Below are 144,179 nucleotides of genomic sequence, written 5' to 3' on the forward strand. Positions count from 1 at the left end.
CCTCTGGGGCACCTGGCATTGGCCACTGTTGGTAGACAGGATACTGGGCTGGATGGACCTTTGGCCTGACACAGTATGGCCATTCTTGTGTTCTGAGAGTGGATGCAGTTATACCACTTATAAAGGTGTCGTACAGGAAAGGGAATAAGCTATATAGCACCTTTATACTGGTGTAATTGGATTTGCACTTATTGCTTTAACTATGTTAATATAACAAGTCTCTTTTTATATATAGTCAAAGCCTTATTTGCTTTGATAAAGGGCTTTGACATCTATGGATGAAAAGTGCCATTTAGGTGTCAAGTATTATTATTTGATTCCCTAATTGTCAATGGCCCATGTGTTATAGTGATGAATATCCACAAGAATAACTATCTCGTTCTTCAAAGATAATTAAAAACAATTAAATGGGATCTTTGTTTCTCAATCATAGTGAGAATTTCTGTAAGTGCTCTACATTTTTCCAAAGTGCTGTACGAACAGGAACTAATTTAACCACTTATTCTACATTAATGTAAGGTCTTTGTCACAGCTTCAATTTCATAGCTGCCTAGGAGTTTTCCATTAATGGCAATCCCTAAGGTAGCTTTGAATTTGAATCTCAACCTAAGATTTTATCTGCTTCCTATTTCATCCTCTTCACCTTACGTCTTGGGGGATGGGGGTGGGGGGAGTCCTAGTCCTGTTGAAGACAATGAGGATTTTGCCACTGATTTTAACTAGGGCAGGATTTCACAGCTGATCCTCTCTTTTGTAACATCGTAATTATTGTCTTTGTAGGCAAGAGCAGGTGCAGGGACATGGCCTGGTTGAAGGTTGGTAGAGGGGAATCAGGAGCATCTGAATTCTAATTCTGACTTGCTGTAGGGCTCAGGCAAGTCATGACATTTCACTAAGTCTTGGTTTCCATGCCTGTAATATAGGGCTAGCAGTAGTTACAATACTACTCAACCTTAATGCACTTTGAAGATGTAAATTGTTATGGGTAATTAATTCGGACTCCACAAACACAGGGTTAGGATGTCTGGTTAGGAATAAGAAATGGGGCAGATGAACTCTTATGAAACAAAAATATTATTAACGATATGGCTGATGTTTTTGAACTGTATAGAGTCCTCTGTACACTGTCTCTCAGATCACACATGCATTCCCCAAACTGCAGGTGGACTACAAAGACAGTCCAGTTTCTATGTGTTCATATTTTCTTTATATAGTAGAAAGCTTTCCATTACTGACCCATATTCCTCTATCAACCCAAACTCTTGATGTGTATATTGTATTAATCCTATCTTTTTGTAACTAATCTGTATGATACAGGCAACAGACACAAATAGGGTATAAAACATACTCAGGGAACTGGGACTAAAACCCTTACCCTTCAACCAGATAAACATAAGTAGCTACCACCAGAACAAATGGAGGACTCTCCAATGTTTTCAGTAGCAGGTCTCTCTCTTATTGTGTCTGTGGGCTTACCACAAGAGGGTGACATGGTTCACTCATTGTTATACACATAACTAGCACATGAGATGTGTCTGCTGTCATCTCTCATGTCTAATTTAGTGTCAGATCCTGAGATATATTGAGCACCCATTTCCAGCTCCCATTGAATTCAATGGAATATGCCCTTGCTCAGCGCCACCCAGGGTTAGTTCTATATTTTAAATTTGTCAAGTCAGGGGCCTGTTATACGTAGTTGTTTGTAAAGTGCCTTGCAGATCTGTGGGTCTTTAGCCTCATTCAACAAAGGATTTTGTCTGGGTCAGTTCTTAGAGTAAATTATATGGGAAGAAGGCTGCTGCAGTGTTTGCTGCAGAAGCAAATATACATGATAAAACAGATTAGTATTGTAATTTAAAAAAAGCATAAAGATTTTGCTAGGAAAAAATAAAGTTGATTGGAAAATGGAAATTATTTCCCATATTTTTTTTTGACCAGCTCTCAGAAAGGTCTTGTGCTTAAGGTGTTGACCTTGGACTAGAGGACTTGGGTTTCATTTCCAGCTCTGCCACAAACTTTTCCTGTGTGACCTTGAGTTAATTGTTAAGTCTCTCCTTGCCTCTGTTCCCCATCTATAAAGCAAGGACACTTCCTTGTAGGGAAATGCCCCACACTTTGGGAAATGCTATGTTAATCACTGCAAAGTGCTTGGATGCTGTGGTGATGCTAGGGCCATGTAAGTACCGAGGCAGGTAGGTAGCATCCTTGGGAATGAAGAATAAGGAAAAAGAAGTGCTAACCATGTGTGACTTGCAGGAAGGAAAGATTCTCCAGAGCACCTTGTCCCTCCATCCCCAGATTCCATGAAGATTCAGTAGCTCGTTGAAAGCAAAAGAACTGTGACCCAATGCAGAGTCAGTCGTTTTCTGAATTAGTCTCCATTTGCAGCAATTACCTTCTTTCCTTTCTATCCAAATGTTTCCCTCAGCCTGAGACCCTGGCTAGTTTTAGTCAGCTCTGGCTGCACAGGGCAGAACTCCTTTCTATATGAGAAATATATAGATGATGTTCAGGCGCCTCTAATTCAGCTTTCACTGTTAACTTCATTAAAACATTCCTTTATTTATTTTAATTTTAGTTTCCCCTCCCTACCCCCCTTTTTCTAAACAACCATTTGTATTATTTTTTTAATTGCCTTTAGATTTCCCTTGTGTAACTTTTCTGGAGTCCGCATAGCCATCGGCAGAGTACACAGCACTCGGAGACTTCTACATGGTCTGTGGGCTCACTATTGACTCAACTGCGTGCTGTGAATGACTCAAAGGTCCATGGGTGGGAGAATGAAAGGGGAGGGGGAGAGAGAAAGAGGGAGACAAAAACATGCTGCTGCTGTTGTGTGTCAGTGGTGCATCTTCTCTCAATGGCAAAGAAGAAAACAACAGAGAGAATGAGAAGGAAATAAACAAAACAGGGTGTCCTGCCAGGGTTGGGGGGCGGTTGCATCCTCCTCATGGCTCCGTGAGCATGGGCCATAACACAGCATTGCACAGGCATGACTTCATCTGTTTCCATAAGATTTCTTTCTCCCTCTCCCTTTCTTTGGCCTGTAATTGAGAAACGTATGAGCTCACCTCCTAGGAGCGGGAAATGAGAACCGCAAGAGGAAACGAGCTGGAAAGTATACATCGGATTGGGGAAAAAAAAACCCATAGATTCGGTGGGGGAGGAGATGTATTGAAAAGAGAAGTAACGCCATATGCTTTGCTGCATCCCTCACAGCTCCAGGGTCACGGCATCTTCAGGGATAATGCACATGAATAGGTGACATTGGAATCTTGGCAGCTCGGCTCTAAACCCTGCCTAATAGGGGAAACAGTCTTGGTCAGGTGATAGTTGGAGTGCGGTTCTTGAAGAAGTAGTGTGGATGACACATCAGCTCAAAATCTCAGCAGGTGTCAAGTGGTGCCAGCTGAGGCTCTGGCCTGGATTTTCTTCTCTTCCTTTCCCTGTCACCCTGGTCAAACTATTCTGAAAAAATATAGGCATCAGCCTCCCTCTTTCTATTTTGTGGTGCTTAAAGGCCAGGGTCCCATTGTGCTAAGCACAGTACAGACATTTAACAAAGGGACAGTCCCTGACCCATGGAGTTTACAATCTAAATACAAGACTGTAGACAACAGGTGGATACAATAAACAGATGAGGAACTTCAAGGAATCAGTGAGGCGATGCTGGGCCATGTGATAGGGAGGGGTCACTGCATACCAGGTGTACAACCTTTGTCAAGGTTTCTGTAGGAGGATGATTGTCTGAGTATCCAGCATCCTCAAACCCTGATCATTGTCCCCCTGAGCATGAGCAGCATGTGAAATCATCCTCTGCCTCCCATCTGTGTCTCTACCTCTCTCCATATTCTCTTACTTTCCTTTCCCTTCTTTTCAGTCCCTTATATCTTTTCCTTTTCCTGGCTGCCTTTTCTCTATCTTTAATTAAATTGAACACTAACTGATGGGGACTAGAAAGAAACTTCCCCTGTTGACAAGTTACTTTATAGTCGGCCACTTGCAGCTTCCTCAGAAGTAGTTGGCATTGGTCAATTTTGGAGACTGGATGATGGACTAGATCTGATCTGGTTTAGTCAAGTATGGAAATTCCTATGCTTCTCTTTTCTACATCTCCTTTCATTCTCTTCCAGTTCTTCACCTCTTTCAACTCTTGTTCCCTTCTCTCTTTGCCTGCCCCAAGCCTTTCTCCAATCTCCCTCTACTGTTTGTACTTATTTGGAGAGAACAGGACAGGTCTAACTTTGGTCTTAGATCAGATTTGGACCAAATGGCCTCTTCCTCAGATGGTATGAATCAGTGTAGCTCCATTGAAGTCAACGATTTACTCTAGCTGACAATGTGACCCAAAATGTTCTAGTCCAACCCAAATCTGAAGTACTCAAACAAGGCACCATAGAAAGAAAGAAAAGAGGAAAGCAAAATGCAAATTAAAACTGGCTTTCAACAAATGTCTCCAGAAGCCCTGGAGATTGCTGGATACAGGTGTACAGTGATGTAGCTCAGAAAGCAGAGAGCGCAGCCAGGGAGTGGGATGAATCTTGTTAGTTGATTGATTTATATTTGCAAAGTGTTTATATAAATTCTAAGAGTTGTTATTGTTACCTGGAGGAGTATGAGGTTTTTCTGAACTTCACAAATTAGTTTCTGGATGTATAAGTTTCACGAAACTGATTTGAATGAATGAACACCCCCACTCTTCATCATTTAGAACCTGATGTCCTTGTAATTTAAATTAATCTTTCCCTCCCCTCCAGGGTGAGCCAATTTTTTATTTTTAGAAACGATCTTCTAGCTAAAGGGAAGCCTGTGCTATGAATTAGGGCTAGAAATGCCACATTGGCACAAGGGGATGCCCCGTATATGTTATACTGTATTTATTTTTCCATTGGATTTTTTTTCCCCCTCCCCTTCTCTGCACCTTTTTTCTACACTTTTTCCTACATGAAACACTAATCCAGTGACATTCAAACCCACAGTGTTTGAGTGGCCTCTAAATTAGGCAAAACAAGTTTGCCCAACCCTAGTGCAAACTGGGCTCATTTTCTAATTCATACACACTCCATTCATTGGTAGTCTGTTAGTCCTAATAAAATATACTTCTGTCCTGGGCCCATCTCCTCATTGCTCTGGTGCCCCCTCTCATCCCCTACCTTAACCTCTTACACTCCTCTGACTCTTTCCCCTCATAACACAAACATGTTCTCTTCTCTTCCAGCTCAGCAACAGAAAACATCCTTGACTCCAGTTGCCTGTCCAGCTACCACCCCCATATCGTTTTCATCTCTGAGCTCAGTGAATGTGCTGCTTACAAATGCTATCTGGTGTTCCTCTCTTCCAAGTCCATTCCAGACCATCTCCAACCTGGCTTCTGCCCCCTGCTCTCCACTGAAACTGCTCTCACCAAAGTCTCTACTGACCTCCTCAAATCTCAGAACCAGGACTACTTCTGCAAGTAATTGTCCCTATGGGTACTCCACTTCAGGTGTGTGCACATCCCTATGCCTCTGACTGGAGGTTTTTGGTAGCAGTGTCCACGTAGTCCACGTCTTCACGCTGTGTGCCCTCATGCTCTGATCTGAGGGCATGTAAGGCAGGGTGAACCTACTGTCCCTCCAGTTCCTTCTCAACCATCTGAGGTCTGAGACGGAGTGCAGCTGTGTGGGCTTATGTTCTCCTCTGGCACCAAAACACTGCAAAACCAACAATACCAACAAAATCAGCTCCCCTTTTCTGACTTGAAGATTTCCAGTCAGGGTTCCACCACCTACCTCTCCCCCCCAGCCTTTTCTGAAAGAGGGTCATCAGGAAACAAGCACTTGCAAGTCCCTCAACAGCCTCCTGGGTACCACCTACTTGGGCAGGGAAGCCCTACCAATAAATAATGCCTTACTAGAGCCAACCAGAAGAGTATGGCAAATGCCAGACACTGTTCCTCCCACTTACAAATGGGTGGACAAGAAATATTTTGCACCCTTAAAAGGCACACAATACCTATTCCCCCATCCTGTCCCAAATTCCTTCATGGTTGATGCTCTGAATGAAAGAAACAAACAGCATCATTCCTGGTCCACACCACACCAAAAAGAAATGTAAGTGCACAAAAGTTATTCCTTGGTCTCTTTACAATTCAGGGTAGCAAATTACCAAGCCCTAATTGCTAAATATGACTACACAAACTACAAGAAATTCACTCATTTTGTTGAATATCTCCCACAAGAACAAAGAGACCAGTTCTAGGTACTCATCACCGAAGGACAACTAGGGGCCCAGGCCTCATCACAGGCAACTTTGGATATGGCAGACACAGCCTCTTGGTCTATGACAACAACCATAGTAATGTGCCGCGTATCCTGCTTACAGTCCTCTGGAGTCCATAGAGAGATCCAGAACATAGTGGAGGACCTTCTATGTGAGGGCCCCAAGCTATTCAGCAAAACCATGGATGAATCCCTCCTTTCCTTAAAGGGCTCCCGAGCAATTCTTCAGTCTTTGAGAATTTACACTCCTGCAACCAAAAGAAGATATAGCAGATCTAACAGCCCAAAGGTCCAGCCTGGTCCGGTTTCTAACATATCACAGGGCTATAGAGCCACCTGGGAAAAGACCTAGATTCAAAGGAAAAGACCACTGATCTCCAAAGCTATAGTCATCCAGCCATCAACCTCTACAAAACAGCCATTTTGGTTATTGGTCAATAGCTACAAGTCATTCTGTCATCTGGATCTTATGCTGCATCACCCTTCTATTGCCTACCTCTTCACCTTATGGGGACTGTCTTTCCCATTTCAAGCATTCATGGTAACAAATCACATAGAGCAGATGGGTGCTAGCAAGCATCACATCAGGATATGCCATTCACTTCAGCTCCATCCCTCCCCACTACTCTTCAGGGACCTATCTCATTAAGGTCTCCTAAGATAGGAAATAACTGGGTGTAGTAGAGCCAGCTTCCCCTCCCTATATGGGAAAAGGCTTCTATTCCAGAGCTTTCCTGGTACCCAAGAAAAAAAGGGAGGTGGAGACTGATTTTGGAACTCAGCACACTTAACATATTCATCCAGGCTCTTATGTTCAGGATGGCAACCTTAGCAGCAATTATATCATCTCTAGATCCAGAGGGTTGATTTATGACCCTCGATCTCTAGGATGCATACTTTCACATAGCACTGTGTCCAGCTCACAAGCATTTCCTAAGGTTCATGGTTGGTCACAAATATTATCAATAGTGGATACTTCCATTCAGCCTCTTGACTGTCTCAAGACACTTCACAAAGGTCCTTTCAGTGGTGGCTGCCCAGCTGAGACAGCAGTGGCAGTCTTTCCCTGCCTACACAACTGGCTCCTGCTGTATACCTATCCTCCTATGCCACTGCTTCTCAAAGGCCTGAAAAAGATGAAAAAAAGACAAATACAAAATCAACCTACGCAAGAGGGGTCTGATTCTGAGACTTGATTTGCCTGCCACTTTGGCCACCTCTTCACCTGCCACTGACAACAAACTTGTTGGCTCAAGGGAACCTCTCCGGGAAAAATAGTTACCCCAATCTACCCACACTATATCTCAAGGCCTGGCTCTTGGATGACTCTTGGGCATAGGAATGGATTATTCATTTTGAAGTGCAGAACATAGGGTTGAACAGGAAACCATCAGTGAGGAAGACTTACCTTCATAAATGAATGTGATTCCTCTACTGGTGCTCCCAGCGTGATTGTTTCCCTCTAAGCTTCACATAATACAGATTTTAAATTATCCATTACATTTAAAGACCGTGGGTTTGTTGCTAAGTTCCTTTGAAGTCTATTTTGCATCTGGTAGCTCTGGCACATCCATCCTACCCCAGGTTTTATCAGGGCAAAGTGACTCTTTGCCTCCATCTTTGTTTTCTCTCCCAGATCTCCTCTGATTTCTCCATGACATTCTATTACCCATAGTCTAACCTAATCACACAACTCTTGGAAAGAAGCTAGTCTCCACACTCTGGATGTTGGAGGGACTAGCGTTCTACCTAGAAAGAATTTGACCCTTCAAAACCTCTTCTAAGTTTTTCATCTCCTTCATAGAATGAGTGGAACCTCTATTTGTATCCCATGACTTTCCAAAGGGGACTTGGGATGCTTTTTGTCCTCTCTAGAATGCACCCTCCCACTAAGGTGATTGCCCATTCCACTAGGGCCCACCTCTCTGACTTGGCTCATGAATCTCCCCATCAAAGACAGCTGTAAAGCTGCCACCTCATCTGTTCACTGCTTTTCTCAGTACTATGCCACAGTGCAGGTCTGATGCAGCTTTTGGGACAGCTGTTCTCCAATCTGTACTAGACAGGACTCCTCATCACCCGACCCCTTAGTCTGGGCACTGCTTGGGAGTCACCTGAAGTCGAGCACCCATAAGAACAATTACTCAAAGAAGGATTGCTGATTACTTGGTACAGCAAGGTGAGTTCTTCAAGATGTTTTGTCCTCATGGGTGCTCCACTATCTGCCTTCCTTCCCCTCTGCTTTGGAGTGCCAGCATTAAGCCATATTTCACAAAGGAGAAGGAACTGGAGTGGCAGCAGTTCCACACTGTGTACAGAGCACAGGTGAGGATCACATGGACACTGCTACCAAAAACCTCTGATCAAAGATGCACTGTCATGCATGCACCAGTAGTGTAGCATGTATAGGGTCAAAATATCTCAAAGAATTCAAGTTGCTGCCAGATCCTCAGCTGGTGTAAGTCAATATAGCTCCATTGACTTCAATGCAAGTTTACCCTAGCTCAGGATATAGTCCCAGTGTGGAGAAGGAGGCTTGCATCAGAATTTGTTTGCTTGGCATTGTGATGGGGTGTGATGGGGTGGCATTGTGACTGGGCCCGTGGGGGCAGACCAATCACTGTGGGCCCAGGAGACCACGACCCCTCACTCCTGCTGTGCGTTCTCCAGCTGAAGGGATGGATAAAAAGACAGTCCAGCTCAGTCAGGGCTCGTGGAGGAAGAGGAAGGGCATGTGCTGCAGGCTTCCGCTGAGGAACTGCCAACTCTCCAGTCTGTAGGGACTGTGGACCCAGATTATGCTGCAGACAACTAACTGACCACGGAGACCTGCTGGAATGCCGAGCTGCTGGCAGCTGAGAAGATGCTTGAGATTGGCTTTTTGGTAGAAAATGACCCAGGGGATGTGTTAGCAGCTGATTCCTGGACCCTTTATAGGGAGTTTACTGGCTCCGTAGGGCCCTTGGTTGGAACCTGGTGAAGTAGGGTGGGCCCGGGTTCCCCTACCCTCTCCCCCACTGCACTTGCCACTCGTTGTGGCTACCAGAGGCTCCTGCCATAGACAGAGTGTTTGCTCTGCCCTGTCCATAGGACCAGAGCCCCAAACTGAGTGCTCTGCTCTGCCTCAGGGACCACAGACTGATTGTTACTCTGCCCTGCCCATAGGGTCAGAGCCCCTCCCGCCCATTGCTACTGCCTGCCCCAGGCAGGAGGCTCAGGGCCCTAGACTGAGTGTTTGCCTTGCTCTGCCCTGCCCGAGGGGTTATGGACTGCTTGCTTGCTCTGCCCCTTCAGGGGTCCTGAGATACCTCAATTGTGGTTCTTTGACCCTACAGGGAACCCCAACAACTGTGTGACAAGGTGGCTGAACCCCGCACTGGGCAAACAGGGGTGGCCCCGTTGGTCACGCCGAGCCCCTGTGACAGGCATTTTGGTTGGCTTTCCTTTTTATGACTTGTTTCTCCCTGCCCTAACTGCCACCCCATCCTGTTCACAACCCTGTCCATCTTGTCCTTGCAACTTGGTCACAAACACATGGCTTTTCAGACGAGCACTCCCTTTGCCTGTAAAAGACGGGCTGTTTCTCCTCCCAACACACCTGCCTCTGTCCACTTCTTCCACCTCAATATTTTTTCCCTTTGGCTGGTTGCGTGCAAGTAGCTCTGCTTTCCTGCTGAGGTCAAGGAATTTCCATGTCGCACGCAGTGAGAGGGTTTCCCTGACATCTCTGCTTCAACCCAGGCACTGGTTCATTTAGAAACAGCTCGACTGCTCTTGGAAATGGGCCTGTGTGAAATAATATTATCTTTTCAAGGGCAGAAAAAAATGTTCTTTTATACAGTTGCGCACACACTCTTAAAAGAATTCCACAAAGCTCAGTCTGTTTCTCCCCTCCCCCGTCCCAAAACACTGGAGAAATTCATCCATGGAGTCTGATGGCACTAGAGTATACAGCATGTACTGTGCTCCTTGGAGTGCGGGCTGCAGTTGCCTTCCCTAAACAACACATGATTCTGTTGCTGTATCGTGTTGTAACTTGTGAGTATTGTAGTTTGGTAGTGCTGCTTGTATGCTGGGAGAGACACAGGGAAAGGAGTGCAGATGGGGTTTGGAGTAAGAGGCATGTGGAGAGGAGTTGCCTTTCCTGGATGATTGATAAGCACAAAGAGGCAAGAAATCAATGCCAGTTTTACCCAACATGAGGATTTGGCCCTTTTTACTCCCCTTGCCCAGCAGCTGTTTGAGGGAAAGTCATCAAAGTTGATGTTCTGAAGGGACATAAGCTCATATTCAAAGGGAGCACACACTGGGGCCTTTGCTTTGTGCCCTGTGGGGTCCCTCGTCTCACTAATGGTGAAACTGCTCTAGATGCACTCACTGATGACACACACACACAGCTGTGGTACTCTAAACATGCCTAGTGGGGAATGCACTTTTGAATATTTGCACAAAGATCTGTACTGAGACCCACCTATGCCATATAAATATCCATTCACAGACACAAACAGAAACACACACACATGCACATACAACCCCTACGCACCTTTGACAGGACAGAAGTGCACATGCTGGTCCACAAACACACTTATTGCCACTCTCACAGACATACTCACTGTACAGTTTTGCCTTATGTTTGCCTTAATGTTTTCTGTGTATTCACAGTATCTGAACTTCTCTTTTTCCTTTGTATAGAAAATACCTAAGGAAATTTGTGAATATTTCAGGAGTGTCACTTAATTACAAAATCAACAAGGAGTCCAGTGGCACCTTAAAGACTAACAGATTTATTTGAGCATAAGCTTTCATGGGTAAAAGCCTCACTTCTTCAGATGCATCTGAAGTTTTTACCCACGAGGTGCTGTCGTCATCATGAATAGGTCGGAGTATGAACAAGAGGCTACTAGGCAGCTCTCCAACACCACTTTCTACAAGCCATTACCCTCTGATCCCACTGAGAGTTACCAAAAGAAACTACAGCATTTGCTCAAGAAACTCCCTGAAAAAGCACAAGAACAAATCCGCACAGACACAACCCAGATCCCCGACCTGGGGTATTCTATCTGCTACCGAAGATCCATAAACCTGGAAATCCTGGATGCCCCATCATCTCAGGCATTGGCACCCTGACAGCAGGATTGTCTGGCTATGTAGACTCCCTCCTCAGGCTCTACATTACCAGCACTCCCAGCTATCTTCGGACACCACAGACTTCCTGAGGAAACTACAATCCATTGGTGATCTTTCTAAAAACACCATCCTAGCCACTATGGATGTAGAAGCCCTCTACACCAACATTCCACACAAAGATGGGCTACAAGCCGTCAGGAACAGTATCCCCGATAATGTCACGGCAAACCTGGTGGCTGAACTTTGTGACTTTGTCTTCACCCATAACTATTTCACATTTGGGGACAATGTATACCTTCAAATCAGCGGCACTGCCATGGGTACCCGCATGGCCCCACAGTATGCCAACATTTTTATGGCTGACTTAGAACAACGCTTCCTCAGCTCTTGTCTCCTAATGCCCCTACTCTACTTGTGCTACAGTGATGACATCTTCATCATCTGGACCCATGGAAAAGAAGCCCTTGAGGAATTCCACCATGATTTCAACAATTTCCATCCCACCATCAACCTCAGCCTGGACCAGTCCACACAAGAGATCCACTTCCTGGACACTACGGTGCTAATAAGCGATGGTCACATAAACACCACCCTATATCGGAAACGTACTGACCGCTATTCCTACCTACATGCCTCTAGCTTTCATCCAGACCATACCACATGATCCATTGTCTACAGCCAAGCTCTATGATACAACCGCATTTGCTCCAACCCCTCAGACAGAGACAAACACCTACAAGATCTCTATCATGCATTCCTACAACTACAATACCCACCTGCTGAAGTGAAGAAACAGATTGACAGAGCCAGAAGAGTACCCAGAAGTCACCTACTACAGGACAGGCCCAACAAAGAAAATAACAGAACACCACTAGCCATCACCTTCAGCCCCCAACTAAAACCTCTCCAACGCATCATCAAGGATCTACAACCTATCCTGAAGGACGACCCATCACTCTCTCAGATCTTGGGAGACAGGCCAGTCCTTGCTTACAGACAGCCCCCCAATCTGTAGCAAATACTCACCAGCAACCACACACCACACAACAGAACCACTAACCCAGGAACCTATCCTTGCAACAAAGCCCGTTGCCAACTGTGTCCACATATCTATTCAGGGGACACCATCATAGGGCCTAATCACATCAGCCACACTATCAGAGGCTCGTTCACCTGCGCATCCACCAATGTGATATATGCCATCATGTGCCAGCAATGCCCCTCTGCCATGTACATTGGTCAAAATGGACAGTCTCTGCGTAAAAGAATAAATGGACACAAATCAGACGTCAAGAATTATAACATTCAAAAACCAGTCGGAGAACACTTCAATCTCTCCGGTCACTCGATTACAGACCTGAGGGTGGCTATCCTTCGACAAAAAAACTTCAAAAACAGACTCCAACGAGAGACTGCTGAATTGGAATTAATTTGCAAACTGGATACAATTAACTTAGGCTTGAATAGAGACTGGGAATGGATGAGTCATTACATAAAGTAAAACTTTCCCCATGTTATTTCTTCCCCCCACCCCACCCCCCACTGTTCCTCAGTTGTTCTTGTTAACTGCTGGATATAGCCTACCTTGCTTGTCACCATGAAAGGTTTTCCTCCTTTCCCCCCCCTGCTGCTGGTGATGGCTCATCTTAAGTTAACACTCTCCTTACAGTGTGTATGATAAAATCCATTGTTTCATGTTCTCTGTGTGTGTATATAAATCTCCCCTCTGTATTTTCCACCAAATGCATCCAATGAAGTGAGCTGTAGCTCACAAAAGCTTATGCTCAAATAAATTTGTTAGTCTTTAAGGTGCCACAAGTACTCCTTTTGTTCTTGTTGTTTTTGTGGATACAGACTAACACGGCTACCCGCTGATACTTGACTTAATTACAAAGAAACTGTAACCTTTTCTAACGATGCCTACTATGCATTAACATATTTTCTGTATTGTTGTCTGCTCCCATTCAAAGTAATATTTTGGTTGCTTTTTTGCTGGGCTTTGTGCACTGAACAGATGTTTTCACTGAGCAGTCTGCAATGACGCCTGGATCTTTTTCCTGAGTGGTTACAGCTCATTTAAAAACCATCAGTGTATTACCTAAGCAATCCCTTGATGTCATGATTAGAAGAACCCAGATGGCTATAGTTCTTAATTCTGTTGCCTGTCTGTGTCTTGTTATTTTTATTATGTTTAACATTTATTCACATACTGGGCCAATTTTTCAAAGTGAGGTGGGTATGTGTGTGTGTATGTGTATATATATATTTGCATGTGCCTAATTTCCATGCTCAAGTGCTACCTGTGCAAAACTCAGGTCTTTATACTTATCTATCCATGTTCTTGTGCAAATACCTGACTTAAATTCACACACCAGTTATCTGTGGATGAGGCACATGCAAATATATGCATGCATTTGCACATACCTGACTTTGAGAACTCAGTCCATTTACATAAGGGGGAACTGCACATCTTTTTATAAAAGAGCAGTTTGTTTCAAGTGTCCCATAAACCATGCCAAACGGCATTCAGTACAATGTGATTCTAAGTTTCAAGCTAGATTTTTGCCATGAGAATCTTACACCCACAAGTGTATGGCTATATTGAAGTACCAGGAAAAAGCATGAATGTACTACAGGTGGAAAACTGTGGGCACAATTAATTGTAGACATAATACTCTGCCCACAAAACTGGATGGCTGCTTTGAAAGCCAGGCCCATATATGCATATAATGATTCTTGTTTCTTATACCTACAAGGTCATAAGAACATAAGAATGGCCATACTGGGTCAGACCAAAGGTCCATCCAGCCCAGTATCCTGTCCGCCGACAGTGGCTAGTGCCAGGTGCCCCAGAGGGAGTGAACCTAACAGGTAATGATCAAGTGATCTCTCTCCTGCCATCCATCTCCACCCTCTGACAAACAGAGGCTAGGGACACCATTCCTTACCCATCCTGGCTAATAGCCATTAATGGACTTAGCCTCCATGAATGTCTCTAGTTCTCATTTAAACCCTGGTCAACCCCCCCCAGATCACTGGCCACTCTTGGGTAGTGTCCCAGTACTGGTGATGTTACAGCAATGACAAAGCCCTGCTGGGACTGGGTAAATGTCATTTTAGTTCTCTCTGTTTCCATTGCATGGTTTTGAAAACTTTAAAAATATTGTGAGATACCCTTTCAGATGTGAAATAATGTAAATCATGTACAAAATCAAACAGCATACTAAAACTGGCCGTATGTGTGACTTGGGAGTGACTGGCTCCAGCAAGGATAGCTCAGTGGTTTGAGTGTTGGCCTGCTAAACCCCAGGGTTGTGAGTTCAATCCTTGAGGGGGCCATTTGGGATGGGGCAAAAATTGGGGATTGGTCCTGCTTTGAGCAGGGGGTTGGACTAGATGACCTCCTAAGGTCCCTTCCAACCCTGGTATTCTATGATTTTATGAAAGTAGTTAATGAGCTGTCATCTGCAGAAGGACATGCCTGGGTATTATACTGCAGTGGCAGTGATTTGGGCTTCATCCTGTTCCACTGAAGACAGTGGGAGCAGGATAAAGCTCCTTGTTAGGGATCGGCATCCTGAGATCTTCGGAAGAAAACAAAGAGATACGGCTCCTTTAAGGGAGATAATACTATGAAACGGTGTGACTGTCTATGGACTGAACAGTTATCTTTAACAGTTTACCTTTAAAGTTATGGGATGGCAGCAGCCATCTTAAATCTGTGGCTTGGAGGCCAGGCACCATAAATGCCCTGCTGCTGGGGAAAGAGCCTCAGGAAGACTGGACTGTGCAAACAGAAAAGCCAGAGAGAAACAAAAGTATGTCCAGTTTCCTAGTGCTAGGAGGATGAAACCAGTCTGACTGAGCCATGCATATTTCCAAAGATGCCACCACCATGTAGTAAAAGTCAGAAGCTCTTTGGAGAGAAAAGAAGCTTTCAAACATAGAGGAGGAGCTACACCCTGAGAGAGAAAGTTAAGATTGCCAGTAACTATGTGCAAGGAAATCCAACTGAGGTGCAGCTGGACAGAATCTGAGAGCAAAGGGAGATTACTGGCCATGGCTGAGTGCTTATGGGACACCACTAAAGTTACTAGGTCAGATCTTCAGCTGGTGTCAATTCACCTAGCTCCACTGAAATGCTACATAAGTGACATTCTAGAGCTGGACAAGAACAAGAGCAGATGTCTCCTGCCTTGCAGACTGGAGGACAAATGTGATTCTTTTGCAGCACTCCATAGAATATCGTGGCCACAAAACTGATGTGTGTTGTTTTCACAAGTTACTAGTAAAGGCCAAGGCCACCGTGGGTACCCCAGTTCCTGAAAATAAGAGTCCGCCAAGTTCCTTTCAGGGGCCAATGAACTCATATGGACTGATGGCTCATCTGGCTGCATTAATTAATCTCTTCACTATCTTCTTGGTCAAACCCAAAGGAGTGTGGCCAATCCTTTGAACTGAAGTCCATGGAGCTATCGTCCATTGACACCAGCTGAGGATCTGGCCCATTGATCTTAGAAGAAAGAGCACAACAACAGCAGGTATAACAGGATTTATGGGGCACATGGAACGGAACACTGAACACTTTGCAGACACAAATGTCATATTGGAGCAATGGATTATAACCCCTCCTCTGAGCACAATGGGACTAGACAGACCTGGAACCAAAACATATGAAAAGATTGTGCAAGTGTCGCAGTCACAGTATGTTCCAACACTGCTGGTGATGATGGAGAGATTTCTGTTTTGTAATAGAAACCAAAAAGACTGGGAAATGCTTTCACAGTGCGTTTGATGCTGGCAGACCCCCTTTGTGTCACGCTGGTCTTCAGTCCTTGTAGTGAGGAAATACAGAAGTGACTGTTGTCTGAGCCAGATCTCATAGGCTAAAAGGCTGTGGAAATTGCAGCCCAGGGAATCCCTAGTACTGAATATTCATACAAAAAGGTACAAGATTCCAAGGGAAATGTCAGGTATTCTGGGATTTTACTGATGTGGCAAGACAGGACATCAAGAATAGTGTGCTCGTGTAAAGATCAGATGGGCTTGCAATATACTATCGAGGAACCAACTGATTGTCCCTGTATGCAGAATAAAGTGGCCACTGGAAAGGCCAATACTGGCCAAAAAACAAACAAACCAGCAATAAAGTGTGGCAAGAAGACACTGGACGATCCCTCTGGACAGGAAGAAAACAGAACAACTCAGCAGAAATTACATTGCACATCTCTACTATAACATTAGCTAATTTTTACTAACCTATTGAAACACATCTTGAGCCACTGCCAAGGAGAAGTAAAATCAACAAGGAGTGGTAGCAGATAGAAGACAGACAGAACTTTTAAAAGCAGCACTAGTTCATATTTATGCTGCAAGGGCTGAATGATTTTCACTGCTGAAAGAGGACCAGTGTCATACACAGCAAACATATGATGAAAGGCATGTCTTGCATGCTGGAGTTATGATTAGCTGTGTTTGGCCCTTTAGATGCTAAGATGGTTCATTGGATGAATTAGCAGAAAGTCGAAGAATTTCAGATTCAGAACATGTGAATGAAGCATTCAGATCTCTTCCATTCTCAAGCCTTTTCTGTTGTTGGAATAAACAGATAATCCTGTATCAGCTTCCTTTTCCATATCACTAACTGATTGCGCTGGGACATCTGTTTCACATGCAGTATGATGTGATGAATTTTCCAGTTCCATTGTTCCAAAACCCATACTTACTTCAAGATGAATTAGAAGATCTCATCATCATTTTAATTTGTAACACAGAGTGGCAAGGCCCTTGCTTTAGGGAATAATAATCCCTGGGCAAAGCCAGAATTGGAGGATAGTTTTCTAGTTAATAATAGTCATGTTAATTGAACGTTCATTTGGAGAAGGTGGGGAGACATTGCATCTTAGTATTCATTGTGACTACCAATCAAATCTGTGAATCAGAGACTATCAGGGCTGGAAGGGACTTCAGGAGGTCATCTAGTCCAACCCCCTGCTCAAAGCAGGAAAAATCCCCAATTTTTTTTGCCCCAGATCCCTAAATGGCCCCCTCAAGGATTGAGCTCACAACCCTGGGTTTAGCAGGCCAATGCTCAAACCACTGAGCTATTCCTCTGCCCCCCCCACCCCAAATGATTAGTCTCCCTTAAAATTACCCAGTGGCAGCAACCATCTTCCATTTATGTCATAGTAGAAAGGCAACACAATAGTCTGCCGCCTACCTACAGACAGTTGGTGTGATTTATCTTTATGAGAATCTCTTTGTTTCCAAGCTAACTGAACTCTCCCTGAGCCACACACCTTTGTCTGTCAACCCTTTGGAAAGAGGGGTTTGCCATAGAACTGTGTGTACGCTTAGGAAATGAGAACTTACAGATACAATACCACAGGGAACAGTGTGAACCATAAATTCATCAAAGCCAGAGCCACTACAATCTAGTGCTGCGCTGAACAAGTGGAAGAAATGTTGTTAAATCTGTGCCTTTTGTGAGCTGTTATGTTCCCAGCTAGCCCACTCCTACAGTGTGCTCAGCATGCTGACTTTCCAGGAGCTCTCTCTATTCTGGAACTAGCTACCTGTCTCCTGCTAGGCCTCAGAGAGGAACAAGACAAATACCATATGTTATAGGCTGGCCAAAGGAAGCCTAACTGTATTTTGTTCAGCTTGTCTATTTAACTGGGTCACTGTAACAAGGCTGTTTTTACAGCTAGCTCATCTGTATATAGTTGAACTTTTCTGTCTATATGTGAACTGGTGGAGATCAGGCACCCTTATTTTTTGCCCTAGAAATGTAATATTCTGCCCTCCCCAACGGCAGTGATGGAAGTGTGTGTGTAGGGGGAGTGAATAGCAATTTTAACACCACCGAACCACACCACCAACAAAAAGTGATGAGAAACCCCAAGGTTAAAACCATCCATTGCACAAAGTACTTTCAGTTCTTTGTGAATGTGATGAGACTGTTTATACTGATCAGAAAAATCAAACAAACATTTGATAGCTCATTCAAACCGAGAGTGCACAGAATTCTGGATAATGAATATCTACACACAGATTATGTCTATCTAAAATGTCATTAAAACTAGAGTTGGGCTAAAGGCAGAAAGTAGCTAGTTGTGGATCCTTGTTAACAACAGCACAAATCCAGAGTAATTCCAGGTCAGTGTAGCAGAGATCAGAATCTGAGCTTACATCCAGATCTGGCCTTTTCAAAGGTTCAGCACTTCTGTGTTTTTAGCAGCATGCCCCAATGGCGAAAAACTCAGGGGCCCGGCATTCTATTCTGAGGCATGCCATAGACCTGCTGTGTCTTTTTGAGAAAATCACTTCACCTTCTTCTGCCTCTGTTTCCCCTCCTGCTTTTTATCTGTCTTATCTCTTTAGAGTAAAACTGGTTGGGGCACGAACTATCTTCTAATATATGTGTGACACTCAGCCAGTGAGGGTTAAACACCAGCACGCTAAGTGACCCAAGGTCAACCTTTAAAAACATATTCAAGAAATATTGACATGGTAAGCAGGGCCATTTTCATAGATTCATAGATACTAAGGTCAGAAGGGACCATTCTGATCATCTAGTCTGACCTCCTGCACAATGCAGGCCACAGAATCTCACCCATCCACTCCTACGAAAAACCTCACCTATGTCTGAGCTATTGAAGTCCTCAAATCGTGGTTTAAAGACTTCAAGGAGCAGAGAAGCCTCCCTCAAGTGACCCGTGCCCCATGCCTCCAAAACCTCCAGGGCCTCTTCCAAACTGCCCTGAAGGAAAATTCCTTCCCGACCCCAAATATGGCGATTAGCTAAACCCTGAGCATATGGGCAAGATTCACCAGCCAGATACTACAGAAAATTCTTTCCTGGGTAACTCAGATCCCATCCATCTAATATCCCATCTCAGGGGATTAGGCCTATTTACCCTGAATATTTAAAGATCAATTAATTACCAAAATCCCATTATCCCATCATACCATCTCCTCCATAAACTTATCGAGTAGAATCTTAAAGCCAGATAGATCTTTTGCCCCCACTGCTTCCCTTGGAAGGCTATTCCAAAACTTCACTCCTCTGATGGTTAGAAACTTTCGTCTAATTTCGAGTCTAAACTTCCTGGTGGCCAGTTTATACCATTTGTTCTTGTGTCCACATTGGTGCTGAGCTTAAATAATTCCTTTCCCTCTCCTGTATTTATCCCTCTGATATATTTATAGAGAGCAATCATATCTCCCCTCAACCTTCTTTTAGTTAGGCTAAACAAGCCAAGCTCCTTAAGTCTCCTTTCATAAGACAAGTTTTCCATTCCTCGGATCATCCTAGTAGCCCTTCTCTGTACCTGCTCCAGTTTGAATTCATCCTTTTTAAACATGGGAGACCAGAACAGCACACAGTATTCCAGGTGAGGTCTCACCAGTGCCTTGTATAATGGTACTAAAACCTCCTTATCCCTACTGGAAATGCCTCTCCTGATGCATCCCAAAACCGCATTAGCTTTTTTCACAGCCATATCACATTGGCAGCTCATAGTCATTCTATGATCAACCAATACTCCAAGGTCGTCCTCCTCTTCCGTTACTTCTAATTGCTGCATCCCCAGTTTATAACTAAAATTCTTGTTGTCAATCCCTAAATGCATAACCTTACACTTCTCACTATTAAATTTCATCCTATTACTATTACTCCAGTTTACAAGGTCATCCAGATCCTCCTGTATAATATCCCAATCCTTCTCTGAATTGGCAATACCTCCCAGTATTGTATCATCTGCAAACTTTATTAGCACACTCCCACTTTTTGTGCCAAGGTCAGTAATAAAAAGATTAAATAAGATTGGTCCCAAAAATGATCCCTGAGGAACTCCACTGGTAATCTCCCTCCAGCCTGACAGTTCGCCTTTCAGTAGGACCCGTTGTAGTCTCCCCTTTAACCAATTCCTTATCCACCTTCTGATGTTCATATTGATCCCCATCTTTTCCAATTTAACTAATAATTCCCCATGTGGCATGGTATCAAACGCCTTACTGAAATCTAGGTAAATTAGATCCACTGCGTTTCCTTTATCTAAAAAATCGGTTACTTTCTCAAAGAAGGAGATCAGGTTGGTTTGGCACGATCTACCTTTTGTAAAACTATTAGATTTAATTTTGTAAAAAATTAATTGTATTAAAAAAATATTGTATTTTGTCCCATTTACCATTGACTTCAATGTCCTTAACTAATTTCTCCTTCAAAATTTTTTCCAGGACCTTGCATACTACAGATGTCAAACTAACTGGCCTATAGTTACCCGGATCGCTTTTTTTTTCCTTTCTTAAAAATAGGAACTATATTAGCAATTCTCCAATCATTCAGTACAACTCCTGAGTTTACAGATTCATTAAAAATTCTTGCTAATGGGCTTGCAATTTCAGGTGCTAATTCCTTTAATATTCTTGGATGAAGATTATCTGGGCCCCCCGATTTAGTCCCTTTAAGCTGTTTGAGTTTCGCTTCTACGTCAGATATGGTAATATCTACCTCCATATCTTCATTCCCATTTGTCATGCTACCATTATCCCCAAGATCCTCTTTAGCCTTATTAAAGACTGAGGCAAAGTATTTGTTTAAATATTGAGCCATGTCTAGATTATCTTTAACCTCCACTCCATCCTCAGTGTTTAGCCCCACTTCTTCTTTCTTAGTTTTCTTCTTATTTATATGGCAATAGAACCTTTTACTATTGGTTTCAATTCCCTTTGCAAGGTCCAACTCTACTCAACTTTTAGCCTGTCTCACTTTATCCCTACATGTTCTGACCTCAATAAGATAGCTTTCCTTGCTGATCCCTCCCATCTTCCACTCCCTGTATGCTTTCTGCTTCTTCTTAATCACCTCTCTAAGATGCTTGCTCATCCAGCTTGGTCTATAACTCCTGCCTATGAATTTTTCCCCTTTCTTGGGATACAGGCTTCTGATAGCTTCTGCAGCTTTGATTTAAAGTAATCCCAGGTCTCCTCTACCTTTAGATCCATAAATTCTTCAGTCCAATCCACTTCCCTAACTAATTTCCTTAATTTTTGAAAGTCAGCCCTTTTGAAATCAAAAACTCTAGTTGCAGATTTATTTTTGTTAATCCTTCTGTTCAGTTTGAACTGAATTAGCTCATGATCAGTTGAACCAAGATTATCCCCTACAACCATTTCTTCTATGAGGTCCTCGCTACTCATCAAAATTAAATCTAAAATGGCATCCCCTCTAGTCGGTTCAGCAACTACTTGATGAAGGAATTCATCAGCTATCGCATCTAGGAAAATCTGAGCCCTATTATTATTACTAGCACTGGTCCTCCAGTCTATATCTGTCAAGTTAAAGTCTCCCATGATCACGCAGTTTCCATTAGTATTTACTTTATTAAAAACATTAAAAAGGGCTCTATCCATATCCAAATTAGATCCCGGAGGTCTATAGCACACCCCAAGCACTATCGTAGGAGAGGCTCTACTAGTTATCTTCCCCAATGTAATTTTTGTCCAGATGGACTCTGTCTTATTGCATCACTTCTTATTTCTTTACATTCTACCTCATCATCGATATACAATGCTACTCTACCACCTTTACCTTTATTTCTGTCTTTCCTAAACAGCACATACCCTTCAATACCTGTAGTCCAGTCATGACTACTATTCCACCATGTTTCTGTTATCCCTATAATATCTGGTTTCACTTCCTGCACCAGTAGCTCTAGTTCCTCCATTTTGTTACCTAGGCTCCTCGCATTGGTGTACAAACACCTTAATTTTTGCTGTTTGGCCTCGGTCACATTTTGTACCCTATTAGGCACAGTCATTCTACAGCCAGTATAACCTATTAGACTAGTATCCACACTGCCCTCGCTCCTTATATACATTCTCCTACCCACGGCCGTATCCTTTCTTACTTCGTCTTCTTCCCTCTCATTTCTTGTAGATAGTTATCAAAGCCATGTAAGTGGACTAAATCCTTTGAAATGCAAACTTATATTGTCAGAGAATTAGTAAATACTATTGTATTTGTCCGTGTTTACCTATATCTGTAAGGCGCTGAGCAATGTGATCTAATTAGCATGTAGATGCTATACTTTGGTTCCTGTCTAATATTTCATTGCTATATTCTATTGATTCAGAAATCAAAAGCGGATATTAGCAATTAGATGAAACTTGGGTGTAAATGGTATCATTGTCTTTCTCTTTGAAGTTTGTAGTAAACTACTTGTGAACCTTTGAATGGTAAATTGCTTTATGCTAATCAATGCAACTAATTACCTGTGTATACACAGGAAATAGGAATTGACTTCAGAGCAACTATGTATATTACCTGTTCTTCATTCAAGGAATGCTGGCTGTGCTATTTGCTAGCAAAAGGCTACGTAAACTGCCAGAGAGCTGTAAAAGAACTTTGGGACCTGATCCTTTTTTCGTCTCAGATCTGCTTAAGTTTGGTCAGGGGAAGTTTAGGTCACAAGACTGAGGTCTCCCGCTCCAGTCTGGATTACCCTACTATTTCTCATGGAAGAATTTAAACAGACGCTGCACATGGACTGCCTATTGGATTATAATTTATGGGACTGATTCTGGAAGAACTTTCTACAAATCGGCAGCTCACCATCTCTACTTACGAAACTAACCTAAGAACTTTACTCATATCTGTATGTATAATGATCTTTAATCACAATACTTTCTCTCTTTTCTTTTAAAATAAATCTTAGATTAGTTAATAAGAATTGGCTGTAAGCGTGTATTTGGGTAAGATCTGGAATATTCATTGACCTGGTGGATAATGTGTCTGATTGCTTGGGATTGGTAGAACTTCATATATGTTTTAAGTAAGCCTCACCATATTTGACTTGACTGTCTGGGTGGAAGCCCAGGGCTGGCTTGCTTTAGGGGAGCTCTGTTTTCAGCTCCTGGGTAACCAGTTAGGTATGATAGAAGCTGTTTTGTTGCTGGGTTGGTGAATCTAAGTATTGGAATAAACCACCAGCTTTGGGAGATTGTCTGCCCCATTCTTTGCAGTTTACCCTGATTGAGCAATCTCACTGAGGCCCTTCCAGGCACCACAGTCACTGTATATTTGTACAGAGCCTAGCACAGTGAGGACCCAATCTAAGTGGGAACCTTTAGGCATGACCATAATACATGTAGTAATAATAATAATAATTAACAATAACTTTGGTTCAGCCCATCAGACAGAGGGGCCAGCTGCACAATTTAGATTGGGATCAAAACTTCCCCCCAAATGAACTCTGGGCATACATACAGCCTCCGAAGCATTCTGGGAAAACTTTGGCAGTGATGTAAACCATTATGTGTTGTACGTTTCATGTTGGTTAGAACAGCAGTTTAAATGGGACCTTGCACCAATTTAGGATTCAGCAGGTGAATTTGGCATTCAAAACCCATGTAACTTCACCACTATGAGAGCAGAAGAGGGGAGATGAAACAAGAAAAGCATCTACCTGCAGAGTGTAAGATAAAGCTTATACCTTTACGCCCCTTCTCCTTTACTCACCTTGCACCCTCCTGTTAGTTGCTTTACCCGCTGTGCCTCCTATTCTGCCCACTTGATGTTTAAAGTATTCATTTTTGCACACTCCCTGAACATCACATCAGTGCAAGTTATACCACTCGACCACTTAGGCTACAGTTCTGAAAGTTTTACACTCTATACAGGCCACATTCTGCCCTCAGTTGCACTGTGTAGAACCACAACAAATCAATGGGGTTTCATGGGTTTAACTGAGGACCGAATTTGGCACTGTGCGTAAGTCATACTACTGAATTTGGCCCACACTCATTCCTGTACATTCACTCACTGATACACTCATGTGTTCACATAGCCACATATTTGCACCCTCTCCTTCAGCTACTTGCTCTGTTACCCACACATGTACATTCAGCTTTATATATTCATCCTTTCACCTACCTGTGTGTGTGTAGTATATCACCCCCAAACACATTCTCCTTAACATAGGCACATGCTCATACACAGACACTCCGCATATATACATCTTATCTGTCCATTGGAAGTTTTTCTGTATCTGCTATCATCCTGTATCCAAGTGCTGTGCATACAGGCACATCTGTCTAATCATATATACACACATCTTCTCTGACATACACCCACTCATGTACACACTGCTTCTTTACCTATACATAGATGGACACATATACACATATATACTCCTGCTGGCATCTACTTACTCATTTACTCATGTACATCCCACCCACTTTCCCTCTCTCTCGCTTTCTTTCTGAGAGAACCAGTCATTCACACTTCAGTTGGGAGAATGCTGCAAAATTCAAGATCCAGGTTCAGATTTTCTCCCTTACATCCACCCATCCTATCAAACGTGGGGGAGTTTGAAGCCAGCGTTTTGGTACAGGCCCATCTGTCCCATGCATACGTATGTAAACTCATGCACACACACACACACACATACACACACACATTAAAATTAATGAAGACCAGACACAAGTGTGTGCTCACTACATTTTGCAGTTGGTTTTGGCTTCTTGCCTTCTTGTTCTCCATACGTCAGTACAGCTAATAACAATCAGAGGCTGCCTCCACAACTGGGTAAAACCCACCTCAGCTGTGATGTCTCTGCATCCACAAAGGATTTCTTAGGGATCTGGAATCTAACCATCATGCCCAGCTTTCAGCTGTGGAGTTCCAGGTTCTGGTTTCATCTCTCACCAGCATCGGAAGAACACGAGAACACAGGCTGGGAGCTGTGCTCAATTAGCCAGCCTTGGATTTTTAAGAGAGAAGGGATGAATTTGATGTATTTTAGCGCTTTTAATCAGAAGTGACTGATAGCAATAGCTAAACCTATGGATGGTGCGGACAGGCACTTTGTGATCTTCCTCACCACAGCTCTGCCACCTCCTAACTCCCTTGCTGTTCCAGTTTCTTCACACATCCCAGCTAATGCGTCTTAGTCCTTAGCTGTATTAGCTCTGTGTATGCATCAGGATCGTGATCCATTGAACTGCTTCTATTCAAGAACTAATACAGCTTCCTTGCTACATACACACACGCACACAGGTCTGCTCTGCTTGTGAAATTCTTTTTCCTAGCAAAGGAGTCCCCATCTCTGCTTGCCTCAGGCTCTTGGTAGATTGTTCTGGGGGTTCCCCAGGCATCTTAACATACGTGTGGGTTGGGGGAGGAGGGAGTGGTTTAAGGGGGAGCAATTGAACTGGTTGAAGCTTATGACAAGTTCATTGTATGTGGGAGGCTGTTACAGGTTGCAAAATTGGTGTAGTTGATTTACACAGTGAGAGAGGCTTAAAAATAGGTTTTATTCTTTAAAAAAAATCTTTCTAATCTGTCAGTCGTGGTGTGTAACAACACACAGGTTTCACGCATTTCAGTCACTTGTCCCAACTCGGTGGTTTGTGTCACACATTGGCAGGTTGGGAGGGGTGTCCTCAAGTGAAAGGTGCCGTATCAGGGGGCAGTATTATCATGTGTTAGGAGCAATTGGGATGATGACCTTGCAATGGGTTGATGTCACTGTTCCTTGCCCTGTGACAACAATCTATACAAGGCCTTATACAAGCCTATCTGGTGTGTGTAATGAGCCATGCAGTTGTTTTACTTATTCCTTGGTCATCTCCTCCTTGAGCCTCAGGGCTCTATAAACTGGGCAGCTCTATGGCTGCTGTGGTGATGGGTGGGATTTATGCAAAAAACCCCACCTTAATTTTCAACACAGAGCTCTCTCTCTCCTTCTCACCCCCCAGCCCCTTCAAACATACCTGTGGGTAGAGGTATTGGAACAGCCTATTTGACTGCTATAACACTTTCCACTCTGATCCATTGACTTTTATTTCATATTTTCCTTGGATCAGCACCTCTGAGACTGGCTAAGCTGCCTGTTATTTGAATACTTAGAGCCAGTGTTTCACCCCTTTGGCTTTACCTGATTTCCTCTGTAGAGGGCAGCAAAGAGATGTGTCTGTAGATACAGTTGCTAGCATGAACTCTCAAAAAGAAAAGGAGTACTTGTGGCACCTTAGAGACTAACAAATTTATTAGAGCATATGCTTTCGTGAGCTACAGCTCACGTGAGCTGTAGCTCACGAAAGCTTATGCTCTAACAAATTTGTTAGTCTCTAAGGTGCCACAAGTACTCCTTTTCTTTTTGCGAATACAGACTAACACGGCTGCTACTCTGAAACCTAGCATGAACTCTGTTTCTCTTCTTTGTCAGGCCTTCTTACTCATTAGCACTACACAAAAGAGTGTTGCCCAGTGGTATTTTGGAGCAGTGTTAGGGGCGATCGCTGTTCTCTAGTACTATACTAGAAAGAATTTTAGCCATTGTGACTGCAGAAGTAGGGTAACAAGTCTGTTGTAAAGATCCATTTTTTTCGTATCTGCGAGGGGCTGAAAAAAGGGAGGTTTTAAAAGAACTCCAGAGCTGGCCTGAGGGCTAATCTCCTTCATACTTAACATAATTGCTGCCCAAACCCATTGTCATAATAGCAACTGAGAGGGATGGCTACTTGCCCAGCAGTTCATCATTACCAGCCCCCTGTTTTTGTCGACTCAGCAGTGGGTAATCCAGAACGGAGAACGAATCTCCTTGGAATTCACTATTATAGCACTTCAGGTCCACTGTTTCTCTTCTGGATTGCCTGGGATGGAGCCCCTAACTAACCTTAGTTTATACAAGTGGGATCTGGCACAAAATCAACAACAATACAGTTAAAATTTATGAAGAAAGGATGAATATTCCCAAAGGGCCTGGAGGGCAGAAGGAGACAGATAGGGACTCAGTAAGGTGGACCTTCCCCAAACAAAATTTTAGGATCTGAAATGCAAAAACCTGTTATCATGTAGTCAAGGCCTCATTATCGAAACCATTCTGATTCTGTGCATTGCCTACTGCCTGGTGTGGACTTATAAAATTGTTCCTTCTTGAGGTTCCCCCAAAACAAAAAAATAGAGGGATCCATAAGAGGAGTAACTACCATACTGCAAACAGACTTAAATAGGAATGGTTTCAGAGTAGCAGCCGTGTTAGTCTGTATTCACAAAAAGAAAAGGAGTACTTGTGGCACCTTAGCCAGCAACGCCCCTCTGCCATGTACATTGGTCAAACTGGACAATCTCTACGTAAAAGAATAAATGGACACAAATCAGACGTCAAGAATTATAACATTCAAAAACCAGTCGGAGAACACTTCAATCTCTCTGGTCACTTGATTACAGACCTAAGAGTGGCTATTCTTCAACAAAAAGACTTCAAAAACAGACTCCAATGAGAGACTGCTGCACTGGAATTAATATGCAAACTGGATACAATTAACTTAGGCTTGAATAGAGACTGGGAGTGGATGGGTCACTACACAAAGTAAAACTATTTTCCCGTGTTATTCTCCCCCCCCCCAGACATTCTTGTCAACTTCTGAAAATGGCCCACCTTGATTATCACTACAAAAGGTTTTCTTCCTCCCCTCCCCCTCCCCCCCCGCTGGTAATAGCTCATCTTAAGTGATCACTCTCCTTACAGTATGTATGATAACACCCATTGTTTCATGTTCTCCGTGTATATAAATTATCTCCCCACTTTATTTTCCACTGAATGCATCCAATGAAATGAGCTGTAGCTCACGAAAGCTTATGCTCAAATAAATTTGTTAGTCTCTAAGGTGCCACAAGTACTCCTTTAAATAGGAATGTGCTCCAAGATCGCAGCATAGGAAGATATATGGAAAAAGTAGCACCATGCATGGTTGGTTTGTCCCCTCTCTTTTAGAGGGGGTGTAGCTTGGTCCACAGAAAAGCAAAGTCATACAACAACTTATTTTAAAAATCTACTGAGAAGATATAAACAGAGCAGGCAGCTGGGGAAGAGAGTTATCAATTGCTATTCATATTGTATGTAATCAGCTCTCACAATTTTATTGCAAATCACATGATTTTATTTAAGACCCAGCTCCTCGATTCATGTGATTATGTGACAGGTTTCAGAGTAGCAGCTGTGTTAGTCTGTATTCGCAAAAAGAAAAGGAGTACTTGTGGCACCTTAGAGACTAACAAATTTATTTGAGCATAAGCTTTTGTGAGCTACAGCTCACTTCCTTTTCTTTTTGTGATTATGTGAGACTATTTATATATTTATTATTTTAAAATAAGTTTCTTACCCTCTTGGTTGTGGAGAAAAGTTTGAAAATGGGAACCCTAAGGGGTCAAAATCCAGAAGGACATTAAAAAGAACCCTCCAAGTTTTTGTTCATAAGCCTCATGATTTTTAAGCCAATCTCATGAATTTTAGGGTTTGACCCATGGTTTTGGAATACTTAGGGTTTGCAATCTTGGTGCTTTCCATCCTGAAAGATTGCAGAGTATTTTACTGTGTGTGGTGGTGGTGGTGGGGGATGTTACCAGGCACTGTTCATACCCATAGTAAGGTACAATACTTATCTCGCTGAGCTCATGATCTAAACAGTCACAACAAAGACAGGGGCAAAGGGTGTATTTTTATCCCCATGGTGTCTCAGTTTCCCATCTTTAGAGAGAGTCTAAGTGACTTGTCCTGGGTCAGTTCAAAGTCTGTGGCAGAGCTGGGAATTGAAGCCAAGGTTAGCAAACTGATATATAAACTATGAAAGATTCACTTTGTGCTTCAATAACATGCAGCTGCCTCTGGGGTGGAAGTGGGTGAATGTTTAACAACCCACAGCAACACCTCATTAGTTTGAGACAGGAAGTGAAGAAAAATACTGGGTGAGGCACAGAGGGTGAGAATGGCACATATGCACCCAGAAAAACATTCAACACAAAACCAAACACATATACTCTTTCTTCTTGTTGTTGTTTTGCTTTAGAAGCAATATGGCAACAACCTTCTAATATCCCAGGGCTTTTGTTTATCCAGATTTTTATTGGGGGGAAAAAAGGCAAAGGAGAAAAAGAAATGAGAGAAAAACAAGCCTCCCTTCCAACCAGAGAGTCATGCGTTTTGACTCAATCTAATTATACAAATGATATTTTTATAACCTCTGTGAAGCCTGCCCACTTTCTTTGTGTCTCTCTCCATTGTTTACTTTAGAGCAGTCGGGAAGCCAAGTCTAAGTGACTTCGAAGGAAAACACACTGGACCTTGGACTATGCTACATGCTCTTACTTTTTGGCTTGTAAACGGGACTGTTTCCCTGGTTTCATACGACCCACGCCTCTGTACAGATTGTCATTCTAAAACATTCTGCCCAGCCCTGGGCCATGCTGGCAGCTTCCCAGGAGCCCTTAATGTGCACAAAGTGGAGTAGAACACAACCCTTCAGAGCTAGATCCTCAGCTAGTGTAAACTGCCATCATTCCATCGAGGTTCTGCCCCTGTTTTCCATCCGAAGCTGTGGCCCACTGAGCCTGCAGATCCCAGCAGGTGGTTCTGTTCTGTTCCAGCGCAAGTGGTGTTCATTACCTGCTGAGACTTGTGTTCTCTGCACAGAGCACCTCTATATTAAAGAGGAGGACAGTCAAGGCACTCTGGCACTCTGCTCTCCCCATGCACAGGCTGCTTTGAGCCTTAAGACTGTTGTCCACCCTCAGAACGGGGATTAGGCTTTAAAAGACAAGTCCAAAGACAAGCCTAGTGTGTGGCACCATAAGTGCATTTGCAAGTCGGCAACGAGGAAGATGGAATTTGAGAGGAATCTCTTGGCCCATGAAAATGAGACTTTCCATGGCCTTGGTGGCAAAAGGGAGATCAATACTATTCTGCTGTTAAGTATCCTAGGCATGAGAAATAGCGATTTTAAAAAGACATTCCTGATACTTAATGATTTTCACATTGCCATTTTGATAGCAGGCCCATTTGGATTCTCACTGCAGGCAGGGTGTGCACGTGGGAGTGGAGGAGCAGGGTCACTGCTCTTTGACCTTGACTGTTGTCTAGTCTGTGGGGAAAACAGGTGACTTTTATCCTTTGGGATCCTTAGCTGGCAGCAGCTCTGTTTAGCCACAGGAGGGCAGTGTCACTCTACAGAAACACTGTTGCGGAATCATCCACCTGGCGGTGTAGATGGGGCATCAGAGGGGAGACATTCATAAATATGGGTAACCAGCCCCACTCTCTTTATGCCACCATTTGTTTGGCAGCACTGAGAGAGAGACGTAGGGGTATAGGTGACCCCAGGGTCAGACGGGGTGGAAGGAGAGGCTGACTGAATATTAACCCATCTGCCTGTTAAGGTCTTAGCTGCTCCTGATTCAAGAGATGTGACCTCGTGATCTCAACCCAGCTGCAGAAGGAGATGTCTTGTCCGAGGAAATTGCCATGGGAACAGAGAACCGCTTCATGTTTTCCATGTTGTATTTGTTACGGCTCTATTTCTCTTGAGTTTAAGACCCTACTCCTCTGCATAAGGACATGGGCACTCTCACACTAGGACACAGCAATGGTCTTCTCTTCTAGTATAGAGCGCCCCCCCCAACACACACACACACACACACACACACACACTATAAGCTGCACCTCATACGTTAAAGGAAGGGGAAGCTGGTCAAGTTACCTTGCCAGTTACACAATCTTTGAGAGGAGAATTCCTTCTGAGCGCTGCCTGGCAATGAGCGTATGCTTCAGCACATGACCACCGCTCACCCTGCTAGTTTTTATCCTAGCAAATGTAGATTATCAGCCTGGTTTTCCAGCCTAGTTGTCACCTGGCTAGCTTCCATTTTTGTTCCTGAAATTCCAACCATAGGAGGTGGGCTTTCCAATCTACTGCCCTATGTTCTTCTTCGTTTCAAACCCCAGTCCTTTCTGAATCTTCTTACAAAATTTTGCCTCAACAATATCTTAAAGCAGTGAGCTCCTCAGTTTAACCTCTGGGGCCCAAGTCCTGAGGGCCATACTCACTGTTTACTCAGCCAAACTTCTGCTGCCTTTAGAAGAGCAGCATGGTCAGTGGATAGGCACTGGAGTGGAACTCAAGACACCTGCATTCTATTCCCAGCCCTGCTACTGACTTGTTGCGAATCATGTCATTGTTCTGTGCCTCGGTTTCCCCTCCTGCCCTTTGCCTATTTAGACTATAATATCTTTGGGGCACAAACAACCTCACTATGTGTATATACTGTGCCTGGCACAATGGGGCCCTGATTTTGCTTAGGCCTTCTAAACGCTAGTGTAATATAAATAATAATTGGGAATTGCAGATGCTCATTTCCTCTCAGGATCTGGCCATATTGAAAGCTATACCTTTTCTAGTTTATTCCCTTGCAAATACAACTGCGCATCTTACTCCCTGTCTTTGGACTGCTACTGCACGCTGAGAAAACTTCACTGAGTTGGCCCCAATCCTGCAGAGATACTTCTTTCTGAACGCCTCTAGCTCATGCAGAATTCTGCCGTGTGTAATTGGTTTAAATTGCTCCTTCAACTGTGCATTGCAATGTATTACGCTGTGGTTGACCCCCTCTCCTTCCTCTTCGCAGAGGCAATCAGAAAATCCACAGTGTAATGGTGAGTAAACATGACCCTGGCCTCCCCTAGGAGGTTTTCAGACCAAGTGTAATGTGTCTGAACTCTTCCGTTAGCAACACTTGAATGCCTGGGTGTATATGGGGGGATGTGATTCATATGCCAGAGGTTGCAGTCCGTGGCCGTTGGTCTCACTCCACTGCTGGTTGAGGAGAGAGTAAGCTGATGCTATTGTGAAATAATAATTTGGACAGGAACTGATCACGGGATAACTGAAGGGTGTAGCAGCGAGACGGGAGCAAAGGAAGGATGAATTCTGGCAGTGTTTCAGAGCACGCTGAGAGGCAAAGGGAAATGGAGAGGAAAAGGTAAGCTAGGCTGAAAGGTGAGGCCCAAGATTTCTAGACTTAGGAGCGAATTGAAGGTGTCCAGTTAAAGGAGGCGACAGTCCGGTCAGGGATGTGGAACACAGAGGACTCTTTTCCCTGCAGGAGTCCTTGAGGAATTCAGGAAAGGGAAGCTGTAGTGTAGTCAGGAGGTGACTGATTCAAGACAGGAAAGGGGTGGGGAGGGGTGAAGGCATGCATCAAGGCAGGGAGAGGGCCAATTCAGGCCCAGTGTAAGTGGATGAAACTCCATTGCTTATAGTTAGAGCGTATACCACCAGAAACATCTGGGTCAGATCCTCAGCTGCTGTAAATCGGTGTAATGCCATGGACTTCAGTGGAGCCACTCTGAATTACACCAGTGGAGAATCTGGCCCTCTGCTTTGCTTCATGCTGCCTCCGTCCTGACCACTTGAGGGGGCCTGCAGTAGTCTCCAGTTGAACTTGCGGGGGGTGGGGCAGAGCTTTCCCTGGCAAATGAGAAAAACACTGTATCTTCATCCTGCTTCATCTTCCCAGGATTTCCGACTGAAAAGGCCCTGACTGATTCCATCTGGCAGGCCGACCGTGCTTCAAAGACTGCAAATCCTGGGACTTTTTAACTTACAAACAAAAACATGCATAACAAAAAAAATAAAAAAAAGAATAAAAAAAAAAGACAGTTCTCCCTGGGGAGAGTAACTCCAGTCTATGAGAAATCAAAAACAAGGCTCAGCTCTTGCGTCCACTGACTCCAGTATGTTTTCTGTTCCTTTTAAAACTAAACCAATGCTACGGCCTCCTCTGCTTGACACCTACCATCTGTGTCAGCTCTCTGATTCCCTCTTGGTATGCGTACGTGGGGAGAGGCTGAGAGGATTTGAGGACTTCAATAGCTCAGACATAGGTGAGGTTTTTTGCAGGAGTGGGTGGGTGAGATTCTGTGGCCTGCGTTGTGCAGGAGGTCGGACTAGATGATCAGTATGGTCCCTTCTGATCTTAGTATCTATGAATCTATCAATCTATGAAAGGGAAAAGCCGAAGAGGAAGGAGAGGACTGCCAATGACCTGCCATTGGTAACCACTTCTGACACAAAGACAAATGTTCGAGGTCTGGCACACTGAAATTCTTGTACCGGGGTGGGTAAAATGAAGTATGACCCATGCATGAGCAGAGCACTAGTGCCAAGAGTCACACTCAGCACCCCCCAGTTTCTGCGGGCACTGCGAGCCACACCCAACTGTGCTGATCTAAGAAGTCATGCTCTCAGCTGACCCGGAATAGAGTCTTAGACACTCAGTGCACCTACGGTGCAGATAGAGGTGGAATTCCCTTCTGCTCTTCCTCCATTTTGAGCCCTGGAGGAAGTTAGAGCAGGCTGTTCTACACTACGCCTGATTACACTGGCCCATCCGGAGCCCTGCGCATTCAGACCACACCTCCAGCCTCTCCCTTTGCACTGAGAAGTCAGGCTAGCCCAGAGCTGGCTAGGCTGGCTTTTGCCCAGCTCAAGGTTTTCAGATGCATGGGGAATCCTCACTGAACCACCTTTCCATTCCCCGTGCACTGTGAGAGTGGTGTAAAGGGGCCAGGATCTTGCCCTCTATGTTGTAAAAGCCACTTGGCTAGATCTAGGACGTAAGATCCCAGTCTCTCTGGCAGGGTGCACGCTCACAGGCAGGGCTCAATAGAGATAAGGAAGGCACGCTGCAGGAGCTAAAGCCCCTCTAAAACAAAGGGGCCATTAACTAATCAACATGTCCTCTGCAGTAAGCTTCTCAGACTGTCCCCCCGGGTGTCATCCTGAAGGCTAAGTGCAGAAGAAAGAGAATGGGAGTACCAGACTATAGCTGTGTTCCACCAACCCCACACTGCCCAGTGGAGCCGCCCAGGTGCAGAGGGAGAGTATGCTGCACTGTCTTTGAAGAGACACCCAAGGGGAGTGAGTCTGGCTTGAGTCACTCCTCATTCTGCCTGCACACTCTGTCCCCTTTTTACCGCCTCTCAGGATGCTGTCTATGGCAGAATTTAGCAATTCCATACAGTGCCCAACAGTGCCACTCAATACATATTAGTCATAGAATAACAGAAGATTAGGGTTGAAAGAGACCTCAGGAGGTCATCTAGTTGAACCCCCTGCTCAAAGCAGGACCAACCCCAACTAAATCATCCCAGCCAGGGCTTTGTCAAGCCAGGCCTTAAAAATCTCTAAGTATGAAGATTCCACCACCTCCCTAGGTAACCCATTCCAGTGCTTCACCACCCTCCTAGTGAAATAGTTTTTCCTAATATCCGACCTAGGTCTCCTCCAGTGCAACTTGAGACCATTGCTCCTCGTTCTGTCATCTGCCACCATTAAGAACAGCCGAGCTCCATCCTCTTTGTAACCCCCTTTCCGGTACCTGAAGGCAGCTATCAAATTCCCCTTTAATAAGGACTATAGCTGTGGCAAATTTTCACATCTTTCAACCATTTGAGCTAACATCATCACTCCCATAACAGCATTGGTCATTGGGGCACCATCACTGATGAGCAATCAACCAATTTTCTCCACCCCTGACGATTGTGTGTCAGTGCTGAGTCTCCGCGAAGTCCATTCCTGTCCACTCTTTTATGTTGTCAATCCATCTCTTCTGTCTACCTCTTCTTCTCTTCCCTGTACTGTCCCTTGGAGGATGATCTTGGATAGGCCAGATGATCTTGTTACATGGCCATACCATTTCAGCTTGCATTTCATGGTCATCAGGAGGTCTTCATATGACCCAGCGCATTGGGTGATGTGGACCTTTTCATTAGTGACGTGGTCGAAATAGGAGATGCCCAGGATTTTACGGAAGCATCTCCTCTCTACTACCTGTATTTTCTGTTCAAGTTCTGCCGTAAGGGTCCATGTCCATGGAGATGACCAATGTGGGCCTGAGAAACAGGAGGTTGTGAACTGAAACTGGCTAGCAACTGTAATTACAGTGGGTGCCACCAAACCCCAGGTAACTAACTCTTTGCACTTCTCTTACCCTTCCACAAGGAGCTTAACCTTTCATCAGCACAGCCGCATGACATCCTGGTGATGTAGGTATTCTTGTCATAGATGGGTAAACTGAGGCACAGTGAGGCAAAGGATAGGGCTGAGACCCCCCCTTACTCAGGTTGACTAGTACCTTCTGGTATGAGTAACCCCACTGAAGTCATGGAACTGCTTGTGCAGTAAGGTACTACTTGCTGGGAGTAAGGATATCACAATCTGATCTTGAGTGACTTTCACAGAGCAAGTCAATGGCAAAGCCAGGACTGTAACTCAGGAGTCCTGACTCCCAGTCTCCGGCTGTAACTGCTAGACTAGATTGTCTTGCTCCATAACTCAAATGACTTCGATACCTATGTGAACAACAATGAGAACAATGAATACTAAGCCCTGAGCCTTGGGCCACCTCTTTGCCATGTCCTTCCCATGCTGCATGTGATTCAAATTTCATGTTCCATGTACATGCCTCTCTGGCCCAGGCACAACCTGTACCATCTCTCCCTGGTGTCTGAAGAATCACTGTGGAATCCAGGATTCCAATTCCCCTTAAACAGACCTGACCCCAGATCCATCACTGACGTCGCAGAGACATCACAGAGACGCCAAGTTGTTGAGTGCTTTCGCAGGGCACCCTGGGGGAATTGCCTCAATTGTTTTCCAGTAGGTAAAATCCCTTCTGTACGTCAGTGAGCAAACTATGCAGAAAAAATTCTGCCATGACTCAGAGCAGCTCTCCAATGGCTGTGGGATGGGAAGCGGGAGATAGGAGGAGGGGTGTTGGTACATCTTATGTACCACTAAGCCACAGGCATGAGTTTTTGGAGCTTACAGTGCCAAGAGCACAGTGGAACCTTTATGAGTGCTTTCTAAAGCGGGAGGGCTTGCAATAAAAAATAAAGTATCTGAGATATTATTCTCAACGGCCACATCTTCCACGATGAGGTGAACAGTGCAGAGTACCTGGAGAAAGGCAGTACCTGCTAAACACCCAGCCGTGGTGCTGGGGGAAGACTGTTCACATAACCGGTTTATTCCTTTTAGCAGGATTCCTTACCGATGACTAAGTGATCATCCTGGGACTGCCAAGCCTACGGGTTTTCCCCACAGACTACCAGCTTTTTGGTTCCTGCTACAGGGCAATCCCAAGAATCTATGCCTCAGATCCTCGGCCCCAGGTAAATCCCCTCTATGCTGCTGCAGTGAAGCAAAGGGCTTTCAAAGCTGGTTTCACACAGCAGGTCCGGCTCCCCCATCATAAAGCAATTCTCAGCTTCTGCTTTAAGGTAGCTTTAAGTTCCCTGTAATAGAGAACTCCGTGACAGGTACAGGGAAAGTTACTCTGTGCCACCGTAAGGTAGGGGTGGTCTGGTGCCAGAAGGGGGTGGGGCTAGACCTCATTGGGTTCCAGCAGCCCTGGCTGGCCTACCAACTCCTAGGTGCTCAGCACATTCTGAAAATCAGGGCCTTCTAAGGGTACCCCAAAATTATTAGTCACTTGGGACAATCTTGGCTATACAGCTATAAAAAATGCTTCCTACATTTTGATAGCCTCTTTCATCCCAGGTGCTTCATAGACTGCATATATAGACTGCATGACCATACCATATATATATATATACATGGTCTGGCCATGTAACAAGATCATCTACTTTTTTTATCCAGTGATTGCTCACAACTGAAATGCATCCATCTCTGGGGTAGAATATGGCAGTCGTTCCTCATGTGCATGTCACAAAGTGGAGTGTGGGAGGTGAAGAATTGCTGCAGTTACAGGAGGAATTTGAAGTAGATCAAAATATCCCATATTGCTCTCCAGGGCCTGATTCTCTTCCGCATTGCACCTAGGGCTGTGATTCACACCTGCATACAGTGAGTGTGAAACTCCACCAGATCAGAATGGCAACATATTATACTCAATTTGCATAAATGATGACACAGGGTTTGTCTACACTGGGAGCTGGAGGTGTAATTTCCAGCTGGAGCAGACATACCCAGGCTAGCTCTGATGGAGCTAGCATGTTAAAAATAGTGCAGCTGGGGTGGAATAAACACCAGGAAAGGCTAGGCACCCAACATACCTACCTATCCATACATACTCAGGTGGGCCCCTCATGCCACTGTAGCTACCCTCTATTTTTAGCGCAGTAGCTCGATCAGAGTTTGCATAGTAGGTATGTCTCCTTGATCTGGGGGTGATGCCCCCACCTCAAAGGATAGACGCACCCACAGTGTAAGGCAGCGGATAATCCAGGCTTCTAATCTTATGGGCCTGTTTCACCTTTCACTTGCACTTCTCTAAATCAGGAGCAACTCCATTGCCCAGAAGAAGTAGACACACCTACAAAAGGCCAGGGGCTCAATTTTACAGAGCCCATTAAAGATGGTTGTAGGGGTGGCATTTTCATCACTGGGGGCTGAATTAGATTTTACACATGTATATGTCCTGCAATAACCTAGCATGCCTAGGAAATGGGATTTCCCCTCCCCCCCCATGCAAACCATAAGTGTCATGTACCCTTTTGCTAGCATTATTGTTGTTTGTTTGAATAGATGTTTTGCAGAGTCACTTGCCCTGACCTTTAGCCATGGAGGAGCTAAAATCCAACAAAATACTATAGTAAAGTGATATCAAGTGGGAAACGCAAGACAGCGAAGGAATCCACAGTTAAGGCTGAAACTCTCATCTTACTCCTAACACATCAGGGTAAGTTAAGGATAGGGATGCAACAGTAACACTAACTTTCTTTGATTTTTGTGGTTTAAGACAGGCCTTCAACGTTACTTGAACATATTTGGAGTGGATTTAATTTTCTTTGAATTATTATCTTTTATTTTTACCCAGTAATAAACGAAGCTCCTTTTTCTCTCCATGCCCTAAGGCATACATACCCTCTGCATCTCTGCAGGGCACAATGGAAGAAGTGGCTGGGAGCCGTTTTAAATACTTGAAAAATATATTAGTATTGATCAGACAACCTGTCTCAAAATTTCATGTGGATTGGGTCATAAACTGGAGCCTGCAGAATGTTAACATCAGGGAGGTGTGAATCCTGCAGAGTAGAAAGATTAGTTGAAAACTATTTCAGTTTGGAAAGTAGCTTTCCATAAATATTTACCCCTTATAATTTAGACCAAATTCATTGGTGCCCCCCCCCCCCGGGTCAGTCCTTTAAAAAACAAACAAACAAAGACTAAGCATATTTTCCAACCGGAAAAGAAGATGGAGCTATTTACAAGGAATGGAAAAGCTCCTCTAAATCCACATCAACATAGTGGGTGCCCTGTATATTACAGATGGAACTGGTAGCACTGCCTACAGTCCATGTTGCCTGACACTTCCCATTATAAGCTTAGAACTTTGCCAAACTTTAACCATTTGTGCTGAAATTTTCCAAGCTGGGTGTCTGCCTCATTTTGATTTTTTTTGGGAAGATTCAGAAAAAAAATGGCTCAGTCATAGCCCAGACTGAGATTAGGGAAAAATGCATTGTTTTATGCATGTTAAAAATTCTTGTAGCCCCTTCATTGAGAAGCTCTAGCACCTCCATGGTTTGAAGCAGAGGCTTGACATTTGGTTGGAATGGGGGGAGGGGGTGTTACTCTGATATCAGGAATGAACCTTTTGCTGTTCCTGTGAAAAACTACCCACATCTGGGCAAGTTATAAGTATTCAAAAATCTGTTTTCATATACTTAGTAGGGACTTGTTAGAGGTTGGCAGGTAGATTCTCCAAAAAAAGTCCACCTGCACTCCCATGCTCTATCCCCTCATAACTCCTTGGTGCTGACTGTACTGAGCATATTTGTAATGGGGCTCGCTCCCCATACTGCCCAGAGGGGGTTGAATTAGGCCAGATGGGCCCACTCAGCCAATGAAGCAGATAACAGGGGAGAGATTTAGGTTAGAAGGGGGCTGGTAATTGCAAGCAAGCTCACCTGTGAGGAAACAGGCAGGGCTTACGTGAAGCAGAGACTAGCAACTGAAAGAGGGCTGCAAGGTGAAGAGTGACAGTCGCTTTCCCTGAGGGAAGAAGGGATAGGAATCCCTGAGATCCCAATGGACTCCAGGAGAGAGGGGTCTGACTAGAATGGGTGGAAGTAAGTTAGGAAGAAGTCCAAGGGTGAGCGCAGTAAGGTTAGAGAAGCTGCACACCTTGACTGCTTGGAAAAGGGCCCTGGAATGGAATCGGAGTTCCCCTACTAACCACTGCAGAGTGAACTAGAAGACAGCCTGGGGGTCACTGCAGGAATGGCAGGGTCAGGGTGGTGGGTGTGATGACTGATGCCACTTGAGCAGAAAGGCTTTGAATGACTCTACCTTGAAAGGGGAAACCACTTAGTGATCTGGCATGAGGGCTGTATCGCGAAGACGATGCTACAGCTCCTGGAGTGAGAAAGAGTGATGAAGTGCAATTGCAGGAAGGGGCATCTGCCTGGCAGAGCTAATCACCAGGAGGGGGCGCTGTTGAGTAGAGCACCCTGTCACAATGCTCCATCCTGGAGCTGTTGGGGTTTAGCAGTATTTTCCCTGCAACGGGTACTCACAGCAGCTGTAGGACAGAAACTGTGACTGGAGAGACTGTCTGTCTCTCCCGTATTCTGATTGCCCAGTCACCCTACTGGACATGGAGGGGAGACAGCCAGACTCAAATGCAGAAGACAAGAGCTGGACCTGGTGGGGGATGCAGCAGAGGGGAAGACTAGAGTGGGGATTGGAGAGCCTGGAGGAAGCTGAGGAAGACTGGGAGCCAGTGCGGGAGGCGAAAGACAGGAAGAGGAGCTGGGCTGATGGGACTGGAAAACGAAGGGGAGGGAATAGGAGATGACTGGGACTGGCAAGGTAAAGAGCCTGGGCAGCGTTAGAGTGGGATGAGGAGCCTGGGGAGGGAGACTAGAACTTGTATGGGAAGCCCAGAGTTGGCAACTGTCTTTCCCAGTCCCATGCTAAGTGGGTTAAAATATCAAGCAAAATGTGTACACTTGCCAGTAGTTAACATAAAGATATGTAGTAAAATAGGTTTGGGGAGGAAGCGGGAATAACCTGAACTGCATAGATAGATGATAGGCTATTCATCATATATATCTACTGGGACCCATTTACTCCATCCTGCCAATCAGTCAATTTGTCTGAAAGATAATCTACCATATATTCAGCTGGTGTAAATCAGTTTAGCACCGCTGAAATCAATGGAGTATCATCAGTTTACATCAGCTCAGGATCTGGCCTATGGTCTTCTAGTTCATCCACAAGTTATTCATCTCAATAATGATCACTAAGGCCCAAGATTCAGCTTAACTTTAAACATGTGCTTAAGTGCTTTGATGAACCGGGGGCGGGGGGCCTTAGATAGCAGGAAAAACAGTTGCTTCCATGGCAGGAGTTTCTGCATTGGACTTCTATGGCCTCTTTCTGGAGGAGGGCTGACTTGATGATCCTAGTGGTCCTTCTGGACTCAATATCTATGACTCGATCTTCCTTTCGCTTCGCCCTGTATTGCATTTCAAACCCAGGCCTATTTCACATGTACTTCTTGGACAACATCCCCCTTCTATGCTCTTTCTGTTCCATGACCCTTCTGGCAGATCTTCTGTCCTCATTACTCACACTGACACATTTTGTAACATACAGAGCTAACCTTCAAAATCCAGCTTTTGAGTTTTCCTTAAAACTGTAAAAGAAAATACACCCCCCACCCACATTTTTTAAAAAAATACTTGTTTCAGGTCCCAGTGGGTGAAAACCCCAGGATGGGAAAGTGAAGATAAACATAGCAGAGCTTTTCAGAATTTTTTATTTGAAGTTCCAGCTCGCGCTGCTCTCCAGTTTTGCCATCGTAAAAGAAAATCAGAAGCCCCTACATTGCAATAGCAAGGCAGCCAGTGTTTGTATACTTTAAACCCCAAGAGGGCTGAAAATTCCAACTCCGAGTTCCCAGTGTCAGAAGTGTAGTATAATAAAACATTGTGTTTTGTTTAAAATATGGCATCTCAACTTGTCTTGTGTTTCAACAGAGGGTTTTGCAATGGTGGCGAAGAGAGACAGGTAAAAGGTTTAGTTGTTTCCTGAACCCTCTCCCATTTCCCTCTGACGCTTCTGGAGTCAAATCGATTCACTTCTAAATGTTGCAATGTTTGTGTTTCAATTAAAACTTCATCAGTTTTAAAAATCCTCTCCAATCCATTCAGGCAAGTGTTTTTTAAAAGGAGGTTTAGACCATATGGTTTGACATCCAATATATGGATGATGGAACTGCACAGGAGCCTGCAAGGAGAAAATCAGGTATTGTCTGGCAGCTCTAAAATGGATTATGACTTCTTTTGGATTATGGCTTTTAAAGGAACAGTGTCAAATACCTTTTTGCAGGGACATTGTCAGCTAATGGAATAAACAGAATTTTGACAAACCAGTAGTCTGATTTGGCTCTGCTATTCTCTACGGAATTTCATTATGGGTTTATTTAAATATTTGGATGATGTCTGGGTAGTGGGAAAAATGTTTATGAATCTAGAAGGTACCACAAACATTCACACAAGTTTGTTTTGTCCAAAAAAGTGAAGTATAAGTGACTTCTTGGCTATTCATCATTGTTTAATGTCTTGTTTTAAAGCTTTCAGTCATCCAGTCAAATCCAGGTACAGTATCATGTGACAAATCACACATGACGAATAGCAAACAGTCAAAGTGAACAGCTTGCAAACGATTTGTCCAGACATTTCGGTAAAGTCCTCTGAATATGGAGACAGCCTTTAAGGGAATTAGGCACCAAAATGCCATGGAATTTCTAACTTCCCTGACTGCCACAGATGCCTTTGAAAATCCTCATCAGAAATTACAGATCCATCTGGAGAAATCAGGATTGGTTTGCGAACAATTGGCCAGGAGAATAAAGAGAGTTAAATTCCCCATAAATATTATTTATAGTGACTAACCCACCCACTTCTGCTTTTAATACACAAATCATGTTGCCCTTTCAGGAGTTTTGGGGAAAAAAATCTTGTCCTGTTTGGTTTGATAAAACTTAACATTTTTTTTTCTTGTGTCCTTAACAGGGGAGGTGTTGCAGTCTCCGTTTCTTCCAGTATTTTTTTAATCCCTTTCATCAGTGGTCCGACCTGAGATTTGAGCATTGTTTCAGGGTCATGAACATTCTGAAATAATCGAAGCTAGACAAAGAGATGTTCAGACCTTCACGTACGTCCCTCCTGCGAGGGCAAGTGTGTTGGGGTACCTCCCCAACACAGCTGGTGAAAGGATTAATGTGAGTCTGAGATGCCAATTAACCCACCTGGTTGCGGGTGAGCCAGCTCTAATTAATGATGGCACCTAGCTGGGGAGGGGCTGGATGGTGCTATAAACAGAGGAAGTTTGGCCACTGTATGGGGAAGCTCTGCAGTCATGGTTCAGGTAGTCAGAATGCATCCGATGAAGTGAGCTGTAGCTCACGAAAGCTTATGCTCTAATAAATTTGTTAGTCTCTAAGGTGCCACAAGTATTCCTTTTCTTTTTGCGAATACAGACTAACACGGCTGCTACTCTGAAACCTGTAGTGAAGAGTGTGTCAGGGAATAAGAAGACTCTTGCAGGGTGAGGAGAAAGCCTAGGGAAATGCTTGATAGGAAGAAGTCCAGAGAGATTGCAGCAAGGAGCCTGATGCAGTGAATCTTGACTGCTTTTCCTATGGTCCCTAGACTAGCATGATAGCACAGAGTCCTTGAAAAGAGAGTGTGGACAACTGAAAGCCCTGAGAAAAGGATGTATGGCCCACTGTGTCTGAGAGTGGGATGTAGACAGCAGTGAATAGCAGTTGGAGCAGGAGTTAGTAGCCAGAATTTGAGTCCAGGATCAGAGCTGGATTACCTGGAGTGACACAGAGCTGGGAATAATCAGCAGCTAATGCAACAGTGGGCAAATGCTTTAAGCACCTGCCAAACAACTGCTGCTGGGCTGCTGACTCTTCAGACAGGGTAACTAATTAAGCAGCTTTCTATAGGCTAGCTGTGCTCATTAGGTTGCCTGAAAAATGGCTCTGCTACAGGCCCAAAGTCCTCATGCACTGAGTTCAGAAGTGAAGATGACAGACCAGATAGAGAGACTTGTTCTTGCAGGACTCCATGCCACGCCTGAAGGGGTGGGAGTAAATGTGACCTGGTGGGAGGTCTGAGTCACAAGAAGAGGCAGATAGCTGCAGGGCTGGAAGAGGAGAGGCTGCTATGTCATGCCCAGCTGCGGGGAAGCCCAGTGGTCAGTTGACTCTCTTTTTATTGCAAATCACAGTCCTTCTGCTCCATTTGATGATATTAACTTGTACTCCCTTTTGCTGATGGGAGGAGCGGTGCGCAATGCGGTGCTTAGAATTTTCAAATGTGTGTCGCTCCTGTAGTGAAAGTCAATGGGAGTCAGTCCTTTGGGCCCCGTTGCAAATCCAGCCTTAAATAAACACTGCTTATTGGCATCTTTTAGCTTTAGGAGGATGGAGTAACGAGGTTTTAAACTTAGATATTTAGGTCCTGATTCTGGGCTGTCAGAGCTGTACTCTTTGCAGCTTTGGGGGAGGGAGGACAAAGGTAATTTTATGCCCCCTTTACCTGCCCCTAAGACCTTGGGTCTGGCTGCTGGACTAGCTCAGTCTCCAAAATAAATTGGAGCAGGCTGCTCTAATTTACTGGTGGCTACCTATAGTTCTGAGGGATATTCTAGCCATTGGGGATCATAGGTGCAGAGAGAGACGGCCTCTTTCCTCTGTACATGACCTCCTGCGTTAGGTGCTGGACGGGACGTAGCTTAAAAGTCACTACAGTGGTACTGTGCCATCTGGGATCCCCCCATTTAGTGGGATTCTCCACAAGACAATTAAGATGACTTCTTGGCTCCTTTGTGCTACTGGAGTGGTGCAAAGTAGCTATAATAGAGCCTGGGGTCTTGGCTTTTGAATGCAGACAGCAGAGCTCAAGAGAAGCAAACACTTTTTGAGGCACTGTTTGATCACATTTGGGGCCTAAAATATTCAATGGTGTCGTCTTCACTTTGAGTAAAGTACCTTGAGTACAATGGGCCAGATTCTGCTCTAAACCAAGTGTAAATCTGGAGTGACTACACTCATTTCAGGGGAGCTACTCCAGATTACCTGGTATAAAGAGGCCAGATTCTGCTCTCTTGGGGTCATATTAATCAGTGGTATACTTGGCTTCATCACTGTAAGTTAGGCATTGCTGGTGCCAGGAGGATGCATCTTGCATGCACTTATCATTTGTGATCCATCATTGATTGTGGCTGCTGAAGATAGTGTGGTAAATGTGAGTGCAAGTGCATGTACTGGCTTTGATCATGATCTAGTGCTGTAAATACACGCAGAGCATTTGAATTAAATCACCGTTACCTCTTCGTAGACTTTTGCTAGTGCTCGGGAGCAAGCAAAGTCGAGAGCCCCTGTCTTCCCCCTCCTTCCAAATGCTGGGACCTGACCAGTTCTATTGCCTGCAGCTGCCCTTTAAGAAAAGCTTATCGAATTTATTAGCGAGGCATCCAGTGAACATTGTTGCCAACTCCCACAACTTCATTATGAATCTCACAGTATTTGGTGGTTTTCCCAAAGCCCCAGCTCTGAGTTATGTGACTTTTTTTTTTTTAAAGTGAACTTGTAGCCCTCAAGAATGCAGAGAAAAGCTTGAAAGCACAAACCCTAAAGGCTCAAAAAACCATAAGGCGAAGAAAAAACCTTTTTCGGCTTAAAAATCATGAGATTTTAAAAAAAATTCAGGATGTTTTTTGGAGCTTGTCTCATGATTGTGGATGCTTGGTATGAGCAGTACTTCTGTAGCAATTACTCTAAAACCCAGGGGAAGTAGGTCCTTTCTACTGGCAATTAAAAAAGGAATTTGGTAGCGGGGATATAATTCTTAATTACATTTAAGAGGAAGGTTCAAAAGATGCCTAGGAAGATGATAGTTTTCTATTAAATCCTGCAGTGTGTGCCATAAGGGACTCTCTGCTGTGGTCTTGTTAAAGTACTGGTGTCACTTGTTTTTCACCCTTTCTTGTAAAGAGCCAACCAGCACCTTCCGTTTGGGCATCCAGTAGGCTTTAAAAACCAGAACAAAGAAAACAAACAAGCTAAGAGATGAAAGGCAGGGAAGGCCCCATCTTTCCATGTTTCCCTGTGTGTGCAGGCAGCAGGGGGCCTGAAGGGGGGAAAAAAGCCCTTTCCATAGTGTTGCAATGCTTGTCCCGCAGGAAATAAGGCAGTTTGCAGGACAGAGGGCTTTGTTCAGGTCAGAGCAACTAAACTGTCTCTCTCCTTGTTTAGAAGCAGGGGGTGGGCAGAGAAGGAGCAAAGGATTGGAGGGAAATGGCCTGTACGTGGGGTCTTTTGTCACTCCTCTGTGCCTTGCTGCCCAGATTCTCCAAATGCACATGGCCCCTCTATCTCCATCTCTGCTCCTTTGTCTCACAACAGCCCCCACACTGTTTCTGATTCTGGCTAGAATGTGCAGTGGTGGTTATAGCCCGGGCCTGGATTCCTAGATCCAGTTTTGCAGCCCCACAGCTAGAGCAGGAAGAGTGAGAATCAGGTTTATCTATTCTAGTTCAGGGACATGAACACTTTTTTGGGAGGAGCTCCAGCCTGGATTCTCTCTTCTATGGTTTCCTGAAGTGTTCTGCCCCACCACAATGCTGGGAAGATCTGGTAGGGCATGTTTAGGACCCTCTCTCACCTGATGGCTCTCACCTGAGCAGGCAGAAGCAGCTCCCCCTAAAAGTCTGATCTTTAATTTTCTAGCACCACACAGCTGCGATTATCTTCTGACCTTCCATCTGTTTCTAGGCTGCAAGACCCATTAATGTGCAGAGAGAAAAAACAATATAGCCTTATGCTGGTACTGCCATCCAGGCTCCCATACCTATCAATTGTCTCAGATCAGATGGGGTGGGAGCACTGACCCTGCCAGGCTTTCCCCACTATCCACCACTCACTGTGCAGATTGCTCACACATGATGTCTAACGGCATTTGCTCATTCAGTCCCTTCAACCTGCTTTCATGACTGTTCTCCTTGTTCACGGGCCTTCCCATGTTATTGATCTATTATAGGCCACTTTCTGCCCATCAAACTTACCACCACTCATCCTGAATTGTACCAGATCTGTATTTAGTGTAACCTGTGCTTGCGGGTGCTGCCGAATGCCTCTTATAATCACATCCTCCCTGGGTGTCTGGCTGTAAAATCTCAGAATGACTGTAAGGATGGGAAAGACTAGGAGATCCTTTTGGTATTCTCAAGGTTTTTACAATCTCATAGGGGCATACATGGTGGCAAGGAGATCTGTGTGGGAGGCAGAGAGCTGGATCTACCTTGGGGTTCCCAAAAGCATTGGATCCAACCAGCTGGATATTTATTTAAACCAAACCTGTGATTCTTTGAGTTCACCTGTTGCTATTTATCCTGAAGAGGCCAGGATGGAATTATTTCCTTGCATCTCACTTCAACCCCTTTGTAATTCTCAGTGTAATAGGTACTATTTCCTGTCAGCTTCTTACAGCTGTGATATATTAGGTGTTGAATAGCATTCAGCCTGTTTAAAACTCAGCAGTCAAGGCAATGTCGTGTGTCATCACTCTGTTATGCTTGTTTCATGTCAGCGTGGCACTGTTGGATGTCATGTGCAGTTACACTAGCATGAAACGGGTGTAATGGAAGGCAGCTCAGGCCTAAGGGGGTGTCGAATACTGGAGTTCATCTAGAATGTTTGCAGAGTAGAAGGTGGCAGGACCATGCAGTTGCATCCGAGCGTAGCCTTGCAAATCTACCCTTCCCGAGTACCTCCCACGCCGCCATCGAAACCCTGGAAGAGTAAGGTTCTCCCACAGCAGCATGAAATTCATCTCCAGCAGCCGAGAAAACAATCTGTCTTGTTTACAGACTAGCAAGGGATTTGTGCATGCACGTGTCTGACTAAACGCTGGCTAATGTATTGGTTTGACTGCTCGGAGGGTCTGGTTTTGTACAAGATGTTTTTCAGACATGATTTCTGCTTTTTATTAGAACAAACTGGCAGTGAAAGAGATGGGGATGATGTGTTACTAGGGTGAGGGAGGAGAGAGCTGGTGGTAATTCCTTCTTTAATGAAAACCAGCTTCTATGTAAAGAGAACAGGCCCTGATAAACCTTTCGGCTTCCTGCAGAGGATTTTGCTGGACCCCACTCCTTGGATCAAACACCTGGTTTTGCTGAGACCATATTTTAAAACTTTTTGTTTCCAGGTAACTAGCTTCATTCTTCACAATAGGGAGCAACACTAAGGAAAATGTAATCAGCCACACTTTGCTAGCCTATCCTCCAAGGGAGATAGGGAAGGGTTTCAGAGTAGCAGCCGTGTTAGTCTGTATTTGCAAAAAGAAAAGGAGTACTTGTGGCACCTTAGAGACTAACAAATTTATTTGAGCATAAGCTTTCGTGAGCTACAGCTCACTTCATCGGATGCGTTAAAGGGAAGGGTTTGTTATTTTAGTATTTATTGGTGCACTTTTCTGCTTGTGAAGTTTCAGAGGGTAGCGAGGCAGGAATCGTTGGACACTTGCCATGCAAGCTTTTGCCACCATGTACCATCATTGACCTCAATCATACATGGATTCATAGTTGGGGTGGGGGGGGGTTGGATTATGGCCAGAAGCAGCCATTATAGTTTTCTAGTCTAAGCTGTGCAACACAGACCACATGCTAGCCCAAACTTTCCTAGGTGCCTCTGGAGCAACTCTGCCCAGCTATGTTGAATGTAAGGCTTTTGGGGGTCTAAGCTGAAATCACCAACTCCTTTCATGTGGGACCGCAGGCTGGATGGCATGTATGCTGTGCAGTACCTATGTAAAGGGAGACTTAATCTACAGCACAAAGCCCTGGGACTGGGCGGGGGGGGGGGTCTGAGATAAATCAAGGGACAGGAGACACTCGGTGAAGTAGCCTGACAAATAGCTGGTGCAGAAAGGCGAATTCTTAGGGCATGGCCTTTCCCAGCAGGTGCCTGCTTTCTCCCCCACCACCCCATCTTTCTATTCTTTCTTTCCCCCCACCCCCGTTCCCATGTTGAGGGAGCCTGGTGCTCCAATTCCTGAGCGAGGAATCGGTGCTGTATTTGTGCCTCTCCTCTCTTCTGCAGGCTCAGACCTGCACTAGTGGTAACCAGGGCAGGTTGGGGTGGAGGTGTACAGAGCGGGGAAGAAACAGAAAATGTCCAGGAGGCATTAAATGGAGATGAGCAGCAATAGAAAGGCATGTTCTAGAGGAGCGATGGGGGAAGCACTTTCATTTTAACTAACCAAACGCTGCAGGATTGGTTGGAAAAAGCAGGGGGACAGCCCCAGGGAAGGAAAACGTTGTGGGTGGGGAGACAGGACTCTCTCTCTCGGTTCCCCATCCTCAAGTGGTTGCACCTATGTTTGAAGCACAATGGGGCTGTTGGGGAGCCTGGAGTAAGAGTCAGGAGTGGGGCTCTAGGCTCTGTTGCTGGGAGAGCCAAGTGGGTGTGTGCCTTTCCCCTGCCAGGAAGTGGAGAGCATAGGAAAGGGGGCTCTGAGGAGGAACATTCTGGAGGTCTGGGAGCTGCTGGGTAGTGGGAAAGGGAAGATGTCTACCAGAGGACAGTGCTTAGCCCCATTCCAGCTGGACATGTCATTCTATTATTTACTTCAGTGGAAAATCAGGGCTCATAGTGCAAACAGGAGTAGCACAAATGGGAACAGCATGTTCCCTGGAGAGAGAGGTAGCCAGACCTGACAACTGCCCAAGAGGCATCGCAGGGACACAGCATCTGCAGGGCTACGAGCCAGTCGGGTAATGGCTGAGTGGAGAGAGGGGATGGTAAGCAGGGAAGAGACTGTGTGGTTCAGTAGATAGGGCCTGGGTGTAGGCTTCAGGAGCTCTGGATTCTACCCCTGGGTCTTCTGCTACCGTGCTGTATGTCTATGGGCAAAACACTTCAGTCCTGTTTCCAGTGTTGAATTGTAAACTCTTTGGAGGCAAGCACTGTCTCTTGTGTTCACACAGTACCTGGCACAATGGAGCTATAGTTGGCCAGAGTGGCCTCGAGGCACTATTTTAATATTTTTATATTAAAAGGAGACTGGCAGTGAAAAGAGAAAGTGGAAGGAAAGGAAAGGAGCGAAGGAAAAGGGAAAAGAGTGCCAGGGATTTCAGTGGAAGATCTGATTTGATCTTGACTTGAAGATAATGATTGAACATCCACCAGCCGGCATTGGTGGTGCTGAAAGTCTGTGGCCCTAAAGTTCTCGGGCTCTTTCTGCACTTGAAATAGCTTTTAAATCAAGTTACCGCCAAACAGCATCACAGTTAGCTTCTGCAGCTGGCATGGCTATATCATCTGGGTTGACAGCCGATGCCACGTGTCTGAAAGCCCAGATCAGAGCTTTGTTGTCCCCGGTACGAACATACAGACCCACGCTCCCCAGGAGAGCTTACAATCCAAATAGATAAGGCAGACAAAGAGAGAAGTATCATCATTCCCGTTTTATAGAAACACCGAGATTAAGTGATTTGCCTGAAAAGTTTGTGGCAGAGTTGGGAATAGAACCTAGACTTTTCTTTCTGAGTTCTAGGTCTATGCTCTAACCACCAAGCTGTTCTTCCTGAAATCTGAGCTTGGCTTCTCCCCATGGTGAGTTTTGCCTTTATGAGCTAGGCGTGTTGGGCAGCATGCAAGCAAGCATGTACAATGCATCGAAGAGGATGGAGTTCCAAGCTCAGCAAGGGACTTTAGGCCTAGTCTACTCTAGCTGTCTTTTTAGTTTCACAGCTACGTCTGCTAGGAGTGCAGGGAAAAAAGCAGAGGCACACTTATACCAACAAAAGGGTTCTTTGGCAAGTATTGCTTGTTTTGTTGAAGGAACTGGGATAAGCTATACCAGCAAAAGTGCTCTTTTGCCAGTGTAAGTTGCATCTCCACTGGGAAGATTTGCCAGCACAGCTCTAAGGCCTTGTCTGCACTAGAAAGGACTTGCCAGGAGAGTGCCTGCTTTTCAGATTGCCATCTGGCTGACTGAAGAGGGTGGTATTAGAGATGATGCCGATGATGTGCTTGGTTCAGAAATAGCTGTGTTAAGTTTGTTTACTGGAAGTCAGTCCCACATACCACACATTTCTCTTCCCCATTTGGGGAGCTTCACGTGGGAGCCAGTCCCACCATCTTTACCTGATAAGTCTCTCTGAGCTGTAGTTTTCAGAGGCTCTGAGGTGTCCAGTTAGCGGAGTCCCTGTTGCCCCACTGCATGGTTGGACTCAGTATGTGTATCTGAGAAACATGCCAGGTAAAACAGGCCTGGCTGTAATCTCACTTATGCTGTGGTGAATCTGGAATAGCTCCATTAAAGATAATGGCACTGCACCCAGCATCAGCCTGGTGACAGAGAGAATCAGGAGGACTTTTTGTGGTTGTCTGCCAGCATGATGACTGGCCCTTGCACAGTCATCCACAGATGTTAATGATCCTCACATGACTCTTTTCTGGTAGGAGGGGAAACTGAGACAGAAAGGTAAAGGAATTGGTCCATGGCCACTCTCTGCCCCATGCTTCAGACCACACTGCCCTTCTTCCCAGGAGCTGTCTTCCTTCACTTCTCTCCAGTGGAAACTCTTCCTCTCCCCTTCACATCCAAGTCTGGGAGAGGGAATGCATGTAGCAAGAGGGAACTCTACAGGCTTGGTGATAGGGGAGGGGAACTGTAACCCACAGGGGCCTGCATACAGGTGTGTGGGGCATGTTGATGCGTGCACCAGTTCTCACATGTCTTGAGGAAAGTGCACATAATGGAGGAGATGAGGTAATGTGATAAATAAGCATGGGGTTGGGTGTTTCCCAGGGGTAAAATGTGACTCTGCTGTGGGGGAGCACGCAGGGAAGGAATGTAAAGGGAAGATGCCCCTATGAGGAAGTCTGCCCAGAGCAGCTACTCTCCAAAAATCCACTGTTTTGGAAGGGATATAGGACCTGATCCAGCAAAGCACTTAAAGACCTGCTCAACTTCAAGCGTCTGAGTGGACCCCATTGACTTCAATTATATTATTTATATGCTTAAAATTAAGCATGTGCTTAAGTGCTTTGTGGGATTAGGGTCATAAACTAGCTACTAACTGAGAGATCCTACCCTCAGTAAAGATATTTTCCCCCCTAATTCTCACAACTTTCCACTGCAGTGCTTTTTGTATCTTCTTCTGAAGGAGCTGGTCACTCGCTGAAATGGGATACTAGATGGACCATTGGTCTTATCTGGTATGGTAATTCATATGTTCTTTGCCTTGTAAACGTCCCATAGAGCGCAGCCGGGTGGCATACACCACCTCATATGTATCTTGTTAACTATGAAATATGAAAATCATTATGTTAAGAGCTAGCAAACCAATTGGGTGTCTCCAGCCCTCACCAAGGATCAGCCAGTGTTACCAGGACTTGGCATTCTCCTTGACAGTTGTATGGAAAAAACCCATCTATGATATAGATATCTATCTGTATACAAGCAAATGTTCTGAAATGGAGGTGGGGCCCCTGTCAGGATTATTATAGCCGCTGAAGTTTTAAATATATTGCGGCAAAAGCTAAAATATCAGCTGGGATCTCAGCCCGAGTTTGGCCACGAACAGGACGCCTCAGAAGCGTTCAGGAAATGAACAGGGGCCCAGTCGAGTGAAGCCAAGACTTCTGTGGCTGCTCCATCCCACCCAGAGCTCTGTCAGAGAGAGGAAAAACACTGCTAGGAAACTTAGAGCTGCAGAGGAAACAAGTGTTATCGCCCCCACTCTGTTCTAGGAGCAGCTAGACAGCCAAACATCCAACAGCAATTCATCAGGGATTAGTGATCTTGTTATATAGGGCAGTACGGGACTGAGTAGGGATTTCAAAATATTCTATATTGTTGGTGTTGACCAGCATGACACAGTCTGAATATCAGGCCAGATCCTCAGCTGGCGTAAATTGGCTTATCGGTCTCTTTGATAGAGCCATGCTTGTGTATACCTCCAGAGAACCTGACCCATTGTCTGTAGCATCCCGAGTGACTTAGGTGGGGAAAGAGCACCTGGGTGCAGGTGATACAGGAACAGGGTAGTGAGCAAGTTGAAGGGAAGTGCATTAGGTATAGCTTATCCAGACACCATGCTATGGTTTCTGTGAGTAGCTTTGCTCACAACAGGGAGCAATCTTCTATGTCTGAAGTGGATTGTAATAGAGGAGTAGTGGACTTGGGTTCAGGCAATGATCACATGCCTGTCATAGGTATAGCTCGTTTATGTGCAAGAGAGTAGAGCAGAGGGACTGTAAAAGAAAAAGAAAATGGCTTAATCCTGGCCTCTGCCCTACACCCCCCCACACGCTCCTTGCCCGCCCCCCCCCGCCCCCGACAATGTTTCCAGTAAATAGGGTGCTGGTGCAAACTGCAGATATAACAGCGCTGGAGTGTGAAGTCCCCTTTAATGATGGCACATGTGCAGTAGCAATGTGAGTTTCTCTGCATTGTGGGAAGGGAGAGGGGAGTCCAGTCTCTTTCCTTCATTCTTGACCTTTGGGCTCAGATGGGCAACAGTGGTGCCAGCTGGATGGCATTGATTTTGTACAACCGCCCTGGGTTTGTTGGGGTAAACTCTTCTAAAATCTGTCTTTCCTGGAGACAGAGGCTGCACGAGGGATGGAACATAGCTCCTCACTTGCTCCTTATGGAAAGAAGGAGAGTTGATGCACCCATTCTGTTATCTGTGCTAGCTGTGACTGTCCCCTATAGGTGACAGTGTTTGTATATGAACCCTTTCATAGCCTGAGTACTTGAGCTTCTCACTCTGCCCCTTGCCTGGTAGCTATAACTGCCCAGGTTGGTTCAGCCATTAGTCTTTAGGGCTAGCCAGGATCAGGTGGGGGAACTCTTTCCTTGAGGAGGTCCCTTGATAGCTACCTTTACAGTACAATGCAAGTCCACTCTGTTATCAAACACACACATGGCCCTGTCTGGGCTGACTGGTAATTGGATTGCTATCTACTCGTTTCACATGCTGACTGCCCAAACATCTGTCAGATGCCAGTGGCTCTCAATCAGCTGCCACCCTGTAGCAGAGTCAGACCAACCAGCCAAAATCCCTGTATCCCATCACAAGTCCTTGAACCATCTAGTGGCTCTTCTTCCCAGGTTCTACAGAAATATTTAAAAGACAGCCTTTAGTTTGAGTTTGGAAGTGCTTGCGATGTTGGGGTTGAAAACAGAAGCCTTAATGAACGTGCTGAAGGTGGAAGCTATGTAGCATGGCCTTGTAACTCCTGCCTTTGAATACCACAAACTGAAATACAAGGGTTGCCTGGAGAATATAAACCCTGCATGGTCTGAATAGCAGCAGGAAGAGTGCGAGGGTAACCCCAATGGGCAGGAGGGTGACTCTTTTCTCCAGAAAAGACAACACTGTTTATTAACCACTGTCCCTTTGAAGGGAAAAATGGAGAAAACATCCTATAGCCAGAGTTGTTATGATCCATCTAATTGTTCTGCTGGTATGTTTGATTAAGGATTTTCCTTTGCTCTGTGTAAGAAATAGTTTCTCTCTTGCAGTCGTTGCACCCAGATGATAGTCATTAGCAACACCGCCAACAGAGCAGTTGTGCACTCCTCGTCCCAAGTCTTTTTATCCCTGTTTGTTTCTTCAGTGCTGGGGAGGGAATGACAGCCCTGGAGACTGAAGCCTTTCCCTTGTTCACAAAGCAAGTGACGTACAAGCTGCAGCAGTTCCATCTCTGCGTTGCCCTGCCAATAATGGCTCAACCTTCAACTTGGAGGGAGCCTCAACCTTACAACTCCAGGATTGAGTAGTTCCATGGAGATATCCATCAGTCCTGAGACTGTGAGTTTGCTGATAAGAGGGACAGTTAATGCAAAGTGTGATGCTGGCCAAACTTGTCTGCTGGGAGCAGTACTGAAATCACGGGCTTATGAGGTCATCAAATAGCCATCAGATGGAATTGGCTTTCAGGAGCTACTGATCTGTTGTAGATATGAACCCAGGATCTAAATATTAAAGGTTCCATCTCTCTCTTCTGCACGGATGTCCAGAGCCATCTACTTATACTTATTTTTGTTGCTAGGGCTTTATAGGTCTTTTATCCCTTTTCCAGTACTTCTATTATTACTATAATTTATTATTTGTATTTTTGTAGCAAAGCTCAGCCCTATACTAGTAGGTGCTGTACAAATACATAGCAAGAGACAGTCCTTGATTCCAAGAGCTTACAGTCTAAATAGATGATTAACAAAAAGTGGGAGGGGAAACTGAGGCACAAAGAGGTAAAGTGACTCTCCCAAGGTTGTACAATCTTAAAATATATATTAGTAGAAATGTTTTTTGTTATTTCCACCTCAGTGTTGTTATGCAGGCAGGCTCTAACGGCGTGTCTACACAGTGCAAAAAAAAATAAAATATAATCCATAGCAGTGACTCTCAGAGTCTGGATCAGGCTGCAGAAGTAAAAACAGCAGCATAGACCCTGGAGCTGAGGCTGGAGCCCAGGCTCTGAAACTCTCAGAGGGGGTTCAAGCCCAAATGTCTACACAACCATTTTTAGCCCCAAGACTTGAGCCCTGCGAGCCCAGGCAATTGATCCGGGCTCTGAGACACGCTGCTGGAGGGTTTTTTGTATGCCCCCTTAGTGTGAGAGAACTATCTAATTCAGCTAAGGTTGCTGTCACCCATAGGTTGTGATAGACCTCGGAGTTGACATGCTTGACAAATGATGGACTTGGAGAAGCAACTGTCAGCATTTCCAAACTCATTCGTGTTTTTTTTTTTTAAAAAAAACTGATAAATCTGAAGGAAGCTGGTGATTCAGTAGGAGTTACTCTTGCTTTTGAGTTAGTGTGAACCAATGTCTCATCACGTTCTTTCAGGAGGTCACATCTTTTAGATGAAATAGCAAACAAAGATCCTGGCCATGAGGGATGGTTAAAGTTTCCAGGACATTCAGGTAAGAGTAGGGTTTAAATCCCAATGTATTGATCAGATATCATTTGGATCTTTGTTCTGCTCACATAAAAGCCACCATTTCAGCTGGATACAATATTCTTCACGTCCTGCCCTAAACTTGTGGGTAGTGTTCCTGTACACATTCAAACAATGGGGGTGTCTGCCCAGAGGAGGCTGCTCTTCACTTAGGGACAAAGGGACCCCTATATATAACCTTCAAGTAGATGACACTGAAATTGGGGATGGCTGAACTAATTGGCGATTGATGATGTTGAGCCTCTTGGACTAATTTTTGAGTTCAAAATGGTTCACAAAACTAGTTGGAGCTCATGGATTTTATACAGTACCAGCATGAGCTTGAGCTGTGAACTTCAGAGCAGGATCCAAAGGTTCCCAAAGTTTGAGGCATCAGGTCTGATCAGTTTGGATCTGTCTTGGAGAGATGTACCAGGCACATGAAATCTTTATTAAAATAGAAAGAAAACATGGATTAGGCCCTGCCTCTTAAATCAGCCAGTAAAACCTGGACAAATGATTTTGAGTACTAATTTATTCTTACTAACACTACCGTTCACACGCGTTTACAAAACTTATCATGTAGGATTTTCAAAAGCACTCCTCATTGGTTTAACTCTGCTCCCATTGAAGTCAATGGGAGTTTTATTATCCACTTCAATAGGACTAGAATTAGGCCAGTGCTAAGCACTTTAAAAAAATCCACCCTTTGTATACAGTGTAATTAGAGCAAAGCTACTTCTCGTACAATTTGTAATTAACTGTAGTTAACACAATGGATTTTGTTGTTAGCACATGTATCACAGTTAGAGGGAGTGAGTGGGTAGAATATAGTTTTGGCTAATGTTTTACATTAATGTTTTTTCTTGCCTGTTTCCCTTCCCCTACTCCCTTGATCCAAATGTCACCTGACTCAATTGCAGCTAAATCTGAAATTTGGTTGTATCTGCTCTGCATGTCATTAAGGGACACACTAAAATAAGTGCTCCACAAAGACTATTATTTAGTGCTATTTGTCCTGAAGTAACATCCAGAGGTCCCAGTTAGTGATCAGGGTCTTATTACACTGAGCATTGTACACAGATGCAATGAGAAAATGACCCTTGCCCCCAATGTTTTACAGTCCAAATATATAATGAGACAACAAGTGGATACAACAAATGGTTGGGCTGAGCCCAAAGTAACAATGAAGTGATTAAGATTAGTATAGTAAGCAGTGGCCTTGACACACCAGCTGCGTAGTCACTGGGAACTTACATCGGCATAGCTACGGGTCTCAGGAGCGTGAAAAGTCCACCACCCTGAGATACGTGGCTATGCTGACCTAACCTCTCATGTACACAGTGCTAGACTGACAGAAGAATCATCTGTCGATTTTAGCTACTGCGTCTTGGGCAGGTCGATTACCTATGCCAATAGGATAACCACTCCTATGGGTGTAGGTAGTGTCTATACTGAACTGCTACAGCGACACCGCTGCAACTGTGCTGCTGTAGAAGCTTAAGTGTAGACATACCCTTGAGTGATTTTTTTCAAGTGCTTTGTAGGAATCACAGCAGACGTGAAGGAGCAGAAACGTTGTCTATTGAATTTATTCAGTGCCAAAATTACTCAATTTAGTCTGTATTCAAATTTGCTGCAGCTCCGCTCTAATCCGAAGGTGTAACTATAGTGTCATGATGGGGTAGCTACAATGTATTCCAAGTGGAGTGCAAACTCAGCCACACTGAAATGGTAGTCTTACTACTGATCTCAGAGGGTCTGATCCATTGAGAATCTTGCTTTTGACTTGCATAGGCTTTGGATCAGTCCAAGGATGTTCAAGTGGGTTCAGATTTAGGAAAAACAAGTTTGCCACTCCCTACTGTAATTTGAATATGTGTATCTGCTGCATCTATCTAACATATGCTGTATGTTACAGTGAACTGATCAGAGTATGGTCAACATACTCACAGCATATCTAATATTGGCAGTTTTTTCAAGTCCACTTTATAACCTTTTCTTTCCTGCTGGTGCAAATACTGGGGCTTTCTTTTCACTAGGAGATTGTCCATCCATTTGTCTTGTAGATCCTTTTATTGTCTTTATATCTGACTGGCTGGTCCTACAGATTGAACAGCTTTCTTCCCCTCGAGGAAGTCACTCTAGAACAGGCTGGATGAATGTTAGTGGAGCAGGAGCAGGACGCATGCACTGCAGCTGCTCCATAGAGGATGTTAAAGCTGTCAGTTTGGCACTTTTCATCAGCATGAAATTCATTTAAACGAACATGATGATGGGGAGCAAGGGCTTAAAAAGTGCCTAGTGAAGGTGGTATGTTTAATTATGTGAGATTTGTTTGTGGTTCTGATGTGTGTAACATCCAGGCTTCACTCACTACATTTGTGTGACTGGACGGCCAGGTGGGATCTTGGAACACTTGACTTCAGCCTGCAGATGATTAGATTCATGCTGGCTTTGGATTCTTCTCCCTAGTGAGCTCAAATGATCGCAAAAATCTTTCCAGTAGGCTCACACCTTTAAGACCAATGTTGCTCGGACAACTGCCTTGGGTGGGACTGAACCTAGGACCTGTGCAGCTAAAACCCACTTCTGTTAGTTTAAAAATAGCAATAGACTCACTCATCCTCTTTGTAGTTCAGCAACTAGAGGGGAGACAAAGACACAACTGGCTATTGTGACAGGCTCAAGCTGTGCTCCAATATAATTTGTGTCTGTGAATATGGTGGTGCGCTTGCATGTGAACTTATCTTTATGAATTGTGCATGATTGTGTGCATAAGGCTCGGTGTGAATGCATGTCTGTGTAACTACACGTGTGTATTTTTAATGTAAGTGTACACCTGCTGCATGTGCTTTTGTGCTTGCTGTGTACCCATCTCTAGATTGCATGTGCATGTTTGTGTGTGTGTCCCTGTGTATGTGCATAGGAGTAAAACAGACAGAGGGGAAAAGCCTTACAGCGGTGTCACATCCATGTGAGGAAAAACTTGAGCTCCTTTTCCAGCTGAACATTTCAGACAGCCAAACTCAGAGTGGGGGATCCTGGTACGGGTGCCAAACTTGTGGTTTTCTCTAAATCATTTTGCAGGGCCTCTCTTTTCTGGCTATAAAATCTTCACTTGAAATGCAATTATCCTAATGTAGAGAAGAGAATAGGCCCCAACTTCGCAATATCAGGAGAGGAACAGGGAAATCTTCCCCATGCCCCCTCTTTATTTCGAACAATGGCACATTATATATCACTAGAGCAATAGATTAAAGGGGAGAGATTTGGGCCAGATCCTCATCTAGTGTAAATCTGTGTAGCTCCATTGACATCAACAGAGCTATGCCAATAGAACACCAGATAGCCCATAAGTGTCTGTATAAGGAGAGAGAAATCTTAGCTAGCATGGGCCACATCTGTTGGTGTCAGTGGAGCTATTCTGATTTACACCAGCCGAGGATCTGGACCTCTGTGCATCAAATTAATTGGAACAAGTTAGCCAACAGCTTTCTATTGAATACTTTGCTGGAAATGGAAATGTCTCCTTTCCTTTGGTTAAACTTTCTTTCCCTTCCTTCACTTCACACTTTCTTCTCACTTTTGTAGATCTTTGCATATCATTCCCTCTGCTTCCAGCATCTGGTGTTCCTTCTATCCTGCTCTCTCCTCCTCTATCCCCTTCATTCCTCGTGCCCTGTTCTAACCTATCCCCCCAAGCTCTCCACTCACCCCAATGTATGTGCCAGTGCACTACGATGAGCTGAATAGCACTCCTGGATAGATGATTTTATTTATGGATTATTTATAAAAAGAGAATAGTAACCCTCAACTATTGTGCTGATTCTGAGCCATGATATCACTCATGGTTAGCCTTTGTAATTACAGTTATCGCCATCCTCCTTCCCTCTTTTTTGTTTGCACTAGCTGGTGATGTCTTGTCTTAAATGAAATGGTAAGCCCTTACAGCAGGTGCTGTTTGTTCTGTGCCTGGCATAGGGGGCCCCCATCCCTGATTGGGGGGCTTTGGGTGCTACTGAACAATAAGCATCCACCTGCTCCTCATCCAGTCACACCAATGCATCCATTCAGCAGCGGTGGAGACGGGGATGGGACTCAAGGCTGGCTGCAGGGTGTGAGGAATCTTGGGAGTTGGAGAGGGATGCTATTCTTCATTTCAGGAGCCTGGTGTTGTGCCCTTTCCTTTTCCCAGCAGAAGGCTGAGGGTGGGTGGGTGTTGGTGAAGGTGGGGGCTGGCTTCTTCATTCCCTACATTTAGGGGAGTCAGGAACTGGGGATGATTGTCTTCATCTTCCCTGTGAGCAGGGGAATTCCTTTTCTCTTTAGCCTGGCTAGATGATGGCAAGAGAGAGAAGTGAACGGTGGTGCATCTGAGCAACAGTGAGCAGGTCGCTCCTCCTGAGTCTTCACTGCACCTCTGAGTATATTTGCTGCTCCACACTCAGAAGCCTTCAGTGTGAGGGAGGAAAGATTGGCAGTAGAGTGCATTCGGCCAAGTGTTCATGGGGGCAGGTCAGTTCTGAAGCCCAGGTAAACATATAGCCTACCCTACTATTTCCTGGTTGCCCTCAATGACTGTGGACAGGTGTCCACTTCACAAGAGTTGTAACTGACTGGTAGAGAAGCCGGTACTCTAGAGGTTGTCCCTCCAGGAAGGGACTGAGCCACTTTGGTTGGGACTCTGAGGTCACCAGCAGTGCTATTCCTCTCTTTGTACCTATTCTACAAATAAGAAGCTGGCTCTGGCCTCTTGGAATGTCCATTTGGTACCATTCACCAGCACTAAATTTATATTTGGGTAGTGGGGATTGGGGGAATATAGATGGAGTGCTCAGCTTGCTTTCATAGGGCCAGGAGGGCAGCACTGGTAGGAGATATCTCTTTGCAATGAATTATTGAACACCCACTTCCTGCAGCATGTCTTTTGCATACAATTATCCTGCAAACCACAACTCTAGTCATTATCCCCCCACCTCCTCCTGTTTCCTGTTGTATATGTTCGATTCAGAGAAGCTGGTCAAAGAAACCCTTAAAGCCAGGCACCCTAATGCTGCTGCTCTAAGGAGTACTAAGATTTCAAATAGAATTCATCTCAGTTAGATCCAGGCAGAGACACTAAAAATCTGACTGCGTTTGTCTACATCTACCCTTAGAAAATGAGGAAGTGTAATTCGCCAATAGTGCATCTCAGGGAGTAGTAACAGTGGAGTGTAGCCGGCTCTCGGGGTTTCAGCTTCTTGTCCTCTAATCCCAATCTGTGCATGGTTTGATGACACAGCAGTAAAAATGGTGGGGCCTTGCCAGTGCTCAGGCTACATCCAGCAGAACCCATTGTGAATTACTGTTTCTGAATGGCTTGGTGTACCCTTGTGAATTGCTGGGTTACACACGAAGGCAGGAAAGCTTTAAGCACATGTTTTAGGTCCCTCCCTATTTAGGGCAGCACTTAAACATGGACTTGACTTTAAATATGTGCTGAATTCCCCTGGTCTGAACAACATGGAGGTAGCAGGGCAGAACAGAGAAAGCAACGAGTGACATTACAAGCCCCACTAATACCCATGAACTCTCTCCCAGACAAGGAGAAGACCATTCCATGCCTGTCTGTGTTCACTGAATCCTTTAGCTGTCTTCTTGGACTGCAATTTAGTGTCGTCTGCCCACCAGAAAGTGGACTGACACCACTGATTCATTTCACATAGGCCTGCAAATAGCATCAGTTTTGTTAACGTTGTTGGGTCACTATTGGTCTCTCAGGGATTTGAATGTATAACCTGGGGATAAAAGTCTCTGTATTCTGCTGCCAATCCTATGAGCTATAGAGATCTCTACAATCTGTTGCTCAAAAGATAGATATTTCTCGCTTTATCTTTGGGTTTTGTACAGCTACTCATTGCATTGTATCTGAACATCTTCAGTCTCAAATAGTTTGGAAGTAGTAAAGTCCTAGTAGATTTCATGGTGTCTCAGGCTCTTCTTTCACTTCAAGTAGTGGAAAGCTCTGCTTGGAGCGGGGAGGTAGTGCTTGATGTTAATGTCATTCTGGTTTTAGTGGAACAGCTTTACTTGAAGGTTAAAGGAGAGAACGTCTGTTCTTAATGTAACCGTGGTATTTGTGATGCGAATTAAAGTGTTAAACACCTTTCAGAAGTTGCTAGGTAACTTCTGATCTCTGAAGCATTAACACAGCAATTAGAATTGTTCTGAATAATCTGAGGTCCCACTTCTCTCTCTCCTTTCACTGGCTGAGTGTGTCAGTCAGTCACTCTGTTTCTTATTTGCATATCTCTGGGCTGCCACCAACATTTTCAAACATGGTGCTTGAAAATGAAGTACCTACTCCTATTTTTAGACTCCTACATCAGTTACAGAAGTTCACTGGAAGATGTGTGTGTGATGGGATACCCACAGAGTGCAGCCTGGAACTATGGAACTGCTGTGACCCTGTAACTCTCTCCAGCCTGAGCTGTGTCTCACAATGCCTTGCTAGTGACCAGCAGCAAACTCCTCCAGGAGCTGTGATCACTCAGCACAACAGCATGTGGAGACCCACACCCAGTTATCTTGCATGAATGCTCCCAGAGCCACTTGTGAATCACACAGAGAAAGGCACCAGAGCCAAATCCCCCCAGCACTGTACCCCAGGAATATACCATCGTGCATGGCTCAAGATGGGCAGTGCAGATTTATTAATTGGTTCCCCTCTTCAACAATGGAAAGTGGATATACACCAGCCTTTGGAAAACCTGAGCAGATTTGCCCCACACTTCATACAATCTCATGGTAAAGATAAACAATTAAACAAATGTATTGACTATAAAAGGTAGATTTTAGGTGATATTAAGTGACGGGCAAAAAGTCAGTTAGTTACCAAAAGAAATAAAATATATGCATGCAGTCTAAACTCGCAACCCTATTAGACTGGGCAACATCTTGATTAAGCAGTTTTTCTCACCCTGCTGGATATTGCAGTCCTTAATATACAGGTTTGTTCCTTAAACCTGGGCCAATCTCCTCTGTTGGAGTCTTGTCTTCTTCTCAGTATCTTAATGGCTTGCAGTGTAGGTGGGGGCAGGAGAAGGGCCCAGTATGTGTCCACTCTGTCTGTTTTATAACCTCAGTCCATGTGCTTGGAAAACACAAATCCAGGCATGTCTGGGTGGGCCTTGCTGAGTCTCTAGACAAGGCTGAGCAATTCCCCTGGTGTGGCCTCATGCAGGTGAGTCATTGCATCGTAGCTCCCTTGCTGGACAATGGCTGTTGATGGGTTGATTGATACTCTACCCGGATATTGGCTACTTTCCTTGCTGTTGCCTCCGGGGAGCTAATTTCTGCTGATTCCCCAATTTACAGCATGTTTTAGTGAACACCATACAACACAATTCTCATAACTTCATATACATTAATGATATACACATATGGATAGAGAAATGACTTTCAGCAGATCATGACCTTTCCCCTGATACTTTACAAGGCATGCTTTATATGTAAGATCGTGATTATATAAACATGAGGAATATGGGGGTTCCAGGATGCTCCCCCAAGATATAGAATGTCACAATGTGCACTCGGGATCTCTGATTTGGTTCTCCCCTATTCAGGGCAGCACTTAACCATAGCTTAACTTTAAGCATGTGCTAAATTTCCATGGTTTGAACAATGGAACAGGTACAATTCTTGGCACACTCAGATCCCTTAATATGGATTTAGATGCCTAACGTTAGGCACCCAAATTTGAAAATCAGTCTATTATTCCTAGCAAAACAGAAACGTCACCTTTATGACCTAATATGGGGCACATGGTAGAGTGCCACAGGCATTGAGCAGATGGAAAAAGATCTAAGAGCATTATCTCTCCTAGGAAATTGTTCTCATAACTAGACTCAAAATAATACATTTCTTTGTTACTTTGAGTCATCTGATTTCTTTTTCGTTTGACCTGATTTTAAAAAAAATGTTGAGTCTAGAGTCCATCTGTGCGTGGGAGAGGGGTGGGTGGGAGGCAAGTTCGTCAAATCCCCTGTAGCTTGAGTCACTTTTCAGCACAGACAAAATTTCTCTTTCGGCTCTTTTTTTGGAAACCGCCGACTCCGAGGAGATGGACCTCAAGTCATCTTATTTTTGTTTTTAGTTTGCTTTTGGGGTTTGGAGGTTTCATAATGATCACAGGCTTCAGAGTTCAAAATGCAGGTCTGAGCCCTGGCATCAAACTTGTCAATGGTGGGCCAGATTCTCCTCTGACTTAAACCAGTTTCACAACTGTATCGCTCTACTGACTTCCATAGAGTTACTACCAATTTACAACAGTGTGATGGGAGAATCGGGCTCACTCTGTGCCAGATTGTGAACTCCTTCCTTAACCAGGTGAGCACTTACTTTAAATTGAAGTAACTGGGTCTAGTCATGTGAATAACTACCCATGAATGGTGGTAAGTGGTGTAAATTGGGCCCTATGTATTTTTGATTCTATGGGGTCCAGGGGCTGGAACCCCAGGTGTGGGTTTGTTCAAACTATTTCCTCTATAGGAGTAAAATTGCTCTCTGTGGATCTTGACTATATTCTCCTCTCCCTGCAGGTGTGGAACTCTATCTTCTGAATGATATTCTGCTTTCCTCTCATGTGAATCTTAAAAGCAAATTTTGCTATTGACATTACACGTCAACCCCTATAAACCAGAATCCTCCTTTGCATTTCTGATCTGAAGGCAAAGGAAGAATACACCCTGCCAAGAGACACTAAAAACCATCGTGCCAAGTTTTGACTATTCCTTCTCACTCATGGAAGCATACAGTATGGACAGACGGGGGAAGGGGGGGGTAGAGATGTATCTCATAAAACATGCCTTCTCTTTGGCTTAGATTATAATAACAGTGTCTGAGTCACCACACGGTACATCGATGCAAAGCAACTGCCTGCAGGAAAAACAAAGCCATGCATTTTTCTGCAAAATGAGGAAGAGAAAAACACCCCGTTTATTTTCATTCTTTTGGCTAGTCTAACTTGCTTCTATTTCTCATTAACCTTTAGAAAATAAAGCTAGCTTTCCTGAGGGAAAATAGCACTTTCTCCTTACCCCAATCGTGGCTAGCCTTCATCATCCAAATTTGGCTGGAGATCTACATTATGTGGCTTCTTAATCTACTGTTACGAGCCTTGCTTCTGGCTGGAAAGAACCTGGGTTCAAATCCCACGGAGGCTGTCAAAATTATAGCGTACGTGAGGCCTGATCCAAAGACCATCAAGGTCAACAGAAAGATGTGTCTGGGCCATGAATTAGCCTTTTTGTGATGAATGTAGTGTGAGGACTTGAACAGAAATAAGGTCTGATGTATTTGTCCTTTCTGAAGACACAAAGGGGGGTGGGGGCAAAATGAGCTATCCACAAAAAGCTTGTCTGTACCCCACAGGTAGTAGAGTCTGCTGTAGTTGCTAGCTAAGTTCCATGAGAAATGGTATTTACCAGTGAAGAGGGATTCCAAAGGATGGGTTCTTTCCTTCTCCGATAACAGTAGAAGTATTTGTTCTGAGCTTGTGCTGTGGGGTCTGAGCCTCAGCTGCTGTAAATCAGCTCAGCTCCATAGAAGTCAATGGATTTGTGAAGTCAGAGCTATGCTAATTTACAGCAGCTGAGCATCTGACACTAAATTTTAAAAAAAAGTTTTTAATGAAGTGTAACTTGAGAACTGGTCAGTTCCTCCAATTTAATATGTCTCAATTTACGCTAAGGGTAGCCTGAGAACAAATAAAAGGAATACAATTTCAGATAGGGCCAGTGGAGGCCTAATAGATTAAGCTGGGGCTTGGGGGAGGGGGCAGGAGAAGTGGGTTGTGTATCCTGAGCCAGATACTTGACTGGTGTAAATTGGCATCTCTCTATTGACTTGGATCTGGCCCTGTATATTTGTCTGTAGGTATTCAAGGAAACTACCTTTCAGTTAAGGTAGTTTGGCTTAACATTCACTGCTTTATGGTTCTCTAGCTTACCAGTACTAACTCATTGCTTTGTAAAACAATGTGGGCTACTTCTGAGTAGTATATGAAAGGTGCTATCTATCACCAAATTGTGATCCATCATTCAGGCCTAGATGCTCAGCTGAGCTTAAGCAGCACAGCTCCATTGAAACCAATGGAGATGGGCTGATTTAAACCAGCTGACGATCGGATGCTTGGGGAAATTCATCCCCATTCCGAGGGCCTGCCCGAGGCCCTATGCATGATTTTAAGTCGCACTTAAAGCTCTCTTCACACTTCATCCTAATTGGATCTGTGGTTGAGTCATCCCTTTAAGGGAAGTAAAAGGTTGCCTTTGGGATTCTAGTGGCATGTTTCCCATATTGCGCTATTGCTGTGACCATTGAGTAGGTACCATGCTTTGTTCAGAGCTGTATCCATGAAGCCATTTTCAATGCATTCGTTAACTTTATTGAACCTACAAACATATGAACAATACAATAGATGCTGTTTGTGTTAGTTGCCACTAGATGGCAATCTTTATATATGTTAACTTGATACAGGGTTTGATACCCATGCTGCATTTTATATAAAACTCTTATTCTCCACCAAGGGACCAGCGTGCCCTTGCAGTTTGGAAAATGAATGTAGGCATAACATTGCGAATAAAATGATCTGTAACTTCTGTCAGACTAGGTTAATATTTTAAGGGGATTTAGCTTCCTGGGTGGTATTTCCCTAGGGCCTGCCCCCACACCAAGCTCTACCCCCTTGAGTTGAAATTATGAGCTCAGCATTTGATGGCACCTGCTTTGGTGGGCTCCACTGGGTTGGTTCCTCTTCAGTGAGGTTCAGAAATGGATAGACTAAGGCATAGGTACTAATGGATGGACAGACTAAGGCATAGGTACAATGAACATGCACCTAAGGATCCAGCTTTCAACAACGTAGTGTGGTCCGAATCTAAGCGTGGATAGGCCTCCCTGTGAAATAGGCAAAAATCATCCTCCTCATCTTACAAAGGGGTAACCAAAGGGATAATCAATAACAAGTCCATGGTAGAACCTTAGGATGATACCTAATCCTCTAGACCAGTGCTACTCAAAGTGGTGGTCCGTGGACCAGTGCCGGTCCACAAGCCATCGGATGCCAGTCTGCATGCACATTGGGAAAAAAAAGTTGCCAGTCCCCCACATCAGATAGCTTGAGAAGCACTGCTCTAGACCACAGTTCCACCCAGATGCTTAGGCCTACACATTCAGACAGGTTGATATATTGGGTGTCCGACATGAGACACCACAGATTGAAATCACTTGTTGCCCTACATCTAGTGCAGTCATTTAGAGCAGTGCAAAATAAACAGGAAATGATACTGGTTTCATCAGGCAGGGTTTTATATATGCCCATTTTGCACTGGTGTCAATGGTCATGAGGAACAATGGAAAGCCATGCCACATCCACTAGGTCAACTCAACCTGAACCAAACCTTTATGGAGATTTTGAAAAGTTTGGGTAACTTTTTATGAAGTGTATCATTTGCCATAATTGTCACTGATCTTACCATTGCCTGGCTCCAGCCAGGTCCATATATCGAAGTTCTAAAACATAGTACAAAACAGCTGATCTTGCAACTTACCTTCCTTTCCAAAAGTGGTAGTGGTATCCAGTACGCAGGCTGGCAGTCAGGAGACATGGGTTCTAAGTCTGGCTCTGCCACTGATTTGCACTGTGAGCTTGGGCAAGTCACTTTCCCTCTCTTTGACTCAGTTTCACCTCCCTCTCTGTCTTCTCTATTTTGACAGTAGAGGGCTGTCTGTTACCATGTGTGTATGTGTGCAGCTAGATGCTTCTGAAGTACAAATAAATAATATTAATAAGTTTCAACACCCAAAATGCAGGGTTTTTAACTGAACATAAGAGAACCACCAAACTTTCTGAGGTTCAGTCCAATATAATTGTGTGGCTAAATCCCTTGCAAATCTGAAAGTTTAGCAATGCTCTTTCCTCAGCATTCACAGCCGTGGTTTAGATTTGCTTTATGTGTGTGAGAAGGGGGTGGGGTTTGGTGGGAGCAGTTGTTGGAGCATTTTAAAGAACACATCAACCTCCACGATATGTGATTCATGCTGGTGTGAAACCTAACAGACTGCTGGAAGGGTGACCAAAAGCACAGAATAGCCTGGTCCTTTTAAGGAACACTCCCTGTTATAAACCTTCCAAATTAATTTCCTGCGAGGTCCACCTACAGATATCCATAAAGAAGGGCTTATTAGTCCTAGGAAGGACAGATGATCCAGAATTTTAACCCCTCCCCCCCCCCATGCTGGGATGACTCAGTCTTCTCCACTGAGCTTCAGGTCAATCTGACCTGGAAAGATCCTATTTAGCAAGACCTATTCTGGAAGGTGAAAATTGAGTTGCAGCCAGCCTGAGGTCCAGTCCCCACTGGGGGCTCAGATTATTGAACATAGGTTTGGCTGGCCAATGGGGATAGGGCCAAACCATCATCTAGTCTAGGTCCCATGGGGTGAGCAGGCAAAACCATTTTTAAAAGCGATAGAGTGCCATCTGTATGTGACACTAACACAATTTGGTTTCATGTATGTTGGTGGGCTGAAACACATGAAAAACTGGTTTAATTTGGAGGTTTCTTCAAGTGGAGTTTGAGCACTGTTTGCAAAGTCTGTTGAAAGGCCAGTGTAGATGAAACCTAAATTACACCATCTGAGATGGGATCAGAAACTGGGTTTGAACCCAACTCTCCACTGTGGTTTCTTGTTTGTTTCCATGGACACCGAGGAGACTAGTCTGTGGCTATGTCTACACTATAAACCAGGGTTGTGATTCCCCCACACACGTACTAGCTTGTAATGTAGATGTAGCCACGTTGACTGCTGTTTCCAGACCCCGTGCCTTCCTTTCATAGTTCCTGTGAGAGGTAAACAACTGAGCTTTGCCAATTCAATTAAAAACACACATATACACATTACATAACGAAAGAAGAATGTGGCCCCCTGAAGCCTAGCCCTGTAATCTAATCTGCTGGCTGGTGGACCCCCAAAGATGATGCTCAAATCCTTTGCTGGAGGTCTCATCCCTCCTCTCTCTCGCTCTCTCTCGCTCTCCACACACACTCCTCTCTGTTTTTCTTTCCTTCTTGGCTTTCTCTAGCTGTATTGTTTTAAATTGGCGGCTGGGCTGTCTGCCAGTTTAAATTTCATCTGCTGCTCTCCTCCTCCTCTTCTCCCCACCTCCTCCCCCCCCACCCCGCACCATCCCCAGAAGTGATACTGTTTACTTTCTCCGCTGCTTTCTCAATGTCTTTGTACACACTGCAAGGGATATAATCACCAGCTGTGGAGAGCTTTCTGAAACTTTAACTTATTCCTCAATGCCCCAGGGCTGGTGATCAGAAATAAAAAAAAATAATAATAAAACAATGCTGTCTTTAAAGAAAAAAAATGCATTTTTCACATGTTGGTCTGGAACTTGAACAATAATGCCTGTTTCCCCCTCATCTGCAATTTTGAGGCTTTTTTGGTTTTGGTGTTTAGTTTTATTTACTTCTTGAAGATGAGGAGGAAGAGTTCAATGTGGAAGTATCAGATTCTGAAGGGCGCATTGTCTCCTCAGACAAAGCTTTAGCAACAATGTGGAGATGAAAGATTAGAGGATAAAAGTGTTTGCCAGAATTTCTTCTTCTCCTTCTTTTCTTTTTTTTTTTTGTCTCTCCCTTTTAGGGTGGAGGTGAAAGAGAGGTCAAACTGTGCCCATTGACCTTTGCCCTCTGACCTCGGTGAACTGAAGGAAAGCCTTTGAAGTAGTGAAGTGCCCACGAAAAAAAGAAAACCAAACAAGTTGCTGGCTTTTCCTTCTTTCCATGTGAACTGGCAGCTGCTTAATGGAAGATGACACTGCTATGGTGGGCTGGATGGGGGACCCCATGCATTGTTCCCCCCACCCTTACCTCAGCATGGAGTTAATTGGCACTGCAAAAAGCCCACCCACTCAAAGAGAGGGGTGGGAGAATGGAGGAGGCATATGAGAAAACAATCTTCATCCCCCGTGAGTGTCGCTCACTCTGGTACTCCGTTTCTATATCTTCCCCACCTCTCACCCACTCCCCATGTGCAGGATCCTCCAATAAACATCTCATTTTTTTAAATGAGAGAGTCCCCACACACAGGGAGTGGATGAGAGGTGGGAGATGGAGATGGGGAAGATTTAGGCTTATGATAGCTAGAGCTGGAAAAGACCTGCTTAGATCAATGAGCCCTTTCCCCTGAAGAATTGAGAGGACGTGGCAGCTGTTACACGGGTTGCTGCTGTCACATGCATGACCCCTTCTGGCAGTTAGGAAAAAGACAGCTTTTTTATTGAAGACACCCATCCTTCTCTTAACCTCCCTATTATAACATGCTCTACGGTACAAAGATCTAGGACTCTGACTCTTAAAGCATAATAGACCTTATCATTATTAGAAATATAGGCAAAAGGACTTGGCAAAATACACACCCTTCTCACAATATTTTGCCCATCTCTAGAACTGAACCCAAACCAAATTTTGTCATGTTTGAAATTATTATTGAATATATATTGTGGTAGCCTCAACCTGAGCATGGCCTCATTGTGTTAGGTGCTGTACAAACATTTAATAAGAGACAGTTATCTGCAACTTTAAATCTATGGGAGGGCTGGGTAACAGTCGCAGAGACTCGTTTTTGCATAGTTTGTCTATGTGCATGTCCATAGCATAGCTATGTGCAATTTGTAGGTACTGAAGTTATTTAGTTTGCTTGCTTGTAGGTAGATTTTGAGGTGATAGATAAATAATCATGTTAGTGGCAGTATTCTCAGCTCCCCTCTTGCCTAGTCCATATCAGCTGGTTCCGTAGAATCAAAGTAGGAATCTTGTGGCGGGATTTGATGGAGACAATAGTGAGTATTCCACACCTGTAAGGTGAAGACATTAGGTGAGTTTTCTACCCCCTCCCTGCCAACATACTCAACAAACAATCTGCCTCTCAGGGGAAAGGAAGCAGGGCAAGCCCCAGCATTACCCCACACTAATCTTTTTTTTGCTATCTTCTTACAGGAGGAGGGAGTCTTTGCAGCTAGCTATGCCTCTCCAGGTTTCTTAGGGGTCAGTGACAAATGTTTCCCATCTGAAGTCCATCTTTGCTGGCGACAAACAGGAGTGCTGGTAAGAGACTGGTCTTTATTTCCTAGCCTCAGTCAATTGACATAAATCAGGGTAATGGATGTTTAATATCCCTTGCATGGGGCCAATGTCCTTTAACTCCACTAGTGACTGTTACATTTAAGCAATAATGAAATGCAAATAAAACATAATGTCAACTAAAAATGAAAACTAGTCATGAATACCATCAATTAATAGGATCACGAATAGGAACATGTAGAGGATGAGGGCGGGGGTAGACAATCAGAACCTCCTGCCTCTTATTGGGCATTGGTCAATAGCTACTAACTGTGAACCTCATTGTTTTTCTGCTCACGCAGTCTCTTTGTATTCTCCAAACAATACCTTCTGCAATGGCTTGTTTGGCTGCTGAAGTGGATCTGCCACCTGGATCCTATGTTTGCTGCATCTGATGTTTACCATTGTCAGTGACTGTGTGTGGGTTACTTCTGCCAGCGCCCAAGCACTGTCTGTAGTATTCTGGATGTCCTCCAGAAACAGAGACAATGTTATCCTTGGTTATAGGTAGATGTCTTCTGTTCTTCACATAGGTGGCTGATTATGATACTACATAAGCTTAGTGCTATTACTCTGGCAGGTGGCTAGTCACTTTGTGTTTGGAATCTAAAATTCTCTCTTTCTGATGCATCGTTTAAGTTTTATGCTAATTCTAATTTGACTCCACCTAGTAATCCTGATGTGGTTTACTGGATATATCAAATGAAATTGCTGCAATGAGCCACTTGTGAGCTTACCTGCCGTTAACTCATCTGGAATACAGTAGCTAACAAACTGTGATTTATAGTGCTGTACCTTGCTACCTGATGTATTTTGCAATAGCTTAGTTTAGAAAATGAGCAAACAAACTCAAACCAGAGTATTAATCCCTTAATAATGGGAAAGCGTTCCCATTTAATTCAAATAGATTTGCACCTGCCTTGAACTGAGAGCAATCAAGAATTGCATGTGGGTTCTGCAATCTGTTTCCTGTGTTTAGTAGTTTTCACACTTGGGTACCTTGGGTGAAATCCTGGCCGCAGTGAAGTCCCGGGAGCCAGGAGGTCACTCATCATCTCCAGTGGAGGGATTTGTAAATGTGCCAAATAGAACTTCTCAGGCTCTGTTCTTACACATCTCAATGCACATGTAGGCACTGTGGGTTATATTTAGCATTTCTGACCTCATGATAATATGACACAATGTTGATTGTACAGAACCATATTCTGTGTGGCCGTTTCATCTCTGTAGCCCCATTACGTTTTCATGCTTGCAGATTATTGGGCTTTTTTTCTGATGGCATCTATCTAGAATGTAATACTAATGAATAATTATAGTATTTTATAACAGTAGCACCTAGAAGCCCCTGGACCTCTAAAACTGAAAATGCCCTTGTTGTTAGAAGCCTAGACATGACCTCTGATTTATTTGATGGCTTTATTTAAATCATTTGGATCGATATACATATGTAACTTGTTTTTTTCCCCATTGACCATACCATTAATCTTGTCTGTAGAGAACATCTAGTTTTACCATCACGTCCAGTTAGCGTTTGCTTTCTCTCTCAGTGCTAAAGGGACTTCATATGGTGGATGTATTTTTGGTGGCAGACTGGGTTCTAAAGCAATATGATCTGTTATATCCTTAATGCATTCTACCCTTTACACACATATGATCAAATTCCTTAACAGTACCGTTTGCAACCTGCTCAGTAGACAAGTTATGCACCTACTTGATCATTATCATTTGCACTTTGGACCAAACACACATGAGAGCTTTCTATTCCACTATTTCCAAGTCTGCTGAGTCTACAGGTAAAACCAGGGTAGCTTTGCCTTATTTTGGCTCATTTTGTGCCGGCTGAATGAAACAAGCTTAGTTTTCAATTTTAACATTGGATGATCTTACTGTGATTACATTGCACTCATATCCAAGCTCTTCTTTGAAAATTCACTTTTGTTTGTTTATTCTTTGTTTCTCAAACTGGCCTGTTGTAGAACCTCGTTTCTTAAATTTATTGAGACCCAACAAAGAACACCATGCCTGTCTCCTGATCATAATCAGAGCCTTGTCATCCATCTGCATGTTGATTAATAAATTTTTCTTTTGTATTTCTTTGCAGTTTGTACAGTGAGCAACATACTTGTGCTCATTATTTTAATGAATGCACAACCCAGCATCCCCTGTGGTGTGTACCTTTGTGTTGTGTTATGATTAGAGCTGCAAAGTTATTTTTGGCTGAAAAATGCAATTTCAGGTCATCACAAATTGTGCAAATTTTGGTTGAATCTGACAAATTGTTTCAGCTGAAAAAATGGGAATTTTTGTTGAAATTTTCAAAACAAAACTTTTTGACTTTTTATTTAAAAAAAGTAAGTATACTTAACTAACCTCACCCTCTCTCCCGAAAAAGGGTTAAAAAAAATCTGAAAAGGAAACATTTTGTTCAACCTCAAACTAAGTGTTATTGATTTTTTTGCTTCAGTGAGAAAAAAGCTAAAAACTGTCATTTAATGGTGATCCCAAATTAGCCATTTACCAGATTTTTTTGGTACAGCCACTGAACCAAAGAATCACTTTTTTGCTCAGCTCTAATTACAAATGCCTCCACAGAGAGTACAAGAGGATTTGGTCTTTGCTGTATGTTTACTCACGTATTCTGACTTTGTGCCTTTGGTCTGCATTTTTAAGTTGCTGCACTTCGGTTCTTTCATTGCTTGCTGATATTTTCATTTGGGAAGCACAGTTCTCACTAACCCTGCAAATAGACACTGTTCATTGTAGTCTCTTTCCTTTGACCTGGTTTTCAGTTATACTGCAAATAACTGGGTCTCTAATTCGTTCATGTGTCGAATGTTCAGTTTCATATGACCTAAGCAGTGGGGCCATATGGGTAGAGCACTGGAGTGGGACTCTGGGAACCTGCATTCTATTTCTAGCTCGGCCACTGGCCTGTTGTGTGACGTAGGGAAGTCATGTCACCTCTCCCTGCCTCAAATTCTTCATTTGCAAATGGGAATAACGATAATCACCTTCTCTGTGAAGTGTTTTGAGATCTACTGATGAATAGTGTTCTATAAGAGCGATTATCATTTATTTATTAACTTTACCGTAAGTCTGTTACATAAGGATCGATAGTCTCACCTGGTAGCTGTTTCCTTGTAAAGAAAATGTGCTTTTCCCAAATGACATTCTTGCATGGATCAAAGTACTTTTGAATGACTTTGTCTAGTAGTCTTTAGTCCCCCCAATCTCCACCCTTGTGTTCCCATTAGAATATACTATAGATTTCCAATGACTTAATGCCTGGCACATGCAGCAGTGTAGAGGATTTTACCCTCCTCTGTTTCTTTTCAATACCACTTGCTTTCAGAAAAAATTTGGAAGCACAGCTAGCCTCCCCATTCAGTTATCTGCCAGTCAGAGGGATTCAGGTGGCTTTGTTGGCTTCATTTTTGTCAGCATTTAGTTTACCATGCAATGAACATATGACAAACAGGAGTAATATAAAACATTGACCCTCATATCTTCCCCCAGTCACATGCCATTTAATGGGGTTATAAAAGTTAACACCCCTGTCACCTAACAGAAGTCAGTACCTACTGGCTCCAATGGATGCTGTTACAGCGTTCTCTCGCTGAGCTGTATGGGGCTTTTAGAGGGCCGCGGACAAGACCTTTGCAACAAAAGCTTAGTCAGGGAGCTGATAGATGAATTTGTGCACAACCCTATCCCATCTGCATCCTCTCTGCTTTTGTCTTTGGTACCCACTGATTCCTTTGCTAGATCCCTGGGCTCTAGATCCACAGATGGTGAGCTATGTAGCAAAAACTCTCAACCCATCTGAATAAGCCCTGTTCCAATCTGCCCAGTCAATCAGAACATCCCATCTGATTGAGGCAGACTTGATACCGAGACATGATTGCATGACATTTGTCTCACAATATTGTTAAACAGGAATCTCTATAGTGCTCTTCGCAGCCTTTTAGTGTCTATGTCACAGTGTTGTCAACGTCCAGTGCCAGGCAGGAGGGTTTGTGATCTGGGAGCTCTTTCTCAGTGCACATGAAGAAGGAGAGAGTCACTGCTTCCCCTAGCTAATGAACATCCATCCATCCATCCATCCATCCTTATATGCTATCCACACTGTATTTGCAGGCTGGCCTCAGCACACTGCCTCACTGATATAGTAAATGTTACTACATCACAGGGCACTTCCTTACCCCCAAACTCTGCAGGTGGAACCCAAAGCTAGAATATGGGTTCTATCCAGCCCTTGCTGTGTGGATTAGCCTGAAATCACTGACATTCTCCAGCCCTGGGGAAACTGAGTTATTAAGGAGCAGGTTTCTTCTTTCTTTTCTATTAAAAAGTATTTAGCATGAAAAGAAGCTTGGTGGTGGACATTCTCCGTACACATTTATCATCCCAGTAAAAGGCAGCTTGTATTTCAGCATGTAACACTGGAATTATTTTGCTAATGCACCAGAGAAAGGAGGGAGCCTAAGGGGAAGAGAGAAAGGAGACATTTTTTTTAAAGTCTGCTACATTGTTTTCAATCCTGTTACATTTAAAGAAAGGGTCTGGGATCAGTCCAGAGTCTATCAGATCACAGTGTGGTCAGTTTGTTCCCTTCTGAAGTTAGGTTTTTATTTTAGGGACTACTGAAGGGAGCTTTACTGTACACATAGATAACATTGGAAGACAAAACTATGGTGCCAGTGCTGTAACCCTGTGATATGCCACTCATTCATCTATCGGGAACTGTGCTTAAGTTCCCTTTCTAGGCATGATCTCAAGTAGGGTGAGGGCCAGGACGCATTGTTACAGGGACATACACACACACACACAAACACTCCAACCAGCTATCAAGGATTATTCCTGGAGTGTGTAGGGACAAGCTCTAACATGCCTTCAGAATAATGCTGACTATTTAAAGCTTCTGAGGGCTGGGAGATCATATGGCGGAGGGCCGGGTGTGTGAAAACTGGGCACTTTCTGATGCTGTGAATGTGCTAGAAAGAGAGGTGGGGAATGTGTGTGTGTGTGTGTGTGTGTGTGTTGCGGGGTCAAGTTGACCGAAAGGAGAGGATCATTATAATAATACTTAGCATTTAGATAGTGCTTTACATGTTCAAAGCACTGCATGCATGTTGACTGAAGAGTTTTAGGCATCAGTGCAGGAGGGACTGGAATTCACTGCATGATCATCAGAGGAGATTTTCATATCGGCCGATCTTTCCAGTGCACTACACAAGTGACCCATAGAACTGGGAACACCTCCCCTCCCCACCCCCCTCCCCCCAGCCATTTCCCTGCAGCACAGAGCACTGGAAATAGAGTGCAAGCTGCTGACATGGTGGCTCATGTTATACCAAAATAGGATGCGCCATCATGCTTTGGTGGCGGCAGAATGGGCATCCTTGCCTGGTGCACCAACTGCCGGAGGGCTGCAGAAGCAAAATGAGCAGGGCTGTGGTAAGTAAAGGGATAGCCAGGGGAAACATGGCTGGGCTGCATCTTCCCTCTTGCCCTAATCAAGCTGCAGCAGCATTTCTATGCAATTTGCAGCTGCCCTAGGCACCTCTATTGTCCTGGTATTGCCCTGGGACAGTGCATGTATGATGAAGGGTGAGAATTAGGCATGCCATTGCTAGCGGCTGTGAGCCCCAAAGGCCCTGGTTGGGGCAATGTGGATGTAAACCAGAGACAGAGGGTCACAGACAATGAGAGCTCATCTCACAGGGGCCCCGGCATGACAAAGCAAGAGTTACAGGAAGCCTGGATGCCTCTGTCATCAAGTACCAGCCTCCAGTAAAGAAGCATAAACTAAGATCAACATCAGGTGCTCAGCTATGACAAGAATGGGTGCTGTCAGTAAATAGGCTGATAGATCTATAAGGTCCTGTCCTGCACAGTAATAACAGGTGCTGTATCGGTGGGCATCCTTTGTAGCCAAGTCCCTCTCCCCCACAGACTGGGGAATTGGCTCTAGCAACTCTCAGCTCTAAATGCTCTGGCAGCGCTCTGTTTGGTCTGCATTCTCTTATGTCTTTGCAGCAGTTTCTTTCACAGATGCCTGGCCATGAATGGTCTTTTGAGGACAGAATTCTGGGTTGCCTGTGCACTGCTCAGGGATACACTGTGATGTATTCTGTGTGCCTCCTTTTCTGAATTTTTTTTAAAAAACCGATTCATGAAAGTCTGACAGCCAATCAGATTTCCCCAGTCTCCTGTCTTCATGATCCCACTTTCTCCAGAGAGGTGGCCCCCAATCTTATCCAGCTTCTGAGAGAGAGAGCGAGAGAGAGCTTTGAATGTTCTCCTCCTTCAATAGAGTTTGCTCCCATTCCTGATGCTATGCCAGCTGTGGAGGTGACATGGCTATTTGTAGGTTGCTCCTTCTTTGCAATGACATCATCTTAGCTGTCTTTTGAGGACACAAATCAAATCAAACTTTGACATCTGCAGCAAAGGAGATTTAGGTTAGACATTAGGAAAAACTTCCTAACTGGAAGGCTAGTTAAGCACTGGAATAGTCTTCCAAGGGAGGCTGTGGAATCCCCGTCATTGGAAATTTTAAAAAACAGGTCAGACAAACACCTGTCGGGGTGGTCTAGGTTTACTTGGTCTGGCTGTGGGACAGGGGAATGGATTCGATGCCATCTCAAGGTCCCTTCCAATCCTACATTTCTATGATTGTGATCTTTGCTGGCATGATAAGCTGTGCTAGGACAGGAATTTCTAGGCTCTGTCCGGTGGTGGTTACAATACACCAAGTATGTGCCTGGGATAGGGCTTCATACTGCATCTAGGTCTTTCTTCCCGGTGTCTGTCAAGTTTTATTGACATGTCATCACTCTTTCCTGGTGCCAGGCCGGGCGGCTGCATAGCACATTGCTGTCTCCGCTGCCTGTTTTCGTTGTCCTGGAGTTGCGTTCATTCTCCTCTTCCTTGCTTTCAGATAGAGAGTCCTGTCCTGGTTCCTGGCAGCTTGAGGGAATCTCTGTTGCACTCCATGGTATATTGGAGGGTGGGGAAGAAAATCTCTCACTTGGTTTCAATCCCTCTTGTGTGACAACCGCTCCTCTCTGTGCTTAGTGCCTCCCATTTTCTATTTCTAGTCTGTGATTGCTGTTTCTATATATGGGGAGGGTCTGTATACGTCTTATGTGTTTTACTGTGGTAAAAAAATTTGCTGCTATAGCAGTAACCAGATATCTGAGGGGCATTCCCCTCCTCCCCCTTACCCTGAATGCTCCCATGTCAATATCTATCTATACAATATGGAAATCTCACAAAAATGCCTTTCTCTTGCAAGCAAACTTGGCCCAGGATGCAAATGTCAACCCAGAGAATCAAAGTGACTCACTCTACACACACATATGTGGAGATTATTTTCCACGCAGCACGATTAGCTTGTTGGAAATCCATGTTATGTAACCGTTGGTCGTGAATCACTGGGATTACTGCTTGGAGTTGGCTGAGGAAGGCTCAGGCTGTGAAACCAATTCATGTAATCATCTGTAATGACACTAATATAGAACATATTAATAATGGGACGTGACATGTTCTTTCCATTTGCTTTGCCTTGATTAGTCCACCAGGCATCCTACCATTTTGCTCATTCTTTTGGCAGCCTTATTTATTATCTGCTGCTTCTGTGGGGGAAACGGATTTGAGTCCACCATGCAATGGAGGTGCTAATGTAACTGGCTAGGGTCAATCAAAGTGTGGGTGAGGGTTTTCCAAGCCTCCTGGTTCTTCTCTCTCTCTACCTCCATCTTCTGTGTCTCTCTCTTTCTCTTCTTTGTTCCTTCCTTTTTCTATGCCTGTTTCCTCTTCCTCAATCCCTATTTGTGCTTCTCTTTCCCTCTTGTCTCATCCTCCCTCCATGTTCCCTATCCCTCTCTTAGCTTTGTTTCACTTCTCCCTCTTAGTCAGTCCTCCCCGTTTCTCCTGCAGAGACACTAGGCTTTCTGGACCAGTTTCTTCTTTGGCCAGCCAAACTTCTTTGCTCTTTTCCTGTAAATGCTTAGGTATTGTGTAATGAAACAGTGTTAATTTATTAGCATTTTTTCAGGGACAGGTCAGTGTATTCTTCTTACATTTGCATCTTCTGGGAAGTTTTCTATCGAGTTTTATTGGTGTTTCCTCCTGCCAATAGCTTGCTTCAGAGGGCTGCCCAATCTTACTACGAATTATTTGGTACGAGTCAAAGAGAATTCATCTTTCTTAAAGAGTCATTCCCAAGGTAAGCACTTAGGGCCCAATCCTGCTCCCATTAGGGCCAAGGGAAAAATTCTCACTGACTTCATTAGGAGCAGGATTGGGCCCCAGGCCTGATTCCATACTTAATTACTCTTCCCTATCCACATTCTACCTGGAGTGAACCTTAACACCGCGGATGGCTGGTTAGATTAGACATCTGTGTGCATTCCCCATGAGGTGTTACTGGAAATAGAGCTCACACCTCTCGTGCTCACAGCATTGAAAAGTGGTTCAGTAGACAGTTCCCCACTTCCCTTTCAGTAATTTAGTGAAGCCTTTCAGGGGTGCTTCCCCTCATTGAGTTCAAGGTGAGTTCCTCACTGGAATTCACTAGGTTGACTTCCTGCCACCAGGCTGGTCAAATGGCCTTTAGAAGATAAGCCCTGTGTTAATACGGCCAATCGCAAGTGTTCCAAAATCATGAGTTAGGCCTCAATAAATACATAATTGGCTTTAAAACCATCAGACTATTCTTCAAAATAGTATATTATGGACTCTTTTCACCTGCCTTCTGGTTTGTGAGCCTTTCAGGTGCACATTTTTTTGGTAAATGAAAGGTGAGATTCACATGTAAACATGATTCACATGTAAGCATGATTCCTGCAGCTGGAGGTTTAAGTAAAACACTAAATATCATGATGCTGGTAATAAAATGATGAGAATTGGCAGCACTTTGGCAGGAACCTTCTGCTAACAGGATCCCTTCCATATCACATTCAGTGTGTGAGATGTCAACTTGGAAGGGTTTAATACTGCCCTGATTTATACCCCAATCTCTCCCACTTTGAGTTGAACCAGATTCCATGGATGGAAGTTGGGGCAGACTCTGGCCCTTCATGTATAAATCAATAAAATCTCAAAAGGTGGTTCAAAAAACTTACCACAAAGTGATTGCTTTCTAGTAAATCCTATAGGTCTGATATTGAAGCACGAGGCACCTCCAGTCCTACATATAGTTGTATATTGAAAGTACATGCCTCATGTAATGCCAAATACATTAAACTACATTGGGAGGGGGTGTTAAGGAAGGTTGGATCAGAACAACTCATGTCCATATGTTCACAGAGTCATAGATTTTAAAGCCAGAAGGGACCATCATGATACCTAGTCTGACCTCCTGCATATTGCAGGCCACAGAACCTTGCTCACCCACTCCTGTACTAGACTCCTAATCTCTGGCTGAGTTACTGCTGTCCTCAAATCATGATTTAAAGACTTCAAGTTACAGAAAATTTGCCATATACACCAGTTTAAACCTGCAACCCCATACCGCATGCTTCAAAGGAAGGTGAAAATCCCCCAGGCTGGGACCCATCTCTCTACAATGGACTAATCCAAAGGGTCATGCTAGAACTAGTTACAAGCATGTTTTGCAGAAAAAATTGAAAAATGTTTGTTTTCTCAACAAGTTTTAAATAAAAATGTGACATTTTTCCAATTTTAAAACAAAAACCAAAACAAAACAGCAAAAACTGTGGAAAAAACCCCCAATTTTTCAGTTTTCAAAACTAAATATAAAATGTATTTTGGTTTGGAGTTTTCAGTTTTTTTGGGGGGGGGGGGAGGAGTTTCTCCCCTTCTTTCCCTTTTCCCCCTTCCCTCCTTTTTTCCATTTTCCTAGAGAAAAAAGTGAATGGGAGGAAAAGGGGGGGGGAGAACCCTAATAACTGAAATCTGAAAAAAGTGTATTTTCAGTTTCTGTTAATTTTTTTGAAAACTTGGAAAATGTTGAAACAGAAATGAATTTTTTCAGTGGACAATTTGTATTTGAAAAAGGCTGTTTGTTCACTAAAAAAGAAAGTTTGAACAAAAAGTTTTGATGAATTCTATCCCTGTCTGATAGAATTTGGGGTAGGTGGAGGCAGTTTCAAAAGCTGGTTCTGAATCCAAATTTTGGCCCCATTCCTTCTCTAAAATGTAAATATAGATACACACACACACATACGCACACACTAGCACAAACATGGCAGTAGGAGGCTGTTTGGGATGTTCCTCTTCCTCTGCCTCCATATGATATATTTGAACTTAAATGAGTAACTGGAAGTGTGACTAAGACCTCTGTCTGGAAGGCAGCTTGTCTCTCAGGGTTATTCTAGCGTCCCTCTCCACCACAAATAGTTAGCTACATACAGTACACCACATTTCTTCAGAAGGAATTTTTTTGGAAGAACTTAACCTGGTTTTCCAGGAATCTCCTTTCTCTTTGGCTTGGAAGGGAAGTCTAAGTAATGCCCTTCCCCTCCTCAGCCTTACAGCTCATTACAGGGGTCCCTGATGAAAGGTTAGTCCAGTGATTCAGCATTCAAGTACCAAAGAAAACAAAGAGTTTGCTTTATGACTAGGACACTCTGAGGCAATAGGGCCTCTTTCATATAGTGGCTGGTCCTGGAGTTTCCTTACTATCACTCTGATTTAGACATGGAGAACTAAACTTGCTTTTTATGGGCCTGCCCTAATGGTCTAGTGCCACATTGGGTTACCATGCAGGAGATTTAAGTTCAGGATCTGAGCTTATCTTTCTGGAGGGAGCATGCAAGGCCAGTGTACAAATATGTGCATGACTGAGCAGATCAGCTGATCCTGACAGGCCCTTTACCCTTGTGGTCCCAAATAATTGCTTTTTCCCCCAGCAGTGCCCTTTGATCTCTACCAGTTCATGGCCTCCCAGAGAGCAGTTTAGGAGCTCCCATGTTTTGACTGATCCATGCCATGTTTATGAAATAATCATCATCTTACTATATCGAGTTCCACACCTTTCATCCACACGAATCCGAAAGCACTTCAGAAACATTGCTAACAGACTGTATGAACTATAGACTATATAAATCACTCCCTAGCCCCACTGAAATACAGCTACCTCAGGGAAATGATATGGCTACTCTTAACAATGCACACATTTTTCCCAGTTTTGTTAAATTTTTTGGGTTTTCAGTTGACAAAAACAAAAAACAGTTTACAACAGAGGTGGAATTTTTTTTCACAAACATTTCTGTTTTGTTGAAAAGCCATTTTCCGCCAAACATTAGTTTTGATGGCAAATTTTCAACCTGCTCTTAGACTCTCAAGCATGCAAACAATCACTACTTTCCTCCAGTTAAAATTTCTTAGGAACATCGTTCCCCTCCTCTTAGTCCAGTGTAGGGCAATAAAAATTATTAAGGGGCTGGGGCACATGACTTACGAGGAGAGGCTGAGGGAACTGGGGTTATTTAGTCTGCAGAAGAGAAGAGTGAGAGGGGATTTGATAGCAGCCTTCAGCTACCTGAAGGGGGGGGGTTCCAAAGAGGATGGAGCTCGGCTGTTCTCAGTGTTAGCAGATGACAGAACAAGAAGCAATGGTCTCAAGTTGCAGTGGGGGAGGTCTAGGTTGGATATTAGGAAACACTATTTCACTAGGAGGGGGTGGAGCACTGGAACGGGTTACCTAGAGAGGTGGTGGAATCTCCATTCTTATTGGTTTTTAAGGCCCAGCTTGATAAAGCCCTGGCTGGGATGATTTAGCTGGGGTTGGTCCTGCTTGGAGCAGGGGGTTGGACTAGAAGATGACCTCCTGAGGTCTCTTCCAACCCTAATATTCTATTATTCTATTCCATGATTCTCACATTGATAGTTGAAAAATAGTGAAACATTTCTGACGAGGAAAAAAATCCATGAAAAATGTTTAAATTTCAATGCCAAGTTTTTGTGGGGGTGGTGACACAGCTATGCTGAAAATGATAAAGGTGACATGGGCAGTTCATCCCACAGAATGGATATGGATTCCATCTGATCCTTATGGAAAAATCCTTATGGAATCAAATAGAAAATGATTGTTTTCAGCGGTTGTTTTGAACCATGCCTTGGAACTGAATAGAGTTTTAGATCACTCATGTAGATATTTAAGGGATGGTTCCAAAAAAAACCCCAAAACCCCAAAAACCTTAAGAAAGTATCTCATTCACCATTAAATTTTGGCTAGTTTATATTCACTCTTGCTGGTTTCTTCCCAATGAGATTTTTATTATAGAACTTTTCCATAATGGGAGAGCCCAAGTAGGAGTCTTGTAGCCATAGTTTTTGTAGGCAGTTCTTTGTTCCAGTCTTGAGAAATTCATTTCCAGATGTGGACCATGCTGGTCTTTTCTCTTGGCCAGGAATGAAAGCAGGGAATTAAAATGATGAATGAAATAATGAAAATAATAAAATAGTAATGGCAAAAAATCTTTGTCCACCATGACTTACTCAGCTGATAGCAGCAGCAAGAGAGCCTGCTGTGAGTCTGGTCTAATGTCAACAGCAGGCACTACCATGGGGATGCAGTGAGATATTTTTGGTGGAAGTGAGGAGGGGAATGCATGAAGTAAAGTTACTAAAGAGCTGCTTTTGAAAAGGAGGCTTAGATCCAGATTCTCTCCTATGGTCTGGCCTCTGTGTGCCGCTCTGGAAAGACAACCCATCTCCCCAGCTGAGGATTCTCCCATCATGGGAGAATCCCCAGCTGGCATAGCTGGCTTCAGTGCCAATTCCCTAGAACACAGGGAGCATGGAGGGGAGGGCCATATCTAGCTGGGGTGGAATAGAGCAGCTATGAGAACTGCTCCCAGAATCAGGGAGCTGCAACCCTTGTGATCTCAGATGCATTGAGTGGAGACTGAGCAGAAAATGCAGGCTTTAATGTCTTTTCATGTCCTTTCCTCTTTTTGCCTTGTGAATTCTGGGGTTTCTGCAGGACAGGACTGAAGTGTTTTTGGCAAAGCAGCATAGAAAGTAACCGCAGGATCAAGGTGCAGTGATACAGTAGAGCCAGCTAGACTAGGTCCAGTTCCAGGCAGTGCCATCATTCCCTTTCTTCTACAGGCATCTGATTCATTCAAATAGAAAAGGAAGAGGACAACAAATTTGGTATGTTACTAGATATCCATTTGGGGATCTTTGCTTAGGGGACTGGGGTGAATTCTGAGATGATGAGCTAAGGGGGGCGGATTGTGTGTATAATTCTTCTGTACATGCTCAGACATTTCTATATGGACTATTGACTCAGTAGAAAAGGTACCTTAAAAATAGTTGTTTTCCACTGGACAGTCAGCCTGATAGTTGGGCGGAGATGGAAAGAAGATGTTGGGGGATCTTTGCATAGCACAGCTAACGCTAGATATTTCTTTTGTATCCAAAATCACTGTTTTCAAGCTACAGACACATCTGGAAGTAACAGCAAACATGTGTAGAGAGGCTTTGGAAGAGGGGAGATAGGATTCATAGGCTAGGGAGGGTGGAATCCCTGTCCTTATAGTATAGGCTGGAAAAACCCAGAGACAAAAAGAGACAAACCAGAGAGCTAAATCTCTAATGAGAAGATGGGAAATCTCCATTCATTCCCAACTGGAAGAGCTGGAACACTATTCTTGAGTATAATATACATGCATGAAAATGCTAACAAAACTTGCTTTGGTGGTTATAAGAAAATTTTCAACCCCTACTTAGATGAGATGATGAGATACAAGGCCCAAGCAGGGTGTATGGTAAATATTCAAAATAATTCTGTCTCTTTACAGCAGTGGTGGTGGCTAAGATATCCAACGTGGCACAGGAGTCATACACTTCTATGTTACCCATAATTGGACACTTAAGGTCATAGTTTCAACTAAAGTGCAGCTCTGAGCCCCTTTCTCTGGCTGTAAATAAGGTAATAAAGATAGCTTGGTGTAATGGCCAGGGTGTAGGCAGCAGGGCCAGTAATGTCCACTGGGCCAGTGTCAGTGGCAGGAGTCTAGACAGTTACCAAGGCGAATCAGGAGATGGTACCAAGGTCAAGCTGGGCTGGGGTCGAAGGCAGGAGTCAGGCGCAAGACAGGACAAAAGACAAGGTCTGTAGCATTAACAAGCCAGAGTCTGCACTGTTGTTCAGACGGCTTCCTGGGCCAACTTTCTTGTTTAAATGTTGGTGTAGACCAATCAGCTGGCCACAGAGTTCTGTCACTCTTGGGTGGTACTTCCTGCTGTGCCTAGCCCTCAGTAATTGTTGGATGCTGCTTCACCTGTTCCCCAGTGGTGATGTGGAAGTCTCTGTTGCCCAGTACCCTGCAACCCCACGGATCCTTACCCCAAGTCAGCGAGCCCAAGAGGTATCAATCAACCTTGGGCTCTCTGTACAATTTTTCTTTAATCCTTTGTGGCTGTGGATTTCCAGTGGTGGAAACAAATTCCTTAATGGGCCAGATCATCAATCTATCTTGTATCTTAATCTATTTTATATAGATTCTATGCTGCCGCTCGTCACAGTAGCAGCTGAGTGCTTTCCACAAAAAGCCAATAGTGATGGCAGTGTCCCTAGTGGATTTCATGGAGTCTCTTGCCCTTCTCACTTTTCAGGCTAAAACCTATATTTCGGGTCGGGATTTTTTGTTTTAACTGTTTTAGATTTTAGATTTTATGTACTTGTTTGTTTGTTTGTTTAGATTGATTTGTTTCAGGAGATTTGGGTGAAATTGGTTATGGGTTTTTTGGGTTGTTTTTTTTTTCTTTTTGGATAGAAAGAACATCATTGTTGTCGGTGTTAGTCTTACAGCAGACAGGCTTTTTTCAAAAAGGAAGGCTTTCTAGCATTTCCTAATGACCTCTAGCTCAGAGAGGATAATGAGAGGAGGTGATAAATGTAATCAAGAAAGAGAAGATCATTAGCATATGACTTTAGAGGGTCATATTCTGCTCTCAGACACACCGTTCTGCACAATTTCCTGTGATAGGACTGAGTTGCATGTACTGAAGACAACATTTGTCTATAAGTAGTTACATATAAATAGTAGGGATGTTCATTTGGGTTTGGTATCTGAGTGTTTGGGGAAACTCGAAAGAACATGAGTTTCTCAGGATGTAAATGTGTATTTTTTTTTTAGTCTTTTTTTCTTTCTTTTAACTTTACAGAGCCACAAGTGAAATCAAAATAGCAAAAGAACTGGGCGTCTCATGAGATTTCCTCCATCTGGAGACTGAAGTCCCTTGGGAAAACCAGATCTTGCATTTTTTTTTACTTTCCAGATGACTCTGGAGATACTAAAAAAAAGTCTGTGAAAAACATACCCAGGAATACAACTAAGCAGAAAGTAATACAAATACGTACACCTAGCCCTATCTACGTGTGCAGGGTGAAACTTGCAAAAGCACCTACGAGAAGTTAGTGAGGGATTGGGTACTAAATCCCTCAGACGGCTTTGAAAATCTTAGCCCTAATAAATAGGGATATACCTTGTCACAGTCTAGATGAGCCTTCAAGGGGAATTGGGCCCTCCTCACAGTGACTGATTCATACATTTAAGGGCTAGCAAGAACCATTGTGATCATCTAGTCTGCCCTCCTGTATACCACAGGCCAGAGACGTGCCCCACAATAATTCCTAGAACAGATCTTTTAGAAAAACACCAAGTTTAGATTTAAAAATGGTCAATGATGGAGAATCTGCTATGACCCCTGGCAAGTTGTTACAAAGGTTAATTACTTTCATTGTTAAAAAATTACCCCTTATTTCCAGTCTGAATTTATTTTGATTCAACTTCCAGCCATTGGAATGGGTTATGTCTTTTTCTGCTAGATAGAAGAGCCCATTATTAAATATTGGCTTCCCGTGTCAGTATTTATAGACTAGCATCCAGTCACCCCCCTTAACCTTCCCTTTGTTCAGCTAAATAGATGGAGCTACTAGAGTCTATCACTGTAATTAATATTTTCTAATCCTTTAATCTTTCTCATGGTGCTTCTCTGATCCCTCTCCAATTTATCAACATCCTTCTTGAATTGTGGGCACCAGAACTGGACACAGCAGTCCAGTGCTAGTTATACCGGTGCCAAATACAGAGGTAAAACAACCTCTCAACTTCTACTTGGAATTCTGCTGTTCATGCATCCAAGGATCGCATTAGCTCTTTTGGCTGCAGTGTCACACCGGGAGCTCATGCTCAGCTGATGACCTATGTTCTTTGCTCCTGAATGTATACATATACATTTAGCCATATTAAAACACACAGTGTTTGCTTGCGCCCAGTTTACCAAGCGATCCAGATCGCTCTGAATCAGTGACCTGTCCTCATTATTTACCACTCCCTCCATTTTTGTGTAACTTTGTAAGTGATAATTTTATGTTTTCTTTCAGGCCATTGATTAAAAATGTTAAATAGTGGAGGGCCAAGAACTAATCCCAAGAGACCCCACTGGAAACAGACTTGCTCGATGATGATTCTCCATTTACAGTTACATTTTGAGACCTATCAGTTAGCCAGCTTTTAATCCATGTAATGTGTTCCATGTTAATTTTATTTGTTCTAGTTTTTTAATCAAAATGCCAAAATGTAGTACCAAGTCAAATGCCTTACAGAAGTCTAAGTATATTATGTCAACGCTATTACCTTTATCCATAAAACTTGCAATATGATCAAAATAAGGTATCACATTAGTTTGATAATATCTATTTTCCATAAACCCATATTGATTTACATCATATTGTATTATTATTATTACCCTCCTTTAAATCTTTATTAATTGAGTCCTGTATCAGCTGCCCCGTTATCTTGCCCAGAATCAATGCCACACTGACAGGGCTACAATTACCCAGGTTATTCTGTTTATCCTATTTCAAAATTGGCTAAAAATTAGCTTTCTTCCAGTCTTCTGGAACTTCTCCAGTGCTCCAAGACTTGATAAAAATCAATGTTAATGGTCCAGCAAGCTCATGAGCTAGCTCTTTTAAAACTCTTGGATGCACGTTATCTAGACCTGTTGATATTAAAATGTCTAAATTTAGTAGTTTGTGTTTAACATCTTACAGGGATACTAGTGTGATGGAAAGAGTGTTATCATCACCATATGATGAAACTATATCATCTGCTTTCCCCCCAAATACAGAAAAGAAATATTTATTGAACACTTCAGACTTTTCTGCATTATTATTAATAATTGTACCATTTCCATCTAGTAAGGACCAATACCATTGTCAGGATTCTGTCTGTTCCTAACATATTTTAAAAACTCCTTATTGTCCTTATTTCTACTGGTCATAGGTGTCTCATTGTGTTCCTTAGCTTCCTTTATCAATTTTCTACAGTTCCTTATTTCTGATTTATATTCATTACTATCAACTTCCTCTTTCTTCCATTTGTTATATAATTTTTTTTACAGGTGCATTTACTTTCCCTCTGAACCAGGTTAGTTTTTTAACCAGTACAGCCTTTTTCCTCAATTGTGGGAATGTAGTTTTTTGGGCATCTAATAACATCTTCTTAAATGATTCCCAATTATAATTCACTTTTTTCTGATTAAACTTTTTCACCGGGTAATTGGCTCATAATTGTTTTCAGCTTTGTGAAATTGGTCCTATTAAAGCACCAAGTACCTATATTACTGGTTTGGACTTTATTCTGCCAGCACATTATAAATGTGATCAAGTCATGATCATTTGTACCTAAGCTACTGATAATTTTTAGTTCTGTGATCAGTTCCTCTTGACCTGTTAGGACAGGTGCTAATATAGAACCTCCCCATGTTGGCTGTTACATTTTTGAATTTGGAAATGATCATCTATTATGTTTAGAAATTCCAAGGATGTGTGTGTTAGTCACCATGAGACCTCCAGCATATATCACTTGAATTGAAGTTCTCCATGATCACACAGCATTTTTTTCCTACACATTGTAGATAAGTGCATAAGAAAGCAATCATCCTACTCCCTAGTATGATTTGGTGGTCTGTAGCAGACCCCAGCTAGTACCCGATCTTGTGCTTTATCTGTTAGGGCATTGGTCCATAAGCATTCAAGATAATTTTCTTCTGAGTTATCAGTGACTCGGAAATGGGTAATACCATTTTTGACATAGAGTGCCACTTCCTATCCTCTTTTGCCTACTCGATCTTTCCTAAATAATTTATAATCATTGATTTAACATTCCAGTAGTGTAAATCATCCCACCAAGTTTCAGTAATACCAACTAGATCGAATTTATGCTCATAAATGAGCAATTCCAATTCCTCTTGTTTGTAACCCAGGCGCCTAGCATTGATATATAGGCAATTCAAGAATTTCTTCTCTTCATGTCCTTTGATTCCTCGATTAATTTTGTTCTCAACATCTTGATTTTGTGCTGAGTGCTCATATCCTCCCTCTTTTTACCCTCCCCTTGTGCTATTAGTTTAACCGCTCCTGACTACTCTAGCCAGCCTGTTTCCAAAGAGATTGGTCCCCTTTCTACTGAGTTGGAGGCCATCCAAACTTAAAGTCACCCCGCCCCATAGAAGGTGAACCAATTGCTCCGTAAAACCCAAACCTTCTACCCTCCATCACTTATCTAGCCAGCAATTCACTTCAGGGCTTTGGAGCTGTGCTCCGGCTCCGCTCCAGCTCCAGGCAAAAACCTGCAGCTCCACTGCTCCAAAGCTGCTACACTCTCCAGCTCCGGGCTCCGCTCCAAAGCCCTGATTCACTTCCAGTATCTTCTGCCTTCTGTCTTTCATTGTTTGTGGGGCTGATCAACTACCTCCTCTCTGAGACTTATCAAGTAATTGTAAAAGCCAGCAAGTGGCTCAGTTGGAAAGGAGAACTGCAGAGACCAGAGGTCCGGGGGAAAGACAGGGTTTATATGTGAAACTGTTTTATTGTGTTTGAAGAATAAATTGTGAGAATAGCTGCTCTTGTTAGACTTTCACTGTGCAGGGCTGCATCTGGAAAATCTTTGTTAGGGATGATCCTGGATCTGATTCTTAACTCAAACCCACATGTATGAAGACTTGAACCTGACATCTGGTAAAATTTAGATTTGGGTATGTCACACTATCTGGAGGGGTTCACAACCATGAGAGCCAGTCTGAGGGCAGACTGTCAAAAACAGGGCAGATACCCCAAATTGATGGTATGTTCTATAATTAGATTTCACCAAGCTAATAACAAATGTGAACTCCTGAAGCACTGTAACAGTCTTTCCATGGAGTCACAGACAGTCCCCTTGAACACTCCAGTGTATTCTGCCATCCAGGCTAGCTGGATTTAGTGATGGTTGGTTGCCGTATTCCAAAGATCTTAAAAGATTCAGATTGCTTCCAGTCCCAAGAGACCAGTCACTTAGCCCAGGTCAATTTGTACCTCAGATCTCATACCAAAGACAATACTTGTAGCCAATCCTTTAATAAATCATGGTGTCCCTAGTCTCTGTTTGCCAGAAGCTGGGAAGGGTGACAGGGGATAGATCACTTGATGATTATTTGTTCTGTTCATTCTCTCTGGGGCACCTGGCATTGGCCACTGTCGGAAGGCAGGATACTGGGCTAGATGGACTTTTGGTCTGACCCAGTATCGCCGTTCTTATGTTGTTAAACTAACTAAGGATTTATTAACCCAGAAAAAGAAATGAGTTATTTACAGGTTAAAACAGGCAGCATATATACACAAATGAGTTACTGTCTATTGTTTTAAAAGGTGACAGCTGTAGCAATCTGTCACTTCAAAATGTCTTTCAGTGTGGACCCAGGATAACCCTGGGGACTTCTGCTTCAGTTTTGTGTCTCTGGCTTTATCAGAGTCCAAACATTAAAAAAGAGCAAGAAAATGTTCTTGTGTCCATGTTTTATCTCTTTCTTCCAGCACAAAAGCTGATAGGACAGGCATTCTTGCATGTAACACCTTCATGGGTGTGAGCGGGCCATTACCCAAGACTTGGTATCATGATGGTCCACAATGACCCATTTAGTTTTGATAGTCTTTCTTAATGGGCAGGGGAACCTCTCCTCCTGCCTAGGTTGACAAGTTCAGAGCAGGCATTTACAGTTGTAAAGCAAAACTTGCATATTATGGCATAGGATACAGATATTACAAGTAAGATTAATGCATGCAGCAACTTGCAAGCATTTTATAGTCTAAGCACATCTGTACAAGTCTGACACTTATCTTGAACGATACTAACATACAGGTGAGCTGGTCTGGTTTCCAGCTATGAATTTGTCAGTGCTCAGCTGACGCCTACAGCCTTGGCAAGAGCTGGCATCTGCTCTATCTGTGTCACAGAGTGTTAATTTTCAAGCTCCACATTTAGAAGGGTCTAAGCTTGGAGGGGGGTTGTTTTGATTCTTGATTCTTTGATTGTTTCTGATTTAGCAAAATGTTCATAGCCAAGAGCCTGACACCAGTAGGCAGCCCTGACATGCTATTTTAAACTAAACATTAAAATATACTCCCCTCTTTGCACCATGCCTGGAAGGGCTGTAGTTCTTCTCAGCTGATGATCAAACACGACAGAGCATAGAACTAATTAGTAGAGTCCCTGCTCTGGACTTCTTCCTACACAGTCCGACAGCCAGGACTCAAAACAGCATCTTCACTGTCTATAGACAGCAGCAGCAGCTATACAATATGAGTCAAGCAAAAGCTTTCCTCATGGCTTGGACTGAGTTAAATGTGCTAAGCTCACCTCGTCTGGAAGCTATTCTGTGAAAACTGCTTCTCCCCACAGAGAATTCCCTGCATCCAGAAGGCCAGAACAAGGCCTATGCATCATCTGAGTTCTTCTTAAGTCCCCGTTTTGAATACTTAAATGACAGATATGCCTTGTGCTGGCTCTCTGACCGTGGGTGAATTGTACCCAACGTTAACATTCAGCATGCTTGTCTGAGGAAGATTGGCATAGCTTTCTCCAGAGTAGTAGAAGAGGTTCCAAGGCTGGTAGCACAGAAATACCTTGGGAATAGGGACCATAATGTACGTTTGGAATTAGGATCAGGATGAGTCCTAGAAGTGGAAATACAGGGATTTTTTGCTGGGATTTTCAAAAGTCCCAAAGGGAATTAAGCACTGAAATCCATTGGGAATTGAGTGTCTAACTTCCTTAGGCTCATTTGAAAATACTACCCTTAAATTTTAGCAATGCAACATTTGAGGAAATGTGTATATATCACTGTCAGCAAATCATGCTGGAAAACTTATCTGTGTTGGGAACACAATAGAGAAAAATGGGAAGTAAACTGTAGGTAGCTGAACAGAAATGTACTGCATGGCCATCCAAGGAGTTATAGCTAAAGAGCAAAAGGAAGTATAGATTATCAGGAAATATTTCCTGAAAGTGAGATTTATCAGAATGGAAAAGTGCTGTCCCCTGGGTCACTTAAATCAGGGCTGAACAAAGAATATACTGTAGAGACCAACCCTGCTCTGTCAGAGGGTTGGACTTTAAGATCTAAAAGTCTTTTCCATCTTTGACTTCTGTGATTCTAGTTCACTGTAAAATGGAACAGTAGAAAAGGACAAATATGAAAGACAGGGGAAGATGCCCACTGAGAGGAGAGATGGTGACTTAAACCTGGCACCTATAATTAAAATAGGATCCAAGGAAGAACCAGGAAACTTCAGGCCTTTAAGTCTGAAATTGATCTTGCAGAGATTGTTGATGGGCTGCCTAGGGATTAAAATGGAAAAACATTATGGATGGCAAACACCATGCTGGTAGGTGAATGGACCTGTCTTCTGTCTGTGATATGGTTTGCGACCACCCATAGATATTGCTGAGGGCTTCTCTAATGCTAGGGATTTTTGTATCAGTGTATTACATTGATGCAGTCCCTCAATGGAGATGAGCTGCATCAATTTGAAAATTTCAGTTCATTGAAATCCAAGCAATCCCAACCTCATTCAAACCGGTTCAAGTCTAGCTAGTGCACACTAGTCAAGCCCCAGTTCACACTCATGCAGCACATCTACTCCAAGGGTTTGTGCTGGTATAGCTACATCAGTGTAGCTACACCAGTGCAAAAATCCCTAGCAAAAACAAACCTGAAGCTTCCTGAAATGAGGGTCAAGGGAGAGACTTTATAAGAAGACAACTAGGGTTCTTTAAAAACAGACTAAAGACTGACTTTTGCATAAACAGCTGCTGAGCCTGTCTGCTTTCCTCCTGACTGTGGCTTTGTGAGCTCACTAAGTATGTCAAGTTGTCCAAGCTATTACTCAGAAATCCATGCAGAACTTCAAATGAAGTTTCTTAAATGCCCATTGAAGTAAGGATTTACCAAGACAACACCAGTGGTGGTATTAAACATATTTCCTGAGCCTCTGTAATGGAGAGAGAAACCTCAGGGCGCATGTTTTTAATAACCAATTGTTACTGAACATGCAATAATAGATTTATTCTCAAGCACTAATAAAAGAGTGGTTTCTAGTAGTTTCAAAATATAATTTTTTATTAAAACATTTACTGAGTATTATTAATTAAGTAATAGACATGTAGCTATTGGGTCATAATCTTAAATATTTTTAAATGAGCAGTGTGCATTATTTAAAGTAACAATACATTGATATTTGAGCCCAGTTCACCTTTGGCTGCACCCTGCTGACCCTGCTGGAGTTCAAGAAGTGTAAATGAGAGGAAGGCTTAGCCCTTTATTATTGAAAACATATAGATTCATGGAGAACTCTAACCACAAAGCGACTCAAATCCTTCAATTTCTGATTCAGTGACAGACACCTTATCCATTCAGCCGTGTGGTTCCTTATACATTTTCATCTGCCAAGGGAATTTATTTGGGGTTTGAAGCAGGGACTCCTTGTATCCTAGGTAAGAATTATATTCTTAGATCCACAAACCCTTTGTTAAACATATATTAGGAAATGTACTAGCTGCCTAGTGGCAGCGTGTTGTACCACTCCACCTCTGTACCTATCCCACTGTTTTTCTGCACATCCCTCCATTTCTCTTGCTTTTTCAGAGCCTTGATTCTGCACAGATGAAGTGTGCCTCCCTTGAACATCACTGAACTGAAATCCTCTCCCAATGAGTGACTTGGTTGGGCGCCAGCCCTGAACTGTCAGTGAGGGGTACTGCCAGCCTGGGCTTCCACAACCTATTAGACCCCCTGAACTAGGGATCCCCCACTTCAGCTTTGGCTCATCTGGCTGAGCTTGAGGGCAGGAGGATAGAGAAAGAGCTGTGTGCTGCTCCCTCCAGGGCTACAACTGGCAATGAAAGAAGATTCCTGGGTATTACTGTGTAAAGATTCCTGTAAGATTTACAAATTCAGATCATTTTTCTTGCATTTAACAGTAGGAAAATTTTTTTTACCCTTCTCTTGTTAAACCACCTTATTGGCCACTGCAAACTCCAGTGTGGTAAAAGGGGGGGGGGAGAGGGAGTGGAATTTAAACTTTTTTTTCCTTTCCCAGGCGTGTGCTCTACTGTATCTCACACGATTCTTATTAGCAAAAGGAAGGGGTCTTTTGCTTGTCCTAGGCAGACAGATGAGTTGGAGCTGTTTTGGTGGGAAAAGTCAGGGTCCCAGTCATTCAGGGACACCATATATGTTTCCGTATGCCTGATTTCTCAGTGCAACTTTCTCCTATACTGCTCCTACACTCAGGACGTAGAATCCATTTCCAAATTCTGGTCTTCTCACAGTTCCTACTACACCTTCAGTGCTTGTGCGCGCTTTCTTTGACTTCCTCACAGAAGGGGAAGGACGTGTCCTCCCACCCTGTCTCCTCACAATGCCTTATACTTTATCCTGTCTTGAACTCTTGACCTTGATAGTAGTGTCTCTCTCTCTCTCTCTCTCTCTCTGTATACAGCTCCCCTCCCGTTTCCAGTTCCAAGACTGTCTCATGTTTCTTAGAATCTGGCAGCCCAAGAATTCTTGTTGATTGGTATAAACAATCTTAAAGGTCACATTTTTTCCCCCCTGCAAAGGGAGGTGGGGAAGGCTTCTCTCAAATTAATGACCACAAAGATGTAAACATGGGAGCCAAAAGGAGCTATTGACCAGCCAGCCGAAGGCTGCCAAAGAAGCCCCTCTGGGCTATCTTAGGAAACAAAATGTGGGCACAAGATGTGGCTTGCCTTTGAGGCTCCCTGGGAAGGAGAGGAAAGGTCAAGGCTGCCAGGGGACTGATAATCACTCCCTGTTTGAATGCTGATCTCTGATCTGAGCAGGGATATTTGTGCTAGTACTGAAGTTGGCCATTCTGCTATGCTGGAGGAGAATGCAGAAGCGCAACAACCCTGGCTGTTAGCAGAGGGGCAGGAGGTCTGGAAAGTGTAAAACAGGGGAGATGTATTAGAAATGTGTTCGGCCAGTCTGATCCAACTCCCCCTGCAGTCGGTGGGAACGCACCCTTTGACTTCAGCGAGAACTGAGTCTTGCTCCATGTAACGGAGAGACCTCCATGGGAAACAAATGTAATGCAAGATTAGGTGCGCAATCACCTTTTCAGAGATCATGTCTGCTCTTCGGCTGAGTCCTAGACCCAGAGCTCTAAGCATCATCTCATACTGCTTGTGAGTTGTGATTGGTTCTCCTCTGATGTCACCCAGAATACTTTGAGGATGGCTCTCTCACTGTTTCAAAGAAGGGCTGGACAAATAGCAGCTTGTAGCGCAACCTCCCGGCATCTGAGATAAATGGCTTCAGCCAATCTGGTTAGTGACAAACAGGGATAGGTGGAGGCTTGTGACTTGCCCCATCTCCCCCTGATAAAAGCGGTTGGCTTCCTTGTGAGTAATGCTTACAGGCTGAGAACCATTGGCTTAGACTCTTAAGCTGATAGTTTTCCTTCCCAGGTGATGGTAGAGTCAGTGAACCCATACCAAACATGGAGAGTTCTTGGCTAAGCATGTGGTCATGTGGATGGCATAGGATAGGGACTGTTGGAGAGAGGAAGGCACAAAGCAGATATGAGGTGCTGGGGTGTGTGAACCAGCTGCAAGTGAACAGGAAAGACAATGTAAATGGTGAGGAGTGGGCAAATGAGGGAGCGGGTGATGGTGCTGAAATGGGGAGGGCTGAAGGTCAAGGAAATGGAATCCCTTGAAAATCCTGTGCTACTGTTGAAGAGAATAACATCTAGTGGCCCAAATGGAGGTCAGGGCCCCATTGTACTAGTACATATACACATAGTAATAGACAGTCCCTGCCCTGAAGAGCTTAAAATTTAGACAGGACAAAGGGTGAGGGGTAGAGCTAGGATTAGATCTTAGGTCTCCTGAGTCCCAGTCCAGTGTTATAACCACAAGGCCCTATTGCCTCTCAATTACTAAAAAGTTTTGCAAACCTAAGGCATTCAGCTGAATTTTGTGGCAGCTCAGATTAGCTTCTGAAATGAATTAATGTTTCAAGATTTAAATTCTAAATATTTTTATTTGTGTCTAAACCAAATCATCACATTTTTTGACATTCACTCCTTCCCTTCCCAAAACAGGATGTTTCTGTCTTCTCTGAAAAAAAATGATTTGAACAGATACCATTTGTTTACAAGCAGATATCAGCAGAGACGTAGCATGAAAAGGGCAGAAGGGGAGCGTGTGTTACTCCGTCATATACACTACTCAGCAAGGTATGTGCCCAGAATTTTACTGTGGCAAAGCAGACACAATAGCTAAGCATGCCTTGCGAGCCGTTACAAGCAAATAGATAGCAAACACCATTCCTGTTCTCAAACGCTGAGTGGCTTAAGAATGAGATCATTACATCTGGGGGTCTCTTGCTGATACATCACCTTTGTTTAAATTCCTAACATATTCCAGTTCATAACAGAAAATGCCTTTGAAAGATACTGTAGGTTTGTGGTATATGTTCAAGTAGAGTGCTTCTTAATGAATTTAAAACCGGGAAAAACTCATCTGGTTTCAGGGTGTGTTACGAGCTCAGGTCAGGATTGGTAAAAGCTTCAGTGAGGTTCAGAAAATATTAGTAAAGGACCAGCAAAGAACTGTTAGGCTCTAAATATCAGCTGACAGCAGGAAAATAAAAAGTGGTTTCTTTTAACAGTCCAGTCTCAGATGCAAACTTTTCAGATGGCTTCTTGTCTAAAACAAGTCATATTTTGATCTAACACTTTGAGAAGAATGGATACAATTTTAAAAGCACCAAAGTGACTTACCAGCCTAAATCCGATTTTCCAAAGTGACTCAGGCACTTAGCAGCTTATGTTCTCACTGACAATCAACGGGATTAGGGTGCCTAGCCTTTTAAAAATCCCTCTAGGCACCTATCTGCCTCTTCAGGTGTCTGCATACCTTTGAAAATCTGGCCCTAGTTGCCCAAGTCATTTTTGAAAATGAGACTTAGGCCCTAATGTTATTTAACCCGTTTTGAAAATTTTACCCAATATCAGCCTCAGCCAAGATTTTCAAAAGTGAGTAGTACCTTGTGTACTTGTTGGAGGGTGGCTGCTCAGCAGTTTCTGAAAACCAAGCCCCTTTAAGCTGTCTCCTCAAATCTCTAGTTACCACTGAAAGTCTTGTCCTTATTGGAAAGAAGATCGAAGTAATTGTTGTATGGAAAGCTAGTTAGGCTTGAAACCTCAGTGTTCTAGGCCTTCTTTCACTAGATATGTATTAAATAGAGCTGGTGAGAAAAAATTTCCCAGGAATATTTTGACTTTTCATTGAAAACTAAAAAAATTTAGTTCAAAATGTCAAAAAATGGAACAATTTTCCATTTTGGGGTTTCCAATGAAAAAGCTAAACTTTATGAGGAAAGTAGACACAGTCTATGGACATTTTCATTTAGTCTAAAATAAATTTTCCCCCACAAAAAGATTTTGATGGAAGATTTTCAACCAACTCTAATGCTGAGCTTGATTCTCCTCTTGTTTACACAGGATTTAAATTGATTTTACTCAATTAACTTCAGTTGGTTTGCTCAAGATTGACATGGTGTGAGATCAGAATCAGGCCTGTTGTCTCTTAAGTCCCAGCTTCTCTGTATTGACTTTTCTGCCTGAGTGCTACGGGAAGCAGTTTGGAGGAGCCTGCACATATATTTGTATAATAGCTGTCACGCTAAGGGGGAAGTGTGGATCCACAGGATACAGAAGTAAGGCAGCCCACTTCCCCATTTAATGGGTTATCTTTTTCATAAACTGCCCCTCCCCTGTGTCCTGACAGGACTTGGGTCAGGCTCCAAATTCCATTCTGTTCCTCTGCTTCCTGCCCTTTCACCCATGACCAGAATGATAACATACCATTCCTAGGGCTTTGCGGAAGTGATTGCTACATTATATTTTTAAAAATAAAAAATATTGTTATGGAGGCTGGTATTTGACTTGTTTTTATGAATTGATAAATTAGGCTGGGAATTTCTATGGGGCCCAATTAAGTGGGGGCACCCTACATCTATCAAATTTTAGTGCCTAACTCCATTAGACTCCTTTGAAAATCACAGTTTTAGTCCTTAATGAGATGTTTTGTCGCAAAGGTCATTGGTTGGCAAGAGAGCTTGGTCCAGAGCTGCAAAGTTAAGATCAGTATGAACTTCCTCAAAGGAATGGGGCTATTCAGATTTGGGGTTTTGGTTTGACCTGTTAAAACTGAAAAGTTTAGACCTCTAACTTAATAGAGGAAAAGAAGAAACTTCCTCTAAGTTATCCCATAATACCCTGTTGCAATGCTTTTTGCATCTTTCCCTGAAGCATCTGTTGTTGACCACTGTTGGAGACAGTATAGGTCAATGCCAGACTAAATGGACCTCTGGTTTGAGTCACTATGGCAGTTCCTAAATTCGTATTTTCCCAAAAGAACAGGTGTGCTTGGACATGGTGCTTGGTTTGGGCCTAATAGGAAAAGTTATCTTGTGTGGTATCTCTGTCTAGTTTGTAGCAAACTTTGACATTGCTGCAATAAAACAAAAGAAACCCAAGGAAAAGTTAAACAGCAAAGAACATTCAATAAGAAAAACAGCTGATAGATTTCAGTGTGGCAGCAGGGACCATGAGACACATAATGGTGTGTGTATTGCGGGATACGTCTGCACAGGAAAAAGAAGCTGGGATTCTTATTAGTTGTACTTATTTCAGTTAAAATGAAGAGACTCCCATTCTTTGAGGAGCTGTGCCTTTCAGTTGCTGATTCCATGTTTTCTTCAGGGAGCTGTTGTGATGGATTAGGGATGATTTGGAGAGGGAAGTTTTAATCTGCTAGGTGTGGAGGAAATTATGCATGAGGGCAAATAAATCTTTTTTTCTGTGATCACCCTGATTCCTCCCCACACCACGCCCCCCGCCAAACAAACCCATGGTCCCCTTCTTGTGGGTGTCTCTGACTGAATTTTGATGGTTAGAAGGCTAAGGCTATGCCTGTACAATTAATGGGAAAGATTGAGTGGAAGATGGAAGGAGGTGGCTGAAATGTCAAGCCAGGAAACAGAAACACAATGTGCTTCACTTCCACTCCCAGAACACTGGGGCTATAGGGGCACTTTTCATCCAGAAGAGAAGGGACTGGGAATGTCCCATCCACCTTCAGATGACTGGTAGGTACAAAATATGTGGCTTGAGTCAGTGCTTTAGCCATTTTAAGCCTTGTGCAGGTTGGTAGCCTCTTCAGCTTCTGGTTGTTATGATACTGCTTATATGTAAATAGATAGTCAATGGATATGTTGCCTGTTGGTGGTGCTCAAGAGTACATGGTCTAGTTCTTGGGGTTTGTGGAACCAATTCAACTTCTTGTTGTGCATTGCAAATGAATTCCTCTGTGCAGCTCTTTACTTCAGCTCTTAACAATGGTCCTCTATTTGTATATCCATCCATTTTCAGGTCATCAGAAAAGGGCCAGTAACCTGTTCAGAGCCACTCCTGCCCATCCACCCATAATAGTAATTCCCTGACCCCTCCAATGCAAAGACCTTTTCTCAGCCCAGCTATTGCCCATCATATCAAAGGGGACAAAACCTCATCATACATGATATTCTTCACTGCGTGTTTCTCCCCAGTGGCCTTGCTCTCCTTTGCTGCAGGCTTGTCCTCATTCCTACGCCTTCTCAGCAGGGGTCTGCACCACCATGTTCCACTACGGACACTTGACAAAATTACCGTACTTAGTGACAGATACTGTGTGTGGGGAGGTTATGTCATTCAGTCATTCAATTTTTTTTGAAAAATTACTGCAGAACTCAAAATTTTTACCATGGACACTTGAGTCTGGGTACGGACGCATTGCTGACCTCTGATTCTCACCTAAGCATAGCCTTCCAGGAAGGAGAGAGCTTTGGGAAGGGATAATGATAAATAAAGATGGTCAAAACCAGGAGTGGATTTTGTGAGACACCGTCAGTGAGATTTAGTTTTCCAAACACAGGAATGGTTCAGCTCTGGGCCCTATTTTACTTGAATGGTAAAAATTTGGGAGGGTTTGGGCCAGTGATTTGAGCAATTTGTTAAATATTGCCACTACCTGGTACTTGTAGAGCACTATACTGTTCATGCTAAAAGCCAAGCACACCGACTGAACTTAACATTAACTATTTTAAAAACTAATCAATGACTCCCCTGAGGGTATGCGTGCCTTCCTTATTTGGGGTCCTATCATTTGTTGCTGTAAATTGTCACTGTCCCTTTAAAGTCAGTGGAGTTGTTTCAGTTTACACCAGCAGAGAATTTTGACTCCTGTTTACCTGGATGTGACTTTGTCCGAAGGGCCATTCGATCAAGAGAGTATGGAAGAGATTAGCAGAAGTGTTAGCAGATTAGCAGACATTGCATGAGCACTACAATTACCCCACTGATTTCTCAGATGGGTTTATAGCCGAGTCAATATCACAACAAATTATTCACAAACATTTGTGTGGATTAAAGCTGACAGTTGTTGAGAGCTAGTCAAAATGTTTTCATCAAAGCTCTTTTTTCTAAAAGAAAAATGGCTTTTTCACCAAAATGAAAAGTTTCATTTTGGTCAGAATTTTGTAAGGTTTTTTTATTTTAATAAAAACCAAGCAAACAAAACAAAAACTACCCCAAGCCCAGGAAAGCAACTCCCTCCCCTCCCCAATTTTTTGTGAAAATTGTTTTTAAAATCTGGTAATTTTTCAGTTTCAATTTTTCTTGTCAACCACATTCCCCCCACCTCCCCCAAAAAAAAGATTTATTGAAAATTTAGAAAAAAACTAATGTTTTTTCAAAATTTCCTGGAAAAAAAATACTTGGAACTTTTCAACATGCTCTAGAGTTTTCTTAATGTCATCTGTGGTCCCATTTATTTGGTTTTCATGGGCATCTGTGAAAGAAAGATTTTATTTGCAAGCTTGTTAATAGGAAGGAAAAGTACTGAATTCTCATGAAAAATCTTTACAAATTGGAAGTGATCCTGGAGCTATCCAATCAGGAAGCAGAAACATTATCATATGACATAAGTGAGTGTATGTACAATGGATAGTGAATTATGAATAGCAAACACTCAAAGCAAGTCTTAGTGAACAGTTATAGATTTGTGGATTTTAAGGCCAGGAGGGACCATTAGACCATCTTTTCTGACCTCCTGCATAACACACAAGCCAGAGAATTTCATTTAGTTACCCTTATATGGAGCCCAATCACTTTCATTTAACTAAAGCATATCTTCCAGAAATGAATCCAGTCTTGATCTGAAGACCTCAAAAGATGGTGAATTGACCACTTCCCTTGGTAGTTTTATTCCAATGGTTAATCGCCTCCCTATTAAAAACTTGTGCTTTATCTATCATTGGAATGTGTCTGGCTTTAATGTCCAGCCATTGATTCTTGTTCTGCCTTTCTCTGCTAGATTAAAAAGTTCATTAGTACCTGGTGTTTTCTCCTGATCACAGCAACCCTGTGTCCAAAATATGGATGCGTAAGCTTTGCTTTGCATATTTTCCAATAATGAACAAATTGGTAAAAATCAAAATCTGTTCATGAATAATTCACAAACTGAAATGTATTGAATAAATTGTTTTCAGCAAATAGTTCACCCAACACTACACAGGGCATATGAGCATTATGTTCTCTTGATGGCTTTCAAGACAACATATTCTACAAGGTGAGAGAAAAGCTGATATTGGGCTCCCAATGGCTTTCAGTTACACCCGTGCGGTGTCATTGAAGTCAGGGAAAATTTGACATCTGTCATCTTGCTGCTTGTTCCTGTCATACTAGGGTTGAGTGAATCAGAACCTTGTGCCAAACCTTCAGCTGAATTTCCTGAAATTCAAAATTTTCCCCTTCTCATTTTTTCCACCTTATTCAATTTTGTGCATCTTTCTGTTTCCATGTAGCCCTTCCAGCCAGACCAGAATGCTAGATACCAGAAGGACTAGAAACCTCCCAACAAAGTTGCTTTGTGTGAGGTTTCCAGCTCAAGTTTGCAAACACTAGGACTTGGATGATTCCAATAAGTCTCAGATAAGAATCCAGATGACTGGGGACTTATTCAAACTAAATGTGAACTCCAAAAGTTTACTCATCGCTATTTCAGCTGGGCGGGTGTGGGGAGGGAGAGTTTCAAGCAGCAGCGTGAAAAGGATGGCTATTACCCTGGTCTAATGAGCCTTTTCATAACAGTCCAACAAAACTTATCTCACACTACCGTTCCCTTCCTCACACAACCCCAAGTCAAACAGCTAGAAAAACCTTCCCATACTGGTTACCCCTTGTCGTGTTTGTGGGGGTAGTACAATAACAGGCTTAGTTTCTGATGTTGTATCCTTGGGGGCAGCAGTTTTAGGAAGAAATCACTTGAGACACAAAGAGCTGTGAGCCATGAAAGCAGCCATTTATTTTCCACACACTGAACTAAACAAACCAGCCAAAACTGGCTGGACTATCCCCATATAATCTAACTCAGTTGCCATAGCAACAACAAGGTGCTATTACCACGACAACCAAATACACAACATATTCCTCCCCCCTTAATAAGAACATCCCCTAAATAAAACAAACACTAAACTAGAGAAGGAGGGTAGACTGCCTCCATTCCCGGCTAAACCCCAGGGATTATTTTGCCCCATAACCATGGGTTCGCCCTAGCTAAAGATCCAGCCATTGAGGAGGTCCTCTGTCTCTAGGTGGATTACGGTGAACTTCTGGTGTTGCTGCACCAGAAAGTACCTTGGGCACAGGCCTGATAACGGGCTCAGGGTTTGTAGCGCGAATGGGTGAGGAGGTGGTATCAGCTTGTTCCGGGCAAGGGGGTATCTCAGCCGCTGGCAGTAATGGAGGAGAACAGTCAGGAACAGGTAATTCTTGATTCGGTGTCTCACCAGAAGAAGTGAAGTCAGACAACTCAACTGAAGATGTGTCCTGAGGACTGGCATGACCTGGCAACAGCTGATCTATATGTCACTGCCCGGTGAGATTCTCTGCAGTCTGGACTGTGTAGGAAACAGGTCCTGTTTGAGCGATGATTGGGGCAGGGACCCATTTAGTTTCAGAAGTATAATTCCGAGCCAAAACTGGCTGTCCTGAGCTAAAGGTTCGGTCTTTTGCTTGGGGTGCACATCTGATCACTTGATATTGCTGTTGACGTTGCACAGTTTGTCTGGGTTCAGAGGGTTTCAGCAGATCAAAGCAAGTGCGCAGCTGTCATCCCATCATTAGAAAGGCCGGGGATGCCTTGGTCGTAGCATGAGATGTGTTTCTGTAGGAAAGTAAGAAGGTGTCCAGGTGCTTTTGAATGGAGAGTTGTCCCCTTGCTGATTTCAAAGCTTGTTTCATTGTCTGCACAAATCTTTCAGCTAATCCATTGGTGGATGGATGATATGGTGCTGACATGATGTGGTGTATCTATTTGCCTTCATAAAATTTTGAAAGTCCTGAGAGACGAATTGCGGTCCGTTGTTACTCACAAGTTGTTCTGGCAGACCAAAATGACTAAAGAGTCCCCGTAGTTTTTGGATAGTAGTGGACTGCATTATAGAGACTTCTGGCCATTTAGAATGGGCATCTACCACCACCAAGAACATGCTTCCTTCAAGGGGGCCAGCAAAGTCAACATGAATACGTTGCCATGGGTTTTCCTGACACCCTGACATGACATATAAGCTCTTGCTTTCTCTTCAATAGCACTGTCCAATCCAGGCCACCAAAAATAGCTTTGTGCAATTTCCTTCATGTGCACTATTCCACGGTGACCAGAATGTAGCTATTCTAAGATCTGTGATCTCAGTGGTGGTGGGATAATGACACGTCTCCCCCACAACAAACAACCAGATTGGATCGATAACTCCATTTTCCTGGACATGTAGATAACAAGGTTGGGTGACACTGGAGCGGTTCGTCGAGATTTTCCATGGATCACCAGGTCCATAACTTGAGACAATACTGGGTCAACGCGAGTTGCCTTCTTTATATGAGTAGCAGTGATGGGTGTATTCTCTATGTGTTCAAAGTAGAAAATTTCTTTTTGGGCAGTATCTTGATGTTTGACTGGCAAAGGCAACCTTGAGAGACCATCTGCATTGCCGTGCAGAGTGAATTTCTGATATTTGATTTCATATGTGTGCGCTGAAAGTAACAATGCCCAACGTTGCATACGACTAGCAGCTAATGGGGGAATGTCTGTGTAGGGTCCAAAAATTGATGTCAGAGGTCGATGGTCTGTAAGAAGAGTAAACTTCCGCCCAAACCGGTACTGATGAAACTTTCAAATTCCAAAAATGATTCCCAATGCCTCACGTTCGATTTGGGCGTAGTTAGTTTCTGCTTTGCTTAGAGTGCATGAAGCAAAAGCAATAGGTCTCGCTTCTCCTGAAGGCATAATGTGTGACATGACTGCACCCACTCCATAAGGGGAGGCATCGCAGGCCAATTGTAGGGGTAAGGATGGATCAAAGTGTGTTAGAACTTCAGAATTTAGCAATTCATCTTTAGCTTTGTTAAATGCAACATTACAGGCTTCAGTCCACTTCCAGGTCTTGTTCTGCCCAAGGAGTTCGTAAAGTGATTTTAGCAGTGTGGCTAACTGTGAGTTGTACTTTCCATAATAGTTCAATAGTCCTAGAAACGAGTGCAGCTGGCTAACATTTTGAGGCGAGGGAGCCTCCACAATAGCCTTAACTTTTGCAGGGGCCTTATGAAGACCCGCAGCATCAATGATGTGTCCCAAATATTTAACAGAAGGCTGGAAGAATTCACACTTGTCTTTGTGGACTCATAGGCTATACTCTTCCAGTCTTTGTAGGGTAGCCTCTAAATTCTTTAAGTGATCCACTGCATTCCTTCCAGTGACCAGGATGTCATCCAGATAGCACTGAACTCCTGGCAAACCACACAAGATCTGGTCCATAGCCCTCTGGAACAGGGCGGGAGCAGACATTATTCCGAAGGGTAGGCAACAGTATCGATAAAGCCCCTTATGAGTCACAATAGTCAACAGCTCTTGGGACTTTTCATCGACGTGCATCTGTAAATATTCTTGACTCAGATCAATCTTACTGAACTTTTGTTCCCAAGCTAGGCCCGCAAAGAGGTCATCGATGCGGGGAAGCGGGTATTGCTCTGCACATAACACCGGGTTGACAGTGACTTCACCACAAATCCGGAGGGAGCCATCTTTCTTCACTACTGGAACAATAGGAGTGGCCAATGGACTATGGGTAACTGGTATTAGGACTCCATTGGTGACCAGGCATTCCAGGTCCGCTTCAACTTTCGGCCTGATGGCATATGGCACAGTTCGGGCTTTCAGCTATTTTGGTTGACTCTCAGGTTTAATGTTCAATGTCACAGTGATTCCCTTCATGCTTCCCAGATCCTCTCCAAAAACAGCAGCATGTTTCCTTAGTACAGCGATCAGACCAGTTTCATCTTTAGTCATTCGATGCACTTCTGCCCAGTTCAGCAGAATCTTCCCAAGCCAAGACCTACCCATTAAGGCTGGGCAATTACCTCTCACCACAAACTGGCAATTTAGCAGCCTGTCCATTGAGCTCCACCTTAACATCAATAGTGCCCATCATGGGCACAGCTTCTCCCGTATATGTCTTCAGAACTGTTTTTATTGCCTTAAACGGAAGATGCTGTCGCTTTTCTTTATACACAGTCTCGGAGACCAGCGAGACAGCTGCACCAGTGTCCAGTTCCATGCATATAGGTTTGCCATCCAACAGTGGGGTTACCCAATATTCATGTGAGCCCATTGCCAAAGACAAAACCTGCAGTGGCTCTTCTTGTGATGAGGTGTCCCCTTGGTCATCCTGGGTCTGCTCTAGGGCATGCAGGTTCCCCTTTTTGGTTGGCCAGACCACAGGCCTCTTTTTCCTTTGTTTACAGGCACACTCAATGTGTCCCTTTTTGCCACAGTGTCAACACACCAGCCCCTGATGCCAGCATTCCAATGCCTGGTGACCCGGCTTACCACAGCGGTAACATTCCTGACTCTCCACAGTTCTGTGGGTAGGTTCTTGTGACACTTTATGCACCCTAGGGGATACACCGATGTATTGAGCCTCCTTTGTAGCCAGTTCCCTGGAGACCACAATATCAACTGCCTTCTGTAAGGTAAGCTGAGCCTCTGTCAATAGGCACGTCCGTATAGCTTCACTGTACAGGTCACACACTAACCTGTCACTCAGGGCATTATTTAACATCTCCTTAAATTCACAGTGTTTTGCTAGCCTTTTTAAAGTTGCTACAAATTGTACAAGTGTTTCATCTTCTTTTTGTCTCTTTTGTGGAACCTGTATCTTTCAGCAATTACCAGTGGTTTGGGGGAAAAATGGGACTCCAGGATTTCCACAATGTCACCGTAAGATTTGGTTTCAGGCTTAACAGGGTGTAGTAAGCTGCGTAGCAGGGAGTAGGTTTTAGCCCCCACAACAGTTAAGAATATTGGCACCTTCTTCTCTGCTGTAATGTCATTTGCAACAACAAAAAGCTAAAAACGCTCAGTATACACATGCCATTGCACTATATTCTCCTCAAAAGGTTCCAGTGGCCCTGTAAGTGTAGCCATGGTTTTAGTTTCAGGTTTCACAGTCAGTGCCAACAAGCCAGCACAGTCAGTGCAAACAAGCCAGTTCTCACCCCCTTCCAACAGATAAAACATTTTGGTAGGGTTTTTTTTTTTTCCCTACCTTGACTTCTACTTCCTTCTGTTGCTGGGGCAGCACAGGGATCCCATCCTCGTCGCCACTTTGTTGTATCCTCGGGGGCAGCAGTTTTAGGAAGAAATCACTTGAGACACAGAGAATTGTGAGCCATGAAAGCAGCCATTTATTTTCCACACACTTAACTAACCAAACCAGCCAAAACTGGCTGGGCTATCCCCTAATAATCTAACTCATTTGCCATAGCAACAACAAGGTGCTATTACCACAACAACCAAATACACAATACCTGTGACCCCCTTTGAAGGCTGTGATGGCAGCTAAGAGCTCTTTAAACATTATAATTCATATAGCTCATATATTTTTGGGAGCCTTTTAATTTTGATCTGCTTATGTGCAACTTCTAAAATAACACAATTTTATTTCTGTGTGTGTGTGTGTGTGTGTGTGTGTGTGAGAGAGAGAGAGAGAGAGAGAGGAAAATGTATACAAAGTTGAAACCTATGTGACTTTTCAGCTCTCCAACAAAATCACACCATTTACAATGAATAAAGGTGTGGAAAGTCAGAAGAGAAGGTCAGAGTCCTGTTATTTTGTTACTACCCAGGTTAGGTTAGTAATGTAAAAGGATTGGTCAAGAAATGACTAAGCCAGGAAATTTATGATTCTCATAGCAATCTTCCATCAGCCACATTGCACATCCTGAATATTTCATGACATACATCCAACAATATAAATATTAATAGCTTAATGTTGACATTTAGGGCCTGATCCAATTTCCATTAAAGTCAACGGAAAGACTCCCATTGTCTTTAATGGAAGATGGATCATGACCTTAAAAAGGAACATTGGAATAGATAATTCAAAGTATGTGCATCATAGCTAAACTGATGTTATTATGAAAATCAGAACTTCTCCACTTCCTGACTTTTGAGCATTTCAGTTTGTAACCTTAACGTTATATTATTTCAAAAATAGGAAGAATTCAGGGCTAGATCAGGCTTAAGGCAGTTAGCAGCTTTGTCAATGGAGCTTGTAAATCCTTAAATTGAAATGCGTGGGCTTGCACTGTTCATGAACTGTGCTGGCTTCACCAGCTTGGGAGCCCCATAATTTGTTTTTGTGTTGATTATAAACTCTGTGGAGGAAATTCTTCCTCCTGCTGATCTTATAAACTCTCCAGGAGCATAAAGTGTTGGCTCAATTAACTCTGAGGGTGTAACCCAGAACCAGCTCCGTCAACCAAGGATCTAGCATAGGATTCTTTTTTGACATTGAACCCTCTTTATAAAGGTAGTACATCAAAATCTTTCTGTACTCGGCTTGGAAATATTAGATTTTTTATCAGTGAATGTGGATAAATGTCGAATTCACTGTACACATGGAAACCAATGAAAAAGAATCTTTCCATTGATGTTAATTAGAGTTGCCAACCCTCCAGGATGGTCCTTCAATCACCAGGAATTAAAGATTAATCTTTAATTAAAGTTATGTCATGAGATGAAACCTCCAAGAATATGTTCAACCAAAACTGGCAACCCCAATGATAATCCAAATTTACAGACAGGCAAAGGAAGAAAAATGTAACTTTTTGAATCTTAAGGTCTTCTCTCATTAAATCATTATGGACTGACACCCCATAATTTTCCCACCATTGTGAACATTTCAATCAATAAAAATTGTAAAAAAAGGTTTAAAACCCATAATTTTGTGCAACTGTGAAAATGTACATAGAAAAAATACTTAAAAATAAATGTTGAAGAGTGGAATGAAGGTATGATTTTTTTTTTAACAGTGAGAATAATTAACCATTGGAACAACTATGGAACAGTGGATGGTGGAACAGCTATGGAACTGTCATGGTGGATTCTCCATCACTGGCAATTTTAAAATCAAGTTTGGATGTTTTTCTAAAAGATCTGCTCTAGGAATTATTTTGGGGAAGTTAAGACTAGATGATCACCATTGTCCCTTCTGGCTTTAGAATCTATGAATGGCTTTCCATTAAATTCAGTAGCCATAAAAGCAATAAAACAAAGACAGCTCCCCCTCAGTAGAACCAGAAGCAGCTGTTTATGATCAGGCCTGCTTGGAGTCTTGAACATTGTAAAAACTAAAGCTGCAGTGACTTGAGTTAATGCAGAGATTTTACAGAGCTAAAAGGTAGTGAACGTGTTTCTCAATTCTAGAATGCCCAGGAAGCACCAACTGGATTGCTTTATCCAGTCTCTCCATCTTTTCTTTTTAAGCAGTGTTGCCATGCTCCCTGGCCTGACTAATCACCAAGTAGAATGTGACATTGTTACTGTCACTGTGCTCTTCAGCTTCTTTAATACGTTTTAAAATCTAATATTTACAGTAGCTGGGGGTCTATGTAGGACAGGGGTTCTCAAACTTCATTGCACCACGTCCCCCTTCTGATAACAAAAATTATTACACGACCCCAGGACGGGGGACTGAAGCCTGAGCCTGCCCAAGCCCCACTGCCCTGGGTGGGGGGGCCAAAGCCTTAGCCCCACCGCTCTGGGCATGGGGGGTCAAAACTGAAGCTCAAGCTCAAGGGGGCCTGCAAACTGAGTTCTGCCGCCCAGGGCTGAAGCCCTCTGGCTTTGGCTTCAGCCCTGGGTGGTGGAGCTTGGGCTTCAGCCTGGGGCCCCAGAAGGTCTAAACCAGCCCTGGTGACCCCATTCAAAAGGGGCAGTGACCCACTTTGTGGTCCTGACCCCCAGTTTTAGAACCGCTGATCTCGGAGGTCTTTGTGCTGGGGTGTGGCAGCCCTACCACCTCAGGCTTTGATCAGTGCTGCAGCTGTGACTTGTCCACAATCCTAAAATCAATAGGTGTTTGACGAAGGGCTGTTGGTTAATCACTGGGCAGCATTCTACCTGCTGGGTCCATGCTGAACTAGCTCCCCCGCTGCCTTTCCTGCCCTCTCAGAAAAGAGGTAAAACTAGTGTCCCCCTGATCAGTCATAGTCACTAACAAGCTAATGGCATTTTTGTCACTAATAGGGATGTTCTGGTGGCAAAAGCCCTGTTTAGAGGATTATATTCGCTTTACCTAAAATCCTCTTGTAACTCTCAAAATTATTCTTCATTTTGCCTCCTATAAATCATGCTGTGTTCTTTTACTGGTGCAAAATGACTGACATGTTCCATGCTGTAATAAGGGTGTTAGTGCCTGTGAGAGTTTTGCTTTATTTCCAGATCCAGGGTAAGGGTTGCAAAGGTAAATAACTATGTCTTGTGTCGGGGTTAATATACAATGGTCCAGCTGCATTTTGTGGTGGATAAGAGTGAATCCTCTGTAGGGAGATTTTAAAAAGCATTTGAATCCCCTGACTTCATGGTTCTGTATAAATATTAAGTATTACTATTGTTTTAAAAGATTTAGCTGTTCAGAGGTTCTTTGTAGTTTTATTTGCCTTGCAGCCCTCATCCTCTTGCCTGACCAGCACTAATATGAAACAAAAATGTTCCATTCCCCCCCTCCACCCCCTTTTGCATTGTTTCCCTTGCTATCTTTTTCTCTTCCTGTCAAATAACTAAGCAGGAGATTTCCTGCTTGATGGTGTGCCAAGCAGAATTCCAGCTCCTTTACTCTGCCCCTTTGAAAAAAAAATCTGACCCCAATTTCCATAACCAAAGAAGAGACAGGTTGCCATTGTTTGTGTTGCAGAGCATGACTGTTTTTCTTAGATTTGCACCCAGTAAAGAGAAATGATGCTGTTATTCAGTATAGAAATTATCCCAGTGACCCCAGCGAAAGCAACAGGGACATAGTAAGCTTACTCCTGCACATAGTAAGATTACTCCTGCACACAAGAACCTGTGTCTTTAGCCAATACCTTTCCCCCTTTTCATTTTCTTTCAGGCCGTGTTTAACCCTGGGAATTGCCTCAACAGGCATAAGGTGGCCATCAATTGGGTATCTGCATCAGGGCTGACCCTGCTGCATGTAGACAAGGACATGCAGAGCTTTGCACTGAATGACCTAATTGAGGTTTACCTCTGCTTCTAATTGGGGTGAACTTTAATTAGCTCAATCAGTGCAAACCTTGACTTGCCCTGCTCCATTATTATCATCATCTGCATTAAAAGTACCTAGAGGTCTCAACCAAAATCAATGGCCCATTATGCAGGCTGCTGTACCAACACAAGGTAAGAAGACAGTCTCTGCCAGGAAGAGTTTAAAATCGAAATAGATAATATAAAAGGTGGGAGGAAAGAAAAATTATATGGCCCATTTCACAGAAGCACAGAGAGATGAAGGGTCAAATATTGAAAGGTATATTTAAGCTCCTAACCATGCTGATAGGCACCTGGGCCCAGATCCTCAAAAACATGTAGTTGCCTAACTCCCATTGAACTAAGTGGAGTTAGGTGCCTAAATATCTTTGAGGATCTGGGCCCTAGAGAGATTTCCAAAAGCATTTCAGTGCCCAAATCCCATTGAAATCTGCATCTTTAGGTGCCAAAATAGATTTTAAAATGTGGCCCCCAGGAGACTCTTCCAAGGTCACCCAGGAAATCAGTGGCAGAGCTAAGAATGGTTTCAGAGTAGCAGCCGTGTTAGTCTGTATTTGCAAAAAGAAAAGGAGTACTTGTGGCACCTTAGAGACTAACAAATTTATTGGAGCATAAGAGCTGTAGCTCACGAAAGCTTATGCTCTAATAAATTTGTTAGTCTCTAAGGTGCCACAAGTACTCCTTTTCTTAGAGCTAAGAATGTAACCCAGATCTCCTGAGTTTCAGGCCAATGTCCAGGCCATCCTTTCTCTCCATTCATATATTCCAGCTCTGGTGCAGTTACATCAATTGCTGGACACCAATGGCTGAGCTGGACTATTGCCAAGTATAAATAAGGCCACAGAATAGAGGTGTACTAGTGTTGAAACAAGACATCTAAGAAATTATAAAATTGGCAAAGAGAGAAAAGGAGAAAAACATAAACAACAACAACTGAAGATATACTTGATGGGTTTCGTGTAATGATGAACTAACCTCAACAGGTAAGAATTTCAGTTTGGTCCAAAGAAGAGTTCTGGAGTGTAACACTGTACTATATCTGAGGTGTATTTGAACGTAAGGCTCGCTTTTCCTCAGCTCTACTCTTCCCAGGGATTGCAAGACCATGATGTAATTGGAGGGGCTAGTATGTTTGCATGATCTGGAGAGCTAGACTGTTGGTAGCATTGCTACCGTAGGCTCTCCCAAACCAGGCAGGTCTATAGATAGGGGTCAGACTAAGGAGCAATCTACTGAGCCTGCAGGTTGGGGGTTGGGCATAATGTTAGCTCTTTTATCCCATAAAAAGCACAACTGTTAAGAAACTCTCAAATAAGTCTCATCAGTAAAATGGGGATAACAACTCTTAGTTACCTCACAGGGCTGTTATAAGGCTTACAGGTCCAGTCTTGTAAATTTACTCATACAAATAATCCTTAATCATTGGAATATTCCCATTGATGTCAAGACACAACTCAAATCAATGACAATTACTTATGTGAGTAAGGGTTGCAGGATCAGGGCCCCATTCTTTTTGGAAAGTGCTTTGAGACACTCAGAAGAAAGGTGCTCAAGAAGTGCATTTATGAGGATGATGATGTAACATGTTGCTCAAATATATTATATTTCCCACTAGATGTTGGTCTATGTAAAGATCAGAATCTACTGCTGTTACCAGCTCTATGGAGCTACTCCTTTAACTCAAGAAGCAGAGAACTGTGATTTTTAACTGCTGAAGATCTTGGGTTCTATCCTTGCTGATAGCCCCTGGGTAATAAACCTCTTTGATCTTGAATGCAAATTGCAAATCTCAAAACATCAGTCATAAACTGAGCTGGAAATATCAGAAGAAGAATTTTTCCCATTGTATGTCTGCTCCCAGCTGAGACAGAGGAAGTACAAAGAATGTGTTTAAAATAAAAAATTAGTCACGCTTCTTTGTACCACACTAAAAGTTTAGATTCAGTTAGGGCTTTGGGCGATGGTTCGGCTCATATCTTATTTTATTAGAACTGGTTCACCCAGACCCAACTGTACAAGAAACTGCAACAACTAGGCAGTATTCATGGAGTTCTGTATTGCTGTGCAACGTGCATCAATTGAGGAATGTTAGGATATATGTTGATAGAGAGCAGTGGAGGCAGCTTTAGTTGGATTATATTGATGTACAGCAGCTAATGTTGCTTTAGTTAGGTGGTATGTTGATAAATATTAGTTGAAGTAGCTTTAGTCAATTTGAATGCTAATGCATACAATTGTGGTAACCTCACAATTATGTGGTTGAGTGGTGAAATAAATAAATTGTTGCTGCGTTAGCTTGGTTAAGAATACTAGCTGCTGTCATCCTAAATTCTTCCACAGTGGTTAAAATAGACTAAAGCCCTGACTCTGGAATGCCCTTAAGCACGTGCTTGAATTGTTTTGATATGGGGCTTAAATTTGTGCTTAAAGTTAAGCCCCTTTCTGAATGCAAACCCAGGGCTGGGAAAATGTTATGAAAACTCTCTATATAACTTATGAATCCGGACAGCAAAGAAATCTCACATTCTCAAACCCTGTGGACAAAGACATAGGCCTTGTATACACTCGAAATTAGGTCAAATTTATAGAAGTTGGTTTTGTAGAAAGCGTTTCTGTATAGTCGATTGTGTGTGTCCCCCGCACAAATGCTCTAAGTGCATGTAGTCGGCGGAGTGCATCCACAGTACCGAGGCAACTGTTAACTTCCAGAGCATTGCACTGTGGGTAGATATCCCACAGTTCCTGCAGTCTCCACCGCCCATTTGAATTCTGGGTAGAAATCCCAATGCCTGATGGGACTAAAACATTGCCTCGGGTGGTTCTGGATACATATCGTCAGGCCCCCCTTCCCTCACTCCCTCAGTGAAAGCAATGGCAGACAATCATTTCGCGCCTTTTTTCCTGGGTTACCCATGCAGACGCCATACCATGGCAAGCATGGAGACTGCTCAGTTCACTGTCCTGGTATGTCTCCTGGGTGCTGGCAGACACGGTACTGCATTGCTACACAGCAGCAACTTATTGCCTTTTGGCAGCAGACATTGCAATATGACTGGTAGCCGTCGTCGACGTAGTCCAGGGTGCTCTTTTAACTGATCTCGATGAGATCAGGTGCGCCTGGGAAAACATGGGAGTGATTCAGCCAACTTTTAAGTTTCATCTCATGGCAATTCAGTCCTACCGGCAGTCCTACTGCACTGTCTTTTAATGAGCAGCCAGGAGATGACGATGACTAGTGGTCGTACTGCACAGTCTGCTGCCAGCAAGATGTATAAAGATAGATGAAGTGGATCAAAACAAGAAATAGACCAGATTTATTTTGTATTCATTTTCTCCTCCCTTCCTTCCTCCCTCTGTGAAATCAACAGCCTGCTAAACCCAGTTTTGAGTTCTATCCTTGAGGTTTTGAGTTCTATCTTTGAGGAGGCCATTCTGTTTCTTGCAAAGCCACCCCCTTTGTTGATTTTAATTCCCTGTAAGCCAACCCTGTAAGCCATGTTGTCAGTCACCCCTCCCTCCGTCAGAGCAAAGGCAAACAATCATTTCGCACCCTTTTCCCTGAATTGCCCGAGCAGGAGCAGACGCCATAGCACAGCAAGCATGGAGCCCATTCAGCTCACCGCAGCAGTTATGATCATTGTAAGCACCTCATGCATTATTTGTGCAGTTTATGCAGAACCAGCACCTGAAAAACCAGGCGAGGAGGCGACGGAAGCGCCGTGATGAGGACATGACCACACTTTTCTCTAAAACCGCGTTCCCCTGCAATTTGGAGATCATGGTGTTACTGGGGCAGGCTCATGCCGTGGAATGCCGATTCTGGGCCTGGGAAACAAGCGCAGACTGGTGGGACTGCATAGTGTTGCAGGTCTGGGATGATTCTCAGTGGCTCCAAAACTTTCACATGCGTAGGGGCACTTTCATGGAACTTTGTGACTTCCTTTCCCCTGCCCTGAAGTGCAAGAATACCAAGATGAGAGCAGCCCTCACAGTTCACAAGCGAGTGGCAATAGCCCTGTGGAAGCTTGCAATGCTAGACAGCTACTGGTCAGTTGAGAATCAATTTGGAGTGGGCAAATCTACTGTGGGGGTTGCTGTGATACAAGTAGCCAACGCAATCATTGAGCTGCTGCTATCAAAGGTAGTGAGTCTGGGAAATGTGGAGGTCATACTAGATGGCTTTGCTGCAATGGGATTCCCTAACTGTGGTGGGGCTATAGACGGAACCCATATCCCTATCTTGGTACCGGACCACAAGGGCAGCCAGTACAAAACTGCAAGGGGTACTTCTCAATGGTGCTGCAAGCACTGGTGGATCACAAGGGATGTTTCACCAACATCAATGTGGGATGGCCGGGAAAAGTTCATGACGCTCGCATCTTCAGGGAACTCTGGTCTGTTTAAATTGCTGCAGGAAGGGATTTACTTCCCAGACCAGAAATAATTGTTGGGGATATTGAAATGCCTATAGTTATCCCTAGGGACTCAGCCACCCCTTAATGCCCTGACTCATGAAGCCGTACACAGGCATCCTGGACAGTAGTCAGGAACTGTTCAACTATAGGCTGAGCAAGTGCAGAATGGTGGTACCATTTGCATTTGGATGTTTAAAGGGTCGCTGACGCAGTTTACTGACTTGCTCAGACCTCAGCAAAACGAATATTCCCATTGTTGTTGCTTGCTGTGTACTCCACAAGCTCTGTGATAGTAAGGGGGAGATGTTTATGGCAGGGTGGGAGGTTGATGCAAATCACCTGGCCACTGAATATGCACAGCCAGACAGTAGGGCAGTTAGAAGATCACAGCAGGAAGCGCTGCACATCAGAGAAGCTTTGAAAACCAGTTTCATGACCGGCCAGGGTACTGTGTGACACTTCTGTTTGTTTCTCCTTGATGAAAACCTGCCCCCTTGGTTGGCTCTAAATTCCCTGTAAGCCACCTGCCCTCCCCACTTCGATCACAGCTTGCTTGCAAAGAAAATAAAGTCACTATTGTTTAAAAAACATGTATTGTTTATTATAAGATTATAAAAATAGGGAGATAACTCACAAGGTAGCCTGGGTGGGGTGTGGGAGGAGGGTAGGAGGGAAGGAAAAGGCACTTTAAAACTTGTTGAATGACAGCCTTCTGTTGCTTCAGCTGTCCACTGGGGTGAAGTGGTTGGGTGTCCGGAGTCTCCCCCCCACCGCCCCGTGTTCTTGGGTGTCTGGGTGAGGAGGTTATGGAACTTGGAAAGGAGGGAGGGCGGTTAAGTAGGGGCTGCAGTGGTAGTCTGTGATCCTGCTACTGTTCATCAACCTCCACCAGAAGCCAGAGCATGTCCGTTTGATCCTACAGTAGCCCCAGCATTGCCTCATGCTTTCTCTGATCTTCCTGCCACCACTGCCCCTCACATTTATCAGCCACTGTCCTGTACTCTTCTATTGTGTCCCTCCACACAGCTCTGTCGGTGCCAGACGACTGCATGAGCTCAGAGAACATTTCATCGCACGTGCAGTTTTTTCGCCGCCTTATCTGAGATGGCCTTTGGGATGGAGGAGAGAGGCTTGAAACATTTGCAGCTGCTGGAGGAAAAAAGGGAGTGAAGTATTTAAAAAGATACATTTTACAGAACAATGGCTATACTCTCACGGTGAACAACACTATTCACATTACATAGCACATATGATTTTGGTAGAAGGTCGCATTTTGCATCTTATATTGAGTGCCTGTGGCTTTGGTGTTAGAGATCACAAACGCAGTGGTGGGCAACAGAATTCGGCTTGCAAGCGGCCATGGTAAGCCATAGTCTTTCGGATTCTGCAAACTTCATAACAGCAGCGCCCTCCTTTCCCATACCAAGCAAAGCCCGTTGAGTTGGCCATTTGGTGCTATGGTTTCCCTGTTAACATGCAGCAGCAGAAACAAAACTAACCCCCTCTCCCCATCCAGTTCTCTGGGATGATCGCTTTTCCCCTCCCCCCACCACCTGGCTGGTATCAGGGAAGATCCCTACTAGCCAAACGCGAACAGCTCAGTGCCAATGCCCTGCCCCCCCGCCGTGTGGCTAACTGTGGGGAGGATTTCTTTTCAACCACAGTCAAACAGCGCAGTAGAAACGGGCATCTCTGAAAGCCCCCTTAATTAAATGCCCCTATTTCAACCAGGTTACCATGAACGATATCACTCTCCTGAAGATAACACAGAGAGATAAAGAACAGATGTTGCTTGAATGCCAGCAAACACCGGGACCATACGCTGCCAGACTTTGTCATGCAATGATACCAGGTTACTTGCTACTAGCATGGCATGGTAAAGTGTCCTACCATGGAAGACAGAATAAGGCTGCTCTCCCCAGAAACCTTCTGCAAAGGCTTTTAGAGTAGCTCGAGGAGAGCTTCATGGAGATGTCACTGGAGGATTTCCGCTCCATCCCTAGATACATTAACAGACTTTTCCAGTAGCAGTACTGGCCACAAATGCATCCCAAGTCCTCAGGGCTACTTAATCATTAAAAAACACTTGCTTTTATAACATGTATTATGTTTAAAAAGGTACACTCACAAGAGGTCCTTTCTCCAGCTTCATTGGATTGGGAGGGTATTTCAGTCAGGGTGATTAAAAAGATCCTGGCTGTTGGGGAGAATAGTGTGCTGTGTGTTCTCCCCAAGCTCATCTCCCTCATCTGCAAAATCCTCAGGCATGGCAGAGAGTACCCCATCATCAGAGTCCATGGACGGGGTGGGGTAGTGGTGGTGGCCCCTCTAGAATTGCGTGCAGCTCAGCGTAGAAGCGGCATGTCTGGAGCTCTGTCCTGGAGCATCCATTTGATTCTTTGGTTTTCTGGTATGCTTGTCCGAGCTCCTTAAGTTTCACACGGCACTGTGATGCGTCCGTGATGTAGCCTCTGTCCCTCATGGTCTCTGAGATTTTTTGAATTGTTTTGACATTTCGTCTTTCGGAATGTAGTGCTGATAGCACGGATCCCTCTCCCCATATGGAGATCAGATCTAGTACCTCCCATTCGGTCCATGCTGGAGCTCTTTTTTGATTCTGGGACTGTATGATCACCTGTGCTGATGAGCTCGCCTGGCCAAACAGGAAATGAGATTCAAAAGTTCCCAGGGCTTTTCCTGTACACCTGGCCAGTGCATCCAAGTTCAGAGTGCTGTCCAGAGCTGTCACAATGGTGCACTGTGGGATAGCTCCCGGAGGCCAATACCTTCGAATTGCGTCCACACTAACCCTAATTCAAAACGGCAATGTCAATTTCAGCACTAATCCCCTTGTTGGGGAGGAGTACAGAAGTCGGTTTTAAGAGCTCTTTATGTCAAAAAAAAGGCTTTGTTGTGTGGATGGGTGCAGAGTTAATTTGGATTTAATGCTGCTAAATTTGACAAACTCGTAGTGTAGACCAGGCCATAGAGATAAACCTGAATCAATGACACAAGGAGGAATTAAATGGGGGCAAACAACCAAAATCAGGCAAAACATCTCATTTTCAATATATTTCATTCAGCTTTGTGTAAAACTGTCACAGCAATCAAGAGTGAAAATGTTGACTGCTGAGTTCTCATTAGAGTGGTTTTATTTTTTAACTTCATGGAGTCATACATGGCAGAATGTAAGAACAAAGACAATAGGACCAGGCCCTCAGCTGAAGTGAAGTAGCATAGTCCCTACTGACTTTAATGGAGATACACTGAGGATCTGGCCTCATCATTGTTTTTCTTAAGTGGATAGTCATCTTTTGGATTTGAGCTCATCTGAGGGCTTAGCTCTCACTAGATTACTGGGAACCAGAGATGTGAACCATCTTTGGAGCAATGAAAATATCTTTTTTTTTTTATGATAAATTTCAAAAACACCTCAAAGAATCTCTCCCAGGGAGTGGAACTTAGAATCTCCAATTATGGCATTACCACAGCAGTTCCTTCCTAACCCACATCCCAGCTACAAACTTTCATCCTTGAATACCTCATAGGGAGTAAAAAACAAAACAAAAACACTTCTCCAAACATATACATGCTGCTGGTACTACTCTGACTATTTAACATGACAGACAAAGTTGAAAAGTTAGTTGAGGTCAGGGTCTCAGGATGCAAACTTTGCATGCATTGAGGGAGGTTTGTGAAAACCCTTGGAAGTGCTCCAAAGAATTTGAAACTTAAAAGCAATATAAAATACTTCATCAAACATGTTTTACAGTCTCCACATTACAGCCTATTAAATCTAGCCCCAGTGCCAGTTTTGGAGAGATTTTGATAATCCCTCTGAAGAGGTTTTTCCCAGCACCAGACAGAGTCTACAAGGAAACTGTGGCCTGCTGCTGTACACTTCAGTTTCAGGGGTGGATGACAAGCCTTAGAAGGGGCTGCCTCATGGGAGGTCACACAGAACAAGCAAACGACCACCCCTCAAAAAACTAAACATAAACTGAGCTATTGTTTGGTGAAGGCGTCACGGAAATGGCTGAGTCTGTCAGTGCTGTCTGATTAAACATATGCCATTTCCACCCTTTGGGTGCTTTCTTGATGTTTCCTTTGTTTTTCCCATAATGCACACGTGTAGGACAAAGAGTGGTGGATGCTGGGAAAAGAGATTTTTGGTACAGAACAGGCTGGAAATAAATCTCATGGCTCGATCAGAGATTCTCTTTGGCAGAACCATCTTTGACTTACTAGCAACAGACATATCCAAACTCTGTCTTTCACCAACTGTCTTTTAAGTAGACTAAGGCAGACGTGGGGCCAGACCAGCTGGTGTAAATCAGCACAGCCCCACTGACATTCAACTTTTGCAACTGTTTCTTTAATGTACCAACATTAAATGGATCAGACGACTGAGGCTATGTTTTTCAAAGCTGCCTAACGAAGTTAGGCACCCAAATCCTATTGAATTGCCTTAAGAAGAGTTTAAAATCCCAGACTGAGTCTCTATCAGACGTTGGTACACTAGAGATAAAATGCACTGTGGTAGGAGATGATCTCAGCATCACTGTGTCCCGCCAGGAAAATAAACATCTCAGTTTGGTCTCAATATTTATTTTCCAACAATGCCTTGACTTTGCCTTTGCATTTATGTATCAGCACGAGACCATTATCCCATGACATTTCTTCCTTTCTACAAGTAAACAGCATGGAGGGAAAGGAAGAGTGGTCAAACCTGCTATACCTAAGATGAAAATGAGCAAAACAAAATTTAAGCTAAATATCAGGGAAGGTTTTGTTATTCTAATTATTATATGTGTTACAGTAGAGCCTTGATCTCCCAACCAAGATCAGCATCTCATGGTGTTAGGCACTGTATATATACACATCATATACAGCACCTGCCTTGAATAGCTTTACAGTTTAAATAGACTAGAGAGAGACAGTGGGGAAAAGGAATTATGATCCCCATTTTACATATGGAGAACTTAGCCACCAAGGGTGAAATCTTTGCCCCATTGACATCAATGGGATTAGGATTTCACCTAAAGTGATTTGCCCAAGGTCACATCAGAAGTCTGTGGCAGAGCCAAGGAATGAATTCTGATCTGAGTGAGTCCCAGTTCAGTGCCTTCTTAGCTACAAGGCCATCCTTCCTCTTATAGCTCATAGCAGTGTGCCTATTAGATTGTGAATAACCATTTTAGGAAAGTGGGAGAGAGAGAGACAAGCAAATAATTTGCAACAAATAATTTATTGGAAAAATATAACCTCTTTTTCTCCCTTTCATCAAATCTACTTGATTTTCAAAATCATTCAACAACTTTTAATTTACATCATTTGTAAACTTAAGTATTTAATACTTGTTGGTCAAACTATGTTGCTTACTTGCAGTTGATTAGACAGGGCAACCTTGTTTCTGCTCCCTGATATGCTGAGCGTTCAAGTGCTTCAGGTGTAACTATTCACGTGAGCAAGTGCAGGCCAATGCACTGCAGTGAAAGCCAGGAGAGTGCAGTGACCCATTTGTGTAGTTTTCATTGCAGGACCAGTTTGTTACAATGCTGTTTCTAGCCCAGATTAAGAAAAATGCTTTTATAAATACAACTTTGAAATTTGCTTTGTGCAAAAATTTGGGCTAGTAAAATTGAGCCCCGAATGCAGCCAAAGTGAATTAATTACAAAACTCAAGTGAGTACAGTAGAACTCAGCAAATGCACACTTTGCTATATATGTACTTTATATTCCCCACAAAATATTGGCCACTCTTCACCTTTTATCAGACAGAAGCAAGAGTGAAGCATATGTAATAATATGCTACGGAATATAATACATAATTAAAACTAATACATGGTAGACAAAATAAATGAACAAAGTGGGCCAGATTAATTTGTACACCGCAGCTGCCTTTGCATCATCAGGCAGTGCAAAGCAGCCAGAGTATATTGGTGCATCTGGCACAATTCATGTTGTTTTTACATTATCTTTGTTATTTTAGGACCTGATCCAAAGCCCATTGAAGTCAATGGAAGTGAGTGGGTTTCCATTTACAATGGGCTTTGAATTAATCCTATACTTGCTAATTCATAACATTCAGTATTTCCCAAAAGGTCTCCCAGTCATTAGTGCAAATTATTCAGGTGCCACTTTTTATTATTACCACTTTGTTTGATTGTGGTGTTATTGGTTTACATTGTGATGGCTGTATCCTTGTAATGGGGGAACTACCACCACCACAACCACCATCACAAGAGATATGGTAAAAGTTTCAAATGTGCTTTAGTGATTTAAGATCCCAAGAGTAAGAGTATTTAGGTGTCTAGCTCCCATTCATTTCAAGGTACTAAAAGCAAGAGCAAGGTATTAAAATTGTTCAGTAAAGGTAATAAAATGTGGCCAAATGCAAACACATTCAAATACTAATTGCATTCAAAACAGTCAGAGTCTGTTCCCAAGCAACTTGCAAATTGAAAAAGAGGCTGAAGTTATCTCATAAGATTTTTGTTATGAATTATTTGCCCACCTCTAGGGCCTGTTTCAGAACCAAATGAAATTAAAGGAAGTCTTTCCATTGACCTTAACAGGCTTTAGCTTAGGCCTGTAATGAGGGTTCTGTCCATGCCAAGTTTCAAGTTTTGTCCATTTTTGGTGTTGCCTCCTTCAGAAAGAAAGCAGCTAGATTTTTTTGTTACCACCAGAAAAATGCAATTGTTCATTTTCTCCTCGCTCAAATTTCCTCTTCCAACTTCAGGCAGAGACTAAGTCCATGAAATTTCAGCCCAAAAGCTGAATGTATTGGAAAGTTCATGTGCAATTAAGAGCTGATAGTGGGAAGTTACTGCTTAGTAGTCTTAATTATTGAAAACTGTATCCGGTACCCATTACACTAGGGAGATCATGGAAGGAATGCAAATCTATATTCCTTTATTATCTGAATTATAATTGGCACTGCTCGTGGCAGATGTCTCAGGTAACTGGAGAGAGCTGCCTATACCACCTTCATTCTATAAGTAATCAGTATTAATAAAAATGATTATATATGGAACCATATTTCAATATCATTTTACTATATATAATGACTTTCATCTCAAAGGATCCCAAACCATGTGGCCCATTTTTTTTCAATGTCTTACTCAAGTATTCCTTAATCAGGCAACGTGTCCACCTGAAGTTAATGGAGCCTTTTGCCTGAGCCAGGATTAATTGCATTGGAATGAGTGTGCAGGCCTGGTACATGCAGAAATCGGTCACTGGACTCTTAAATGCAGTATCCAGTAGAAAATGGCAACTCTTTGAGTGCCTTATTGGAAGCTCATTGGGGTCAATGAGAGTCTTTCCATTGATTTCATTGGAGTTTGCATCATTCCCTAACAGCACAGAATAAAACCACATAACAGTTTAGAACAGGAGAAGAAAAATATCATCCAAACCTGAAAATCAGGGGGAATCTAGGTAAGCAGAACTCATTACCTATAATGGAATTTGGACAGGAAAGCTGGATACTCTTGTCTTGTCTTGTTTTATACAGTACATTATGTATGTAGAAAAGCTACAGCGGCACACCAAGTGTTTTGAAATATCAAAAATTGCTAGCTTTGCAAAATTTGAAGGTAGTTCATGTGTGTTGAAACATAGTTTAGACACCCACATATTTTATGAAATGTACCTACAGCTCATATGGAAAAGAGTCTGTAGAAGTGCAAATATTTTCTCTAAATTAACTGTTGCTATATGTACTGATTTGGAAAATCGAGAAAAAAAAATTATTTGGAGCAATAAGCAGGCGGAGGAGCTCCCCAACAGAGACTGTCTGGAAGCGTGAAAACAAATTCATATGACTCTGTGGCCAGTCTCTTTGTGCTAAAATAAACAGTGGTGCCGTGTTTGTCTGGGATACACACACACACACACACACACACGCGCGCGTGCCGTAGGAATATGTTGTTGATCTCTTCTTTGGATATAGATATCTGCCCCTAATTTTGGAGCCCGTTCTGCTTCAAGCAGAACTGGATGAGACAGAAGGCGTGAATGGACAGCCAAGACGGAGCACAGCCAAGGGACTGGCTTGGCTCTAGAAGCCAAAACGCAAACTGAGCCATTGGAGCCGGCTGTACACAGATGAGAAGGAAAATGCACAAAGTGATAAATAACTTTGCTCAGACCTCCAGGAAGGGCTGCCAGAACATTCTCGCTTGGCTGCGTTCTTCCTTGGCTCCCCCTCTCCCTCCTGAACAGACAAAGAGCTGCACCAGAGCCACGCATGCATTTTGAGACTTGCTTGGGATGTCATTGGCACTGCCCAGCAGCTGGATTGTTCGGTGATCTTTCCCAGCAGATTCTGAGGTGAAAAAGACCACTGCTTCCAAGAGCGTGGTCTTCCCTACTCTTCCTGTCCAGATAGCACACAGTCACAATGGGTGAAGGGGAAGTAGGGATAAAAACAGGAGTCTTTCCATTAACTTCACTTGATTTTGGATCAGGCCCAATACTTACTCCTCCATTGGCTCTTGGCATTTTGTACTACTACTGCCCCCTAGTATTAGTACATAGTGCTACACACGTAGTCAGGGAATATCCTGTTTCCAAAAGCCTGGGAACTCCTTACGCACACTGGTAATTGCATAGTTGCATGCACAGATAGTCCCGGAGCCTTCAGTAGGACTACTCATGTGGCTAATTGCTCACCAATGCGCATAAGGAGCTCATGGTATGGCCCTTAAAGGCCAGTTGGATATAGTGCATGGGTCCACTCAGACCTGAAGTCAGTTTTCAGCACAAAATACAGTGTGCTATAAATGAAGCTGCACTTTCTCTGCTGCCCTATGGTGTCAAGTAAACTATTCCATTAATTTGGCTGAGTCTAATAACACTTGCTCTGGATGAAAGCAGAGGAACTGACTTTTCAAGGAATTTGACAGGGAAAAATAGTCTTGAGAGCACTTCTTGGTTTCAGCAAAAGTATGAGAAAAGCTGTTGTAATATCTCATCTGCTGTTCTGATGCACATTAAGCAATGTCTTCATTTAATTGCCCATGATTTCACCTACATCTTTTTTCCCCCTCTGATGTTACAGTGAATTCAGGATGTAAGAGTGGTTTAATCTGTTTCCCAGTACATTATCTTACACTTGTCTATGTTGAAAATCATTTGTAGTCAAGTTATCCAGTTAGCACCATACTGAGTTCTTCAAAATTATCCTGTTCTTATCCAACTGAAATGATTTGTATGTCACAAACATTGCCACTGTGCTATTCACTCACACTTCTGCTGGCTAATACATATATTCAGTAACATTTGACTCAGTACTAATCACTGAGGTGTCCTGTATCACCCTCTTTAGCAGCTGAATACTGCCCCTTTATGCCTATTTTTTGCTTCTTCTCTTTTAATTATGACAGAATTGCTGGTTACTAAGTTTCAATAACAGCCTTTTGTGAAAGACTTGGTCAAATTCTCTTCAAATGTCTAAATAAATCATCATCTTTTATCTCTTTGAAGCCCCAATTCAGCATAGACTTAAGCATGTGCTTAAATGTTATCCTTAGTCAGCAAAGCTCTTAAGCCCCATAACTTTAAGCACATGCCCAAAGTTAAGCAAGTGCTTAGAGCTTTGCTGAATAGAAAAGACCTGCTGAATCAGGGCTTGACTCCCTTCACTGGTTTCCCCCCACTTTCTTCATTACATTTAAACTTGTCTTAATGTTCAAGGCACCACACCCATGCTTATGTGCTTTGTTGAAACAGGGTCTAAATCTCTGCTTCCATTTCACCTACTTTCCAGCCCACTGCCTATACTCTTCCCATGCATCCCTTGGGAACACAGGATTTTCATTTTCATCCATATGCCATTTTTCTATGCTGGTCTCTCTGTTTGGAGTTAGCTCCCTTACCTTATTTGCCCACCAATCTTCACCTTTTCATTCAAACACTTTTCACCTGTGAGACCACATAAAAATAGCCCACAAAAATCTTGCAGTACCTGAGACCTGAGCCAAAGCCTCTCATTGATTTCAATGAACTTTGGATTAGGACCGGAATTTTCAAACTTCATTGAAGATCCTGGCCCTGGCAAAACTCTCTTTGACTTCACCAGGGCCAGTATTTCTCCCTTAGACTGTGCCTAATTTTTAATGTAAGCTTTTGGGGGGCAGAGCAATACATACTTCTGTGTTTTTATAAAGCAGTTGAGGCTCAATTTATAACCAATAACTATAATATTCTTGATATTTTGTTTAATTTTTTTCAAAGAATTCTAGCAGGTTGGGGAAGGGTGATTTGCTCCTATAACAACTTCATTGTCCTATTACACGCCTCATTTCAGCACTATTTACATTTTTGGCACTGTATAAATAAATAGCACTATGATGTTTTTAAAAAACTGTGCTTTTCAAAAGAGAAATTTGATCCTGGCAAACACTAACCTATGAGTGTAACTTCAGTCCCTAGTAACATAATGGAATGCATGTTAAGGGGGAAAAAACATATAAAGCCTGATTTTCAGAGATGCTAAGTGCTCCACTTGACTCCAGTGGTTCTGTCAGGCACTCCGTACCTTTTATAATCAAGCACCTAGAGGATAACAGAAATAAGCAGGAAGATGTTTGAGTTCAGAAAGAATAAATTACATCAGGCAAACCAGCTTGACTGATAGAACTCTAGACTTAAGTCCCACTCCAACACATGCTTCATAGGGAGGGATTCCTACAGGCATCCACGTGTTTTACAGGAGCGTGACCTTAGTGGATGAAGAGGACACACAACCATCATAGGACCCAACCGCACCAGCCACACTATCAGGGGTCATTCATAGATTCATAGATTCATAGATACTAAGGTCAGAAGGGACCACTCTGATCATCTAGTCCGACCTCCTGCACAGCGCAGGCCACAGAATGTCACCCACCACTCCTATGAAAAACCTCACCCATGTCTGAGCTATTGAAGTCCTCAAATCATGGTTCAAAACTTCAAGGAGCAGAGAAGCCTCCCTCCCGTCAACCATGCCCCATGCTACAGAGGAAGGCAAAAAAAACCTCCAGGGCCTCTCCAATCTGCCCTGGAGGAAAACTCCCTCCTGACCCCAAACATGGCAATCAGCCAAACCCTGAGCACATGGGCAAGATTCACCAGCCAGATACCCAGGAAAGAGTTTTCTATAGTAAATCAGATCCCATCCATCTAATATCCCATCTCAGGGGATTTGGCCTATTTACTCTGAATATTTAAAGATCAATTACTTACCAAAATCCCATTATCCCATCATACCATCTCCTCCATAAACTTATCGAGTAGAATCTTAAAACCAGATAGATCTTTTGCCCCCACTGCTTCCCTTGGAAGGTTATTCCAAAACTTCACTCCTCTGATGGTTAAAAACCTTCGTCTGATTTCAAGTCTAAACTTCCTGGTGGCCAGTTTATACCCATTTGTTCTTGTGTCCACATTGGTGCTGAGCTGAAATAATTCCTCTCCCTCTCCTGTATTTATCCCTCTGATATATTTATAGAGAGCAATCATATCTCCCCTCAACCTTCTTTTAGTTAGGCTAAACAAGCCAAGCTCCTTAAGTCTCCTTTCATAAGACAAGTTTTCCATTTCTCGGATCATCCTAGTAGCCCTTCTCTGTACCTGCTCCAGTTTGAATTCATCCTTATTAAACATGGGAGACCAGAACTGCACACAGTATTCTAGGTGAGGTCTCACCAGTGCCTTGTATAACGGTACTAAAACCTCCTTATCCCTACTGGAAATGCCTCTCCTGATGCATCCCAAAACCGCATTAGCTTTTTTCACAGCCATATCACATTGGCAGCTCATAGTCATCCTATGATCAACCAATACTCCAAGGTCCTTCTCCTCTTCCGTTACTTCTAATTGATGCGTCCCCAACTTATAACTAAAATTCTTGTTATTAATCCCTAAATGCATAACCTTACACTTCTCACTATTAAATTTCATCCTATTACTATTACTCCAGTTTACAAGGTAATCCAGATCCTCCTGTATAATACCCCGATCCTTCTCCGAATTGGCAATACCTCCCAGCTTTGTATCATCTGCAAACTTTATTAGCACACTCCCACTTTTTGTGCCAAGGTCAGTAACAAAAAGATTAAATAAGATTGGTCCCAAAACCGATCCCTGAGGAACTCCACTGGTAACCTCCCTCCAACCTGACAGTTCGCCTTTCAGTAGGACCCGTTGCAGTCTCCCCTTTAACCAATTCCTTATCCACCTTCTGATGTTCATATTGATCCCCATCTTCTCCAATTTAACTATTAGTTCCCCATGTGGCACGGTATCAAATGCCTTACTGAAATCTAGGTAAATTAGATCCACTGCATTTCCTTTATCTAAAAAATCTGTTACTTTTTCAAAAAAGGAGATTAGGTTGGTTTGGCACGATCTACCTTTTGTAAAACCATGTTGTATTTTGTCCCATTTACCATTGACTTCAATGTCCTTAACTAATTTCTCCTTCAAAATTTTTTCCAGGACCTTGCATACTACAGATGTCAAACTAACTGGTCTGTAGTTACCTGGATCACTTTTTTTTCCTTTCTTAAAAATAGGAACTATATTAGCAATTCTCCAATCATTCGGTACTATTCCTGAGTTTACAGATTCATTAAAAATTCTTGCTAACGGGCTTGCAATTTCAGGTGCCAATTCCTTTAATATTCTTGGATGAAGATTATCTGGGCCCCCCGATTTAGTCCTATTAAGCTGTTTCAGTTTCGCTTCTACCTCTGATATGGTAATATCTACCTCTATATCCTCCTTCCCATTTGTCATGCTACCATTATCCCCAAGATCCTCTTTAGCCTTATTAAAGACTGAGGCAAAGTATTTGTTTAGATATTGGGCCATGCCTAGATTATCTTTAACCTCCGCTCCATCCTCCGTGTTAAGCGGCCCCACTTCTTCCTTCTTAGTTTTCTTCTTATTTATATGGCTATAGAACCTTTTACTATTGGTTTTAATTCCCTTTGCAAGGTCCAACTCTACTCGACTTTTAGCCTCTCTCACTTTATCCCTACATCTTCTGACCTCAATTAGGTAGCTTTCCTTGCTGATCCCTCCCATCTTCCACTCCCTGTATGCTTTCTGCTTCTTCATAATCACCTCTCTAAGATGCTTGCTCATCCAGCTTGGTCTACAACTCCTTCCTATGAATTTTTTTCCCCTTTCTTGGGATACAGGCTTCCGATAGCTTCTGCAGTTTTGATTTAAAGTAATCCCAGGCCTCAACTACCTTTAGATCCATAAGTTCTTCAGTCCAATCCACTTCCCTAACTAATTGCCTTAATTTTTGAAAGTCAGCCCTTTTGAAATCAAAAACCCTAGTTGCAGATTTATTTTTGTTAATCCTTCCATTTAGTTTGAACTGAATTAGCTCATGATCACTTGAGCCAAGATTGTCCCCTACAACCATTTCTTCTATGAGGTCCTCGCTACTCACCAAAATTAAATCTAAAATGGCATCCCCTCTAGTCGGTTCAGCAACTACTTGATGAAGGAATCCATCAGCTATCGCATCTAGGAAAATCTGAGCCCTATTATTAGTACTAGCACTGGTCCTCCGTCTGGCAAGTTAAAGTCTCCCATGATCACGCAGTTTCCATTAGTATTTACTTTATTAAAGACATTAAAAGGGCTCTATCCATATCCAAATTAGATCCCGGAGGTCTATAGCACACCCCAAGCACTATCGTAGGAGAGGCTTTACTAGTTTTCTTCCCCAATGTAATTTTTGCCCAGACAGACTCTGTCTTATCCATTGCATCGCTTCTTATTTCTTTACATTCTAACTCATCGTTGATATACAATGCTACTCCACCCCCTTTACCTTTGTTTCTGTCTTTCCTAAACAGCACATACCCTTCAATACCTGTAGTCCAGTCATGACTACTATTCCACCATGTTTCTGTTATCCCTATAATATCTGGTTTCACTTCCTGCACCAGTAGCTCTAGTTCCTCCATTTTGTTACCTAGACTCCTCGCATTGGTGTACAAACATCTTAATTTTTGCTGTTTGGCCTCGCTCACATTTTGTACCCTATTAGGCACAGTCATTCTACAGCCAGTATAACTTATTAGACTAGTATCCACACCGCCCTCACTCCTTATATACATTCTCCTACCCATGGCTGTATCCTTTCTTACTTCATCTTCTTCCCTCTCAATGCTAAAATCTGGCGTGGAGATTTTCTGGACATCTCCCATCCATCTCCCCCCAGTTCCTACATTCACCTGCACATCTATGAAAGTGATATATGCCATCATGTGCCAGCAATGCCCATCTGCCATGTACATTGGCCAAACTGGACAGTCTCTATGCAAAAGGATAAATGGACACAAATCCGACATTAGGAATGGTAACATACAAAAGACAGTAGGAGAACACTTCAATCACCCTGGACATTCAATAACAGATTTAAAAGTAGCCATTCTTCAACAAAAACAAACCTTCAAAAACAGACTTCAAAGAGAAACCACAGAGCTACAATTCATTTGCAAACTTAACACCATCAATTTCGGCTTGAATAGGGATTGGGAGTGGCTGGCTCACTACAAAAGCAATTTTCTGTCTCTAGGTATTGACACCGCCTCATCAATTATTGGGAGTGGAACATATCCACCCTGACTGAATTGGCCTTCAACACTGGTTCTCCACTTGTAAGGTAACTCTCTTCTCTTCATGTGCCAATATATACTTATGCCTGTATCTGTAATTTTCACTCCATGAATCTGAAAAGTGGGTTTTTTACCCATCAAACCTTATGCCCAAATAAATCTGTTGGTCCTTCAGGTGCCACCAGACTCCTCATTTTTGTGGATATAGACTAACACGGCTACCCCTCTGATACAAACAAAGAGGTACTCTTGAGCAAGGCATGGGATACAGTGTCACAAAATCTCCCTTTAAAATAGCTTCAATCTGAGCACTGTGATGTGGACTAAAAAATGGCTAAAGGGCCACAATCAAAGGGTAATGATAAGTCGCACCATACAATGCCAAGTTAGGAGAAGGTGCTCAGTGAGGTGTTACAAGGACCGGTGTTAGTTATGGTATGATTTAACATTTACATTAATGATGTGGAGCAGGGATAGATAGTATGTTGAAGAAAAGTACAAATGACACTAAACTGAGAGGTGTTACACCAAAGAGAAGAGACAAAGAATACAAAGGGACCTAAGGCTGCAATGGGCTTTGGAGCGGGCCCTTCGATGCTAGAAATATGGGCAGGACATGGCAAATGAAATTCATCTTGGAAAACTGAATGTTAATACATCTAGGATTAAAAAAACAACCAACCTGAAACACACATTGAGTGAAAGGGAGAAAAATGGAATGTACTAGTATTAATTAATTAAATTAATAGGATGCACCAACTCAAAAAGCTATTGGTGTATAGAAAATAATAAATCCAGCGATAGTTTCATAAGCTCTATGCTACCAAAAACTGTCTGTGTGAGTTTGGTCTACATATTCAGAGGTATCACAAGATAGAGCAAGAAGGTGATATTAGACCCACTATACACAACTGTGGAGAAACTGTACCTAGAATACTGGGTTCAGTTCACGTGATGTCAATGAATGTCTTACGTGAGGAAAGATGTAACCAGAGATCCAGAGGAAAAAATTGGTACATTGAGCTTTGATGACCCAATCTGGATGTAGAGTTGCCTAGATTACCACAGTAATACCTTAGAATTATCATAGATAAAAAGATAATTAAGAACCTGCAACATTCTAAAAGTTTCAATAGCTATTTATTTATTTATTTATTTATTTTAAATTCTAGAACCAAAATATTCTCAAAGGTTCTAATTTGTAGAATCAATCAAGTTATAAAAATCTCTAAATTATGGATCTGGTTTCCCCCTACTTGAAAATATTTAGGTTTTTCAATCAGTTTCATGATATTTCTCTGGTCATATTATGGCATGCTGGCATTTTAGTTCTACTGTAATGACTGCTAAACTGGAACAAAAGGAGGTGTAAAAGAATGTTGTTGCTCTCTTTGGCTGGGTAGAAACTGGCCATCAGATGGTTGGGAATGGAGAAGAAAGAAAGCAAAGGCCACTTCCATGGATGGTGTAAAACGGTGTAACTCTATTAACTTCAGTGGTGCATGTACATTGACATCAGATGAGGATCTGGTGCTCCAGGTATGTATTTTTTTTTAATCTAGATTATATTTAACTATTGATACAATTAAAGACCTCAGCAGACAGAGTGAAATCTCCCCAGGTTAATCTATTATGCACAGTTGAGAAAAAGTAATAGCCAGAGACTATCATGGCATTAGTGGGCATTAACATTATGCCAAAAAAGGAAAATAAATTCAGGTCTGGACTCTCAAAATCTGTTATTACAAAATTTACTGTCCAAAGGTATTAGTGATCAAACATGAGAGGCAGGACTGCCAACACATAGGGCACTGGACTGAGAGTCAGGAGACTTAGGTTCTGTCCCCAGTTCTGCCACTGACCTACTGTGTGACTTTGGGCAAATCACTTCACCTTCTTGTGCTGCTCTTTCCCTTCCACCCATTGTTTGTCTTGTGTACTCAGATTGTTTCAAAGTGTCTAAAAAGTAGGCCCCTTTGAAGTACCTCAAGTTGGACACATGAGTGCACCAAAATCACTAAACTTTTTGAAATGCAGACCACATGAATGCCTAAAAAGACAGGGCTCCAGTCTGGAAATTTTACAGTCAATCACAAACAAAGATGATACTTTGGAAAAACACTTACAAGAGTTTCACATAAACCAGTATATTCACAAATGTGTGGTGTATGTTACAAAAATAGTGCCACCTACTGGCATGCAGGATTGTTGTAGCAGTGTTGATAAGTTTATTGGGTCAATAAAGTTGTTTTTAAACACTCAAAAAGCTTTCTGATTTCAGTGCATAACAACAATATTTAGATGTTAGGAGGGTGTCAAGGTTCCTTTCCCACTCTGAAACTCTAGGGGTCAGATGTTGGGACCTGCATGAAAGACCCCCCCTGAGCTATTTTTACCAGCTTAGGTGGTTAAAAACTTCCCCAAGGTACAAACTTTGCCTTGTCCTTGAACAGGTAATGCTACCACCACCAAGCGTTTTAAACAAAGACAGGGAAAGAGACCACTTGGAGATGTCTTCCCCCAAAATAACCCCCCAAGCTCTACACCTCCTTTCCTGGGGAAGGCTTGATATAAAATCCTCACCAATTGGTACAGGTGAACCCAGATCAAACCCTTGGATCTTAAGAACAATTGAAAAATCAATCAGGTTCTTAAAAGAAGAATTTTATTTAAGAAAAGGTAAAAGAATCACCTTTGTGAAATCAGGATGGTAAATACTTTACAGGGTAATCAGATTCAAAACACAGAGCGTCCCTTTAGGCAAAACCTTAAGTTATAAAAAGACACAAAAACAGGAATATATATTCCCTCCAGCACAGCTTATTTTACAAGCCATTAAACAAAAGAAAATCTAAAGCATTTTCTAGCTAGATTACTTACTGACTTTACAGAAGTTGTAAGGCTACATTTCTGATCTCTTCCTGGCAAAAGCATCACACAGACAGTCCAAACCCTTTGTCCCCCCACCTCTCCAGATTTAAAAGTATCTTGTCCTCTCATTGGTCATTTTGGGTCAGGTGCCAGCGTGGTTACCTTAGCTTCTTAACCCTTTGCAGGCGAAAGGGTTTTGCCTCTGGCCAGGAGGGCTTTTATAGCACTGTATACAGAAATGTGGTTACCCTTCCCTTTATATTTATGACATGCCCCCCAAATCACAGATAGGGTGAAACACTGTCTGTGATTTCTTCCTGGCGCACTAGAGAAAACAGAGTTATAAGACACATGCACCTCTAAATATACTACTAACTGCATGAAGACTAACAATATTTCCACATCTCAAGGATGATTTTAACCAGTTGATTCTGGGAACCTTTCATGGGAGAGTGCACCAGCCACTTTGTTAGAAGCTCCTGAAAATGTGTTGTATGTCGAAATAAAATCTGGAGAGCTACACTCCACCAAATAGTTTTTTGTTATTTCCTTGGCGGTATGAAGCCTTTGTAGCACGCATGGTCGGTTTGCGGTGGAAACCGCCATCCCCAACATATGGGCGTAGCTTTTCCAGAGCGTAGACAATGGCGTAACATTCCTTTTCCTGATTGACCAGTGGCTTTCCCTCTCAGACAGCTCTTGCTGAGCAACACGACAGGATGGAACTCTGATTTGGTCCTTCCTGCCTTAAGACTGCTCCCACAACATGCTCGGATGCATCTGTGGGTTACTAGGAACAGTTTGTCAAGTCTGGGGCTCTTAGCACAGGGTCAGACACGAGTGTCACTTTAAGCTGATTAAAGGCCTTCTGACACTCTTCAGTCCACCGAACTGCATTGGGCTGTTTCTTTTTGGCTAGGTCGTGTCAGTGGGGCGGTGATTTGGCTGTCTTGCAGTCCAAATCACCTATAATATCTGGGCCAAGCCTAAGAAGGATGGGACCTGTTTCTTTGTCTTTGAGGACAGGCCACTTTTGGATAGCAATCCACTTTGGCCTGTAGGGGGTTGATAGTTCCTTGACCCACCTGGTGTCCAAGATAAGTCACTCCTATTAGGCCTATTTGACACTTCTTAGCCTTAACAGTTAGTCCTGCCTCCCTTAGTGCTTGAAGACTTTTAGTAGATGTTCCAGGTGTTCTGCCCAGGAATCCAAAAATATGGCCACATCGTCAAGGTAGGCAGCTGCATATTCTCCCAATCCTGCTAGGAGACCATTTATAAGTTTTTGGAACGGTGGCGGGTGCATTCCTCAGCCCGAAAAGGAGAACATTAAATTCATACAGCCTGACAGGTGTGATGAAGGCTGACCTTTCCTTGGCGGATTCATCTAGTGGTACCTGCCAGTACTCCTTGGTTAAATCAAGAGAGAGATGAACTGGGTCCATCCCAGTTTCTCCAAGAGTTCATCTGTGCGTGGCATTGGATAGTTGTCTGGGTGAGTTACCGCATTTAGCTTATGGTAGTCCACGCAAAAACGTATCTCTCCATCTGGTTTGGGAACTAGACCCAACTGGAGATGCCCATGCATTGCCAGAGGGCGGATTATCCCCATCTGTAGCATATCCTGGATCTCCCATTCTATAGCAGTTTTAGCTTGAGGAGACACCCGGTAAGGTGGGCTCTAATTGTTTGAGCATTACTTGTATCAATGGAGTTGTATGCCTGTTCAGTCAGTCCTGGGGTGGCTGAAACGTCGGTGCGTAGCTAGTGCACAGCTCCTTGATCTGCTTGTCGCTGCATATGCCTAAAAGTCATGGAGAGGTTCACCTCTTCCACACCACCATCACTTTTCCCTTCATAGTAGGGACCACCGTCAGGCCACTCAGTGTCGTCTTCTCCTGGGCTGTAAACTGACAAACCTTTAATTCTCTGGACTAAAGGGCTTTAGAGAATTAATATGGTACACCTTAGGCTTTCGGTTGAAGGTGGGGAATGCTATGAGATAATTAACAGCTCTCAGGTGCTCTTGGACCATGAATGGCCCTTCCCACGACGCTTCCATTTTATAGGCCTGCAGCACCTTTAAGACCATGACCTGGTCCCCTACTTTGAAGGAACGTTCTCTGGCATGTTTATCATACCAGGCCTTTTTGCTCTTTTTGAGCATCCTTTAGGTTTCTTTAGCAAGGGCTAAAGAGGTTCGGAGGTGGTTTTTAGGTTGGTTACAAAGTCCAGAATGTGGTTCCTGGAGAAGGTGTAAACCTCTCCCATTGCTGCTTCACCAACTGTAATGGCCCCTTAACCTCACGGCCATATACAAGTTCAAATGGTGAAAACCCTAAACTGGGATGTGGTACAGCTCTGTAGGCAAAGAGCAACTGCTGCAACACTAGGTCCCATACTGTGGACCTAGTCGTTCCCATTTGTGAATTGTTGGGGAAGGATTGTTAGGGTTATCTGGTATATATATAGTGATCCTGACTTGGGGCAGTTGGCCTTTACATGGCCCGGCTCGTTACATTTAAACATCCCCAGCTGACTGGTCACTGGTGCAAGGTTGGTGGAGAACAGTGTGGCAAGACAATGAGGTGTCTGAGTGTTCCTTGGGGTGTAGTTGGAGCCTTGGGCTGCCCCCGGTAGTAGGGTGTGATCTGAGGGTGTCCCTTCTGATATCCGCTCCAACTGCAACCAGAAATGTTTCTCTCTCCTCCCTCCACCTGTTTTGTTCCGGATTGCCCCGCCTCTCTGGTGGTCTGGGACTGCTCGTATTGATCAGCATAAGAAGCAAGACTTTCTGCTGAGTCCATTTTCTTATTCCATAAACCTGTTTATATCATCCTTGGACATATTCAGGAATTGGTCCTGTATCATCAAATCCCACATTCCTCCAAAGTTAGTTACAGCCCGTCTGTTGAGCCATTTTTCAATCAGATCTGTCATCTGGTTTACATTAGCCATATTACTTAGTCCAGGCCTTCTCTAAGGGTTCAAAATTTTACTCTGTAAGTTTCAGGTATAACTTGAAATTGCTTTAAACCAAATCCTTGAATTTATTATAGTCAGAAGCCTCATCAATAGGTATCTATTGAAAATTCCAGAGCTCTTCCAGTCAATTTTGCGACCAATGTGGTCATCTTGTGAGCTTCAGGATTTTATGGAGCGTGCACAGTCTCTCAACGGTGAAAATATTCAGCAATATCACTGGATTCATCATACTGGTGGACCTAGTCGTTCCCATTTGTGAATTGTTGGGGAAGGATTGTTTGGGTTATCTGGTATATTCTGCTGAGCCTTTGCTTCCCTATCTCCAGTGCATGCTTCCTCTCTTTTTCCTTTGCCTCATTTCTTTTTCCTTTGCCTCTCTAGCTCTCCTGTGGGCAGCCTCCTGGTTTTCTCTGCCTCCATAGCTCTCCTGTGGGCAGCCTCCATTCTTTATTTTGGCTTCCAGTCTGGCTAACTCCAGCCTCTGTTTGTCTTGCTTTCTGTCATCCTAGCCACTGTTTTAACCTACTATTCCCGAGAGTTAGAAAAGAAAACCAAAAAAACCTGGCTTGTAAAATTTTGCTGGCTGTAACCTAATACCTTTTTTCCTCTGATAGCTGTTCTCAGCTCACGGAAAGTCCTCTTGTTATGGAGATGCTCTGTCCCCAGGCAAAGAGACAGAAAAAACTTTAACTGCTTTTAGCTTAAAACCTGCTTCCAAGCAGCCCAAAGGAAAAAAAAATTATCCTTTTAAAATCCTACTTGGCTTCTGGTTCCAAATGATCCTACCGCTCTGCCACCATGTCAAGGTTCCTTCCCCACTCTGAACTCTAGGGTACAGATGTGGGGACCTGCATGAAAGACCCCCTAAGCTTATTCTTACCAACTTAGGTTAAAAACTTCCGCAGGTACAAACTTGCCTTTCCTTGAACCCAATGCTGCCCACCACCAAGCGTGTTAAACAAAGAACAGGGAAAGAGACCACTTGGAGACGTCTTCCCCCAAAATATCCCCCCAAGCCCTACACCCCCTTTCCTGGGGAGGCTTGATAAAAATCCTCACCAATTGGTACAGGTGACCCGATCCAAACCCTTGGATCTTAAGAACAATGAAAATCAATCAAGTTCTTAAAAGAAGAATTTATATTTAAACAGAAAAGGTAAAAGAATCACCTTTGTAAATCAGGATGGTAAATACTTTACAGGGTATCAGATTCAAAATACAGAGGGTCCCTCTAGGCAAAACCTTAAGATACAAAAAGACACAAAAACAGGAATATACATTCCCTCCAGCACAGCTTATTTTACAAGCCATTAAACAAAAGAAAATCGAACGCATTTTCTAGCTAGATTACTTACTAACTTTACAGGAGTTGTAAGGCTGCATTCCTGATCTGTTCCCAGCAAAAGCATCACACAGACAGCCCAAACCCTTTGTCTCCCCGTCCTCCAGATTTGAAAGTATCTTGTCCCCTCATTGGTCATTTTGGGTCAGGTTCCAGTGAGGTTACCTTAGCTTCTTAACCCTTTACAGGTGAAAGGGTTTTGCCTCTGGCCAGGAGGGCTTTTATAGCACTGTATACAGAAAGGTGGTTACCCTTCCCTTTATATTTATGACAGAGGGAAAAGCCTGAATTGCAAAGTTTGTATCAGGATCTCAACATCTTCCCCATAGTTTGAGAGTGTTTAGATCTGAGGTTTTTCATTTGGCCCAGTTGCTAAATTTAGATACAGGTCTGTATCCAAACTCTGCCAAAGTCAGAAGTCTATAAAGGTTTTGCTTCAGTGCAGAGACATTATCCATAAGGATATAGGTTCTTAGTTTTCTCCATACTGTGACCCCAACTTACAAGAGAAGAACATTTTGAGAGCTCCCTACCATCCAGTTGTAATGATAGGAAAGGTATAATTATTATAGACTCATAGAATATCAGGGTTGGAAGGGACCTCAGGATATCATCTAGTTCAACCCCCTGCTCAAAGCAGAACCAATCCCCAATTTTTGCCCCAGATCTCGAATTCTTCTGGTCCTTTTCATGACACCGCTGGGGGTCGCAAACCCCAGTTTGAGAACCTTTAAATAAGAAGATCAGTCTAGGAAGGACTCACAAATAAAAGAGGGACTGGAAGAAGAGAGGGACAAAGTCTGCTTCAAGCACATCAGGTGGCCCGAAAGGTGTGAAACCGAGGGGGGTCTCGAAGACAAAGTCCACCACTCCATCCCACCAATGGCTATGCTGGAGCGAACTCAGTCTCTCTATGGCAGTGAAGTGTGTTAAAGAGAAAAGGCAGCTTGGACATACATTAATTTTGTTTACGTTTAGAGAAAATCTGGTTGAATCAAAACGGAAGTCAGGTTTCCCCATCCATGTCCCCTCCCCTTTTAATGTCTTTAATACCTCAACATAAAGATCCTTCATGTCAATGAAAGTGGAAGGTGTCTCCCCGGAGCATTTTTAAAAATTCCCAAAATAGTCTCAACCAAAAGTGAACATAGTCAGGATTGCTGTGGAAAATGGCTGTAGACAGAGAGGCAGATGGAGAGAGGGCCGGGGATTCAAATAGCTGCTGCCCAGACCCTTTCCCTTCCCCCACTCACCCTGCCCTCCAGCACCTGCCACATATTGAGTCTGGCCTGGTCTAAAAGGCACGATTTGCTTGTTGGCTGCCTGACTGACCCCCCAGAGAAACAGCAAACTCTCCTCAGTGGTCTTCTCTGTCCTTTGTCTGACAGTTCTTGGCAACTCTGGAACAATGTGTTGTTAACAGTGGTTTCTCCCTAATTAATGGGGAACATGTGTGTGTTTTTCAAAAAATCTCTTTTTTTGTTGTTTTTGTATGTGTGGGGAAATACCACAAAGCTGTTTATATCTACTATAAAAAGGGGTTTTACTATCTTCTGATCCCAAAGGTTTCTTTTACCTCAGATCAACCCATTTAGGATCAGGTACTTTCCTAATCCCTGAGATTTTCCCAAAGGCTTTCACACATCTGCACCCTGCTCTCCTGCATTCCTACCATACCACTCCTCCTATTGAAAAGTAGCAGCCTTCAAAATGCTGCCAAGCCTTTTTTTTTGTGTGTAGGGGGGGTTGTCTAAATAGTTCTTTAATGTTTGTGGGTTGTTTTCAATTCTTCATATTTTTGTTTTACTTTAAATTTTGCAAAATAAAGAAGTGTTTTTTTCCCCCCTGACATTTTTCTTTCTTTGGTAATAAGATTAGTGCCTTGTGCTTACCTAGCACCTGCTAGCTGACATTTGACAAGGCAGCTGTCAGACCCATACACCCTCACCCCAGATATAACCTCTGGATAGGAGGCCTCCCTCAGAGGCACCAAGCTGGTATAACTACCTCCATACCACTGCCTGCAAGAGTTCCTGTAACCCACACACCTCCTCGGTGTGGTGCTCTGTCCTATCTAGTGGCACTGAGACCACTTAGAGAGAGATTAATGAGTCTGCTCTACAGTCTTAGGTCAGAGACATGTGGCTTTAGGCTCATGCATGAAGCTCCAGAGGTCCCAGGTTTGATGTTGATGACCAGGGTCTGTCAGGGTTACATTTCCACCATAGCAGATGTGTTGGGGGTGAGCAGGGGAGGCAAGGACCATGGCCGTGCTCAGAACTGCACTGATATACACTATGCTACACTTTCCATTGATCTGAGTGGCAATTAGGAGCCTAAATACCTTGGAGGATCTGGGCCATAGTGTCCATCACAGCAAGGATTCAAGTTAGGGCAGCCCTTGCAGCCCCAGGATATGGGAGGGCATGTCATGCTCTTCAGGCCCTGTTCCAGCAGAAATTTTCTCTGAGTATGGACAGCTGAATATAGTAGCAATATCTGCAGTTTACAAGTATTTAATCCAAGGCACAGGGGGCCTATGAAGAATCTCAGAGGTGGGAGTCCTGGGTGGAGGAAAACTCAGCCTGGTTTCCCTCATGGAGTTTCTCCAAAATTCTTCTATGGCAGTTTGGGGTTTGCCCTTGACCAGGAAGACGGGGTTCCATTCCATAACCTTCCTGAGACCCACAAAAGGTTCGGGGCCATCTACACTGGCTGACTGTCTACATACTTGGCTCATCACCATAGCATCCGAGTACCTGTTTGCTTCTCCCAGGCAGTGCAGCCCGACCTCACTAGAGCTTCTTCCAGGGGTGACTAGTGAGGGGTTCCAGAGCACAGAGGGGGACTGTGAAGACCTCATTGTGTCTTCAGGTTGTACTAACATTTTTGTCAGTTCTCCAGTGGGCTAGTGAGGATGACTATTGATGACAAGTTTCTTCTACTCCCAGCCTGGCTCCTCCCAAATCTGTGACCCAATGGAGTATCTCTGTAGGCACCAGGAAGAGAAGGGGTGGTATTAGGGGTTGCTATCCACTCTTTTTCATTGTTCTTAAGATCCAAGGGTTTGGATCTGGGTTCACCTGTACCAATTGGTGAGGATTTTTATCAAGCCTTCCCCAGGAAAGGGGGTGTAGGGCTTGGGGTGATATTTTGGGGGAAGACGTCTCCAAGTGGTCTCTTTCCCTGTTCTTTGTTTAACAAGTTCTTAAAACCAGACAATGTGAAAACCTGTTTCAATGGAATGGGTAGCTTATTCCAGCTATTTCGTCTGCAACCCCTTAAACTTCAATAGAAAGTTGTAGGAGAGAGCAGAATAAATAGGGAGCAGTGTGATGAGTCAGGATCACTATGCAATTTTTGCTGAGAGCAACGTTTTAACATTCTGCTGGCAAAGGTGAGGTGATTTGGTGATTTGGGCATTTTGCATCTCAGAATCCCTGAAATTCCACAACTCAGACATTTTCCTACATTTGCTCCAAAGGCAAAAAAAAAAAAAATCTAAATAAACCTGTGATGAAGTGGGGATTTTCCCTCATTATGTTATATATGAGCCTTACTGTTTTGCATGAATGCTGTGTGTGCCTCAGTTTCCCCATGTATTGCACCAATATCTATGTGATGGGAATAAGGGTGTGTGACTTTTGCCGGGGCTGTTCCAGCTGCCTGCATGGATGCTATGGACACTGACTTCATAACCTGAGACCCAGGAGAGGGATGCGACCAGGTGACTCTTGGCCCAGGAAGCGAGACAAAGGCTGGAGGAGGAGCACTGGGAAGGGCAGGGGCCAGGCAGCTGGAAGTGAGTCAGTCTTGGCTGGCTTGGGGCGCAGGGGGAGGGCCAGAGCTCTGGGCACCACTCCCCCAAAGATGGGCTGCACTGAATGTTCCTGTTTTCTGTGCTAACAAATTCTGTTCTATGCTGTGTCCCTGTCAACTAATAAACCTTTCTGTTCTACATGCTGGCTGAGAGTCACTGCTGACTGCGGAGTTGGGGTGCAGGGACCTCTAGCTTCCCCAGGAGCCCCACATGGGCAGACTTGCTGGGGAAGCGTATGGTGTGGAAGGGGATGCTGAATGTTCTGAGGTCAGACCCAGGAAGTTCGAAGCTGTGAAAGCTTCTGGCCTTGGTGACAGTATGCTCATAGAGAGGAGGCATGCTCCCCCAGAGTCCTGACTGGCTTCATATGGAGTAGTTCCAGAGTATTGCCCGGTGACTCGTGACAAAACCTCATTTGTGAAGTGTGAAACATTGTCCTTTGTTACTTGTGGGAGATGGCAGAAAATCTGAGACCAAAGCAACATACATTTCACTTCTCACCACACCAGTGGGAATGTCATGTTTTCCCCCAGAGCTACAACCATGTTCATGCAACTGATGCTAAGAGACATCAGTGGAATTGGGGGATTTATATCAGCTGAAGATCTGGCCCATCAAGTTGCCACCAAACTGGGAAATTCACAGGATAGATTTGGTTCTTCACAGCTTGGCCCACAACCTGCAGAGCATGCTGGCAAGATAATTAAAATGACCCACCTTTATTTTGGGAGTCACGGCATGATATCACGTGACCTCCTCCTTGTGTGGCATTGCATCATTGCGTGTTGGTGTTCTACCATTGTATGGCAATGTCACAGTGAGAAAGATCCAAATTTATGATGAGGTACTGCAATATTATGATAGGATTATTTTGTTTTATAGGACAAATGAAAATAGATGGCAATTCTAGATAGCATCTCCCAGGGAACAGAAGAGACAGGGCTCAGCTATAATGAATATAAAGGGGATCTTTATTCAGGTCACCAGCCCCAGCCAGACCTCAAAAATTCTCCCTGATTCTCTCCTGGATTAAGTATACAGCATGTGCTTATTAGGCTCACCAAAATTTGACAGTAGCCATTGGAGTCAGTAGATACTGTCCCCTGCCACATGAAAGGAATATTAACCCTTTGTAAGAGACTCAGGGGCCAGGGAGTAAAGAGCATTTTGTGCTACTGCAATTCTGTGTGTCACACCTGTATCACTGGGTGTCAAAAGTAAACAATTTCTTTTTTTTGCGGGGGGGGGGGGGAGTGGGGAATAAGGGGAGGCAAATGAAGCCACCTCTGTCTGGGATGGAACCTGGCAGAGAACTAGAAAGAGGTGGGGGTTGCAGCACTTCCAAATTTTCCTAGAAGGAGGTGATATTGAAAAGAAACCAAGGAGGGTGAAATCCTCTATGCTAGGCCTTGAGGCATTGGAGAGCTACGGTACATTGCACAAGGAGCATGGAGAGATGGCATACTGCTAGATATCTGAAACCACATGGGATTCTTGATTGTCCTTGGTGTAAGATCATCACAAATCTATTTGAATTGTATTAGCTCTTATTGGTAGACCAGAAGTTTTTTTTCTTTTAATGAGTTGATCCACAATACATAAAGTAGCCATGTAATACCACATTGTAAATTGCATTGTGCTCGTCATGGGATTCCAGATGAGTTAATAATAGAGAGTGGCCCTGTCACAGGGGGACTGGCCCCTTTAAGAGGCAGTAGGTCCAATCCACCTGTGCCTTCTAATGGGACTGGAGAGAAGACACTTGGCTTATATAAAGGGTCAAGTAGCAGGTAGCCAGGCTTTGTGGGAGAGTTTTCTAGAGAGGCAGAGAGCTGGATAAAGCTCATGGCTAGGAGATGAGCAGAAGGAAGGTTTGCCCACTGATTTCTGTGAGCCCAGGGAGAAGATCCAGAGAAGCAATCTCAGGGTGGGGGTGCCAGATAAGGAAGAGATAGCTGAGTAGAATGCAGGAAGGACTAAGAGCTGAGGAAGCCCAGGGGCAGGACAGAAGCAGAGGGAAGTTTGTCTGCTGACCCCTTTAAGATCAGGGAGAAGGAAGGTCCAGGGGAATAACCCAGTTGGGAGAGAACCCAGGAGGGACTAAGGATTTTAGCCCAGTGTGGTGGGCCTGGGTTACTTCACATCTTTGTCAAACCCAAGGCAGGCAGACACTGTTTATTTTGTACTTTTTGTTTGGGCTTGGAGTTGGGTTAGGGAACACTGTAGGAGAGGGAGTCTGAAGCAGAGCCTGGCTTTTGGTAGCGGGCTATACTGGGTTATTCTGAAGCATTTAGGCTAATAAATGAGCCTGCAGCAAGAGTAGCATTGAACTAAAGAGTAAAGATAGAGTTTGAAGAATCTTAACATGGGGGAACTGAAGTCAGGGTACCTACAGGGCTACCTGTAGCTTGAGGGGCCACTTGAGGAGGGCCTGCTTGAATACAGGCCCACAAGTGACTCATTCTCTTTGCTGTGACAGTTCAAACTCACCATATCAAACCCTGACTATCCATAACCAAAGAGATTTTGATTAAAAACTGATCTAGAAAAAAAGCCCTGGTGCATTCAAGAGCACTATACTATTCTTAGTGTGCTGAAGAGCTATTTAAGCTACAGGATGATGATGGCACAAGAACATATGGCTGTAAACTGGCCAAGAACAAATTCAGGCTGAAAATCAGGTTTCCAACCATCAGAGGGGTCAGGTTTTGGAACAGACTCCCATTAGGAGTTGTGGGGGCAACCAACTCGGTTCTAAGAGAGAGCTGGACTAAAAGAAGTACAGTTGTATGATGGGGTTGCTTGTGATGGTAAGGGCTGCGCTCAGCATCCCTGCTTGGGACTCATTTCTGACTTATTTGTTTTCCTGAAGCTCATGCTTCAGGGTGTCAGCGGGCCACCTGCAGGGGTCAGGAAGAGATTTTCTCTCTCCCCCTCCCTTCCCACTGTAGTCTGTTTTTTAAATCTCCTTCCTCTGAAGCATCAGGGATGGCCATAGCTAGAGATGGGACACTGGGCAGGAATCTTAGGTGGCACCAAACATTCTCTCTCTCATGCTTGGCTGGCTGGTTCTTGCTCACATGCTCAAAATCTAAATGATTGCCACATGTGGGTTTGGGAAGAAATTTCCCACCAGGCCTGATTGGTAGTGATCTTGGATGTGGGGTGGGGGAAGAGGGGTCACCTTCCTCTACAGCATGTGGGTCACTTGCCAGGTTTATCTGGTTATATCTCATTTAATTATTACTCTGCTATTGCAGAGGCCTCAGGCACTGGTGCCCCTTGGTCCCTCCTAATCTCTGTCTGTGGAACATAATGCTCTGGTCTCCTGTGGGCTGTAATACTTGGTCTAATTTTAGTTGTTGAATTTAGGTGGTGTTGGTGGCCTCTGATCCACAGGAGGTTAAACTAGATGATTGAATGGTCCCTTCTGGCCTTAAACTCTATGACTCTTAGAATGCTCAGGGTTTAGCTGATTGCCATATTTGGGGTCGGGAAGGAATTTTCCTCCAGGGCAGATTGGAGAGGCCCTGGAGGTTTTTCGCCTTCCTCTGTAGCATGGGGCATGGTTGACTGGAGGGAGGCTTCTCTGCTCCTTGAAGTTTTGAACCATGATTTGAGGACTTCAATAGCTCAGACATGGGTGAGGTTTT

At 43.5% G+C, this 144,179-nt stretch overlaps 2 long non-coding RNA genes and 1 pseudogene across 2 annotated transcripts; 2 read left to right on the forward strand and 1 right to left on the reverse strand.

The window, feature by feature from the left end:
- The first annotated feature begins 2,647 nt into the window (after nt 1-2,647).
- On the forward strand, nt 2,648-40,929 carry LOC122460523. Its single transcript, XR_006281882.1, has 3 exons — nt 2,648-9,144; nt 36,273-36,403; nt 37,779-40,929. It is a non-coding gene; the product is annotated as an uncharacterized LOC122460523 (long non-coding RNA).
- Nucleotides 40,930-42,777: 1,848 nt separating this feature from the next.
- Nucleotides 42,778-70,561, forward strand: LOC122460524. Its single transcript, XR_006281883.1, has 2 exons — nt 42,778-43,469; nt 68,937-70,561. It is a non-coding gene; the product is annotated as an uncharacterized LOC122460524 (long non-coding RNA).
- Nucleotides 70,562-102,965: 32,404 nt separating this feature from the next.
- Nucleotides 102,966-104,933, reverse strand: LOC122460698 (annotated as a pseudogene).
- Nucleotides 104,934-144,179: the final 39,246 nt, after the last annotated feature.

Source organism: Dermochelys coriacea, chromosome 6 (genome assembly GCF_009764565.3).
Source record: "Dermochelys coriacea isolate rDerCor1 chromosome 6, rDerCor1.pri.v4, whole genome shotgun sequence".
Lineage (NCBI taxonomy): Eukaryota > Metazoa > Chordata > Testudines > Dermochelyidae > Dermochelys > Dermochelys coriacea.